The following is a 121896-nucleotide window of genomic DNA, read 5'->3' as shown; positions in this document are numbered from 1 at the left end:
CTGGGTGGAGAGTATCAATTATCCGCGGTCCGGGGCGGAACGTATGTGTTATTCCTCGGCCCGGGGCCGGGTGTGTCTGTTATTTTTTGCGGCAGTGCGGGGCGGGGTGTATCGGTTATCCAGGGCCCGGGGTAGGTTGTGTCAGTGAGCCGCGGTGCGGGGCGGGGTGTATCGGTTATCCAGGGCCCGGGGTAGGTTGTGTCAGTGAGCCGCGGTGCGGGGCGGGGTGTATCAGTTATCCAGGGTCCGGGGTAGGTTGTGTCAGTGAGCCGCGCGGCGGGGAGGTGTCGGTTCTCTTACGCTGCGGGGCGGAGTTACTTTCGGCGGGCATTTTGTTGGCGCTCTCTCCGTTTCTGTGTCTGTGGGGCTGGGTGTCGGCGGGTTTGCCGCTCCGGAATCGGTTTTCGGTGTCCACTTTTCTTCGGTAAGAACGGTGTCTAACGTGGTTGGAGAGAGAGATAATGGGACGTGGTTTATCTCGGGAGGACTCACGCAGTCCGGGGCTTGAATGTGGCCTCCTTTGAAGTGAAGCAAATTCCTCCGTTTAACACAAAAGATGATCATAAACATCTGACAAATTCAAATAAACATCAGGTTAAAATGAGGCAGAATTACATATGGGCGTGTCAAGCTGTTTATTTTGGCTTATTAATTAATTAATGATTATACAGTCATTAGCACCCTTTGCAGTGTGGAAGCAGGCCATTCGGCCCATCGAGTCCATACTAACCTCCTGAAGACCATCCCAGCCAGACCTAGCACCCCACTCACCTAATCCCTGAAACACTGCACATCCCTAGATGCTATGGGCAATTTCCCATGGCTAGCCTTCCATAAGAGTTCAGTATTGCATCAATTTTGTTCTTCAGTGTCAGTGGGCAATAACAAATTTGGATGAAGGTTTTGGGGTTTAATCACCAAAATTTTATGTGAGGGTTTTGCTTTGATATTTTGGATGGTCAAAACAATGAACTCTTCAGTAACCTGTTGACATGATTGTGGTGATTGAGTTGAGGAGTGCCAGATTGACTTCATAGAATATGAGTTCCCTAATTGAGGCTGTTAATCTGGTCCAGTTGTAGAGTTGTACAGTATGGAAGCATACCCTTTGGTTCAATTCATCTATGCTGACCAGTAGTCCCAAATAAATCCACTCCCGTTTGGCCCATATCCCTCTAAGCCCTTCCTGCCCATCCAGATGCCTTTTAAATGTTGTAATTGAACGAGTCTCCATCAGGGAGTCCTGGCTGAGGTTCTGTCCACTCAATTGGCTCTGAGGAAGCTGGTTCAGTGTCAAGGACACTTTATGTGTGATTCAGGTGTTAGTTGGTGACGGGATAATGGCCTCTCGAGTTATCTCAAGAAGCGTAGAAATAAATTGGATAGTCTGGTCCTTTTTCATTGAAAGAATATCCCTCCTCCGCTTCTGGACCAGACCCAAGAGCTACCCTGGTTTTTTTCTGACCTTTATCAGTCAAATCAACATTGCTGAATACAGGTCACTCAGTTGAAGTGCAAATTTGCATTTTTGTAGTGCCAACCATAAACACTAGAAGTCACAAAGTGCTTTCCAGCCAGTGGAGTCTGGTTGAGGCATGGACACTATTGTCCTGTGGGTTCTCCAAGCTTCTGTGGACTAGAGAGGAGGGGTATGCAAGATAAATGAACAGACTGACTGAAGCACTGCATGGCAAGCCGTTTTGGGGAATGCAGTTTTCGTCATTATTGTTCCTTATGCTGACAACCAACATAGGATTGGCATATACTGGAGCTATATATTATTGATACACAGGATCCTATTCATGGTAGACAAAATACTTGCACTCACTGCCCCTGTGTCAGCAACAAAATATTGACAGTCATTCTCTAATTCCTTTTCTAAGGGTAGTGTCTTAACCAATCAGAGTCAACCCTTCTGGCTAAAATTTAAACAAAGCTGGCACATAACTGTTGATCGTTATTAACTTATGCATTTCCCATGGCAGTGGTTCAATATATCAGTTGCTACTTGCTTAGCCATCAGCACTCCTCACGCAGTATAAATATTGTTTTGCCTTGGTTTTGGTGGTGTTAATTGTCCTGATAACAACAAAATGAAAAGCTTTGGTAAAATGTGTTTTGCTTTGAAAAAGCAGCAAGGACAAAATCTCAAACGAGAGAAAGCTAACTAAACCTCTTAAAAGCAGATTGTTAATATTTGTAGAAACTCTATTAAAAATACTTAAGTGACTGTACCTCCCTTGGAGGGCAAGACAGTGGAATTATTAATATTAAAATACCGAGCTGGTGAAAACATCAAACAGTTTATTTTGTCCGTTCTCACATTCGAAAACAAAAAAACAGCAGTTGAAAATCAAGATGTAAACACATCAGAGAAACTTAAAGCAATCACACTCACTAAGAGGTAATGGGAAACAACTAGAATTAAAGCCTGACAAGTCCATTGGACTGGATCGTATGTTCTGTGGGTTTTAAACAAAATGGCTGCAGAGATGGTAGCTGCATTGGTTATGCAATCTAAAATCCTAAATTCCTGTTCCGTCACATTGAAAGTTTGCAGATGTAACACCTCAATTCAAGAAAGGGAGAGGCCGAAAATATCAGTAAACACGCAATGCTATAAGGGGTGGAGTTCCAGGTTTTTGACTCACTCAGAGAAGTCCAGAAGATGAAATGACTTGACACACTCCATCTCAACCACCAACATTTGTACCAGGTATAATCGCAAGAGTGAAGAGTTCAACCCCTCCCCACACAGGATTCTCATTGATTCCAGTTTTGGTGGGTTCCCAGGATTCCACTCTCGAATGCCTAAGGCTCTCCTTGCCTCTGGACTTCAGGTCTTGTCCATTTTGGACAGTGGCTAGAAGAAGGCCATGAACTCAGTGGTCCTTGTGGAACCCAAACTGAGTGTCATTGAGCAGGTTATAACTAATGCTGCTTGAGGGCACTGTTGATGATAATTTTCATCAATTTAATGTTGAGGAAGAGTGGACTGATGAAGCAGTAATTGTTCAGATTGGATTTGTCCTATGTTTGTGCGTATAGGACATTCCTATCAGTTTTCTATATTATCGAGTAGCTGCCAATATTGTAACGGCATAGGAACAGCTTGCTAGGGTTGTGCTAAGTTCTGGAGCATTTGTCTTGTACTTTGGCTAAAATGTTGTCAGGGACCATAATCCTTTGCAGTCTCTAATGCCTGCAGCCATTTCTTACATATCACATGGAGAATGAATCAAATTGGCTGAAGACTGACACCTGTGATGCTGAGAACCTTCTGGATGTTGAACAACCACTCTTCACTTCTGGCTGAAGGTTGTTGCATTTGTTGCAACCTTATCTTCTGCACTGAAGTACTGGGCTCCTCTATCATTGAAAATGGGGATATTTATGAAGCCGCCTCCTCCAAGAAGTGATTTAATGTCCATCACCATTCACAACTAGTTATGGCAGGACTAACGCCCTTTGACCTGATAAGTTGATGGTGGAATTGCTTAGCTCTGTCTGTTACTTACTGCATATGTTTTTGGTACACAGGTAGTCCTGTTTTGTAGCTTCAGGTTGGCACCTGTTATGGACTAGACCAGACCCCTCAATATTTTAAGAAGGTAGCCTAGATCCTAAGATTTTCTTGTTTCAAAGGTAGATGTGAAGTGTTGTGCTCCAGATGTGCTGCAACTGGTCACACTACTTGAGGTTATACAAAATGCAATTTATTTAAGCACTATAGTTAAAATACAAACAAAATAAAGAGCAGTGTGGTGGCTCAGTGGTTAACACTGCTGCCTCACAGCGCCATGGACCTAGGTTCAATTCTGCGCTCAGGCACTTGTCTGTGTGGAGTTAGCATATTGTCCCCTTGTCTGCGTAGGTTTCCACTAGGTGTTCTGGTTTTGTCCCACAGTCCAAAGATGTGCAACGTTAGGTGGATTGGATGTGGGAAATGCAGGGTTGTAGAGACAGGATAGGGGGATTGGTCAGAGCGGGATGCTCTTTGGAGGGTTGGTTTGGACGCAAAGGGCTGAATGGCCTGTTTCCACGCTTTAGGGATTTTATTCTATTCTATGAATTTGGAATAAATTAACGATTTGAAAACTTAACCAAATAATAGATAGAGAACTCTTTACTAATTAACTGTTCCAATATAGGAACATCCCATAAACACACCCTTGGCAAAAAGGCAAATTCAGACACAGATTCTCTCTCAGTTCCCCAATCTAGGAGCCAACAAACATTGAGAAAATTCAGAGAAAGTAGCAGCTAGGAGACATTCACTGAAGTTTCCAACTCTTTCGATACCCCAAAGGCTTCTACTTAAAACTAAACCTAAAAACTGAAAAAAAAACTAGAAAGCCTGGCCTGTCAGAGCTGGTTACACCCAGGCTGCTTCCATTGTTCCAACTTTTTTTAAAACAAACACCCCAAGGCCTCAAAAATTGTTTACATTCTTAGAAACAGTTCAAAACCTCTGCTTTACAATCTCTCTTCCAAAAAAATCCCTGGACCTCTTAGAGTAACAGCTTCGTGTCAAACATCTCATTTTTAGGTGTGCCTGGTGCTGCTCCTGACACAATCTCCAGCACTCTTCATTCAACAAGGGTTTCCTGGCTTGATGTTAATGGTAGAATGGACAATGTGGCAGGCACAGACCAAATTCCAGATTGTGCTGGAATACTATTCTGTTGCTGCTGGTGGCCCATGGCATCTCATAGCTACAGTCTTGAGTTGTTAGATCTGTTAAGATACAAGCCACTTGGAAAGGTGATAGTGCCACAAAACACAATGGAATGTATCCTCTGTGTGAAGGTGGGGCGTAGCCTCCCCAGGGACTGAGATGGTCTCTCTTAACAATGCTGGCAGGGACAGAAAAATCTGCAGAAGTAGATTGGTAAGATTGTAGATTCCCTACAGTGTGGAAGCAGGCCCATCAGCCCAACATGTCCATACCAACCCTCAAAGCATCCCACCCTGACCTATCCCCCATAACCCACCTGAACCTACACACTCCAGAACACTCTGGGCGATTTAGCATAGCCATTCCACCTAGCCTGCACATCTTTGGTCTGTGGGAGAAAATTGGTGCACCCAGAGGAATCTGTCACAGACATGGGAAGAATGTGTAAACTCCACACAGACAGTCATCCAAGGTTGGAATTGAACCCGGGTTATTGATGCTGTGAGGCAGCAGCGCGAACCACTGAGCCGTCATGCTGCCCTAAAATAACGATTAGTTTGAGTATGAAATAAAGCCAAAAATTGCTAGAAAAAGTCAGTAGGTCTGGCAGCCTCTGTGGAGAGAAATCACAGTTAACATTTTGCAACCAGTGACCCTTCCGAACTGGACCTGAAATGTTAATCTAGCTTTCTGTCCACAAATGTTGCCAGATGTGCGGAGCTTTTCCAGCAACTACTGTTTTGATTTCTGATTTCCAGCATCTGCAATTCTTTGTGGCTTTATTAGGTTGAATATGATTTTTTTTCCACTTGGTTCCCTCACCTCGCAGCAGACCAGTTCTAGCAGAAACTGATCAGTAGTGATGCTGCTGACATTTGAAATCCCTACCCAAGATACATTCTGTGCTGTTGTCATCTGCAGTGTTTCTTCCAAGCGGTACTCAACTTGGAGAAGTACTGCTTGATCAATCTTAGCTCTTAAAAATAGTGGAATCAAGGGTTATGGGGATAAGGCAGGAACAGGATACTGATTGTGGATGATCAGCCATGATCATAATGAATGGTGGTGCTGGCTCGAAGGGCCGAATGGCCCCCTCCAGCACCTATTGTCTATTATCAACTGAATTGGGGGTGGGATGAAGCAGTATTCAGCAGGAGGTTTCCTTGCCCATGTTTGATCTGCTGCCATGAGACATAATGGGATCCAGAACTGATTTTGAGGGCTCCTCAGGCAAGTCCCACCTGATTGTCTGCTACCATGCCATAATCTCTGCTGGATCTGTCCCTTGGCAGGGTCTGGGACATTATCTGTAAGGTATCATACTGCAAGCATATCCATATCAGGCTGCTGCTTGACTAGTCTGAGAGATAGCTCTCCCAATTTTGACAGTATCCCCCACATGTTGGTAAGGAGGATTTTGTAAGGGCTCTATTTGCCATTACCATTTTGATGCCTTGTTCAGTGTTAGGTGGTCTCTCCAGTTTAGTGTATCTCATAGAAACCTATAAAATTCTAACTAGACTAGACGCAGTTGACATGAGAGATGTTTCTCGTGTCTGGGGAATCCAGAACTAACAGTCAGTCTAAGGATACAGGGTAGGGCAATTTGGAGGAGAAATTTCTTCACTGAGAATAGTGAACCTTTGCAATTTTCTACCACAGAAAGTACTTGAGACCAAAACATTAATGTTTTCAAGAAGCAGTTGGATATAGTTCTGAAGGCCAAGGAGATCAAAGGGTGTGGGAGAGAAAGTGGCAATGTGGCTGATTTGCCAACTCAATGCCATGATTGTATCGTACAGCAGAGCAGGCTCGAATGCCTGAACGGCCTATTCTTGCTGCTATTTTCTTTGTTCTAGTGTTTCTCTCCGAGTAGAACTTGCCTATTTACTGACCAAATGGACGCTTTATTTTTAAAAGAAAATATGTTTGTTTGTTTCCCTGCGACGTAGGACTCATCATTGCTAGACCGCAAACAATATTTTACTTCTCTTCCACCTTCATTTAAAAGAGCTAAACTGCTCACCTGATTTCTTCAAAGCCTAATTTTAACGTATCTGAGCACATTTATAAACACAGCATCACCACTCAGAAATCAAGCATGAAACTAACCTGTGCCTCCATTTAATCTATACAGTATAGAAATCCAAATTAAATGTGATGCTCTACACTTTGAAATCTAAGTTTCCAATTAATGATATCTTGTGACTTTTCGTCACTTCAGTCATACGAAGACCCATTGCAGAAATGCATGACCCTGAGTTTTTGTCACCCTTAAACAGTCAACAGCATTGACTTCAATGAGTCCATTTGCTAGCAGTCCAAGTATGTCCCAAAACACGTGCATTTTCTGTGCTGACACGTCTATGTGAAATTGCTCTCAATATGCCAGCTATAACAGCAGTGTAGGGAACAAGGCAAATCACTTTTTCCTCCATCTTAATAAGAACCTGAAAGCATTCAACGCTGTCAGCAGAACAGGATTCTTGAAGATCTTATCCAGCACAACTCTGCAGTTTCATCTCCTTCTGTGACAACATGCACGGTGCTATGTCATGAGCCTGACTGGAATATTAGTCGAGGTATAGACTTTAAGAGCGGGAGGTTATGTTGGAATTGTCTAAAAAAAGTTAATTAGGCTACAGCTAGAGTTTTGTGCGCAGTTCTGGAATCCACATTAACGTGATTGCACTGGAGGATTTGCAGAGGAGATGTACCAGGATGTTGTCTGGGCTGGAGAGTTTTAGTTATAAAAAGAGATTTGGATAAACTGGGATAACAGGGTGTAGAGCTGGATGAACACAGCAGGCCGAGCAGGAAAGCTGATGTTTCGGGCCTAAACCCTTCTTCAGAAATGGGGGAGGGGAAGGGGGTTCTGAAATAAATGGGGAGAGAGGTGGAGTGGGTAGAAGATGGATAGGGGAGAAGATAGGTGGAGAGGAGACAGACAGAGCAAGGAGGCAGGGTTGGAGCCAGTAAAGGTGAGGTGTAGTGAGGAGTAAGGTATGGGACAGGCCAAGGGGGCCTGAAACGTCAGCTTTCCTGCTCCTCTGATGCTGCTTGGCCTGCTGTGTTCATCCAGCTCTACACCTTGTTATCTCAGATTCTCCAGCATCTGCAGTTCCTACACTCTCTTGGATGGACTGGGGCTGTTTTTGTTGGTGCAGAGGAGATTGACAATGGGACCGTGATGGAGATGCATTAATACTTACAGGAGCATAGACAGGAAGAAACTTATCCCTTTGATCAATGACAAGCAGGCATCAATTTAAGGTAAGGGGCAGGAGGATTAAAGGGTTTGTGAGGGGAAAAGAAATGTCCATCCAGCAGTTGGTGAGAATCTGGAACTCGCTGCCTGTAAGGGTAGTAGAGGCAGAAATCCGCATGATATTTAAGAAGTATTTCAAGAAGCATTTGCAATTCCAAGGCCTGTAGGCTGCAGGCCGAGTGTTGGAAAATGGATTTAGATTAGGTAGGATGTTCTTTTTGAGCAACACGGACTCAGTTGGCCAAAGGGTCTTTTTCTGTGCTGTAGACCTCTGTGACTTCATGGAAGGGCGTGCTCATGATCAAGCCTCACTATTCCATGAGCTATCACAAATATATAAATAACATATTGAATCAGGCTTTAATTATGGTCATTCGGCATAGGAACAGACCCTTCAGCCCAACCAGTCGAGGTTGATCATAATCCCAAACTAGACTAGTCCCACCTGCTGGCATTTAGCCTATATCCCTCCAATCCTTTCTATTCATGTACTTTATCCAAATATCTTTTAAATGTAACTGTAGCTACATCCACCACTCCCACACAGAAATTACACTCGGTGTAAAACCAAGAAAGTTGCATCTTGTGTATTTTTTTAAAATCTTTCTCCTCGCACTTAAAAAGTATGCCACCTAGCCTGGAATTCCTCCATCCCAGGGAACAGACACCTACCATTCTCCTTATTGATGCCTCTCATTGTTTTATAAGCTTCTGTAAGGTCATCTCTCAACCTTCCATTCTCCAGTGTTCTGGTAATGCAAATTGGCTATAATGCAATTGACAAAAAGAGAAACACTATTTCTAAAATACACACCTGTGGTGGCTATAACGTAATTCCATCGAGTGGGCATCTTGCTGTCAGAAGCCCTTTGCTAATGATACTTACAGTGCACTTATGATCAGGAGCTAGCCAGAAGGAGGACACAGAAAAAGCAATGATAACGATTGAAGGGTGACACTGCCTGCAGTTTAGTGTCGTCTACCCACACTGAGGCTGACATCATGTGGTTTGCTGTGGCGCTACTGTCAGTGCTGCCTTTCACCCTTTTTGACTAGCCCTTCAAGCAAGCACATGGTCGAGACTTAACTCAATTCCATTTACCTATCTTTCAGTGCATAACCTTTCCTTGTTATCAAATCCTCTGTAGTCTTACTCATCTCAACTCCTGTAATCTCCCACAATGAGATAATTCATTCCATTAGATCTGTGTTCTTTCAGTTTCAGCCTCTTGCACAACCGATTTTCACTGTAGCATGCTTATCTTATTCACTGCTGCCCAACTCCAAAGTTTTGTAGTTACCTTTGTAACCCTCTCTGCCTTCTCAAAAACATTTCTGAAACCAACTTTGACCATCAGCTATCCTCATCTGGCTTGGTATTGATTCTTGTTTAACATTCTACAGTAACTAGTTGCTTTGTTTGAATCCCTGGTGAAGGCAATTCTGAAGGAGCAAACAGTCGGTAATGGGGAAAGCTGTATTCAATGTGCTGGCTCATTACATGTAGCGTTTTAGGGGGTGGCAGAAGTTTGAGGTCAGCCTCACCATCATTGATTTCAAACTGCTGCAAAACTGCTGTCTCAGTCAGACCAACCTGTCTGAGCAGCTGCTGACTACTACTATCCTTTGTGTTATTCTTCTTTGGTCAAGTCCTAATCCCACTTTGCCCATTGATCCAATTATTTACGTAGCGCAATTTTCTATAATGTGACGTTGTGCTGGAAAGCAACTATCGCATTATAGTAGAATCGCCTGTACCATGTTGTTATTGACCACAGAACAAGAGCTGTCAAACTGAGGATTTTCTTATCAGTTGGGTCTTTGTTTTAAAATTTCTTTCCAGAGCTTTTCCAACTTATTTTGATTGAGAGAATGAGATAGATCTGGCTTTGCTTGCAGGCTTACTGGAAGTCTTGTGTTAAACTGTCCTTCTTTAAGTCTGTGACTAAGTGTAACTTAAAATTCCATAAAGCCGTTGCTGGTTAGCTGTTCAACCCAAAGAAATCTGGTGCTAGCTTGTCTCTCAAAAGTAAAGTTATATGGTGTTACATAATCAAAATGTGAACACTCCACAGTTCTACTTTTGACCATCAAGTTGTAAAATAAAATGACTTGTATCTTCCCTGCAGCACAGCAGTGTCAAAGGATCTATCTTTTTTCATTATTATATTCCATATAAAAGTGGTCTTTACAGTTAGTACAGTTTGGCTGTAATTTTTTTCAGTTTGAGGGCAATGTCATCTTTGGCAGTAATCGCTTACTAATGAGTATGATTGTCCACGTAGGAAATTCTGTGTTACTGGTCATGGATTCTGTGTCTCCCTGCATAGCTGATAAGCCTAATTCTTGAATTGTGTCTCTGGGCGGTGGAATTATTCCTTAGCCTTGATCATTTTTTTGATACCTTTTACCATACTTCCACTTGCTGCCAGATGTCCTGAAAGAATTGTGCCCCTCCAAAGAAGACTTTCTTGGCACAAGAGTTGACATCTATAGTGCAGTTCTTGAGGAATGCCTTCAGGGTGTCTTTAAAACGCTTCCATTGTCGTCCTGTTTGTGTGCCTTCCTTGAGCTAAGCAAAGATTTGGTTTGGTAGTCAGAACTGGGTACCCTAAGCACATGTCTGGCCCCAGTGGACTTAATTTTGTACGATTGTGGCATTGATGCTAGTGCTATTAGCCTGTCCTCTCCGCTGATGTAGAAAATTCATCTCAACTGACATTGATACTTCTTGAGGTGGCATCTATGTGTAGTCCACGTTTCTGTGCCATATAGAAGAGTCAGAAGGATGGCAACGTTATATGCACAGATCTTGCTATCAGTCCGGCTGTCAGGGTTGTCAAAGACTGTTCTCTGTGGGGTTCTTGATTTCCCTCATTTTTCTTTTGCTGTTTAATGATTTCCCCTCTTTGCTTTGTGGGTAGTGTTTTTCCAGCCCTGGTGAGTTTTCTACTTCTTGTCAATAATGTTTTGGACAATGTGGTCATTTTTGTCAAACCAGCCTTGATGTTTCCTGGTCTTGTCACCCCAGCATGAGATGATGGCTTTCTTGAGCTCCTTTTCAGATTTTGTCCACGCTGTTAAAATGAACTCTTTGGAGATTTTGAACAGATTGTTGGCTGTTGTAACTGCTCAACATTGAGCTTTGTTCTGAACTGTTTCATTGCTTTGTTAGTGAGGGCATCCTTTTGGTCTCTGGATTGAATGATGATGTTGTCTGTCATGTGCCAGTCTTGTGAATGCGGATGCTTCCAAGAAGTCTTTAACTGGCCTTTTTTGCAGAAAGTGTGGTGATGATCTGCACATTTGGTGAGCAGGCAAATCCCATTTGATGTTACAATTCCTGCCGCCCTTTCTTTTCGGTCCCTTCCCAGAGGCTGGGCATCCTTTTCCACTCCTAGTGTTGAAGTCTCCAAGGATGATAATTTTGTCTTCTTTTTTTGAGATATTGTTTCATATGGTGTGCATGATGAAGTAGAAGCCTTCTTTGAATTTATCTGTTCCATCAAGGATCAGAGAATGGGCATTCACGACTGTTGCCTGCTTATTCTTGGCAAGTTGTGTACAGAAAGTCATGAATCAATTGTTGATACCAACAGGGAGCTCCGAGTTGATTGACAAATTCATTTTTAATAGCAAATCCAATTCTGTGCATTTCCCTTTCCAGAAGAGGTTTCCCTGCTTTTCAAGTCTCCCGCAGGGCAGAGATATCGATGCAGCAGGGTAATTCTTCATTCCAGATGGTCTGGTCTGTCTGTCTTTTGGAGATTGCGAGAACTGCAGATGCTGGAGTCAGAGTCAATACAGTGTGGAGCCAGAGGAATGCAGCAGGTCAGGTAGCATCACAGGAGCAGGAAAGTTGACTTGTGAAGTTTATACCGTTCATCAGGACACTTGCTGATGTTCCTCCAGCTGTATTGACTCTTTCTATCTTTGTCTTTGTCTTTCTGCCTGTCTTTGGACCCATGTACTCCAGATTCTGAGATTGAGCTTCACTTTGGCTTTCAGACTGCACGTAGTTGAGCCCACTGGATGCAGTTTTCTGGCCATGGTGGTGGAACTGACTTTTTTTAGGACACCTCTCTCCTAGCCCCTTCCCTGAGCAGAGCGGATCCTAAAGAAGACTTCCATAATGCTCTCTTTTCCAATTCCAAGAGTGAAATGACTGAGTCAAACCCCACTGCCTACATGCCAGTCTAAAGCTTAGGGACTCCCACATTTCATGATCCTGACCCTGTCTCCTCTTAACAGTTTGCTGTAGGGCTTGTGTATGTGGATGGGTTGGATTCTTCTAAGCAAATGCTTTATATGGCAGGACATCTTTAAACATGGGAATGCTGTTATGTCAGCAGATTCATTGTCTTTTATAGAAGGGAGATCCAGTTCTAGTGACAAAGAGACTTCAACCACAGTGTATATCCCAACAGCTGAAGCCTTCCCTTGCCATTTGTATGCCTGTCAAAGACCCCACCCATTTTAGTAATTTTTTTCTGTGCTGCTGACCTTGACCACCTTTGCGGGCATGGAAGAAATTGACTTGTGCATTTAACAGAAAGTTCTGGTCTAACGATTCTGTAAACAAAGTTGAAAAATTCATTTTGAGTCCACATCATGGAACTCCTCTCAGTCGATAATGCTGTGCAAGTGGAAACTCCGCTTCAGAGACTTGTGAACTGTCTCTCTCAATGCTGTAATTTGCCTAATGCCATTGGACAAGATGTTGCATCTTTGCTTAGAGCATACTAAATAACACTGTACTGGAACTGGCCAGCAATTACTGCAGTCTCAGTCTACAGGGGCAAACAATCTCTCACTTGTTGAAGAATTCTATATCTGCATTAGAGAAGCAGCTGACACCTTTTAGTCAATTCAAAAAACACACACGTGGGTTAACATCAAGCTGACTCCTGGGACCAAGCTCAGGATTTATAAGACCTGTGTTCTCAATACTACTTGGAAAGCGGTTATGCTCACTACTATACCACTAACACCTTGTGAATCGTTTCATCTATCATATCCTCTTTGGTCATTTTCTTTAAATTCTTCTGCCAGTTCCACTTTTAGCAAGCCTTGTCTCTATAGTGAAGCTAGGTTAATATTCAGCCTATCAAATTCCCGTCAATCACTGCTTTCTTACCTGCATTATTGACCAGATCCTAATCATTCTGTCAATCCCATATTCATGACTGTAAAGTTCTAGCTTGCCACTCAAGAGCTTAGCATCCTTTTCTTCACTTGGTGCAATGGATTTCATTTACTTTTGAGAAAAGGCTCTAATCTTCAAGAATCCATTAAAGGACGTGGACGATGGCAAATCAGCACCAACTTTGAGCTGCCCAACTTTTCAGATGGGTGCTGGCTGGCTGGTGGGACATGATGGACCCTGAGAGACACCCTGCAACAGCTGTTCATCATGCAAGTCGAGTTGAGCTTCTCGTTCGTAACTGCAATCTTGCTATGTTAAAAATTTATGCTGAAATTAGAATATCCTTTTTCAGGGTGTAACTGTGGTAAATTTTAAATGTTGCCTAAATGATTAAGGTCTTCCCTCGATCTGCCCATATTAGGTCAAAAGGAATGCAGCACTTAGTTGCAGAAGTTGTAGAGAAGCTTACCTATTTAGACATGTCTCTGGCTCCACTCCAGATTCTTTTGGCCGGATTTATCCCTTGGCCTTCAATGTCTCCTGAAAGCTCGAGGGGGTGAGAGGAGAAAGATTGAAAAGGGACTTGAAGGACAACCTTTTCACATAGAGGATGGTTTTTGTGTGGAATGATAAGTTAGGGGAAGTGATAAATGCCAATGCAGTTGTCATGTTTAAAAGATCTATGGATAGTTACATAAATAGGAAAGGTTTAGAGAGATATAGGCCAAACACAGGTAAGTGGGACTAGTTTAGTTTGGGAAACTTGGTCGGAATGGATGAAGTGTGCCTACGTTGTTGCCTAGAGCTGGGCATTTGGTTCATGCAGTCTGACATACTATGTCACTCATGTCTGAGGAAAACCAAATTTTAAAGTTTGCTTGAAGTTTTGACCAGGGCCACAAGGGATTTGTTTCAATTTGCCGCCAATAGAAGATACCACTGAGGATTTGCCGATGACAGAGAAAATCAGTTAACCCTCCTTTTCTTCCAACTGGCAGTGTGGACTGAAGATGAGAAGTGAGCTAGCCAAAAAAAAACAGGAATCATGCTAACTTTTCTAATGTACTGAATACATCACAACAAGCTCTGTCCTGGGGCCTCTACTGTTTGTAATTTTTATTAATGACTTGGACGAGGGAATTGAAGGATGGGTCAGCAAATTTGCAGACGACACAAAGGTCGGAGGTGTCGTTGACAGTGTAGAGGGCTGTTGTAGGCTGCAGCGGGACATTGACAGGGTGCAGAGATGGGCTGAGAGGTGGCAGATGGAGTTCAACCTGGATAAATGCGAGGTGATGCATTTTGGAAGGTCGAATTTGAAAGCTGAGCACAGGATTAAGGATAGGATTCTTGGCAGCGTGGAGGAACAGAGGGATCTTGGTGTGCAGATACATAGATCCCTTAAAATGGCCACCCAAGTGGACAGGGTTGTTAAGAAAGCATATGGTGTTTTGGCTTTCATTAACAGGGGGATTGAGTTTAAGAGTCGTGAGATCTTGTTGCAGCTCTATAAAACTTTGGTTAGACCGCACTTGGAATACTGCGTCCAGTTCTGGGCGCCCTATTATAGGAAAGATGTGGATGCTTTGGAGAGGGTTCAGAGGAGGTTTACCAGGATGCTGCCTGGACTGGAGGGCTTATCTTATGAAGAGAGGTTGACTGAGCTCGGTCTCTTTTCATTGGAGAAAAGGAGGAGGAGAGGGGACCTAATTGAGGTATACAAGATAATGAGAGGCATAGATAGAGTTGATAGCCAGAGACTATTTCCCAGGGCAGAAATGGCTAGCACGAGGGGTCACAGTTTTAAGCTGGTTGGTGGAAAGTATAGAGGGGATGTCAGAGGCAGGTTCTTTACGCAGAGAGTTGTGAGAGCATGGAATGCGTTGCCAGCAGCAGTTGTGGAAGCAAGGTCATTGGGGTCATTTAAGAGACTGCTGGACATGTATATGGTCACAGAAATTTGAGGGTGCATACATGAGGATCAATGGTCGGCACAACATTGTGGGCTGAAGGGCTTGTTCTGTGCTGTACTGTTCTATGTTCTATGTTCTAAGCTATTGAATGCATAAAAAACTTCAGAACGCTGAAAGGGCGAAGTGGAATATTGGAATTTGTTTCGTGTTATGACAGGGCCATGGGATGGGTTTGGCATTGATCTAGCATTGAAGAGGCTAATGAGTACAGCGTTCTTTAAGTGCTGTAAATCTCAATAGCTCTATAGTTAGGGTTGTGTTGGTCATGTATGTGGCATAGTGCTGTGGTTCTGGAGACAATAACCAGGATATAATGTAGAATAGAGAGCCCAGTTAATTATGAGCTTTATGCATTTGTTTGTTTATTTGGAGCAATGTGGGCTTAGATTGAAATTATTGCTTAGCCATTTTGTATGTAAATAGGGTGAGAATAGCCATATATCTTTACCTGTACTGAGGCTTGTGTCCTCACCACCCTGCCTACTTTTTTTCTTTGTAGTACTCCAGCAGTGACTTACGAATGCATCTTCCTGTATGCTGCTCAGCAATGTGCAAAATATGGTAAATTAGTCATTGGAAAGATTAACTCCTCTTTGTCTTCCTTTTCCCTTTTTGGATCTGCTGATACTTCTTTAATTGATCAAGAGTTTATCTTCTGAGATAGTGTGGCTTGAACTGAAGTTCACTGCTTCAAGAAAAAGCATAGAGGCATTCTGGTGCCCTGTGTGACTGTGTTGCCACAAGGGGTTTTATTTAGTGTGTTAGATTAAAAACATCTTTAACAAAGAGTAGATGAAGGCAAGTTTATTTTTTCTAATAACTTGTTTAAGAAGTTCTTTTTCTTTTCTTTGGCTCATGTTCAACATAGTTCCTTGCCAATCAAAATTAAGAGAGGGAATAGGAAGACACCAGTCACGAGTTGCGGTTGTACAACGCTTTTGTTTATTTTTCTTTTCCCTGATGGAAAATTTCTCATGGGTTTAGAGGTTTTGGACCTTAGCCCAAGGTATGTGAAGGAGTCTGTTACTGCCGTCCCTTTTATTTGAAGGCTGTCTGGTTGTTTAAGTCTTTTTGGTTTTTGGTTTCACAACAAATGCTATGATTAGGCCTTTGAGGATATTTCAGTCTTTGCACCAGGGGAACATGAGATGGCATACCATTTGACTGTTTATCCCTACAGAGTTGTGCAATATGCTACCCAACCCACTGTTTGGGACAATGCATAAACAATGGGCTTCAAATCGGTATGACAGGTCGGCACAACATCAAGGGCCGAAGGGCCTGTGCTGTGCTGTCATGTTCTATGTTCTAAAGCAAGACAGTATTGCAATTTAGAGATTTCATTGCTGAATCAAAGGCAGTACTAGCAAATGTCAGATAACAAGGTGTCGAGCTGGATGAACACAGCAGGCCAAGTAGCATCAGAGGAGCAGGAAAGCTGCGTTTTGGCCCTAGAATCGTCTTCAGCTTTCCTCCTCCTCTGATGCTGCTTGGACTGCAGTGTTCATCCAGCTCTAGCAAGGGTCTAGGCTGGAAATGTCAGCTTTTCTGCTCCTCTAGAACATCGAACATAACAGCACAGTACAGGCCCTTTGGCCCTCGATGTTGCGCTGACCTGTGAAACCAATCAGAAGTCCATCTAACCTACACTGTTCCATTATCATCCATATGTTTATCCAATGACCATTTAAATGCCTTTAAAGTTGACAAGTCTACTACTGTTGCAGGCAGGGCATTCAATGCCCTTACTACTCTGAGTAAAGAACCTACCTCTGACTTCTGTCCTATATCTATCACCCCTCAATTTAAAGCTATGTCCCCTCTGGCTAGCCATCACTATCCGAGGAAAAAGGCTCTCCCTGCCCACCCTATCCAATCCTCTGATTGTCTTGTATGTCTCTATTAAGTCACCTCTTATCCACCTTCTCTGTAATGAAAACAGACCCAAGTCCCTCAGCCTTTCCTCACAAGACCTTCCTCCATACCAGGCAACATCTTGGTAAATCTCCTCTGCACCTTTTCCAATGCTTCCAAACCCTTCCAGTAATGCGGCAAACAGAACTGCAAGCGCTACTCCCGAGTGCAGCCACACCAGAGTTTTGTACAGCTGCAACATGACCTCATGGCTCCGAAACTCAATCCTTCTACTAATAAAGCCTAACACACTGTACATCTTCTTAACAATCCTATCAACCTGGGTGGCAACTTTCAGGGATCTATGCACATGGACACTGAGATCTCTCTGCTCCTCCACACTACCAAGAATCTTAGCATTAGCCCAGTACTCTGTATTCCTGTTACTCCGGTTGGTGATGGGTTAGCTGATTTTTGTCATTTACATAAATTATTTGGACATGAATGTAGGAGATATGATTAATAAGTTTGCAGATGAAAGCAAAATTGGAGGTGTAGTGGACAGTGAAGAAGGTTACCTCAGAGTACAATGGGATCTTGATCAGATGGGTTGCTGGGCCGAGGAGTGACAGATGGAGTTTAATTTAGATAAATGTGAAATGCTGCACCTGAGTAAGGCAAATCAGGGCAGTACTTATACATTTAATGATAAGGCCCTGTCATGTCGAACAAAGAGGCCTTGGAGTGCAGGTTCATAACTTGTTGCGAGTGATGAATAGTTGTCGCGAGTGATGAATAAATATGTCCCTCTGAGACAGGCAAGAAGGGGTAAGATAAAGGAACCTTGGATGACGAGAGCGGTGGAGCTTCTCGTCGAAAGGAAGAAGGTAGCTTACATAAGGTGGAGGAAGCTAGGGTCAAGCTCAGCTCTAGAGGATTACAGGCAGGTGAGGAAGGAGCTCTAAAATGGTCCGAGGAGAGCCAGGAGGGGGCACGAGAAAGGCTTGGTCGAACGGATTAGAGAGAACACAAAGGCATTTTACACTTATGTGAGGAATAAGAGAATGGTTAAAGAAAGAGTAGGGCCGATCAGGGTAGCATAGGGAACTTGTGTGTGGAGTCTGAGGAGGTAGGGGAAGCCCTAAATGAGTTTTTTGCTTCTGTCTTTATGAAAGAAACGAACTTTGTAGTGAATGAAACCTTTGAAGAGCAGGTGTGCATGCTGGAATGGATAGAGATAGAGGAAGCTGATGTGCTGAAAATCTTGTCAAACATTAAGATTGACAAGTCGCCAGGCCCGGACCAGATTTGTCCTCGGCTGCTTTGGGAAACGAGAAATGCAATTGCTTTGCCACTTGCGAAGATCTTTGCATCCTCGCTCTCCACTGAAGTTGTACCTGAGGACTGGAGAGAGGCAAATGTAATTCCTCTCTTCAAGAAAAGAAATAGGGAAATCCCTGGCAATTACAGACCAGTAAGTCTCACGTCTGTCGTCTGCAAGGTGTTAGAAAGGATTTTGAGGGATAGGATTTATGACCATCTGGAAGAGCATGGCTTGGTTAAATGCAGTCAACACGGCTTTGTGAGGGGCAGGTCATGCCTCACAAACCTTATCGAGTTCTTTGAGGATGTGACTAGAAAAGTTGATGAGGGTTGAGCTGTGGATGTGGTGTATATGGACTTCAGCAAGGCATTTGATAAGGTTCACCATGGTAGGCTCATTCAGAAGGCCAAGAGGAATGGGATACAGGGGAACTTAGCTGTCTGGATACAGAATTGTCTGGCCAACAGAAGACAGCGAGTGGTAGTAGAAGGAAAATATACTGCCTGGAAGTCAGAGTGGTGAGTGGTGTTCCACAGGGCTCTGTCCTTGGGCCTCTACTGTTTGTAATTTTTATTAATGACTTGGATGAGGGGATTGAAGGATGGGTCAGCAAGTTTGCAGACGACACGAAGGTTGGAAGTGTCGTTGACAGTGTAGAGGGCAGTTGTAGGCTGCAGCGGGACATTGACAGGATGCAGAGATGGGCTGAGAGGTGGCAGATGGAGTTCAACCTGGATAAATGCGAGGTGATGCATTTTGGAATGTCGAATTTGAAAGCTGAGTACAGGATTAAGGATAGGATTCTTGGCAGCGTGGAGGAACAGAGGGATCTTGGTGTGCAGATACGTAGATCCCTTAAAATGGCCACCCAGGTGGACAGGGTTGTTAAGAAAGCATATGGTGTTTTGGCTTTCATTAGCAGGGAGATTGAGTTTAAGAGTCGTGAGATCTTGTTGCAGCTCTATAAAACTTTGGTTAGACCGCACTTGGAATACTGCGTCCAGTTCTGGTCGCCGTATTATAGGAAAGATGTGGATGCTTTGGAGAGGGTTCAGAGGAGGTTTACCAGGATGCTGCCTGGACTGGAGGGCTTATCTTATGAAGAGAGGTTGACCTAGCTCTGACTTTTTTCATTGGAGAAAAGGAGGAGGAGAGGGGTCCTAATTAAGGTATACAAGATATTGAGAGGCATAGATAGAGCTGATAGCCAGAGACTATTTCCCAGGGCAGAAATGGCTAACACGAGGGGTCATAGTTTTAAGCTGGTTGGAGGAAAGTATAGAGGGGATGTCAGAGGCGGGTTCTTTACACAGAGTTGTGAGAGCATGGAATGCGTTGCCAGTAGCAGTTGTGGAAGCAAGGTCATTGGGGACATTTAAGAGACTGCTGGACATGCATATGGTCACAGAAATTTGAGGGTGCATACATGAGGATTAATGGTCGCCACAACATTGTGGGCTGAAGGGCCTGTTCTGTGCTGTACTGTTCTATGTTCTATAACTCCTTGAAAGTGGAGTCGCAGGTAGACAGGTTAGTGAAGAAGGTGTTTAGTATGCTTGCCTTTATTAGTCAGTGCATTAAATGTAGTAATCGGGTGTCTTGTTGTAGCTCTGCAGCACATTGGTTAGGCCACTTTTGGATTTCTGTATTCAATTCTAGTCTCCCTGTTTTAGGAAAGGTGCCTTTAAACTGCAAAGTGTGCAGGAAAAAAAATTACAATGATGTTGCAGGGGTTGGAGGGTTTGACCGTTAAAGAGCGGCTGAAAAGGCTGGGGTTATTTTCCCCATACTGTTGGAGGCTGAGGATTGACCTTATAGAAGCTTGTACAATCATGAGGGGCATGATGAATAGCCAAGGTCATTTCAAAGCTACCTCCCTTTCGTTTCGTTTCTGCAGTTACGCTTCAAGGCACCTCCGACAGCCTCTTCCAAACCCATGACCTCCCCCACTAGAAGGAGAAGGGCAGCAGCTACAGGAGAGATGCCACCAGCTAAAAGTTCACCTCGAAGATACGCCCCATCCTGTCTTGGAGAAATTATTGCGGTTCTTTGTGTCCCTGGGTCAAAAATCCCAGAACTCCCTAACAGCATTGTGGATGACCTTACATCTCCAACGACCATTGCAGTTCAAGAAAGCAGCTCACTTCCACCTTCTCCAGGGCAACACATGCTGGCCTTGCTAGTTACAGCCACATCCCACAAATGGATTTTTAAAAAACTGACAATGAATAGGAATTCCCCTCCTTTCCAGTCCACATCTCTCCGCTTTTCAAAAACTAAAAACCAATATCTTCCACGAAGCTTTTGTCTCGCCTCCAAGATCCCCTTTGACACAGCATTTAATTTGGTCAGATTCGTATGTAGATGTTTCTTGGAACACTTGCCTAACTGAAGGTGTGATGTCGGTGGAAGTTCTCTTTAAATCAAATTGTGACAGACTTGGAAAGCCAGTATTAAAATAAATATACGGGTGAATGGAGTTGAGTCATAGATCAGATATGACCCTCAATAAATGATTCATTTTTCTTTTTTTTTCTTTGTCTTTTTTTTCTCATCCTCTTCTCTCTTAAAGCCTCTGAATTCCTGGCCTTCAAGCCTCAGACCTCACGACTTCTGAACTCCTGGCTTCAGAACTCTTGGCTTTGGATCTCATGGCCTCCGAGTTGCAGCCTTGGAACTCTCAGCCTCATCACAGACCTGACAAGGGTCCTCTTGGCCTGTTATATCAGTCTGCTGGCCTAGCATGGCTTTGGCATGAACTTCCATCTCCAGGTGATTCTAGAACATTCTTTTGGCCTCATGAGCCCTGAGCTGAATCCAGGTAATGTCTGAAGTCAAGACCCATTGCAGACTGGAGGCTGAGTGCCAGCTTGGACTGCGGCGGAAGACCGTTGTTCCGAACTTTTTTCTCCATTTTATAATTTGTTTCTATAATCTGCAATGATGGACTTTGCTTTTTAACCTCTGTTCTCTGATGCTGCTTGGCCTGCTGTCTTCATCCAGCTCTACACCTTGTTATCTCAGATTCTTTAACATCAGCAGTTCCCACTATCACTAGCAAATGTAACGTCTTTGTAGCTGAGTCACTGATATATTAGCGGTCATGCACGAGCCTATTTGCCAGTATTGTTAGAACAAAAGGTCTTGTCTAGATTCTTCACCTGGAGAGGTAAACATATGGCCAGTATCTTTATAGCTGTTAGGAAGAAAGCTGGACTCTATTCTCACTTGTGTAGCAATAAGCTGTCAGAATTGTTGAGGTACAAAAGGAGGTCAATCAGTCAATCAAGTGTGCGTTGGCACCCTGTGGAGCAGTTAGTCACTCCTGTTCCCCTATTCTATCCTTGTGTCTATGCAGTTAGTCCCCTCAAGCACCCGTCCATATGCTTTGAAATCATTACTCCTCTCAACTTCCACAATCCATGCAGACACTGAGTTTGAGTTTGTTGCTACTTGCAGTGTGAAAACAGCTCTTGCTTGCATTCTCCCCTTGTTTTTCTTGTCCAGACTCTTAAACCTCTGTCCCCTAGCCCACTGCCAAATTACCAAAACTATAGACAGGTGAGCCTTACATCAGTGATGGGTAAGTTTTTGAAGGGATTCTGAGGGACAGGATTTACAAGCATTTGGAAAGACATTGATTGATTAGCGATTATCAATGTGGCTTAGTTAGCAAAATTAGATCACATGGGATTCAAGCCAATTGGATACAAAATCAGCTTGAAAGTAGGAGACAGTAGGTGTTGGTTGACTGTGACCAGCAGTGTGCTGCAAGATTAGTGCTGGATCTGCTGCTTTTCATTATTTATCTAAATGACTTTGGACGTGAACGTAGGAGGCATGATTAGTAAGTTTGCAGATGAGCACCTATTTTGGTGACTAGTCGAGAGCGAAGAAGGTTATCTCAGATTACAACAGGACCTTGAACAGATGGGCCAAGGTGTGCCAGACGGTGTTTAATTTAGATAAATGTGAGGTATTGCATTTTGGTAAAGCAAACCAGGGCAGGACTTAAGCGACTGTTGATTTTTTTTTTCTCTTCACCGCTGATAATGACAGCATCCTTCTGTCCATGTAAGATGATGGACATGTGGGAAATCTTTTAGAAATTGGATATTTTCAGGTGGTGCTCTTCTACTGATAACTGAAAAAGCTGTCTTGGAGGTGGGTTCTACTGAAAAGTGCCACATATCATTGTTTTTGAAACCTTATCCACCATTAATGATGAGCTGGCTAGCACTCTAATTATCAGAAATGTCCTTGTATCCTGCATTTGAATAATTTGTCACATGTGTTTCTTTACAATTCTCTAGCACTTCCACCTTGTTTGACAGGAGGAATGGAAATAATTTTTAAAATTCAAATTGAATTGTTAATATGGATCACATTTTGCCTGGTTTTGAATACACCTTTTCCTATGTCTTATGGTCTTATGTGGATCAGATTAAAATCTTCATTTTTAATCCATTGTGTGGAGCTGAGTTCAACCCAGAAGCAAAAGCACAGAACGAAGTCCAAAATGGAGTCTATCAGAAATGGAATTGACTCAATAGACTTGGTTTTCTGAAGTTGACATTGAGAAGATTGAGGCAGCAATGAGAGATGCTCTGATTTGTGCTACATCTCCCCATTTCAGTGCTTGATACGGATACTTGATGGTAAAAGGCTGCAATTTAACTACATTATAACTTTCGCTTTAGGGCACTCCTGCTTCAATTCATCTCTGTAATGAGGGTTCGAATAAACTGACATTGAAATTCCCAGTAGTAAATGACATGCCTGGAAAGTTGTCTTTCCCAGCCAATTATTTTTCCAGTTGAATGCACTATTATTAGATCACATCAAACACTTAGATGCATTAACCTGTTGTTTTTGTGACACTTGTCGTTGTGTGCCTGCTGTGTCTTTTAAAGTACTCAGTTATTGACACATGGACTGAAGTGCAGCTATAGAATTTATTTTTTCAGCTACTCCAGTAAAAATTGTATGTAATAAAATTATAGTTCAGAAGTGTTTGCAGTGCTATGTAACATTATTACAATGGAATTTAAACTAGGTTATACCAGAGTGTTGGGAGTCTTGTGTAATGTTGGAGTCCCCACTTTGACATCAGTATCTCTGGAGAAGGAAAACAGATATGGAGGATTTGCTTTCTGACTTTGCTTTTTGCTGGAGTCAATTAAAGTCTTTGCCTTGAGATCTGTACATTGCATTGTGATCATACTAGTAAAAAGCTGTCTTTATGGGGAATTTTAAAGATTTTTTTCATTCCAAATAGCAGTAACTATAAAAATGATCATTCTGTTATACAAGATAACAAAGTGTGAAGCTGGATGAACACAGCGGGCCAAGCAGCATCTTAGGAGCACAAAAGCTGACGTTTCGGGCCTAGACCCTTCATCATAGAGGGGAATGGGGAGAGGGTTCTGAAATAAATAGGGAGAGAGGGAGAGGCGGACCGAAGATGGATAGAGGAGAGTATAGGTGGGCAGGTAGGGAGAGGATAGGTCAGTCCAGGGAGGACGGACAGGTCAAGGGGGCGGGATGAGTTTAGCAGGTAGGAAATGGAGGTGCGGCTTGAGGTGGGAGGAGGGGATAGGTGAGAGGAAGAACGGGTTAGGGAGGAGGGGATGAGCTGGGCTGGTTTTGGGATGCAGTGGGGGGAGGGGGGATTTTGAAGCTTGTGGAGTCCACATCGATACCATTGGGCTGCAGGGTTCCCAAGCGGAATATGAGTTGCTGTTCCTGCAACCTTTGGGTGGCATCATGGTGGCACTGAAGGAGGCCCAGGATGGACATGTCGTCTAAGGAATGGGAGGGGGAGTTGAAATGTTTCGCGACTGAGAGGTGCAGTTGTTTATTGCGAACCGTTGTACCTGGTGTGGCTTCCTGTACATTGGGGAAACCAAGCGGAAGCTTGGGGACCGCTTTGCAGAACACCTCTGCTCGGTTCGCAATAAACAACTGCACCTCCCAGTCGCGAACCATTTCAACTCCCCCTCCCATTCCTTAGACGACATGTCCATCCTGGGCCTCCTGCACTGCCACAATGATGCCACCCGAAGGTTGCAGGAACAGCAACTCATATTCCGCTTGGGAACCCTGCAGCCCAATGGTATCAATGTGGACTTCACAAGCTTCAAAATCTCCCCCCCACCCACTACATCCCAAAACCAGTCCCGCTCATCCCCACCTCCCTAACCTGTTCTTCCTCTCACCTATCCCCTCCTCCCATCTAAAGCTACACCTCAATTTCCTACCTACTAAACTCACCCCGCCCCCTTGACCTATCCCCTCCCTGCCTCCCCACCTGTACTCTCCTCTCCACCTATCTTCTCCTCTATCCATCTTCGGTCCGCCTCCCCATCTCTCCCTATTTATTTCAGAACCCTCTCCCCATCCCCGTCTCTGATGAAGGGTCTAGGCCTGAAACGTCAGCTTTTGTGCTCCTGAGATGCTGCTTGGCCTGCTGTGTTCATCCAGCTTCACACTTTGTTATCTTGGATTCTCCAGCATCTGCAGTTCCCATCAATTCTGTTATACAGTTTACTTTAAAGCTCCACATATGCTGAGGGAAATACGTGCAGTTTTCCTTGTGTTTATTTTTGCTGGAGACGTCTTTTGAGTTTATACTGGGGAAGATGCATTCAGGGAGTACAACAAATAAAGCTATCTGAGAATGAAAGTAGAAAATTCTGCAGGCGTATAATATTTGTCTGCATTTGAAACAAAGAAGATGGGTAGTTGTTTTGAGCCATCATAAAAGCTAAATTGTATCTGAAATGTTAACCCACTTCTGGCTGTCAGCTGTTTTCCCAGCCTTTCTCCCCATTTCCAAGTTGTCGGTCAGCATCAGGTATTTGTAGTTTCGAGTGGCAGGTAGAAAGTAAAGCATCCTCTGCTTTGCTGCAGAAGTGTGCCTTGGCTCAAATTCAGAAAAAGTGACATTTTTCATTTCCTATAACGGTCATCCTGTGGCTTCTATTGAATGAGATTGCCAAAACAGGAGTAGTTTAAGCTGTGGGTTCCCACACACTAATGAGTTGAGATTAGCCAATCTCATTTCATTTCATCAGGTGAGGTTTGGATTTGATATTTAGTTTCTTTTATAATCTGTTTTCATCAGATCATAGGGACTTCAGAGCTGTACTGTTTTCATTGCTCAGAAGTTGCAGGATTATTAGGATCATGTGTTCAATAGCCCTTTTGAATATATATTTACAACAGACAGAGCAGTGCTACACAGCTGGAATGCTTAACAGTCCTAAGGTACTGGCCAAGAATTGATTGACCATGAATGTGAATTTCAATGTTATACAAGTAATGAGCAGCCTTGGGAGTTGAAGTTGCCATGATGTGATAGAGAAGCAGATATTTCTCTGAATCTGCCTTGAGCTGCTGGTTGATTGTAGCACTAATGCCATTCACAGATGCAGAAAGTTTATACTTTTTAAAGTTTACGCCCCCATTTAAGATAAAGTAACGTTCCCTTTTGAAAGACTGGGGCTATGATTTGAATCAATATGTCTACAATGCAGTCAACACTCTTTTATTGCTACCTGTTTTCAGTTTCTCCTTTAAATATAGAAAATATTATTAATGCCATATTAATCTTCATCTGCTATTAAGACAATTTCTCTTGGACAAATTAATATAATTCTAGCTGCATTTTAAAAAGTCCACTTGTTGCAAAATAACTGATTCCAGCCAGACTCTGCTACACATTGTTCACGGTGCACCAGCTAAATAACCACATAAAATCTGAATCGTCCAGGGAAAAAGCTGGAGGGTGTTTAGGTTAGGGCACGTTGAAATGTTCTTTCCGGGACCCTAGACATTTAATTTGGGCCTAATGGCTTCTTTCTGTGCTGCAAATCTCTACTGGACTTTGAAAGAATACTTCTGCTTTCCTGTGAAAGTTATTTGGGCATTGACAACTTTTAACTATTGATGTGCTTTTTTTTAGTGAAATACCATGACAGCATCTTTGGAAAACTTGTCAAAAGATGCATTCAATCTGACTCACAATAATCAATTGAAGAATGATTCTGGTAAAGAAAATGAAGATGGTTGCAAACTTTCAAGTAAGTTCAGTGAAATTCAGATCGAATGCTGTTGTGCTCCTTCAAAGTTTTCTGGTGTTTTTACATTAAAGATAAATGTTAACATTGAGGTTGTGCAGAGCTAGTGTTAAACTGATCATTACTTTGCCTTTGGATATGCACAGCATTCATCAGCCAACAACCAGTACCACCTGATACCTGTTCATCCATGGTCAGCCACAAGCCTTGACAGTGAGGACCAAGTTGCGACAGGATCAAATGCCTCTGACTAAACAAAGGAGCCTTCATATGTTGAATTTTTTGCTGAACTAAAAAAAGGAGACGTGCTGTCAAGTTTTTTTTTGTCTTGAACTCAGTCAGTATGTATGCAAGAATGCCACATTTCAAAAGTAGCAACAGTTTATACCACACACAAAAAACATGCTGATTTGTTGACAGATTGATTCTGATTAATCAAGGTGTAGCCATGGAGATTGCATGAAGAAACTGTTGTCTTCCACTTCTATTTTGTTTGATTCAGGAAAATAATGCTGTGCCTGGGCATGTTCGTTCTTTCTGCACAGGTCCTTGTGTTTGAATATATGTAGATTTTAGCACACGCGTGTAAACAGTACCATGAGCCAAACCCATACACTTAAATTGGTTCTTGGTGTAATCCGTAGCATGTACACCAACTATTTCAGATTATCAGATGTGCCTGCGATGTGGCTCAGTTATACTGACTAGAATATAGACATGTTCCTCTGCAAGGATCTGCCTTTGAAATTTGGCATTCTTATGTTGGTCCAGTGAGTGAGTGCATGATGAATAGCAGATCTGGGCACCACAACTTAGGAAGGAAATATTGCCATGGAGGCAGTACAGTGTAATTTTACAAGAATAATACCTGGACTTCAGGGATTGAGTTATGAGGAGAGATTATAAAAAAATTTGGCCTGCTGTCTTGAGAATTTAGATGGGGTGAATTGATTGAAGATATTCAAGATATCAACAAGAAAAGTCAGAGTAGATAAAGAGAAACTCTTTCCACTGGTGATTCTAGAACCCAGGGGCATGGTCTGATAATTCAGGGCAGTCAGTTCAGGAAAGATGTTAAGAAGCACTTCTTCATGCAAAGAGTTGTAGATGTTTGTGGAACCCTCGTCCACAAGTAATAGATGCAGAATCAGGTGTTAATTTTAAATCCAAGAGGGATAAATTTTTGTTAAGCAAAGGTATGAAGTGATATCGGCCAAAGGCGAGTATATGGAGTGAGGTCATGGATCAGTCGTGATATTATTGAATGGTAGAACAGCCTCAAGGGGCTGAATGACTTAATCCTCCTATAAATCCTAAAATCATGTTTCTTCCCCCCCCCCCCCCAACTCAAGTTGTGTATCACCAAACCACTGTATATTGAATCATTCCATCAAGCAACCAGCCTGAGAAACAGTGAAAAATTTCTTGTTAATATAGTAAATGGATTATATCTCACAAAATATGACTATCTGTTTTTAACCACTGTGGTTAATGTGCAATCTACAAAAACACAGCCAACACACTATTGCATGTTTTGGATTATTAGAGCTCCATTCAGCCTGAGGTGTAAACCATGTGCTGTTTATCCCTGGTTAAAATGTATGCACTGTTTTGGACCAGAATTGAATTCTTTCATTCGTTTAGATGCTTCTGAAGTTTTTAAGCTTTAACCTTTTAACCTGCTTTGCATAGAACAACGACAGAAGAGCAGAAATGACGTTGTAACTAATAAGCACAATGCAGAATTTGTTGATCTCCCTACAGATAGCAAATATAGAGGTAAAAGCTGAGTGAAATATTTGGAAATTGTGATGGACAGGTTAAGTAAAGAAACAATTTTCAAGTGATAATGGGAACTGCAGATGCTGGAGAATCCAAGATAATAAAATGTCAGGCTGGATGAACACAGCAGGCCCAGCAGCATCTCAGGAGCACAAAAGCTGACGTTTCGGGCCTGGACCCTTCATCAGAGAGGGGGATGGGGTGAGGGTTCTGGAATAAATAGGGAGAGAGGGGGAGGCAGACCGAAGATGGAGAGAAAAGAAGATAGGTGGAGAGGAGAGGATAGGTGGGGAGGTAGGGAGGGGATAGGTCAGTCCAGGGAAGACGGAGAGGTCAAGGAGGTGGGATGAGGTTGGTAGGTAGGAGATGGAGGTGCGGCTTGGGGTGGGAGGAAGGGATGGGTGAGAGGAAGAACAGGTTGGGGAGGCAGAGACAGGTTGGACTGGTTTTGGGATGCAGTGTGTGGAGGGGACGAACTGGGCTGGTTTTGGGATGCAGTGGTGGGAGGGGAGATTCTGCTTGGGAACCCTGCAGCCCAATGGTACCAATGTGGACTTCACCAGCTTCAAAATCTCCCCTTCCCCCAACGCATCCCAAAACCAGCCCAGTTCGTCCCCTCCCCCTACTGCACCACACAACCAGCCCAGCTCTTCCCCTCCACCCACTGTATCCCAAAACCAGTCCAACCTGTCTCTGCCTCCCTAACCTGTTCTTCCTCTCACCCAACCCTTCCTCCCACCCCAAGCCGCACCTCCATCTCCTACCTACTAACTTCATCCCACCTTCTTGACCTGTCCGTCTTCCCTGGACTGACCTATCCCCTCCCTACCTCCCCACCTATACTCTCCTCTCCACCTATCTTCTTTTCTCTCCATCTTCGGTCCGCCTCCCCCTCTCTCCCTATTTATCCCAGAACCCTCACCCCATCCCCCTCTCTGCTGAAGGGTCTAGCCCCGAAACGTCAGCTTTTGTGCTCCTGAGATGCTGCTTGGCCTGCTGTGTTCATCCAGCCTCACATTTTATTATCTTAAACAATTTTCAAGTGTTCAGTCTGGACTTTGTTTATAGCATAGAATATCAGTTTATGTTTGCACAACTGCATGTTAGCAAGTCATTTATCCAGCCTATCGAGAAGGCCAAGGCCACATGATGCATAGGAAGACCACCACCTGCAAGTTCAACTCCAGTCACAGGGTCATACAGCACAGAAACAGACCCTTTGGTCAACCAGTCCATGTCAGCCATAATCCCAAACTAAACTAGTCCCACCTGCCTGCACATTTAATAAGATTTTGGCTGATCTGCTGGTGCTTTAAATTTCATAATCTCATCTACTGCTGATAACCATCAAATCCCTTGCCTGACAACAATCTATCTACCTCTACCTGAAAAATCGTCCATGAATTGAGGTGAAGAGCCTTGGAGAGGAACGTCTAGAGGTTGGAATTGGTAGAATGCATGGCCACCAAAGGTGAAGTAATTAAAATCAGAAATGCACATTTCGAAGAGAGAAAAGGGATGTAGAGCTGGAAGAAATTATAGGAATAGGAAAAAGGTGAGATCAAGAGGAAATGTGAAAATATGGACGAAAATTTTAAACCAGAAGTAAATAACTCAGCCAGCAAAGTTGATGGTGGATGGGATTCAAGGCAAGTTATGACACAGGCTGGACTTTCGTGGGCACAACATGGGAGGTGTAATGGAATTTAAAATAGATCAGGAAACTGACCATGGGGCAGTGTTATGTGAAGACATTCAGAGGGAAGGGGTTCACAGGAGCACAGTGTTAGGAGGTTCAACCAAGGCATGACCAGGAGGATAGACATGGTTCTGTGCACCCAGAGTAGTGTTGCCTGCCTGGCACCACTAATCATGGGCCTCCAGTCCAAAATATAATCTCCCACCACCACCCTCTGTCTCCTGCTATTAAAGTTAATTTTGTATTCAGTTGGCAAGCCCATCCTGAATCCCATGTGAACTAACTTTACTGATGAGTCTACCATGCAGAATCTTATCTAAAGTCTAAGTAAGCAACATCTATTCTCTGACCTCATCTACCTTCTTGGTCACATCCTCAAAAAACTCAATCAAGTTTGTGAGACACTATTTTCCTCACACAAAAACCACACTCCCTAAGCCTAATTAATCCTTGTGTCCCAAAATGCATCTAAATCTTATCTTTCAGAATTACCCCCAAGCACTGATGTTAAGACTCTCAAAACTGCAGTTTCTGGCTTCTCCTGACAGCCTTTCTTATCAATGGCACAACCTTATCCACCTGCCAGCTCTCTGGTTCTTCACCCATATCTATAGATGATACAAATATTCAGTTCGGGAGCCTGCAACTTTCTCCCTAACTTCCCACAGCATTCTGTTGCCTTGTGATCGAATGTGGCCTCGATGTGTGGGCTGTCGCTCTCCCTTCACTTCCGAAATTCAGCTCCTTTGTCCATGTTTGAACCAAGGCTGTAATGAGGACCTCATTACAGCCTTGGTCCTGGCAAAACCCAAATTGGGCTTCACTGAGCAGGGTGTTGCTGATCACTATTGATGATGCCTTCCATCACTTTACTAATAATCAAGAGAGGTTGGGGTGGTAATTGGCCAGGTTGGATTTGTCCTGCTCTTCCTATACAGGACATACCTGATCAGTTCTCCACATTGTCTGGAAGATACCAGGTAACATAAACTGGGAACAGATGCTTTCAGGGAAGAGCACCACTGAAATGTGGAGATTTTGTTTAAGGAATGCATGCTGCACGTGCTCAATATGTTTTTCCCGAGCAGGCACGGAAGTTGCAGTCAAGTGAGGGAGCCGTGGTTCTTGAGAGAGGTCGAACGACTGGTTAAAAGGAAGAAGGATGCTGATGTAAGGTTTCGGAAACAAGGAACAGAAAAGGCTCCAGAGGGATACAAGTTATCTAGGAAGAAGCTGAAGAAAGGGCTTAGGAGAGCTATAAGGGGGCATGAGAAAACCTTGGAAGATGGGTTCAAGGAAAACTCCAAGGCTTTTTAAACACACGTGAGGAATAAGAGAATGAGTAGAGAGAGGCTAGGGCCAATCAAGGATTGTAAAGGGAATTTGTGCACAGAGCTTAAAGAGATAGAGGTCCTTATTTGAATACTTTTCTTCAGTGTTCACAACTGAGGGGGACCTATTTGTAGAGGAGGACGTTGTGAAACAGGCGGGTGGGCTAGAGGAGGTTGATGTTAGTAAAGAAAGTATGCTAGGAATTCCGAGGAAATTGAAGATAGATAAGTCCCCCAGGCCTGATGGGATTTATCCAAGAATTCTATGGGAAGCGACGGGCGAGATCATAGGGCCTTTGGCAACAATCTTTTCATACTCACTGTCCACGAGTAAAGTGCCAGAAGATTGGAGAGAGGCAAACATCATTCCCTTGTTCAAAAAAACGTAACAGCGATAACCCCCGAAATTACAGGCCAATTAGTCTTACATCAGTGATGGGGAAATTATTGGAAAGGGCTCTGAGAGACCAGATTTATGATCACTTGGAAAGGCACAGTTTGATTCTTGATAGTCTGCGTGGATTTGTGAGGGATGGATCGTGCCTCACAAACCTTATTGAATTCTTTGTAGAGGTGACTGAACATATGGTTGCAAGTGGAGTAGTGTATGTGGTATGGATTTAAGTAAGGCATTTGATAAGATTCCCCATGGTAGGTTCATGCAGAAGTTAAGGAGGCATGGGATAGGGGGGAATTGGCTGACCCTTAGCAGACAAAGGGTGGTATTGGACGGAAAATATTCAACATGGTGCTCAGTTACGAGTCGCTTACCACAAGGATCTGTTCTGAGTCCTCGTCTGTTTGTGATTTTTGTAAATTATTTGGATGAAGGAGTGGAAGGGTGGATTAGCAAGTTCATAGGCGATGCGAAAGTGGGCCATGTTGTGGACAGTGCAGAGGGCAGTTCTAGGTTACAAAGGGACATTGATAGAATGCACAGCTGGGCTGAGAAGTGGCAGATGGAGTTTAACCCTGAAAAGTGTGAGGTGGTTCATTTTGGAAGGACAAACTTGAAAGCCGAATACAGGGTTAACAAAAAGATTCTTGGCAGTGTGGAGGCGCAGAGGGATCTCAGAGTTCATGTTCACAGTTCCCTGAGAGATGCCACCCTTGCTAGATAGAGTTGTTAAGAAGGCATATGGCCTGTTAGCTTTCATTAATAAAGGGATTGAGTTCAAGAGCCGTGAAGCTATGTTCCAGCTATACAAAAGCCTGGTTAGGCCACATCTGGAGTATTGTGTTACGTTCTGGTCACCTCATTACAGGAAAGATGTGGAAGCGTTAGAAAAGGTGCAGAGGAGATTTACCAGGATGTTGCCTGGAACGGAGGGAATGTTGAGAGAGCTAGGGATTTTCTCTGTAGAACAACGAAGGATGAGAGGTGACTTGATTGAGGTGTACAAAATGATCAGTGGTATAGATAGACAGCCAGAGACTCTTTCCAAGGGTGGAGGTAGCTTTTACGAGTGAAAGGAGGTAGATATCAGGGAGAAGTCAGGTAGGTTCTTTACTCGGAGAGTGGTTGGGGCATGGAATGCATTGCCAGAGAAGGTTGTGGAGTCGGCCTCATTGGGGGCATTTAAGTGGCTATTAGGCATATGGATGATAGTATAAGGAGGTTAGATATACCTTAGGTTTAGGGGAAACGTTGGGCCGAAGGGCCTGTACTGTGCAGTACTGTACTCTGTTCTGTGTTCCATGTTCTATGTTCTAGATGCCAGTGTTATAACTACTGATTTAGACTTAATGCATGTATATAGAAACAGTGGAAAGTTTTTTTTGCATGTTTACGCAGTGTCTCCATGCTCTGGCCCCATCTTGAAACACTGATTGTATTGCAAGATTTTATTACAGTATACTTCATTTTTCCCTTATTTGTCCTCTGTTGCTACTCTTGCTTGGTATCAGCCAGAGTCTCTGAAATGGGCTCTGAGGTCTTGGTTATGGGCTTCTGCCACTGACACACCTACAACCTCCACTTCTGAGCTGGTGCCATGGGCCTGAGAATATGCGGGATCCAGTTCCTCCTGTTCCTCATCCGTTGCTCTTCCAGACACTTCTCTTCCCGCCGTTCATTAGTTGTTAGTGTCTCTTGCCATCCCTTTCACTGATGCTTCTGCTCCTTCGGGAGCCCAGGCCTAGCTGCGGACCTGGAGTCTGGGCTGGGGGAGCCAGCCCAGAACCTGCCCCTTTCTTGCCAGGAGACCCTGGGCTGGGGTGGAGCCTTGACCACCTAGCTCTGGTGTTGCTACTGCTAGGGGCCTCTTTCTTCATCTTTCACTTGGCATTGGCCACTGCCTCTGTCTAGGCTTTAAAGAAGAGAAAATGATGGGGGGAGAAACAAAGAAAAAGAGCAGAAGTAAAAAGAGAAAAAGAAAGCCAATGGGCGTGGATGAGGCCAGGGCTCAACTGTGCTACTCTGCTGCCAACTTGGACAACTTTTACTGGAAGAGCTTGGCTAGGGAAATGGCAAGTCTGGAGCACAAGTCTTCAGTCCTGTTTGTGGGATGTTGTTGGGGCATATAATCTCTGCAATATTCAGTTGCCTCATTGTTTATCGCATGGAGTGAATGGAATTGGCTGAAGACCAGTATTTGTAATGCTGGGAACCACTGGAGGAGGCTGAGATAGATCATCCATTTGGCTCTTCTGGTTGAAGATTGTTTTGAATGCGTCACCCTCATAATTAACTCTGATATGTTGGATCCTTCCATCATTGAGGATGGGGATATTCGTACAGCAGCCACCTCCACTGAGTTTTAAATTATCCTCCACCATTCATGACTGGATGTGGCAGGACTGCAGAGCTTAGATTTGGTTGTTGTTTGTGGGATTACTTAGCTCCTACTATCACTTGCTACTTCTGCTGCTGAGTATGCAAGTCATCCTTTTTTTTCCTTTATCAATTCACACGATGAGGCATCACTGGCGAGGCAGCAATTATTCCCTATCCCTGTATGCCCAGATGGCAGTTCAGAGTCGACCATACTGCTGTGAGACTGGAGTCACATGTAGGCCAGACCAGGTAAGAATGGTAGTTTCCTTCCCTCAAGGACATTAGTGAACTAGGTGGATTTTTTCTCAACAAGTGGCAATGGATTCACAGTCATCATTAGGTTCTTAGTTCTAGATATTTTATTGCATTCCACCATCTGCTATAGTGGGATTTGGACCCAGTTCCCAAAACGTTATCTGGGTCTCTGGATTAACAGTCCAACAGTAATACCACTGGACCATCGCCTCCCCCATTTGGTAGCTTTACCAGGTTGGCCCCTCATTTTTTTAGGTGTGCCTGGTGCTGCTCCTGGTATGTCTGCTGTACTTTCCATTCAACCAGGGGGGTCTCCTGGTTTGACAGTAATGGTTGAGGTGGCGGATAAATCAGCTATGAGGTTGCAGGTTGTGTTGGAGTCCAATTCTGCTGTTGCCAGTATCCCACAGTGCCTAATGGGTGCTTGATATTGAGTTTCTACATCTGTTTGAACTCTGTCCCATTTATTACAGTGATATTGCCACACAGCATGATGGAGGGTTTGTCAGTTTGAAGGTGAGAATTTGTCTCCACAGTACTGTGTGTTGGTGGCTCTTAATGATATTATTGTCATGAACAGTTGCACCTGTACCCAGCAGCTTGGTAAAGATGAGGTCAGGTATGATTTTCTGTCTTGTTGGTTTCCTCACCATTTGCCGCAGACACAGTCTAGCAACTGTGTCCTTTCGGACTGAACATGCTTAAACAGTCGAGCTGTTCCTGAGCCACTCTTGGTGGACGTTGAAATCCCCCACTCAGTACATTTTGAACCTTTGCCACCCTCGGTGCTTCCTCTAAATGTTGTTCAACATGGGAGAGTACTAATTCATCATCTGAGCACAGACAGTACGTGGTAACCAGCAGTAGGTTTCCTTGCCCATTATTTAACCTAAGGCAGTTTCATTTCTTTGTTGAGTCTCCATAGCAATTGATTCAATTTTCTCACTTCATAGAGCAGTTGAGAGTCAGTTACACCACTGTGTCTCTGGAGTCATGTGGGTCAGTCTAGATGAGGATAACCAGTTTCTGTCCCTGAAGGACATTAGTGAGTCAAATGGGTTTTTCTGACCATTGACAATGATCTTTCATAGATTCTTTAATTCCAGGATTTTTAAAAATTCAAATTCCACCATCTGCCATGGTGGGATTTAAACCATTCATTTGAGTTTCTGGAGTCATCGTCTCATGATAATACCACTTGGCCATCACCTCCCTCTCTTCCTAAATTAGCTGCAATGACAGTTACTTTGAATCTGGCAAGTAGCTGTCATTTTGATTTTGCATTGTCAAGGTAAAGAATGTCAATGTTCAAAGAAATTTACTTGATCCTGCTGAGCTAATTTCTTATCAATAATGGGTTCACCATTTTTCATTGGCTGTAAGCCAGTTTAGCCTGTCATGTTATTACCTACTTTCTTGACTTGACCCAAGCATACTTTACAATAAGCCTACCAAAGATCTGAGGCAAAATTGAAGGAGACAATGGGAGGGTCTGTTGTGGAGGAGCTGAAGGGGCGCATAATTATTTATTTGTGCTGTTTCCAGAGTTCCTGTAATGCTATTTGTGCCTGTACCACAGCTGTGCATGCTTTTCTTGTCCAAAGAGCATTTCTGGGGCCTGTGTCCCTATCGCTGAAACAGGAGGCTGAAGTTCAAGTCCCACCTGTTCCAGAAGTGTGTAGTAATATCTCTGAACAGTTTGATGAGAAAAATAAGTTGTTTTTTTAGTATACTAAAACTTACAATGTTCAGCATAAGGCTCTGATTTTACTTTTGAGGAGACTTTCAGCTAATATTCAGCAGTGATGCTAACTGTATCTGATTCAAGTCGTTCTTGCAATATAGTTGAGCTGCCAAAAATTAAGATTTTTAAAAATCTCAATCCTTTGCCAACTTTTACCATTTTTGAGCATAGGAACTGATGTAAATTATTTAGTCCCTTGAACCTTTCGTATTGTTAATTCTGCAGTGCATAACTCATCCCTTGACTCCCTAGAGCCTGGGACTATTCCTTTTGCTTAATATTGGTTAACAACCTAGCCTGTTTGCTGGACTGCTAGCTGCATTACTGAGATTGTTGCATGTAGATTACTGTGGAGAATTACAGCACCTTTCATATTGACTGGGGCTACATTGATTTTTATATAATCTGCCTTGTCTTTCCAACTGAAAGTTAACACGTCCTGATCATGCAAGTCTGAAGAACCTTGGAACTTGCATTGGGAGTGGCCAAAGAGAGCAATGTTAATATTACTGGTACTATTTAATGATTGTTGGCTGAACCCTACAGTTGCTAGCCGCAATGCTGCGTGCCCTGTGGGTTCATCTATGGACCTTGGCTGAATTTTGTCAGTTTGCTGTTTGGAACATTATGCAAAGTAAATGCCCTGGTTTATTAACTGCACTGATCTTCCAGCTTGCTATATATTGTGACATTGCATGTCAAAGAGCACGATGGTGTTCAAAGACAATGCATTATGGAAAGTCTTTGAGTGGACTGCTTTTTAGTCATTTGAAAGAAAGTATCAGACTAAAATATTTAAAGCAGAAAAGGTGAAATTTATTTGTTAATTTTTTATTAATCAGGATAGTGTTTTTTATTTTATTTAATCAAAGAATACTGCACTAACAAGTTAATTGCTTTTTTATTAATAGCAGAGATTAAAATGGATATTGAAAAACTATATGAAGCAGTACCTCAGTTATCAAAGATATTTTTTATTGAGGACAAAATTGGTGAAGGTAAGTTTATACTTTAATTGCAAATACTTAGAAACAATAAGCTTCTTTTTGATTTTGATCTTTTAATATTGCTCTCTGGCATACCTCAATGAAAATACTCTTTTGTTCCTAACCAAGCCTTTTATGGGAACTGTTTCAGCAATCAGCTGTGATGTAAGTCCACATCAGGATTTTGGTTGAAGGGGTATGGGCTGATTTATTAGATTCTGGCAGACATCGAAAAACAGACCTGACATTGTATACTTCTTTAATACATCATGTCCTACTTTAGAATATATAATTTATGAGTATTTCAACGAGCAGTTTTGGCAGTGTAGCATAAGCAGAGCAAGTGCATTCATAGTGAGATTTTTTTTAAAGTCATTGATCAACATTATCTTTTTCAAACTGAAGAAGACTTAACTTTCAAATAAACTGGTGCTTTCTTCTCACCACCCTAACAATCGTTTCATTAAAACATAGTCGAGCTTCCTTTTAGTAGAAGGCTTAAGGGTGTGACTGTAAAATGTAGGAGCGAGGAAAAAGCCATTCAGCCCACATGCTTTGCAATTCAATGAGATCATGGCTAGTCCAGTATTCCCATAATCCTTGATTCCCTTAGTAAGTTTAGAAATTTGTGCATCTCAGCCTTAAATACACTTAACCCATCCTTGATAGCCTCGGCAGTAAAAAAATTCCACAAAGCAACTATTCTCCAAGAAATTATTCGTCCACATCTGTCTTAAATATGCAACCCTTTACACCTGGGATTATGCCCTGTGGATGTCCTACCTGGCAACCCATCTTGTCTGGAGAACATATCAACCTTTAGATCCATTACTTTCCTAAAACTATTACTGCATTGAAATTTATTGTTTGTTTCCTCCCTTGATTATTTAACTTTTTTTAGAATGTTATTAGTGTCTTCTAACTTGATACAAAATATTTACTCAGTTCCACATTATTATTTTCCCAGTTTTGTTCTCTGAGGGACCAATGTTCGCTTTGACCAGTTTTCTCTTTTATACATTTAAAGAAGCTCTTGCCATCTGTTTTTATATTACTTGCTGGTTTGTCCTCATACTTTATTTTCTCTTTCTTTGCTATTTTTGGTTATCTTTGGTTTTGTTTTAAAGCTTTACCAATCCACTAATCTTTGCTACATTGTATGTTTTTCTTCTTTCAATTTGATATCCTCAACTTCCTTAATTAATCATGGGTGGTTTATCCTCTTCTTGGAACATATCTTCCTCACTGGACTATATCTTTGCTATATGTCATTAAATATTTCCTTAAATATCTGCCATTGTTCCTTAAATGTGATAGCTGTTAAACTACTTTCCCAGTCTACTTCAGCCAGCTCCGCCCTCATGTCTATATAATTACCCTTATTTAAATTTAGCACAGTTGTTTCTGACCCACGTTTCTCTCACTCGTATTGAATGCTAAGTTCTACCATATTATGGTCACTGTTCCCCAGGGATCTTTTACCTTGAGAAGTTTATTAAAACTGCTTCATTACATACTGGCAGCTCCAAAATCTCTTGATCCATGGTTGAGTCCACAAGATTTGCTTGGAAATTGCCTTAAATACAGTGTATGAATTATTCTTCATGGCTACCTTTGTCAATTTGATTTTCTACATTATAGGGAGGCATTGGCCTAATAGTATTATCACTGACTATTAATCCAGAAACCCAGGTATTGTTCTGGGGAGTTGGGTTTGAATCAGTTGTAGCAGATGGTGGAATTTGAACTTCAGACAAGCCTGGAATTAAGTGTCTAATGATGACCATTAATCCACTAGTGATGACGGGAAAACCCATCTGGTTCTTTTTAGGGAAGGAAATCTGCCATTCTTACCTGGTCTGTCTTACATGTGACTCCAGACACAGCTGTACAGTTGATACTTAACTGCCCTTTGGGCAATTATGGATGGGCAATAAATGCTGCCAAGCCAGAAATGCCCTCAGTGTGAATGAATTTCAAAAAAGAACAAAAATTTGAAGTCACCCCTGATTAGTGGGCAGGAGGAGGAATGGGGGGGGTGAGAAAAGACTGGACACCTCAACATAAACACTTCACAAAAATATTAAAGACTAAAAATATTCTTTTTTTATTTGTTAATGGGATGAGGGCATCGCTAGCTAGGCAGCATTTATTATCCATCCCTAATTGGCCAGAGGGCAGTTCCGACTCAACCACATTGCTGTGGGTTTGGGGTTGCATATAGGCCAGACCAGGTAAGGATGGCGGTTTCCTTCCCTAACGGACATTAGCGAACCAGATGGGTTTTTCCTACAATCAGCAATGGATTCATGGCCATCATTAGATTCTGAGTTCCAGCTATGTTTTATTGAACTCAAATTCCACCATCTGCCGTGGTGGGATTTGAACCATCCCCGGAATGTTATCCGGGTCTCTGGATTAAAGTCCAGCAATTATACCACCAGGCCACTGTCTCCCCAGCTCTCTAATCAGCTGTTTTCTAGGCAAAACCAACCAAACACTTGAATGCTGTAATTCCATCAAGCCCAGTCTAATAATTTATTTTAAACTGGTATTGTTTACAATTTTAATGAAAGGTCATCTGAAGTGCAGAAGTATACCCCAGAATAATGCTCACCTGAATTATGACCTCACCCAAACTAATGCAAAATCCTTACTTTTTGCCTGATAAGCTTTCCTCACGAGTTTCATTCTTTATAAATATCAGCTACTTCAGAACTCTGCAGATTTTGTGCTTTCCCACTGAAATGCTGTCCACATGACTCTTGTCATCGACAGGCTCCGTGGGACCCGCAATATCACAATGATCATAGTGGTTGATAATTCTTGCTCAACCTTACCATTACAACATTTAAAAGGCATCTAGATGAGTATGTGCATAGGAATGGTTTAGAGGGATGTGGGACAAATGGGACAAGATTTATAAAGTATATCTGGTTGGCATGGACGAGTTGGACCAAAGGGTGTGTTTCTGTGCTGTATATCTCTGACTCTGGTGTTCCAAATATCTTTTTAATGTAGGCTTCATAGTAAGATATGCACGAATGCATAGTAGAAGTGACTGCTTTTATCAAAATCCATCTGCTTTTGCTGTACATATTTTTGGAAGCTGGAACACAACCAGTTAATTTGGCACCCTGCATTGTAAGCTATGCTGTTTGAAATCTATTGAGTTTTTTAATGATATGCAAAATATATCACATACTGCTTGTAGAAATCCTGTACATAATTATTTTTGTATATTATTTACATGTATCATGTTTAGGTACCCAGCCGCATATTTGCAAAAAATGGCTTCAGGATAATTTGACAAACTTGTGAATATTTCAGAAAAAGTCCAGTTTTTGCTCATTATGGTTTACTATTTCTAACCTTCCTCAGGTACATTCAGTTCTGTATATCTGGCCACTGCTCAGTTAAAGTCAGGAATGGTAGAGAAGTTTGCACTTAAACATCTAATTCCCACAAGCCATCCAGTGCGAATTGCTGCTGAACTTCAGTGTCTGACAGTTGCTGGGTCAGTATCAACACTACATTTTACTGTTGCCTCATCTCTCAGCTTTTATGCAATGTGTTGAAGCTAATGACAAAGTTTTATTTGCATGTCTGTTCTCTGAATAGCAGCCACTTAACAAGTTTCCTCTCTGCTATTTTTTTGCATCCAATTAGCAAGCATGTGCTTTTATAGGAATGTAAACAAAACAGTAAGATGAAAAAAAATGTTGGTCGTATTTTATACAAAATATTCAATATTCCTTTGCTTTGTTGAGGATATAATGAATACTTTCTGGTAATTTTGTACCTTGCTTTGTGGCTATAGAAACCCTGTTTTGACTGCAGATTTGACTAAGGTATTGTTAAAATTCCATGCATGTGGCTCTATCAGTGTGTTTGTTTGAAAGAAATGTTTGGAATGCAAAGTAATATGTTGCAATCTAACTTAAATCTACAATGAATTTGTCCTAATTTTTCAAATTTCTACAGTAAGCATATTATGTCCAAGTATATTATCAAGCTGTCTGCTATAAGTCAAACAGACCTGAATTAGAAATCTGGCTGACAAATTGTGACATTACAAATTGAGAATATACTTTTCCTTTTTTTCCTAAATTCACTCCATATCCTCTTGAAGGTGATGAATTGTGCTTGAATACAGTTTTACTAGTAGTACTTTGTTGGATGTGCTATTTTTAATTTCAAGTCCTGGATAGTATATTTTAGAAGGGAACTTGGCTGTCGAAGGCACCTCTGTTAAGCTAGTTCCTATACTTGACTAATGTCTTGTAATATCTTTTAGTAAGTTCCACTGAAAAGCAAGATCTCGTCTACACAATAACCCTTGGGACGATAGCAAAATGAATTCTACTTGTTCAGAACGTTGCAGCAGGGCTGAGTCAACAACTGAACGGCGAAGGGGTTCATTCTAATACCAACTTAGGTCTGTACTTAAGTTGTATAAAATTGGGGCGTCACAGTGGTACAGTCCTTAGCACTGCTGCCTCTCGGCACCAGGGACATGGGTTCACCTCCAGCGTTGGGTGACTGTTTGTTTATGTGGAGTTTGCATGTTCTCCCCTTGTTTGCGTGGGTTTCTGCCAGGTGCTCCCGTTTCCTCCCAAAGTCCAAAGTGCAGGTTCAGTAGATAGGCCAGGGATGTGCAGCCTAAGTGGATTATCAAATGATAAACGTGGGGTTACAGGGATGTGGAGCATGGGTCTGGGTGGGGTGCTCTTCACGGGGCTTATGTAGACATGATAGGCTGAATGGCCTCTATCTACACTGTAGGGATTCTATGATTCTGTGAAGATGTATATTTACTCAGCACTCACATGACCCCCATTTCTCTTTAAACTCAAAAATTATTCAAAGACATGCCTGTTCTTGTGACTTTGGATGTCATTAGATTTATTAGACGTCCGCTACAGTCCTCCATAATGTCATAAAATGTAGGTTGATGGCTACAGATTCCTGGCTTAAGACAGTTAATGATGTCTTCTCAATGGACAATTTAATGTAGTCCAGCCACAGAGTGATACTAGAAAGGCCTGCTGACATCGTGATGATGCATATTACAGGGTGAGAAGAGGGAGATGGAAAAGAAAAAAGTGCCAACTGGCTTTCAATCAGAATTGTCTTTTAAAGCATTATTTAAAGTCAGTCATTATACAGTAGGTCGAGGTGGGTTCTAAGTTAGCCAATGTTTTTTCATAAATTTCTGGACAATTTATGGTTTAGATTCTTTATAACAAATTTCTAGATGACCATGTGAGTATATTAATCATCAAAATAAAATAAACTGAAAACATTTACAGTCTGATGCAAGACCTGAAAACATACAGAAGGCCAATATCATCTGTGAAGAAAACAACGACATGCAAGCTCTCAAATTAGGAGCAGGAGGAGGCCACTCAGCTCCTCAAACTTGCTCTGCAATTCAATAAAATCATGGTTCTCTGATTGCTCCACATTCCTGCCTACCCCAATAAGCTCTAATGCCCTTTGTTAATAAAAGAAAAAGCTTTCCTCATACTTCTTCTTTTAAACTTTTCCCCTGTCATCTGAAACCTGTGCTTCCTTGTATTTTACATTTCCATCCTGGGAAAAAGACTTGACTGTACACCCTAAGCATTCCTGTCATAAATTATGAATTTCTATCAGGTCACACCCCAGCCTTCGATGCTTATTGATGTGGGTTCTGGGACCTGGTGATCTGCCTTTGATTGGAATTCTTTAGGTGCTAAATGAATTGGAAAAATCATCAGCAAGTGCCCAGGTTGAGTTGTGTTGAGTCAAGTCTGTTTAATAGGTGAAAAGTGCAGATCCACACTTGTTGGACAATAGGACACTGAAGGGGCAAATACAGAAGCATGTGTTTGCAAACTGCAACTACATTTAATTTACAAACATTTCTCTGCCCATTTGCCAAGCTGTCCAGATTTCAAACCCTGGTCCAAGGTGAATTGCAGCATCATCATTGGCAGTCCCTCACAAGCAAGGATGACTCTCAGGGTAAGTCTGTAGGTGGTTGTACAGACCAGTGCAACTTCCACAGGCTCTCTTGCGCTTGGGGTAGTAGGTTATCACAGGAAGGCATGGGTAGGGCATTAGTATGCCAGCGGGCTCCTTTTACTGTTTTCAGCTGGCTTCCAGTTTTTTCCCAGCGGCAAGTCTCACTGCTCGACGCCTTCCTGGATGCTCCTGCTCCGCTTTTGGATGGTCTTGGGCCAGTGATTTCTAGGTGTCTGTGGGAATGCCATACTTTACCAGGAAGGGTTTGACAGTATCGTTGAAGTGCTTCCTCTGTCCACCAGGGTCTTGCCTACTGTTTTGAAGCTGAGAGTAGACCACTTGCCTGGGGAGTCAGCCATGCAGACAACATGCCCAGCCCATCGTGGTCAGTCAAGATGGGGGCTCGGTGGTCAGTGCCTCGATGTTGGGATGTTGGCCTGGCCAAGGCTACTGGTATTGGTGAATTGCACCATTCTAACAGGTCTAACATTGATACCTTACTGTTGCAGAAGTTAGCTACAAAGCAGTTTTTTAAAAAAACAAATTCTGTCCAAAAGCTTGCCATCATTTGTGAAACTCATAGGCTGCTTTAGGAGGAGGGGAACGTCTCTTCAACATATGTCATGTAAGTATGACAATGGGCTTTACTGAATGCAACAAAAACTTGAATGATTAATGTGAGTCTGGGATGGCAAGGGGATCATTGGCATTCTCTTTTTCATGGTCATTCATCTGAGTGCAGCAACTTCACAATGTTGGTGCACATAGTGCAACCAGGATTGCAGTAGGGCAGATGATTGTGCTGCGAAAGGTACACTTCCCCTGGCATGGACCAGTCAGGGGAGGTCCCTCCAGAATAGCCTGGAGAAAGTGTGCCACGCCATCCTGGCTGTATTCTTTGCTTTGCACAATCAGAGCAGACAATGAGTTGATATGATCAATTCTGAGGAAATGGGAGAGCAGGACCAATCTTCTGTGGGAGAGGACAGAGCTCTCCCTGTGCATGCTGTAACTTAGCTTCATCAGACATTACAAGGCAGAGACGGCCTGATTTCCACCACATCCCAATAAATGGGAGCTTGCTGTAGCAGATCGTCATAAACTGTCGACCAGTTGTTACTCATGATGCTAGGATATGGGGTACATTCGAACACCCGAATAGCAATTAATCCTGACACTAGCAATTTATTGTGACTTGTATTTAGGAAAAATGTTAGATGTGTATATGTCGTCACAATTCAACGCCATTTTGATTACAGAAGTTATAAAAAGAACTAATTGAGACAGAGTTAGGACAAGGTTCATTTTCTGTTCCCTCCATGACAGTTTGGGTTTATGGAATGACTTATGGAACGCTGCTGCCAAAGCACGGATTTCAGAACTGGACCCACCACGCTGCCACTGCCAAAACTGACACCAAAGCCACTGCATTGCCACCATAGAAAGGAGGGACAGAACGGACCCACCAAATCACCAGTGCTAAAACTGCCAGCACTTCAGTTGCTACCTGAAGTCACCACACTACATTGGGAACTGAGTAACTGTGTTGTCCTAGAGAGGGTGTTTAGATGAAATATAGTTAAGGACAGGTAAATTGCCTAGCATGGTGATTACACGATGATCAGGGTGTGAGTATGGGGTCATTTCTGTGAGGGAGTGTCAGCTGTGCAGGCTGAGCAACATGGCTTTACGGTGTTGACTCATTATGTTGCTGGGGGGCAACAGCGGATTGTTGAACCTGGGTGCGAAGCAGCCTTTTAAAAATGATGCTGGCTGAAGGGACTGTGATAGTCCAATGGATATCCACTCAATGGCGAGTTGTTCTAGAACAGTCGATGCTAACTAAGTAGAAGTGGTAGATGTAGGTACGGTTACAACATTTAAAAGACGTTTGGACATGGCACATGAATAGGAAAGGCTTAGACAGTCATGGACCAAATGCAGAGAAGAGGGATCAGTTTGGGCAATCTGGTCGACATAGACAAGTTGAACTGAAGGATCCATTTCTGTGCTGTATGACTCTATGATTTCAACTGGTAGTTCATCCTACAAAGGGACCATCCTCTGTGGAAAAAGTTGCCCTCTGGGCCCTTTCTAAATCTTTCTTCTCACCTTAAAAATATCCCAGATAAGGGATAATGGGAACTGCAGATGCTGGAGATTCCAAGATAATAAAATGTGAGGCTCACACCCCGCCCCCGCCACAACCGCCCCAAGAGGATCCCCCTCGTTCTCACACACCACCCTACCAACCTCCGGATACAACGCATTATCCTCCGACACTTCCGCCATTTACAATCCGACCCCACCACCCAAGACATTTTTCCATCCCCTCCCCTGTCTGCTTTCCGGAGAGACCACTCTCTCCGTGACTCCCTTGTTCGCTCCACACTGCCCTCCAACCCCACCACACCCGGCACCTTCCCCTGCAACCGCAGGAAATGCTACACTTGTCCCCATCCCAGGCCCCAAGATGACATTCCACATCAAGCAGAGGTTCACCTGCACATCTGCCAATGTGGTATACTGCATCCACTGTACCCGGTGCGGCTTCCTCTACATTGGGGAAACCAAGCGGAGGCTTGGGGACCGCTTTGCAGAACACCTCCGCTCAGTTCGCAAAAAACAACTGCACCTCCCAGTCGCAAACCATTTCCACTCCCCCTCCCATTCTCTTGATGACATGTCCATCATGGGCCTCCTGCACTGCCACAATGATGCCACCCGAAGGTTGCAGGAACAGCAACTCATATTCCGCCTGGGAACCCTGCAGCCATATGGTATCAATGTGGACTTCACCAGTTTCAAAATCTCCCCTTCCCCTCCTGCATCCCTCAACCAGCCCAGTTCGTCCCCTCCCCCCACTGCACCACACAACCAGCCCAGCTCTTCCCCCCCACGCACTGCATCCCAAAACCAGTCCAATCTGTCTCTGCCTCCCTAACCGGTTCTTCCTCTCACCCATCCCTTCCTCCCACCCCAAGCCGCACCCCCCGCTACCTACTAACCTCATCCCACCTCCTTGACCTGTCCGTCTTCCCTGGACTGACCTATCCCCTCCCTACCTCCCCACCTACACTCTCTCCACCTATCTTCTTTACTCTCCATCTTCGGTCCGCCTCCCCCTCTCTCCCTATTTATTCCAGTTCCCTCTCCCCATCCCCCTCTCTGATGAAGGGTCTAGGCCCGAAACGTCAGCTTTTGTGCACCTGAGATGCTGCTTGGCCTGCTGTGTTCATCCAGCCTCACATTTTATTATCTTAAAAATATCCCCTCTGGTTTTGAGCTCCCCCATCCTAGGGAAAAGAGCTTTGCTGTGCACCTTATGATTTTATAAACCTCAGTAAGGTCACTCCTCAGCTTCCTACACTCCAGTGGAAAAAGGTAGCAGCCTATCCAGTCTCTCCCTCAAATTCACTTATGATTCAGACCCTCCAGTCCCGGCAACATTCTAGTAAATCTTTTCTGAGCCCCCTCCAATTTCGAGAGCTGCTCATGTGATATCCCTGCTCAAAAAGAGAGGGAGGCAAACAGTTGGTAACATTTATTCTAACATCTATTGGAAAGGTATTAGAATCAATTATTAAGCAGAATATTTGGAAAACCATCACTTAATCAAGTAGAACTAACATGACTTCATGAAAGGGAACTCATCAATTAGAGTTTTTCGAGAAGCCTTGACCAGGGTAAATAGAGTGGAATCAGTAGATTTGTTGCATTTGAACTTCCAGAAGACATTTGACAAGGTACCGCACAAAAATTTAAATCATAAGGTAAGAGCCCACAGTGATGGAGTTGGTATATTTCTGTGAACAGAGAATTGGTTCATGGGCAGGAAACAGCAGTGGGGATGTGTTCTTTTTCAGGTTGGCAACCCGTGACCAGCAGAATTCTGCAGGGATCAGTGCTGGGACTGTAACTGTTTGCAATATATGTTTATTGACTTTGAGGAGGGAAATTTAATGTACTGTAGATGAATTTGCAGATGACACAAAAATAGATGGAAAGGCAAGTTGTGAGAAGAATGCAGTTTACAGAAGTATTAATACGTTAAGTAAGCAGCAAAAAGTTGGCATGTAGAATATAATGTGGGAAAATGCGAAGTTCAATTCAGAAGGGAGAACAAAAGTATATAATATTATTTAAATAGAGAAAGCTGCAACACAAAGGGACTTGGTGGTACTTAAGCACGAAACAGCTAGCAAATAGGTACAGCAGGTAATCAGGAAGGCTGATGGAATATTGTACTTGTTCAAGGGGGTTGGGGTAAGGAAGTCTAAATGCAACTGTACAAGGTGAGACCACATCTGGAGTAGTGTGAGCAGTATTGATTCCTTTATTTAAGGAAAAATATCATTCCATCAGACAGTTCAGAGAAGGTTCACGAGGATGATCCCACGTCTGGATGGATTGTCTTGTGTGCAAAGGCTAAACAGGTTGGGAGTCTACTGACTTGAGTTTAGAAGAATGAGAGCTGATATCATTGAACCATTGAGGACTCGTAAAGGACTGGACAGGGTAAAAGCTGAGAGGATGCTTCTCCATGTGGGAGAGTATAGGACCAGAGGGCATAGTCTCAGAATAAAGGATTGCCGATTTAAGATGGAGGTGATGAAGAGGAGATAGCAGGAACTGCTGATGCTGCAGTCTGAGATAACGAGGTGTAGAGCTGGATGAATGCAGCAGACCAGGCAGCATCAGAGGAGCAAGAAGACTGATGTTTCAGGCCTGGACCCTTCTTCAGAAATGAGGGAGAAGAAGGGGACTCTGAGATAAATAGAGCGAGGGAGAGGCAATGATGGAAGGTGGATAAAGGAGCAGGTAGGTGGAGGGAACACTGACAGGTCGAGGAGTTGGAGATGGAGTCATTAATGGTGAGTGTAGGTAGGGAGTTGGGATGGGAGTTGGTCAGTTGGGAGGGAGGAGCAAGTAGGTAGGAGAAAAGACGGACAGGTCAAGCAGGCAGGGTCAGGCTGGGCTGATGTCGGGGCTGGGGACATTTTGAAGCTTATGAAGGTCATATGAGATGCTGTTACTGCAGCCTTCAGGTGGCATCATTGTGGCACTGGCGGGGGCCTAGGATGGACATGTTGTCCAAGGAGTGGGATGGGTAGTTGAAGCAATTTTCAACTGGGAAGTGCAGTTGTTTGTCACGAGGAATTTCTTCCGTGAGGGTTTTGAGTCTTTGAATCTCCTTGCCACAGAGAACTGTGGGGGCAGAGTCTTTGTGTATTTTTAAGGCTGAGGTGGATAGATTCTAGATCAGTAGAGGAATCGAGGATTATGGGGCAGAGTACAGCAAAGTGAATGTGAAGAATGTCAGATCAGCCATGATTTTATTGAATGGCAGAGCAGGCTCAAGTGCGATTTGCTGGCATCAGCCATTTTGCTGACCCCACTGTGTGTTGGCTTGTTGGTTCCAGTGGTGCTTAACCCCTATTACTGTAAGTGTCTAACAAGCCAGACTTCTTGAGCCGATTAGAGGTGAAGTTTTTCCATGTTAATATCCAAAGAGATGAATGAGTCAAGTAGCCGAAGTTTGTATTTAATAGAGCTTAGAGGAAGGAAGTCTCCCTGCCAGCCACTCCTGCAGAGGAGTGGTGGCTGCAGTGGTGAACGTTCTTGTTTTTGGCTGGCAGGATTGTGCCTGTGAGCAGGCTGCAGATTTGAGTATATATGGCATGTTAATGAGTGCGCAACAGGCTCCTGAACGTGCAGGCCTGAAAAACCAAACCACATGAAAGGTTCTGAGAATTTTTGGCAAAACATTAAATGCCAACAGAAGACTAATATCTTTTGCCTCCCAACCAAGTTCTCCCACCCACCCTTCTAAAAGCTCCAGGGTGGACATGGGAAATTCTGCCAATTACCACTTTTTCTTGACAGATGGTAGATGAGTGTCCATGCTGTTTGCTTCTGCATTGATTCTTGCTTTTTTAAGAGTTCTTTGTAACATGAACGTTTAAATCAAGCCACAACATTTTTTTTAATCAATCAGGTTTATTGTATTTAAATCAAGGTTTTATTTGTAATGCTTGGCTGGATTGTTGCATAGACAAAGAAATACCTATGAATTTTCTTTTAAAACATCTATGCAGCCTGCAGATGTTTGTCCTTTTTAGTATTTTTTTCCTCTCCCTTTTTGTTGGTCTCTTCCATGCCACCCATCACCTTCGCAGGAAAGTGTAACTCTCTACAAATCCTACAGTTGTAATAACACGTTGTGAAGCTGGATGAACACAGCAGGCCAAGCAGCATCAGAGGAGCAGGAAAGTTTCACTTGTGCTTGTGGAATATGCTACTGTGAATCACCTGCTACTTAGAGGCTCAGCAAGTTTCCCAGTGCTTAAAAAGTATCCTCAGTTGTTCATTGGTTGCGTTTTTTTATAAGGATGTACTGTGGTGTTAAAGTACTCAGTGTTGTGATATCGTGATCAAAAATGGTGGGCTTATTCATATCAAGAGTGACTCTGCTCTTAAACTAACTTAACAAAAGTGTCCTTGTGATTTGATGTTGGTGCTGCGGACCCCAGTGATATAAAAGGACACTTCCTTTTTTTTTAACCTAAATTAGTTAACTCTGCTATTAAACACTGGTTGAAATTGAAAAGCAGAAGTGATTTAAAAGACATGACCTGTCATCTTTCACTTGAACTGCCTGCCCTCAATTTAAAAACAATCTATTAGACTCTCGTGCAAACATTGCTGATTCAAGTTTACAATTAGTAATTCATTTAGACAGAACATACGGATGCTGTTGATAAGAATTTATCTTGCGTCTGGAACAAAGTTGTCATTCTTATTGAGAAACTTCGAATTGAGTTAGAACAGATGTACTGCTGAGTTTGCCTTGATGTGCTGAGGTAACTGATCTAAAAGGAAAAGGGCTGCTTTTCTATTTAGATTATGTGGCTATTTTATGCCACATTAAATACTTTTCTGTGAATATGCTATTATGACAGATCACTGTTTAATTCTTTTTATTATTTTAATAGAACAAATGGAAGTAATTACATATTGTATTCCCGCAGAAATGTTTTGCTATATTTGACATCCTTTGAACCTTAACCATAACAAACTATTTTTTAATTCTGTTGAAACTCATTTTGTAACTGGCCTGTTCGGTATTTGTGTTTTAATTGCCCATTCTCGTCTCCAAACTTGTCATCTTATCCATATCAAATTGTTTACCCCTAAATACTTTAAACTGTAAGAGAGATTTTGTGATGACTTGGCATCCTTGTTACTTCAATGAGTTGTGCTTTTATTATGAAGTATTTAACCAGTGATAGCTCGTGCCAGTTTTTTTTAGAAATGCAATATATAGATAATGCTAGTATGTTCTTGAATGTTGAAATAAACTTTCATAAAGTCAGTTAATATTACACAGCACGTACCTATTATATTATTGAGAATTATTGGTGTTTTAAAATAGAGAATTTATGGATCTTTCTTTACCCTCTTGCATTTAGAAATACCTTATTGTATATTCTCAAATTTTGACTTCTTGCTTTTGACAACCATTAGATAAATGCAATAATTAACATAAACTCAAATTATATTATGAAAAATAGACTTCCTTTTTGATCAACTTCTGTACCTGTTGTTTGCATTTATTCTAGGGGTCAAGACAATGTAATGGGAGTTAAATACTGCTTAAGGAAAGATGATCATGTAGTTATTGTCATGCCATATCTAGAACATGAGTCCTTTTTGGTAAGTTTATTTATAAACTCAATTTGCATTTGATATTACAGTGCCCAGGATTAATTAAAAATGGAAATGTTCTGGGAATGATTTTATTTTAAATGAAATGTGTTTTTTTTCAGGATCTTCTGAGTTCTATGAAGTTGGAAGATGTAAAGGAGTATATGTATAACTTACTAAAAGCCTTGAAACGCATTCACCACTTTGGCATCATTCATCGTGATATAAAGCCAAGCAACTTCCTGTACAATGGGCGCCTGAAAAAGTATGAATTTCTACCTAATGTCTATTGTGATGTAATTCAAGCATATTGTTTGGGTAAAGGAAATGCGTGTACTATTTCATGCCAGTTGTATCTGTAAGGTATTTGGCTAAAGGTGTATCTTTAAGAGGGAGAGGCAATGGCCCAGTGGTATTATCACTAGACTGTTAATCCAGAAACTCAGCTAATGTTCTGGGTTCAAATCCCACTACAGCAGATGGTGGAATGTGAATTCAGTTAAAAAATACTAGAATTAAGAATCTACTGATGACCATGAAATCATTGTTGACTGTTGGAAAAACCCATCTGGTTCACTAATGTCCATCAGGGAAGGAAATCTGCCATCTTCACCTCATCTGGCCTGCATGTCATTCCAGATCCACAACAGTGTGGTTGGTTTTCACTTGTCCTCTGAAATGGCCTAGCAAGCTGTTCAGTTGTACCAATCGCTACAAAGTCTCAAAGAATCAAAACCGTTCGGATCACCTGGCATCGATTTAGGCACCGAAAAAGACAATGGCTGAAACAACCCTGTCAACGCTGCAGTATCTTCATTACTAACATCTGGGAGCTAGTGCCAAAATTGGGAGAGCTGCCTCATAGAGTTGCCAAGCAACATCCTGACATAGCCATACTCCCGGAATCATACCTTACAGATAATGCCCCAGACACCACCATCACCAATCCCTGGATATGTCCTGTCCCACCAGTAGGACAGACCTGGCAGAGGTGATAGCAGCGGTACATAGTGAAAAAGTGGTTGCCCTGGGACCCCTCAACATTGAGTCCGGATGCTATGAAGTCTCATGGGTTCAGGTCAAATATGGACAAGGAAGCGGTCTGCTGATCACGATGTAACATTTTCCCTCAGCTGGTCAATTGCTACTTCTACAGGTTGAACAACATTTGGAGGAAGCGCTGAGGATGGCAAGGGCATAAAATGTACTCCAAGTAGGGGATTGCAACGTCCACCACCAAGACTGGCTCAGATTGAGCTGCTGAAGGGCATCCCAGACAGACCCATCCCTAAACCCTATCCCTGTAACCCTGCATTTCCCATGGCTGACCTGTATGTCCCTGAACAGTATGGATAATTTAGCATGGCTAATCCTCCTAACTTGCATCAGTCCATGACAGTATCAGTGAGAGTGACCACTGCACTGTCCTGCTGGAGAAGTCACCCTGCCATCACATTGAGAATTACCTCCGTCGTGTTGTGTGGCACTGTCACCGTGCTAAATGGGACAGACTTTGCACAGGCCTAGCAACTTCAGACTGGGCAACCATGAAGGGTTGTGGGCTAACAACAGCAACAGAATTGTACTCCAGCACAATCAGTAACCTCATGGCCTAGCATATCCCCCACTCAACCATGACATCAAGCCAGGGGATCGATCATGGTTCAATGGAAAGTGCGGGAGGATATGTCAGGAGCAGCATACCTCCAAGATGAGGTGTCAACTCGGTGAAGCCACCAAACAGGACGACTCGCATGCCAAACAGCGTAAACGTCAAGTAATAGACAGAATCGAGGCAATCCCACAACCAACGGATCAAATCTGAACTCTGCAGCCCTGCCACATGCAGTTGTGAATGGTGGTGGTCGATTACGAAATTTACTGGAGGAGGAGGCTGCATAATTACCCCCAATGATGGAAGAGCCCAGCACATCAGTGCAAAAGAAAAAGGTGAAACTTTTGCAACAATCTATGGCCAGAAGTGCAGAGTGAATGGTCCATCTCGGCCTCGTCCGATGGTCCCTGGCATTAAAGAACCCTGTCTTCAGCCAACTCGATTCACTGTCAAGAAGTGGTTGGAGACACTGGATCCTGCAAAAGGCTGAGAGTCCTGACAACATTCCAGCAATGATACTAAAGAGTTGTGCTCCATAATTTGCCATTCCTCTAGCCAACTTGATCTAGTACAGTTACCACATTGGTATCTACCGGACAATGTGGAAAATTGCCCAACTATGTCCTGTACATAAAAAGCAGGACAAATTTAACCTTGCCAGTTACAGCCCCATCAAGTCTATGTTTGATCATCAGTAAAGTGATGGAAGCTGTCATCAACGGTGCTATCAAGCAGTACCTGATCAGTGACATCCAGTTTGGGTTCCGCCAGGGCCACTGAGCTGCTGATCTCATTACAGCCTTGGTTCAAACATATGGTCTTTAAGGCCTTAAGACATAGGAGTGGAAGTAAGGCCATTTGGCCCATCAAGTCCGGTCTGCCATTTAAGTCATGGCTGATGGGCATTTCGACTCCACTTCCCTGCGCCCTCCCCGTAGCCCTTGATTCCTTCTCAGATCAAGAATTTGTCGATCTCTGCCTTGAAGGCATCCAACGTCCCGGCCTCCGCTGCACTCCGTGGCAATGAATTCCACAAGCCCACCACTCTCTGGCTGAAGAAATGTCGTTTCATTTCAGTTTTAAATTTACCCCCTCTAATTTTAAGGCTGTGCCCACGGGTCCTAGTCTCCCTGCCTAACGGAAACAACTTCCTAGCGTCCACACCTTGTAAACCATACATTATCTTGTACGTTTCCATTAGATCTCCCCTCAACCTTCTAAACTCTAATGGGTACAATCCCAGGATCCTTAGCCATTCATCATACGTTAAACCTACCATTCCAGGAATCATCCATGTGAATCTCCGCTGGACACGCTCCAGGGCTAGTATGTCCTTCCTGAGGTGTGGGGCCCAAAATTGGACACAGTATTCTAAATGGGGCCTAACTAGAGCTTTATAAAGCCTCAGAAGCACATCACTGCTTTTATATTCCAACCCTCTTGAGATAAACGACAACATTACATTCACTTTCTTAATTATGGACTCTACCTGCAAGTTAATCTTTAGAGAATACTGGACCAACGCTCCCAGATCCCTTTGTACTTCTGCTTTGCGAATTTTCTCACCATTTAGAAAGTAGTCCATGCCTGTATTCTTTTTTCCAAAGTGCAAAACTTCACATTTACTCACATTGAATTTCATCAGCCATTTCCTGGACCACTGTCCTAAACTGTCTCAATCTTTCTGCAGCCTCCCCACCTCCTCAGTACTACCTGCCTGTCCGCCTGCCCACCTATCTTTGTATCATCGGCAAACTTCGCCAGAATGCACCCAGTCCCTTCATCCAGATCATTAATATATATGGTGAACAGCTGCGGCCCCAACACTGAACCCTGCAGGACACCATTCGTCACTGGTTGCCATTCCGAGAAAGAGCCTTTTATCCCAACTCTCTGCCTTCTGTCAGACAGCCAATCCTCAATCCAAGCCACACTAGCTCACCTCGAACACCATGGGCCCTCACCTTGCTCAGCAGCCTCCAGTGAGGCACCTTATCAAAGGCCTTTTAGAAGTCTAGATAGATAACATCTACTGGGTTTCCCTGGTCTAACGTACTTGTTACCTCTTCAAAGAATTCTAACAGGCTTGTCAGGCACGACCTCCCCTTACTAAATCCATGTTGACTTGTTCTAATCTGACCCTGCACTTTCAGGAATTTAGAAATCTCATCCTTGACAATGGATTCTAGAATTTTACCAACAAACATGGGCAAAAGAGTTGAATTCCAAAGTGGGGGTGAGAGTGACAGTCCTTGACATCAAGGCCGCATTCAGCTGAGTGTGGCACCAAGGAGCCCTAGCAAAATATCAATGGATATCAGGGGGCAAACTCTCCGCTGATTGGAGTCATACCAAGATGGTTGTGATTGTTGGAGGTCAGTCATCTCAGTTCCAGGACATCTCTGCAGGAGTTCCTCACAGTAGTGTCTTGGGCCCAACCATCTCTGCACCTGTTTCATCGATGACCTTCCCTTCATCATAAGGTCCGAAATGGGGGATGTTTGCCGACGATTGCGCAATGTTCACACTATTTGTGACTCCTGCACTACTGAAGCAATTCATATTCAAATGCAACAAGATCTGGACAATATCCAGGCTTGGGCTGACAAGTGGTAAGCAACGTTTTCTCAACACAAATGTCAAGCTATGACCATCACCAGTAAGAGACAAACTAAATATTGCCCCTTGGCATTCAACAGTGTTACTTTCACTGAGCCTGCCACTATCAACATCCTGGGGGTTATCATTGACCAGAACTTAACTGGACTCACTGCATAAACACAGTGGTTACAAGAGCAGGTCAGAAGCTTGGAATACTGTGTTTCGTAACTTACCTCCTGACACCTCAAAGCCTGTCCACAATCTACAAAGCACAAGTCAGGAGTGTGATGGAATATTCCCACATGCCTGGCTGAGTGCAGCCCCAAAAACAGTCAAGCAGCTTGACCGCATCCAGGACAAAGCAGCCCGCATGATTGGCACTATAACCACAAGTATCCGCTCCCTCCCTCATAACGCTCAATAGCAGCAGTGTGTACTATGTACAAAATACACGGCAGAAATTCACCAAAGACAGCACTTTCCAAACACAAGGCCACTTCCGTTGAGAAGGACAAGGGCAGTAGATAGATGGGAACATGACCCTCCAAGCCACTCACCTTATATATATAGCCGTTCCTTCACTGCTGGGTCAAAATCCTGGAATTCCCTCCTTAATGGCATTGTGAGTCAACTTACTTAAGTGGACTGCAGAGGTTCAAGAAGGCAGCTTGTCACCATCTTCTCAAGGGTAGGTAGGGACCGGCAATAAATGCTGGCCCAGGCAGCAATGCCCACATCCCACAAATTAATAAAAAAAAGGAAAAAGTGTTGGTTTATTTTGATCCAGGAGCAATCCTGAAAAAAAATTAAGTACAATTATATCTTCCAATGTGTGGCTATCACAAATAAGTACTTTTACAAGACTAGAAATCTTTTTCATTAAATTTTTGTATACTGGTGCATGTGGTTTTATCTTAAATTAAAATATTGTTTTATTAATTGAGTTTTTGAGTTTATTACAATTTTGTTGTGGTTGCAACTTTAATGGAATAGGAAAGGAAGTCTGAAAGAGTAATTACTATAGAAAACTGCTCTGTAAATTAATTTGTAACTTGTTCAACAAACCTGATGTAACGAAAATTGGACAATATTATTGACTGTTTCCTAATGAATTCATTCTTTTCATGAATGTCTTGTTATATTACAGGTATGCACTAGTGGACTTCGGTTTAGCCCAGGGTACACCTGACACTAAAATAGAACTCCTTAAAGTTGTAAAGACCGAGGACAAACAGGGAAGCTGCTCAAAGAATAAACCGACAACCAGCACTGGAAATAAGCTTCCTGTCCCTGGAACAGCGAATAAACCTCTGGCTCAACAGGCTTCTGGCAAACAGCCTATTAAAAGGGCCTGGCCTCTTTCAAAAGCTAAACATGGAAAGGTTGTGTCTTGTCCATCTTTCACATTTATCTTAATAATATTTTGCATTAAAATTTAAAGAAAACTAACAATGCAGGCACATTCAGTTATTGTATGTAAAATGTCTTCAGTCCTTTAAAGGTTAGTGCTGGCATGCTATTTTTAACACTTCATAATCCAGCATGAGAGAGTTTTAGCAAAACTCATTCAATATAATAGTTAGGATTTATCGCAACCTGGAAGCTTATTCAACTTGCAGTAAAAACTACTTCACAGCTGCAAAATGAAAATGAATGAGGATAGCTGTTTGGAGTACCTTAGTTCTTCCACCCAGAGACATAAGATCATATTTGAATATGAGAATGAGATTGAACCATGGGGCCCTTGAGCCTGCTTCACCATTCAGTGCCATCAAAGCTGATCTTCTGTCTCAAATCTAATTACTTGCCTGCTTCTCAAATTCTTTGTTCCCAAGAGAGTATAAAATAGAGTCACTTGTTAATATAAAGCACTGAAGAGATCAGATGTCTGGTATGTATCCTGCAATTTTGGAGTCATACAGATTAGAAACAGGCCCTTTGGCCCACCATATTTTTGCCAGCTAACAAGCAACAAACTACACAAATCTCATATCAGCATTTGGTCCATCACCTACTATTCCCTGGTATTTTAAATACTCATCCAGATATTTCTTAAAAGTTGTGAGTGTACTTGGCTTCCTCAGGCGGCACGTCCCATATATCTACTCCTTATGGGGGAAAACATTTTTCGTTTGATCTCTCTCAATCACTTATTCCTCCCCTCAAACTTATGCTCTCTGGTATTAGATCCTAACTGAGTAGATCTCTCCTCATACATCAGTGCTGCCATCCAAGGAATTAATTTGGTAAGCCATCACTGCATTCTGTCTGAAGCAACAACATTCCTCCTCAGAAGAGACCAAAACTGCGCACAATATTCTGGGTGTGGCCTCACTAATGCCCTGTATAATTGCAGCAAGAATCCTTGCATCTGTACTGGAAACTTCTCAATATGAAAGCAAACCTAGAGTTTTCATTCTTCATTGCCTGCTGCACTTAGTTTCAGCAATTAGTGCACAAGGGCCTAGGTTTCAGCGAGCATTCCCCTCTCTCAATTTACAGCCATTCAGATAATAATCTGGCTTTCTACTTTTTCTACCAAAGTGGATAACCTCACATTTTATCTGCATCTGCCATGCATTTGCCCATCAACTCAGCCTGTCCAAATCACACTGTAACACCTCTGCATTCTCCTCATAGCTGACCTTTCCAGGCAGCTATGTGTCATCTGCAAATTTTGAGATGTTATGTTTACTTCTGCCATCTAAATTGTTAGCACGTATTGTGAATAGATGTTACTTAGCCGAACAAAGTGTGGTCTTGTTGAAACATAAGGTTCTGAAGTAAATTCTGAGAGAATGTTTCCTCTTGTGCAGGAATCTAGAATTTGAGGCACAGTTTGAGAACAAGAGGTTTACCATTGAATCGAATGGAATTTTTTTTTCAGTTTGCTTGCCTTTGGAATTCTCTTCCGCAGAGAGCAGTGAAGGCTGAGTTAAATTTTTGATCAATGCAGGAGTAGTTTCTGATGAAGAAAGAAGTTGCGAGTTACGGCGAAAGGCAGGACAATAGAGTTAAGGCTGTAGTCAGATCAGCTAAGATCTTATCAATTGGCACGGCAGACTGTTGCTGATAATCTCCTCCATTTGTTGTGATTTTTCGCTCTTCCACAGAGCCTTGAGCTTAATCTGTATCCATTCAGTTTATCAAAGCTTATCGTGCATACCCATTAGGATCTTGAATGCTTAGAATTCCTGAATCTTCTCTTTAGAATAAACATTTAAAGCTTCTGTAACTTTTTATTGCTTGCGTGTCTATGCAAAAAATAGTGACAGCATTCAGCTATCCTTTAAATGTTGGAAGGTATGTTTCCATTTCAGATTTTGAATTATTCTTTTCATGAAGTAATATTTCCAAACATTTTGTTCTGTGTCTATTATTTGTTCTATATTTCAGACGTACCAGCCTCAACTATGGCACAGTCTCCTTTTACTCTCTCTCGCTCTCTTGCTCTCTCACGTTGCCCTTTAGAAGCTTTGACTTTGGTTTATTGTTGTCATGTATCAACATACAGTGAAAAGTGTTGTTTTGGGTGCTTATACAGGCAGATTGAAGCACACAGTGCATCAGGCAGCAGAACAGAGGGCAGAATATCGTGCAAAAAGAGGTCAGTGTTAAATATTTAAGTCTATTCAAAAATCTGAGAATAGTGAGGAAGAAGCTGTTCTTGAATCTGTTCATGTGTGTAATCAAACATTTTGTATCTTCTGCCTGACAGAAGAGGATGGAAGAGAGCATAAGCATGCTGAGAGGGGTCTTTAATTATGTTAGTTGCTTTCCTGTGGCCGCAGAAAGTATAGATGGAGTCAATGGATGGAAAGCTATTTTACATAACTTACTGGGCTGTGTTCGTGACTCTGTAGTTTCTTGAGAAGAAGTTATCATACCACACTGTGGTACACCCATGTAGGATGCTTTTTATAGTATAGGCTGCCAGTGGTTGAGTTTGGAATATGCTGTCTATGGAGTCTTGGTGAATTGCTACAGTGTACCTTGTAGATAGTAGTAGCAGTGTGTATTGAGCATCAGTGGTGAAATGAATGAAGGTTTATGGGTGTGGTGCCATTCAAGTGGGCTGCTTTGTCCTCAGTGTCAATCTTCTTCAGTGTTGGAGCTGTGTTCATCCAGGCAAGGGAGCAATATTCCATCATATTCCTGACTTGTGCCTTGTAGATGATTGACTGGCTTTGGTGAATTAGGTGAGGCCTTGACCTGCTGTTGTAGCCACAGTACGATTATGACTAATCCAAATCAGTTTCTGGTCAATGGTAACTCCTAGGAGTTTAACAATGAGGGATTCAGTGATGGTGATGCTCCAAGGGTCAATATTTAGATTCACATTGTTAAAGATGGCCATTGCCTGACACTTGTGTGGCATGAATGTTAATTGAATAACTTGGCTGCTTCTGAACAACTCTTTGTTTGGAATCTCTGAATTGCAGCGTGGACAGAATCCTACTCATGTCCACCTGGTTTTTTCCAACAATTATCACTGCGATGGATGCAATCTTATTAGTTTGTGAGTACATTGTCTATTATTCTGTATCAGTTGCTGTCCGCTTTAAAATGCGCATAAGTATGCAACACTTAAGAAAAATGTCCCAAATTATAAAAAAAGTTATAAGAAAGGCAAAAACTAATTTCATTACATGGATGTTGTTATCCAGAAGTCAAATCTTTTAACACAATTAGTAGAAGAACCAGAGGAAGTAGAAATATTTTTAGGCAGAAAGTTGTAATAACCTGAAATGCATTTCTGAAAGAATGGTGGAAGCAACATCAATGCTGACACTGAAAAGCGGAGAATTGGTCGTAATGCTGAAAGCACATAGAAAAATAAGGAAAGACAGTGGGACTAAATGGACAGTTCTTTTCTAGAACGTGCAACTTCTTTGCAAACTTCCAGTTAATAATAGGGAGCTGGCTTAATGTAATGCACGATTTATCGTATTTTTAAACAAGGATTTTATCTTGCATTGAAATACCACCACTTCCGATAGAAGGATATGTTTTGGCTTTTGTTATTTTACATATATTGTACCATTATAAGCCATGCAAATAACTATTCATTTTTTATTATAGGGAGAGTCGTCAGTTCCACGCTCTGTATTTGGGGAAAGAAATTTGAATGTCCGTAGCACTGACGTTTTTGAAGGTACAAGCAGTAAGGTAAGAAGTTATTAACCAATTGCATGCACAGCTTGTTTTTACAATTGTACAATTTTTGGACAAACTTAAATCCAAAATCTAAATCCAATCTAAATCTATCAATTCTCATTGTAAATAAGTGATAATTTGATTGTTGTTCTCTATGCGTTTACACATGAACATCCAAAAAGACAACAAGAAGAAAGCAACTCTAAGCCTGGCCCAGACAACTGTAATACATTTAAGGTGTTGTGGCCTGGAGTTTCCTCCCAAGCCTCAAATGAGAAAATGTACCCAGATTTCACTGTTCTCTCCTCCCACTGCAATGGGACTGTCTATTCTGTCCTGTTTGGCAGTTAGACATACCACTGTTCTGCCATTCTCACATTAATCTGCACAATCAGCAGCCCTTCTCTCCAGCACTCCAACCCTCATCCTGACCATTGCGTAAATACTGCCCCCTCCACAATGTATATCAGCTCTGATGAGGAGTCATCTGGACTCAAAACATTAGCTTGCACTGTCTCCATTCTGAGGAAGGGTCACTAGACCCAAAATGTTAACTCTGATTTTTGTTCACAGTTGCTGCCAGACCTCCTGAGCTTTTCTAGCAACTTTTGTTTTTGATCTCTCTCCGTGGATGTTGCCTGACCCGTTGTGATTTCCAACGTTTTGTTTTTGTTTTCAGTATAATTTACAGCATCTGCAGTAATTTGCACCCAAATTGCACTCCCGTTTACACAAACTAATTAAAATGCAAACAGTTCTTCCACAAGCCAGATGTACTAATCCTCCTGAGTAACTCACCACCTGACTCCTCAAAGCCTGTCCACTATGTACAAGGCAAAAGGTAGGAGTGTGATGGAATGCCCCTCACTTGCCTGCTTTGTGCAGCCCCAACAACACTCAAGAAGCTTGACACCATCCAGGACAAAGCAGCCTGCTTGATTGGCCCTACATTTACAAACATTCACTCCCTTCACCACCGATGCTCATTAGCAGCCCTGTGTACTACGTACAAGATACACTGCAGAAATTCACCAAAGGTCCTCAGACAGCACCTTCCAAACTCACGACCACTTCGATTGAGAAGGACAAGGGCATCAGACACGTGGGAACACCACCACCTCCAAATTCCCCTCCAAGTCACTCACTATCCTGACTTGGAAATATATTGTTGTTCCTTCACTGTCACTGGGTCAGAATCCTGGAATTCCCTCCCTAATAGCATTGTGGATCAACCTACAACAGGAGGACTGTAGCGGTTCAAGGAAGCAGCTCACCACCACCTTCTCAAGGGCAACAAGGTACAGGCAATAAATGCTGGCCAGCCAGCAACACCCACATTTCACAAATGAATGGGGGAAAAAAAACCCATGTAATGATTCCCAAGGATTTGTTTTGTAAAATATATAATCCTAGAAGGCGATAGCTTATTGCACATTACTATCTTCAACTATTACAGTTTACTGAAATTTCAATATTGCATCTCCATAATTTGTTAACATTGATATTTTGTTTTAAAATGAACTCCTGAAGCATATTTTACTACTCTTACTAGGCAGTACTTGGAGTCAAGGATAGTTTACTTGCAATCTAGCTTCTGAGATGGCTGATAAGTCTTCACGACCTGCACATTCCTCCACATGCAGGGCATCTGGTACTTGAAGGCTAAACAGATTAGGTACTAAACAAAAGACTGAAAGAACTGTGGATGCTGGAGATCAAAAACAAAAATAGGAATTCCTGGAAAAACTTGGGTCTGGTAGCATCTGTGGAGAGAAATCAGAGTTAATGTGTCAGATCCAATGAACTTTTTCAGAACAAGGTACTCCACAGATGCTGCATTTTTCCAGTAATTTTTTTGTATTTGTGGGCCAGATTAGGCGTTTGGAGGTTCGTGCCCCCTCTCTGATACCTCAACATTGCCTTTGCAGACTCCTGGCAGATTTTCTCAGTATATTCAGTGTCTGCGTGAATACATCTCCATTTTGGTCAGTTACAAGCCAGAGACCCCATAACTTGGTAGGGATGTTTGATGTCTTCAGGGGAATTTTGAAGGCATGCCTAATTCATCCCGTCCTCAATCAGTGCCTCACTGCCAACCTCCAGCCACCAGTGCCTGGTCGATCCTAATGTCCACCATAGCAAGCATGCCTGTTAAAAGATCCTTGGTCCTTCTATCAGGAAACACGATTATAAAGACCATGATATATGTGACCTAATTGAGCATTAGTGTATAGTTTCTGCTAATTATTACACATGCACAGATTTGTCTGCCACATTCATTTAGATGTTTGTAATGTCTGCAAAAGATCAGCTTTCTCCAGGTTAGTTCTTTGTTTTACAGCCAGTGAGACCTACAAAAAATGCAGATGTTCCATCCAGAAAAATAATAGTGGCAAAACGCAAGATAACAACTAATTGTACTACAGGCAGCTTAAGCCGGAGGCATGCAATTTGTCCATCAGAACTAACTTGTGATTGCTACACAACAGATAGGATTTGCAGTGTTTGTCTCTCAAGGTAAAGAACAGTGAATAATTTAAGCAATTATTTTTAAATATAAGATTTCTAAATGCATTAATGTATTAAAGCTGAAGTGCTCACTTGCAAAATAACTTTAAAATCTAAAGTAGTTTTCTTAGGATAAAATGACATTGTAAATTGTGTGAATTATATGTTTAGAATGCATGTTTAGCAGGTAATGTTTGACAAGAACTGAAATTTCTATCTACCTCTTAAAGTATTGTAATTTCAACGCTAGTACAATAAGGCCTAATGGCAAGCTAAACTTAATTCATTATTTATCAATTTACTTTGATGAGAGCTTCTGATGCATTAAGCATACACCATTGGGAATGGTTTCCAGGCTTTATTATCTCATTATCTTTATAACTTGCAGCTCAGCATTAATTTAGTGCAGTTTTATGTTGTGTACTCAAGCCCACAATGAATTGCATAGATACTGCTATTTGTTCCTGAGGTTAACAATTCTCATACTTGTTCACAAGTACTTCCACAGCCTTAGCCCCTCTATCTTCCTGCAGACCTACAGTGCTCCAAGTCTTGCCTCCTTCATACATCAAATTTTAATTACTGCAAACTTGCTGCTTGTACCTAGGCCATGGACTCTAGAAATTCCTCCATAAACCTCTTGTTATCTTTCCCTCCCTCTTCTCTCTGCCTCTGCCTAAGCTTGTACAATTGTGCAAATTTATTCTTATTCCCTACAATGCAGATAGAGGCCATTTAGCCCATCAAGTGTGTACCAACCCCCCAAAGAGCATCCCATACCCCCACCCTATCTCTGTAACCCCACATTTTTACCATGGCAAATCCACCTAGCCTGCATATCCCTGGATACAACAGACATGGCCAGTCCACCTAATGTGCAGCTCTTTGGACTGTGGAAAGAAACTGAAGCAACCGCAAAAATTCATGCACATACCACACAGACGCCCAAGGTGGGAATCAAACCAGGTCTCTGGCACTGTCAGGCAGCAGTGCTACCTATTATGTAACCACCCCTTCTGAATGGTTCTTCCTTCTTATGGTCATGCCTCCTAACATTTGCTTTCACTCAGCAACCATTTTTGCTTGATTAAGCTTCTAGAAAGCAATTGAGCTATTTTTCTGTATTCACGGCATTCTGTAAATGTTACATTGTGTTTAAACCCAACCAGATTGATTGGGTGAAAGTCACTTGTTTATTGAATGTAAGATTCTTCCATGAAACAAGTTTTAAGATAGGTCAGCCCACAGTTTTTCAACTTAAGCTGCTACCGAAAACTGCACCCAATCAACACTGAATTACCAACATCACTCAGGCCACAGATTTGTCCAATTTGGGAATTAGATAGTGACATGAGTGGCAATTAGTAATGTTATTCTGCAGCACAGTCTACAATTATCCAGCCTTTTCCTGACTTTGTTAATGTGTTAAATCTAGCACAAAATTTTCTGACCCCTATGTATCAGCGTAGCCCACAAACCAACAATCACTGTACAATGGCTACTGACTAACATAAAGGATCCCATACCCAAAATCAGCAATACGAGGGTATTATACAAAGTACCTTGCAATGCAGCAGACTAGATTCTGTGAAGAATCATTACGTAGGCCAAACTGTAAAAAAAAATTGACTATACGGATAAATGAGCACCAATTAGCCACCAAGAGACATGGCCAATTTTCACTTGTCTCACTGTGCATGGACAACAAGGGATACAAATTGGACTGGGACAACATATCGATAAACACACAAGCCAAACAGAGACGTGCCAGGGAATTCCTGGAGGTCTTGTATTCCAACCGAAACTCCATCAACAAACACATTGAATTAGACCTTGTTTACAAACCACTGAGGAACAGAACAGGAAGTAATAGCAACCACCTCAACAAACCGAGACGTATAAACAACAAGTAGGACAGAACACTGACACTTCACTGGAGGCACACTGACAATGTTACCCAGCAGGGTGACAAAACATTTGCAACCAAACTCAGCGAGCAAGTCTACAACCTCATCCACAAACTGAGCTACAAATCTTCTCAAATTTTAAAGGTCTGGACCCCTGGATTATGAGTCCAGAAATATGCTTTATGGTCATGGGTTCAAATCCCACCCCAACAGCTGTTGAAATTTAAAATTCACTTAATAGGTCAGAACTTGAAAAGTGGCCTCTAATGGAGACCATAACAACAATCATCGATCGTGGTTAAAATTTAATTTGCAGCAATATAGTTGACTCGTAACTGTCCTCAGCAATGGCCTAGCAAGTCGCTAGGTTCATGGCCAGTTAGAAATGGGCAACAAATGCTGGCTTTGTCAGTGCCCAGATCCCGTAAAATGCATAAATAAAGTATTTCCACTCTCTAGCACTGCCTGATTCCACTCTTAGCGCAGCTCATTCAACTGCTGAAACCTTCTTTGTTAATCGTTGCCTTGATTATTCCAACACATGATATTCCCAGGATTGTCGTCTTCATTCTACGTTGAGGGTATCTAAAACTCTGCCTCTGTTCTGTTTCACACCATATCCTTCTCATTCATGTAGTTGAATATTTTTGCAGACGACTTCCACTTAAGATGTGACTGTACCAGTTTTTAAGTTACATACCCCTGCAGCAGATGAACACTTTACTTACCAAAGCTAAATAAATAAATAAAAATATTTCTATTGCCATTTCTTGGGATAGACTGACCACTAATATCCACCTCAAATCCACTGACTCTCACAGTACCTGAAGAATACACCCTCATACCCCTCTTCCTGAAAAGACACTATTCCATTCTCTTAGTTCCAATGTCTGTGTTGCATATGTTCAGATGAGGCCAACTTCAACAAGGGAGAGAGTCCACCTTCTTCCTCAACAGAAGATTCCCCAGTTCTGTTGTTGACAGGGCCTTCAATCAGGGCCGAGCCATGTCCCACACTTCTGTCCTCACCCCTTCTCTTCCCCTCCATGTCAGCGATAGGGTTCCTCTTATCCTTACCTACCATCCCACCAGCATCCATATCCACAAGATCATCAAACTCCTTTTCACCACCTCCAGCAAGATGCCACCACAGACACATAGTCCTCTCCCTTCCATTGCCTGCCTTCCGCAGGGACCATTCCTTTCGGGATACCCTGGTCCACACTTCCTTCACCCCCAACAGCCCTAAAGCACCTTTCCCTGTAACCATCAAGGTGTAACACCTGCCCCTTTACCTCCTCACTCCCCAGAATCCAAGGGCCTAAACATACCTTACAGGTGAGGCAGCACTTCGCCTGCACTTCCCAGAATCTCGTCTACTCCATTTGCTGCTCACAACGTGGTCTCCTCTACGTTGGGAAAATGAAGCGTAGACATCTACGTTCTGCTTGCAAAAAAGACCCTGAACTACCTGTTGCCTGCCACTTTAACACGCCAACATATATGTCACTGGCTTGCTGCAGTGTTCTAGGAAAGCTCAACGCAAACTAGAAGAACAACGCCTCATTTTCCACTTGGGGACCCTGCAGCACTTCAGATTTTGTATCAAGTTCAATAATTTTAGGGCCTAAACTCTCCCAAGCCCCAGCCCCTCAGCAGGCCTTATTACCACACAGCCTGCCATTACACACACACCCTTGTTGTTAGTCATTAATAGTGCCCATTAACAGCTAATCACCCTCCCAGTCTGATCGTTATCCACTCCTTTGTCTGTCCAACTGTCTTTCTCTCTCTTTGGGCTCTAACCTATCGTTTACTCCCTATCCCACCCACCTCCCTATTTTCTGCATATAAACTGACATTTTCCCAGCCACCATCAGTTCTGAGGAAGGGTCACTGGACCCGAAACGTTAACTCTGTTTTTACCTTCACAGATGCTGCCAGATCTGCTGGGTTTTCCAGCAACTTTGTTTTTGTACTTACTGAAAGCTGTCTGAAATTCAAAATCAAATTCCAAATGTTTCATTAAATTGTAGCAGCTCAGTAATCTAAATGGAGATGCGATGTAAGAAAATTGATCATTTCTTTTAAAACTTCAGAGGCAAAAAACAGCCCTCTTAAGACAGGTGCTTACATTATCAAAGTAAAGAACTTTATTCTAAGATCTAACTACTTTTCCTGATGTGAAGTTTTACTTCCCACACTAACTGGCTCTGTGATACTCACAAAGAAAACAACATAACTTGTGCCTATCCATATTATGGGATGAAGGTCAGTGATCTTAATGCTCACCTCATATTCATTAAAGCCCCAATGAATAAGTATTTCCTGCACTGTAATCTCTTATTTTCAAAGTTTTGTAATCGGTTTGTAATAGTTTACTTGTGCCAACTAGGGAAGTGTTTAGAAATTATTCTTACATGAGCAGTAGTGTGGCAGTGTCCACCTTAAATTGTTTAATTCCTTGGATTTTGTATGCTTTTGACTGTACCAAGTCCAAAAGTGAAAGGAAAATTCTCTTTGTATAACTTGTCTGCATTATGTCATTACTGGGAATGTATAGCGTGGACAAACAGCTATTCAGTTTATACTCTGAAAGATCTTGAGTGAAGCAGCATTTAGAGACCTTATTTGTGTTGCTGTACCTCCAGCAAATAGGGCAGTCTGACTAAAGTAGTACAAGGGAAAGAAACTGAAATTTAAATGACAGTCTCAGATATGGTTGTAAAACACCTGATTTGAAAAACGTGTTCAGTAGAAATGATTGGAAATATCTCGTTTGTTTCGTTTGTGGTTGCTTTCGTGTAATAAGATTACTTTTTTATCATTAGACGCCAACAAGTTGCCCCAAGAGCAGGTACTCCAGGATTCAGAGCACCAGAAGTCTTAATGAAATGCCCACATCAGACTTCAGGTACTGAAGGGTTAAATATTTGTTGTTTGCTTGTGCAGTGTTCCAAGTATTACCTATTTGAAATGAACTTTTCTAGTAAAGCTTCCTTTACTTAAAAATAACATCTACATCTTGAAGAAATAGTTACTTGTGAGCAGGCCATAGAGCAACAGTAGAGACCCAGTGTACACAATCCATCTGACTTGAACAGACCAATTTAGATGATTTACTGGAAGTCGTAACTTTGACCAGGTGTTGAGCTAAACCAGAGTCAGCATCTTGATGAAATTGGATGTAATTGCAGGTACTCAGATTCTCAACATAACTAGCTCAGAAATATTCCTAGAGTTTCCTGAAATCTGACACGTGCATTTTCTGGATGAGAAAGTCTGATCTTTAATATGTACAAACATAATTTAGCCTAATTTCCGCAACACATCCCTCACGCCCCCCTTCTCACAATAATAACCAACACAGAGTCCCCCTCATCCTCACGTACACTCCACCAACCTCCGGATCCCATGCATCATCCTGCGACACTTCTGCCGTCTCCAATCTGACCCCACTACTAAAGACATTTTTCCCTCCCCACCCTTATCTGCTTTCCAGAGGGACCATTCTCTCCGTGACTCCCTTGTCTGCTCCACGCTCCCCACCAGCCCCACCTCCCCCGGCACTTTTCCCTGCAACTGCAGGATGTGCTACACCTGCCTCCACACCTCTCCTGTCACCCCCATCCCAGGCCCTGAGAAGACCTTCCACATCAAACCGATGTTGACCCGATATCTGCTAATGTGGTATATTGCATCCGCTGTTCCCGTTGTGGCCTCCTCTACATCAGGGAAACTAAATGGAAGCTTGAGGGCCATTTGTTTTGGAGCACCTACACTCGGTTCGCACCAAACAACTACACCTCCCAGTCGCAAACCATTTCAACTCCCCCTTTCACTCCTTGGACAACATGTCCATCCTGGACGTCCTGCAGTGCCGCAACGATGTCATCCAAAAGTTGCAGGAACAGCATCTCATATTTCGCTTTGATACCATTGCACTGCAGGGTTCCCATGTGGACTTCACAAGCTTCAAAATCCCCCCCCTCCCCCGACAGCATCCCAAAACCAGCCCAGCTCATACCCGCCTCCCTAACCACTCCTCCTACCTATCCACTTCTCCCACCTCAAGCCCCACCCCTATCTCCTGCCTACGAGCCTCATCCCCACCGCCTTGACCTGCCCATCCTCCCTGGACTGACCTATCCCTTCCCTAACTCCCCACCTACACTCACCTTTACTGGCTCCAACCCTGCCTCCTTGACCTGTCTGTCTCCTCTTTTCCTGTCCTCTCCTTTATCCACCTTCTATCCACCTCCCTGTTTCTCCCTATTTATTTCAGAATCCCCTTTCCCTCCCCCATTTCTGAAGAAAAGACTAGACCTAAAACGTCAGCCTTCCTGCTCCTCTGATGCAGTTTGGCCTGTTGTGTTCATCCAGCTCTTAGCCTAATTTAGTTTATAATTGGTATTAAACTGAAATCTATGGATTAAATTCTGTCGTTGCCCACCTTAAATAGGATTGTTACAATGAAAGCAGATTCATTAAGTGTCTCAGATCCTCGGTTGGAAACAGATATGAATAGCCATTTTAGTACAATTTACAATAGAATGCTGATGTTGAGTTTGAGGGGTGGGGCAGAGGAAGGAAAGAGGTGCTTGGTGGTTGCTTTGCCTGAACAAAGCGGTCGATTGAGTAGGATTGATCAGTATTTCTAGTCTTTACAGTAAAAGGAAGATCTTTAGTTTGCACTTTGGCCTCTCATCTTTTGTTTCTCTTTTTCTTAAAATAGCTTGTTCGGCAAGCTCTGGCATTGTACTGGTGTACAATGAATGGTAAAGAGCAGGGATACTAGAGTGTATAAAGTAAAGTTACCATAGCCTTACCAGCAGTTAAGGCTGCTCTCTCATTAGAGAGAGAGAGAGAGAGACGTAACTGGTGGAGGCTTAACTTGAGGGTCACCACACCTCAGGCAGTGGAGGGTTGAAAGCAGAAATCTTTCATGGTAACGTCAACCAGTGTGGGAGTAGAACCTATGCTATTGGCATCATCCTGCATCAACTAAATGTCCAGCCAACTGAGTAATAACACCCCCATTAGAGTGTATTTTCAAATTAAATGTGATAGAGATGGCAGGTCAAATGACATTGCTGCTGTCTATGGGAGCTTCTGGACACCAATGTGATTCAGAGTGAACACCTCTGTAACTTGCTTTTAGCTCCAGCAAACTCAGATCCAAGTTGAGAAGCAGGACTGCAGGCTGCAGATGATGAACCTCATGAGGTAGGGTAAAGTTACCTGGACACTTGGCAACAGATAATTGAGATTTTGAAACCAAGACTGGAGCGTGATGGTAGGTGTGGAGACCCAAGGGCTAACTTTTAAAGAGCCTCGAACCCTGGAGGTTTTTGCAGGTTGTGTGAACAAGAGGAGGTCTGACTGCACTGTGGTACATGGTGCTGTGGGAAGGCAGTAGTGGTCGGGGACAGGTTATTTAGCCAAATGAATATTATTCTGTGCTGCCGTGAGCATGTGCCCAGAAAACTTTTTTTGCCTGACGGTTCTGGGATTAGAGACAGCTCTCCCCTCCTTGGTTTGGGAGGGGAGAGATCCAGTTGCTGTTCATGTTGGTTTCAACGTCATTGATAGAACTACCAGGGAGGATCTGTTCAAAGATTTTGAATAACTAGGAATTAAATTAGAAAGCAGAAACTCAATGGTAATAGTCTTCGGATTATTACCTGAGCTATGGGCAAAACTGGCAGAACGTAGATAAAATTGAGGAGTTAAATGCGTGGCTGGAAGTTTGGTGTTAGAAGAATGGGTTTCAATTCTTAGGGCACAGGCACCTGTACTGGTAGAGAAGGGTGCTTTCTGCTGAGGTGAGATAAAAAAAACAGACTGCAGATGCTGGAATCCAAGGTAGACAGACAGGATACTGGCAGAACATAGCAAGTCAGGCAGCACGTGGAGGAAAAGAGAACTTAATGTTTCGGATATTACCCATCTTCAGGACTGGATATGTGGGTAGGCGGAGCTGTAGATAAAAGGTGGGGGGGTGCGGTTGGAAGCGAAATGGTGGTGTTAGGTGGAAACTGGTGGTAAGTATGACCTAGTTTGTGAATGGGTGGGGGGAATCTGGTTGGTGACTGGTTGGGAGGGTCAGAAGGTGAAATGGAAGGGAGGAGTTGGGCCTCGCAAGGGAGCCGGGGGATGGGTCGCAAGATTATTTGAAATTGGAGAATTCAGTGTTGAATCCTGTGGGCTGTAGGGTGCGCAGGCAGAGATAAGGTGTTGTTCTTCAAATTTGAGGTACAAATTGCTGCAACACTGGAGGAGGCTGAGGACGACCATGTCAGAGGCGGATGGGAAGTTGAAGTAGGTGGTGAATGGGAGGTTAGGCTAGCCTTTATGGGCCAGGCAGAGATGCTTGGTGAAATAGTCACCCAGTCTACATTTGGTCTCACCGATCTAGAGAAGACCACATCAGGAGCACTGGATGCAATAGACTAGGTTGGAGGAGATGCGGGTGAAGTCTCCTGTGGAAAGACTGTTTAAGACTGTGGATGGAGGTGAGAGGGGTAGTGTGTGGGCAGATTGTGCATCTTGTACGGCTACAGGGGATGGTACCAGGCAGGTTGGCGGGGAGTGTAGTGCGAGCTAAGGTGTGGCGAAGGGAATGGTCCTCGTGGATGGCAGAGGGAGTTTGGGAGTGAACGATGTTCCGAGTGGTAGGGTCTAATTTGTCATTGGCAGAAGTGCTAAAGATGATATGTTGGATGTGGAGGTTGGTGAAGTGGAAAGGTGAGGACAAGGGTGACCCTATTTTTATTATGTTTGGAGGAGGTGGTGGTGGTTAAGAGCTGTGGAGTGAGGAATGGAGGAGGCACGGTGGAGCGCTGTCTGGATGATGGGGTGGTGTGTGTTTGGGGTGTGTGAAGAGCACTGTTTAAAAAGGGCAGCCATCCGGGATATTTGGGAGTGAAATGCCTCCTCATCAACAAATGTGATAGAGACCGGGCAATTGGATAAACAGGATGGAGTTTTTGCAAGTAGCTATGGGAGTCTGTGGTTTATAATAAATATCGGTCTGTAAACTATCACCAGCAATGGAAACGGAAATGGAGAGGTCAAGAAAGTGGTGGGGAGGTGTCTGAGATGAACCAAGTGAATTTGAGGGTAGGGTGGAAGCTGTGAGCAAAATCGGTGAACTGTTCCCATTCAGCCTGGGTGCAGGATGTAGTACCTATGTAACTGTGAAAGAGTTGGGGAACGGTGCCAATGTAAATACTGAGGAGAGAATTTTTGACAAACAGGCATGTGTAGCTGGGTCCCATGTGAGTGCCATCAGTAACACCCTGGATTTAGAGAAAGAGGAAGAATTAAAGGAAAAGTATTTGAGTGTGAGGACTAGTTCAGTGAGATGGAGGACGGTATTGGTAGGGGGGAGGGGTGGGGTCACTGGACTAGTCTGTTGGGAAGGAAAAAGCTGAGGGCCTGTAGGCTATCCTCATTGGGTATGGACTTATATAGGGGTTGTATGTCCATAATAAAGATGAAACTCTGGAGACCCGTGAACTGAAAGTTTCCAGAGAGGTGGAGGGCATGATTTGTATCCTGGTTTTAGGCGGGAAGTGCCTGGACCAAGAGGGAGAGAATGGAACCAAGGTAGAAAAAGATGAGTTTGGTGGGGCAGAACCATGCAGAAACGATGTGTTGGCTGGGATAGTTGGGCTTGTGGATCTTGGGGGGGCTGGTAAAACCAGGTGGTGTAGGGCTGAGGGATTATGAGGCTGGAGGCGGTGGGGGGGAGTCACCAGAAACAATGAAGTGGTGGACAGTGTGGGAGACAGTGGCTTGATGGTCCGAGGTGGGATGTGGTATCGGAGAATTGGCATTCGGCATCTGCAAGATAAAGCTCTGTCCTCCAGACTACTACCACCCTTTCTTTGTCAGCGGGTTTGATAATGAAACAGGGATTGGTGTGGACTGTTGCACTTTCAGAGGGGGAGATGTTGGAGTGGATGAGGGGGTAGAGAAATTGAGGCAGTCAATGCTAACAGCTAATGTGACAATGAAGAGGCCCGGGTCGGGTAAGAGGCTAGCAGGGGGCCTCCAAGAGGAGGAGGAAGGTTGGAAGCGGGAGAAGTGGTCCCCAGACCGTGGTTGGAAATCTTTATTAAGAAGGCATGGAGAGTGAGATGGCGGAAGAAGAGTCCCACATCATGCTGGGTACGGAACTCATTTAAGTGCAGGCAGAGGGGCATTATCATGAGCCCTTTACTGGGAACAGACCATTTGGCCTCAGAGTTCAAAGTTGGAGGGTGGATGGTGAATATGCAACAAGGTTCAGGGTTGGAGTTTTCAGATATGTTGAGGAGGCTGAAGGACGGGAGGGGTGAAAGGCGATAGCATATGTTGGATGAGGGTTTGATGTCGCAAGGTTCGGGGTGGGATTTCGTTTGTACCTTGCTGGGGTGTCTAGGCACATTGAATTAATTGCTCTGTTGAGAAGGCTTTGAACTACTTGAAGTGGGAAAAGCTTCTGCAGAGGCAATATTGTGCTCTTATCGAGCAAAAGGATATGGCAGCACCTGCAGGGCAGTTATTGAGGTAATAATACCCAGAGTTGGGAAAGGATAGACAGAGTACACAAGCATTTTAATATAAACAGTAAATTGGGTTAAAGGGGTCGAAAAGCGAAAAGGCAAAATTAATGGTGTTTTTTAAATGCACTGACTATTGGAATAAAACAGCTTGTACTAAATTGTTTAATAGGTATGAATACAGCCATTATGGAGACATGTTTATCTCGAGGTTAAAGCTAGGAACTAAATATGTAGGGGTGTGAGACTTTTGAAAGGACAGACAAAAAGGAAAAGGCAGTGTGTTAGCTTTGTTAGTAAGGGATGGACTAAGTACATAAGCAAGAAATGATCTTGAATTGGAAAATGTGCAATGCATGCAGTTGGAGTAAGAAATAAACAAAAATGAAGAGACTGGGAGTATTCTGTTCGGGGGCCTATAGTAGCTATACTGTAGGACAGGATAAGTCAGCTGATAAGACATGAAAAAGGCAGTATTTTGATATGGATGACTTTAAACTTCATGTAGACTGGGAAAATCAAATTGGTAAAGATAACCATGAGGATAAATTTCGTGGGGTGTATTTGGGGTTACTTCCAAGCACAGTGCGTGTGGCTGCAATCAGGGATCAGGCTCTTCTGGATCTGCTAATGTCTATTAATAAATCATTAGAGTAAAACATCCCTGGGAAAACAATGACTATATAATATAGTAGAACTTGATATTTGGTTTGAGAGTGAGAAACTAGGGTCAGAAACAACTGTGCTAAACTTAGCCAAGGGTAATTAGAAAGGAATAAAGATCCATTTGGCCAAAGTGGACTGAGAAAGCAGCAAACATGATTGAGGAACTGCAACAGATGTTTAAGAAAATAGTTTATGGCTCACAACAAAATACTTACAGTGAGGAAGAAGGATTGTAGAAGGGAATGAAATAACCATGGTTTACCAAAGAAGTTAAGATTAGCATCAAATTCAATGAATGAAAATGTGAAAAAGTTAGTGCTAAACCAGAGACTTGGGCAAGTTTTAAAAGCTAATGCAAGATGATTAAGAACAGAGAAAATAACTTTGAGAGTAAACTAGCAAGTAGTATGGATAAATGGACAATAAAAACTTGTTTAAATATGTAAAAAGGCAAGAGAGAGGCAAAAGTGACCAGGTGCCCCTTAGAGAATAAGGCTGGGACATGAATAACATACAGCCAAGAAAAAGCAGAGCAGTTGAATTATTCAGTTTTTGTGGTAGAGCACAGTAATAGTACACCACAACTAAATCAGGAGAGGACATAATCTCAGTAATGAGTTGCATATTAAGATAGAGATAAGGAGAAATTTCCTTTTGAGGGTAGTGAACCTGTGGAGTTCTTTATCATAGAGGCTCATTTAAAAATCATTAAGATTATTCAACACTGAAATAGGCAGAGTTTTAATAAAGAATCAAAGATTTATGGGGAAGGGGCTGGAATGTGCAGTTGAAGATTGTCAAATTATATGTACTGTGAAGAGGTTCAAAGTGACTTCAAAAAAATTTGGATACTTAATAGCCAAAAAACATTGCATCTTTAATACGCTGGGGGAAGATGAGCTTTTCCCCTATGATGGTATACAGAGCATTTCTTAAATGGTAAGAAATTGGAAAGTATAGGTGTATAACGAGACCTGGAATTCTTTGCCAACAGGTCACCTGAAGTCTAATATACAGGTGCAGCAAAAATATTAGGAAGACTAATAATATGTTAGTCCTTACTCAGAAGAGGATTTGAGTATACCATAACAAAATCTTGCTTTAGTTGTATCAAACTTGGGTTGACCCCCATGTGGAATCGTGTGTGCAGTTTTAGTCCCTTTACCTTAGAAGGATATTATTGCTATAACGCGAGCTTGCCAGAATCGTCCCTGGGATGCCAGGACTGTCCAATGAAAAGAGATCGGGGAAACTGGGCTTGTAGTCTCTGGAGCTTTGAAGACTGAGAAGTGATCTCATTGAAACCTACAAAATACTTAGAGAAGCTCAGGATAGGTGTAAGTAAGATGTTTCCCTCAGTTGGGGAGTCCAAAATCAGGGAACACAATTTCAAGATAGGAATGAAGTCACTTAGGTTTGAGATGAAGAAAAATTTATTTTACTCAGCATTGTGAACCTTTGGAATTCTCTACCATAAAAGACTGCAGAAGCTTAGTAACTGACTGTGTTTAACAAAGGGATCAACAGCTTGGTAAATACTACAGATGTAAAAGAATAGGGGAATTGTGCGAAAAAGCGATTTAAAATAGATAACAATCAGTGTTCTTTAGAATGACAGATCAAGTTCAGCAGTCTGAATTGCCTGCTTGTGCCCCCTTTTGTTTATTCCTGTGTTCTCTCTGCTGACCCCACAAAAACTTCTGTCTCACTTTATAGTCATTGATTTGTAGGGAAGCCTGTAACCTGATCTTAAAAGTGGCACCCTTGTGTTCTTCATGGTAATAATAAGTAGTTAGCCTGGAATCCAGGTAGAAGTGCTGATTCACTATCAGTTTAAAAGTAAATAGTTTATAGTACTAATGCTTATAGATTTTATTTTCAAATATATTGGAACAGGGTTATGCTGCACCTCCTGAAGCAAGTGAGAATTGAATATGGACCTTTTGGCTCAGAGGCAGGGACACTACTACTGTGCCATAAGAGCCCTCACTGTTTATAACCTGATACTATCAATACTTTTCTGGGACTTCAGGAGGTTCAGAGGCTACCCTCTGTGAACTTGTCAATGCTGTTTTCGTCTCCAACTGTTTATTCCTCACACTCACCCTAGTAACAAAACATGGGCCTCACTTTGATCTTTAACTGCTTCAGGCCTTGTCAGTGGGTGTAGCATACACAAAAAACCCCATCATTTCACCCTAAATTCAATAAAACAATTGTGATAACCTTTTTTTTGTAATATATTTTAATAGAGTGAAAACCATTTTAAACAAAATACAATGATCCTAAGTTTTATAGACCGTTTTAAATTAATTGATGAAATGCATGTTGGCCAGATCAGATGCACACCAATAATATGCTAAACAGGAAATATCACACCTGGGATGTGCACAAATCAAATTGTGCGCACACATCTGTACACACTTGTTTTTTGAAATGGCCACAAATTGTTAGTGCTTGATATTCATGATATTTTTCAAATTTAGCAAAGTAGGCTAATGTGTCAAACTGGGAATGTTTAAAATTTAGCTCCACATACAGATGGGATTAATTATTTTGAGTCTTGAAATCTATTTCCTGTTTTCAGCTAATAACGTCTGTTTACTTTTCTGTTCTGTACTTTTTTTTAAAAGGAGACAGTTGCTGTCTGTCTGTGCTAAATTAAAACCAACTCTTGAGTTACTGATGATAAGTCATGTTTTCTCCTGGCCATGTTATATTACTGTTGTATTTTAGTTTCCAGCTTTCTTTCTGCAATAGTGTTTTTATTGGTGAATAGAAATTTTTACAAATGTAAACAATTGCAACAAGCAAAGTTTAGATTAATTCAGCTTCACATATACATGCTATCGCTTCAAAACTATGAGATGAGTGTGTTCGCTTGATCTTTGGACAGAAAATGAGAAACACATTTAAGATTCAATCAGTGTTTCTAATGTGGGAAATGGAGTCTGTTAAATATAATGTATGTGTTCATGCTCATTATATTCAAAAAATTTTTTTATTCATTTGTGGGATGTGGGCGTCACTGCTTACCCAGCATTTCTTGCCCATCCCTAGTTGCCCTTGAGAAGGTGGCGGTGAGCTGCCTTTTTGAACCACTGCAGTCTATATTATGGTCATAGAAATGTAAAATTCAACCACAAGTTATTGACCTTCAGAAAAGTTTCAACAAATAGTGAATTCTTCCATATAATTTGTTACAACACCTTTTAACAGATATGATGTCTATGTTTGGATACAAATGACAAGTAAAATGCTTTTATTCTTGGCTTTTGTGAAAAACCCCAAAATGTGCTTTGCTTTGCAGCTATCGACATGTGGTCTGCAGGCGTCGTCTTTCTCTCCTTGCTGAGTGCCCGATACCCATTTTTCAAAGCTAGTGATGATTTGACTGCTTTGGCACAGATCATGGCTATCCGTGGATCGAAGGAAACCATTCAGGCTGCTAAATCATTTGGTATGGAACATGTCCCTTTAAAAGTTAATAGGAAAAGATCTGTCTTGTCTGTTTCCAATAATGTTTCAAGATTATTAAGACTTTTTTTTAAATGCCCAATTCATGAGAATGTTTGTTTTGCTTTGATTTAGATATTGTTGTCATGTGAGCTCAAGTATAGGAATACAGTGAAAAGTGTACAGAAGTGCCAGGATAATGGCAACATCTTGGTTACACACTTAAGTACAAAGCTGGAATAAAAACAGCAACAGACATAATGGAGACAAAGCCAAAACAAATGAAAAACGTCCAGATATTAAATCTTGTTTGAGTCTTATCTGCATGCAAACCCCCAGGCCAAGCCACAGCCTGGAGCCTTGGGAGGACCTGAGTGTTTGCTGCCATTGACGCTACCACCTCCAGCCTCCTTGTCACAGACCATGTTCAAGTATATTTGAACATGGCGCAGATTTTGGTTTTAAATCTTTGAATATCTTCCAGTATATATGCACCAATTATTTTCTGCATGTTACTTAAATTGGAACAGTGTAAAAATTCTCCATAGCGATACATTTAATGTTTTCAATAGGAGTTGTACACAAATTTTGCCATTCAGAATTCTGATTTCAAGTTGTGTGCATTATTTGACAGGTGGAATTGTATGACTGGCCAATATAAGATGAAAGCTGGAAGCATTTTGCTGAACCAAGTTGTTTACTAGGAGTAGTATCTTGAATAACCTGTAATAATTTAATTTGTAGTACATAAATTGATATCAGTCCTGAAAAATATCTTTATATCAGACAGTAATCCTGTAGGCTAATTATTGGGAACTCTCCACCATTTAATTGGATTGTTAAGTAAAGAGAAAACTGTTAAAAACAGACTAAACATGTAATTGGAATGACAAGAGTTGAAGTACCTAACCACTGATTAATTCTCCCCGTTATAAAGTATCAGAGAGAAGGGGTAAGAAATACTTTTTTTAACATGATAAAAGTAAAAACTCAAGATACATGGATTAGAAACAGAAACCAAAGCATTTGGAATTTTTAAAAAAATGAAACCATAATGGGGTAAGATAAAGAATGGAAACTAACATGTTAATATTAAATATCAAGGCACCCAATGATTCAGTAATAAGTAGATGCCCTGTGTAGTCTAATATTAAATCAGGCATGAGGAAGAAAAGAGCAAAAAAAAGTTGATGTTGTGAGATGAATTAAAAAGTACAAGAGGAAGTTTGTGTGGAATATAAATGCAGGCCAAATGACATGTTTCTCTACTACAAATTCTCTTTATATTGTGGTGATGGGGAGGCGATGGCCATAGTGGTATTATCGCTGGACCATTGATCCAGAGACCCAGATAATGTTCTGCGGGCCTGGGTTCGAATCCTGCCATGGCAGATGGTGGAATTTGAATTGAATTTTTAAAAAACGGTCTGGAATTAAAAATCTAATGATGACCGTGAATCAGTTGATTGACAGAAAAACCCATCTGATTCACAAATGCCCTTTAGTGAAGGAAACTGCCATGTTTACCTGATCTGGTCTACATGTAATTCCAGACCCACAGCAATGTGGTTGACTTTTAACTGCCCTGTAGGCAATTAGGGATGGGCAATAAATGCTGCCTAGCTAGTGATGTTCTCCACCTGTAATAAATGAATTTTTTTTAAAATCCCAAAATGCTGAGTTAACTAAGTTCAGCCAGGCTGAGTTTGAGCATATTAAAATCAACTGTCATGAACTCAAATAAGAAATCTAGTGAGGTTTACATGGCTGATGGTTGTTACCTTGTGGAAGTGGAGAAAATTCATAATCAACCAGGCCTTGATGCCTCAGCAATCAATTCGGGCCATTGTTTCTAAATTTAAGTACAAGAAATAGACTCTTGGTTGTTTTTAAAATGATGCCGGTGCTTAAGAAAATCTACCTCTACATGAGTCATCATTTTCAAGAATGATTGATTGTAAAGAACTATATGGAAGGATTATAGAATTAATATTTTGCCAACAAAAGTTAGGAATACAGTTGCTCAGCAGGTTGAAACTTCACACATCTGACATGCACCTGTAGGGAGGAGTTCCAGCTTTTTCTTTGGGAACAAGTTAATTAGAGGAATGCACTTCTCTGAACCACAAAGGAGTCACTTGGCATTGGCCACACACTCTGTATCTACCACAGCTCAATGCAAAGCAACCAAAAGGAATGATTTGAAGAGCAATAAAAATAACCTGCAAAATAAAGCTAGTTATTTCATTGAGAGAGAAATGATCGTTGGCAATTTTTTTTTGGAAAGAAGAATCATTGGAGTCACATTGATCAGTGGTACAAAAACCGCAATTAGGTTTCTCAAACCATTTTCACAGCTCTGAAAGGCTGAAGAATTTTCTAAGCATACTAGACTGGAAAGTTTGACTACAAGATGCTCTGCATCACAGCATTTAATATTATAAAACTGATCAGACATATTTCTGATGTAGCCAAAAATCATCATAGTTGAACATGCGGGGGGTAGTTGTGTGAGACAGCACATAAATTGGCTGGAAAACTCAAAAACATGTTGTGCTTTAAGTGCTTTTTTTCCCTTGAGTTCATTCAAAGGAAATGTTGGTATGTGCCTTTTTTATATTTTTAAGAACTTTCACTAATGACGATATGTGTTCCATGTTTGAATCACTTGAAACTGTCATTCACAAGTTAATGCTGGTTCATTTTGTGCAATATACTAAATGCACTTTTAATTTTGTAAGCTTATCTACAAAACTGTTCGATGCAGCTTAGCTGTGATTTTACTAGCAAGGCTCATTTCGGTTTTGTTACAGACAGACATGTCTTGTTTATTTAAAAAGTTCCAAGGAGTGATTGGTCTTTGAGTTAGTATGCTCCCCTTTCAAATCCATACCAAGGAACTTTTCATTGCCAAATGTGATCGTCCTGTCTGTAATGACTTTTGCCCAGCTTGACGTAGTTCCTGGTGGGTGCATTAGCATGTTTTGTTAATTATACAATTGTAAGCCATTGCCAGTACACACAGCACAGTGCCCACGGGCTGTTTTGGTGCCAGATTCCTCATTTGAAAGGACGTTCAGATAATGCAGTGCAGTTTCAAATGGATGAAATATTGCAGCAGAATAGAATTGTAAAACAAAGGGGTTATTTTAAGTTTATGTTAAAAAGATTTACCAAGACAATACCAAAACTAAATGTTTATTTAACATTAAAATCAGAACAGGTTGGGCCCTCCGATCTCAGAAAACTATTACCTGATGATAAGCCTTTAAAATGACAAAATAATGTAATCAAATCTGTAAAATTTGGAAAGCTCAAAAACTAGAAGAGTCAAATATAAGTTGTTCAGTAATGAATTCTGTAAAAAAATCCAGGAGAATGCTTTTCCTTTGAGAGGCTGGAATGTGGAGCCTTCTATTTTTTGTAGAATTGAGACAAACAACATGGATGCATTTCAGAGATAGATAAATTACCACAAAAGAAAGGAAGAAAAGTAAAAAATGTTCTGATAGAACTAAATAGAATTTGAGGAGGTATAAGTGGAAGATACACTAGCATGTATCAACTGGGTTGATTGATTAGTTTGAGTTAGAAAGTTTCTGTTTTTAAAAAACTTCTTTAAAAACCCTCTCCATATTTCAGGAATTTTATGCTCTCCCAGAGAAATGGGAAAGTTTTGAGAAAGAGGGGTGAGATCCTGAAAGTAGATTTTAGGGAATTAGTAAGGTAAAGAAAAAGAAAATCTCATGAGTCACAATCTCAGCAATAAATCCTGTGCCATGTACTTGTGAGCATAGGCATAGGAGATATGATTGATGGACCATGCAGCTGGAGAACTGTGGGAGGGAGACCATCAGCATTATGTCTGGATCTAGTGATGATGTTGTATTAAATATAAGGATGGGATGTTCTCTGATCAAAATGTGATGTCTCTTTGGAGCTAAGAAACAGCAACAAATAGTAAACATTGGTTATTGTTGTTTATAGGGCACCAAACAGTAGCAATAATGGAGAGCAAGCAGAGACATTGTGTGGAAAAATTAAGGGAACTGAAAATTTGTAACTCCCTTGGATCTGATATTCTTCTTGTCAAAATGTTGAAAATGATAGTGGACACCTTAATGGTCATCCTCCAAAATTGTTTAAATTATGGAATGGTTCTTGCAGATTAGAAACTAGCAAATGTCACTGCACCATTTAAGAAGGGAATGAGAGACAAAATTGGGAGCTTGCACATCAGTTGACCTTGCATCAATAGTAGGGAAAAAGCTAAAATCCAAGAAGGATGTAAGGTATGGACATTTGGATAGTAAAATTTTTGGTCATAGCATGGATTTGAAAATGGTACATGAACAATCCTGTTGGGAGATTTTTTGAGGATGTTGAGAATTGAGAAAATCAGCAGAGGCAGGATGCTTGGAGTATCAAGGGCTTTTGGTAAAGTCACTCTTGACAGGTGGTCAGCAAAATTACATCACATGGTAATGTATTGGCATGTATTAAAGATTGGTTATCAGGCTGCAAACAGGATCAGAACAAAAGGGTCATGCTCTCATTGGCATGCTGTCACTAGTGGGATGTTCAAAGGCCCCAGCTGTTCACAATAGATAACCGCTTGAAAGTGGGGAATCAAATGTAATGTTTACAGGTTTGCAGATAGCGCCAAGCTAGATGGGAATGTGTGTTGTGAGGAAAATGCATAACAGCTTCCAGAGGATTTGAAAAGACTTGGTGATTGAACGTGATTATAGTGGATGGAATATCATGTGGAAAAATGAGAGGTTGTCTATTTTGATAGGAAGAACAGGTATGCACAGTGTTTCTTAAGTGGTAAGAGGTTAGAAAAATATAGGTTTACAATGGGATCTAGGCATCCTTGTTAATAAGCCACTTAGGGCTAACATGCAAGTAAAACAAGCAGCAATTAGGAAGACTAATGATATAATTCACCCTTTGGGAAAGAGGATTTGTGTATAGTAGTAATGAAGTCTTGCTTTAATTTTGTAGAACCTTAGTTAGAATGCAACTGGGGTAATGCCTGGAGTTTTAGTCCCCTACCTTAGAAAGGATATTATTGCTATTGAGGGAACGCCACAGAAGTTCACCTAACTTCTTTCTGACATGACAAGACTGTCCTCTAAAGAGTGATTAGGAAAACTGAACCTGTGTTAACTACAAAAGAAAGTGAGCTAATTAACATTTGCATGATACTTAAAGGGATAGATGAGGAAGGTACAGATATTTCCCTGGTTGTAGAGTCTCAAGCGTGGATTCATTTTCAGAATAAAGGGAAGGGCCTCTCTAGGACTGAGATGCGGAGAAATCTTTTAAACCCAGAGCTGTGAACTTTTGGAATTCTCTACACCAGAGGGCTGTGGAAGCTCAATCATTGAGCATGTTTAAAGTACAGATTGACCGCTTTCTAAATACAAATGTTGCAAAGAGGTGTGGGGATATTGGTGTGAATGGCATTGAAGTGATAAATTGCCTCAATCACACTGAATAATAACAGGCTCACTGGGCTAAATGACTTACTCCTATGTTTACCTTGCCATTGACTGGCCTATACCAGAAGTGCTGTATGTCACTGAAATGGATACTATTTGAATACGTAGCAATATTAGCATACAATGGAAAGGTATATTCTGAGTAGCAGGGCAGGAGAGAATAAAACTACCGTGGAACAACTAGCATTCAAATGAGACTGATAATGTAGAGATACTAACTGGAATAGCTTAATTGATTTTCTGGGAAGTGCTGTTAACCACAAAAATGTCAGAACTAAGTTCTTGACACTAAAAACTCTGCTGCTCCCAAGTTAGTCGTATTTGGGTGCAGAAAATGTCTCATCATCAAGGTACAATTGTCAGACTGCATCCATGTCTCTTCACAGATTTGGAGCTCACTTAGTGAGAGCTTGGAGCAGCATGATGGGTCAGTGGTTAGTGCTGCTGCTGAATGGTGCCAGAAACCCAGGTTCAATTCCACCCGTGAGTGACTGTGTGAGGTGCATGTTCTCCCCGTGTCAGTATGGGTTTCCATCGGGTACCCTGGTTCCCTCCCACAATCCAAAGATGTGCAGGTTAAGTGGATGGGCAATGCTAAATTGCCCGAACTGTCCTGGGACATGGTGGTTGGGTGGGATACCATCAGAGGGTTAGTGTGGGCTTGATGGGCTGAATGGTGTGCTTCCACACTGTAGGGATTTTATTATTTTGATTCTAAGCTTAGGCTCAAGAATTATATGCTTGGACTGAAGAATGCTACAGGAGTTGAATGTGGAACCATGTTGTAAAAGTATGTACATAGATCAGAACTGCGGTCTACTTTGTTATTGGTTCGAAATTTGAATCATTTGTGGCCTGAATAGAACCTGAAAAACTGATTTCCTAAAAACAGAAACAGAAAATAGGAGCAGGAGTAGGCTATTCAGGCCTTCAAGTCTGCTTAGCCATTTAGTACAATCATGGCTGATGATCCAACTCCAGAAATGGCTTTCACCCAATACTAGAATACACCTCCTCCCTCCCACCCACCGTCCTGCAAAAATTCCATCCCCTATTCCCAGTGCCTCCGCCGCATCTGCTGCCAGGATGAGGCATTACACTCCCGCACATCCCAGATGTCCGCGTTCTTCAAGGACCGCAACTTCCCCCCACAGTGGTCAAGAACGCCCTTGACCGCGTCTCCCGCATTTCCTGCAACACATCCCTCACACCCTGCCCCCGCCACAACCACCCCAAGAGGATCCCCCTCGTTCTCACATACCACCCCACCAACCTCCGGATACAACGCATCATCCTCCGACACTTCCGCCATCTACAATCCGACCCCACCACCCAAGCCATTTTTCCATCCCCACCCTTGTCTGCTTTCCGGAGAGACCACTCTCTCAGTGACTCCCTTGTCCGCTCCACACTCCCCTCCAACCCAACCACACCCAGCACCCTCCCCTGCAACTGCAGGAAGTGCTACACTTGCCCCCACACCACCTCCCTCACCCCCATCCCAGGCCCCAAGATGATTTACCATATTAAGCAGATGTTCACCATATCTGCCAATGTGGTATACTGTATCCATTGTACCCGGTGTGGCATCCTCTACGTTGGGGAAACCAAGCGAAGGCTTGGGGACCGCTTTGCAGAACACTTCAGCTCGGTTCGCAATAAACAACTGCAACTCCCAGTCGCGAACCATTTTAACTCCCCCTTCCATCCCTCAGACGACATGTCCATCATGGGCCTCCTGCAGTGCCACAATGATGCCACCCGAAGGTTGCAGGAACAGCAACTCATATTCCGCTTGGGAACCCTGCAGCCCAATGGTATCAATCTGGATTTCACAAGCTTCAAAATCTCCCCTTGCCCCACTGCATCACAAAACCAGCCCAGTTCGTCCCCTCCCCCGACTACACCACACGACCAGCCCAGCTCTTCCCCTCCCCCCACTGCATCCCTAAACCAGCCCAGCCTGTCTCCGTTTCCCTAACCTGTTCTTCCTCTCACCCATCCCTTTCTCCCACCTCAAGCTGCACCTCCATTTCCTACCTACTAACCTCATCCCACCTCCTTGACCTGTCCATCTTCCCTGGGCTGACCTATCCCCTCCCTACCTCCTCACCTATACTCTCCTCTCCACCTATCTTCTTTTCTCTCCATCTTCGGTCCGCCTCCCTCTCTCTCCCTATTTATTCCAGAACCCTCTCCCCATCCCCCTCTCTTATGAAGGGTCTAGGCCCGAAACGTCAGCTTTTGTGCTCCTGAGATGCTGCTTGGCCTGCTGTGTTCCTCTAGCTCCACACTTTGTTACCTTCACCCAATATTCTTTTGATTGCTTTTGTGTTAGAAAATGTATTTGACTCCTCCTTGAAACCATTCACTGTTTTGGCCTTGGCTGATCTGTTGCAGAGAATTCCTCAGGCTCTGGGTAGAGAAATTTCTCCTCCTCTTAATCCTAATGGCCTACCCCATATCCTTAGACTGTGACCCCTGGTTCTGGGCTCCCTGGTCATGGCGATCTCCTTCTCATGTTTACCCTATCTAGTCCCATTAGAATTTTATGGGCTTAAACTCCAGTGAATACAATCCTAAGCAATCTTCGTGTGCTAACCCAGGAATCAGTCTGGTAAAGTTTCATTGCCAGAACATCATTCCTAGTGTAAAGAGACAAAAAACTGAACATAATGCTCTAGGTATGGTCTTACCAAGGCCCTGTACAGTTGCAACAAGACATACCTGCTCCTGTACTGGTAACCTCCTACTATAAGGTCAACGTAGCATTTGCTTTCTTTTTGCCGGTTGCACTTGTATGCTTTCTTTCAGGACTGCTGTATAACGACACCAGGTCTTGTTGCACCTCCCTCTTTCCTAATTGATTGCCATTCAGATAACTGCTGATTGTAAAGGACTGGCATCTTTTTTCCTTCACATACTTATTAAAGCTTTTCCAATCTGTTTGTTCCCTGCAAACGTCTATCTTTCCTCTCTCCATCAATCCCTTTGTCCTCATTTGCTGGTATCTAAACTGCTTCCCAATCCTTCAACCTGCTTTTTTGGCCAATTTATTTGTCCTTTTCTTGAATCTGATGATATCCCTAATTTCCCTCGTTAGTCATTGTTGGGCCACTTGCCGATTTTTGAGCCGGCCTGGAATGAACAGTTGTTGTAGTTCCTCTATGCACTGTTTAAGTGTCTGTCATTGCCTGTCCACAGTCATTCCTTCAAGTAACTTTCCCTTGCGCCTCATACCATTATAGTTTCCTTTTATTTAAATTTAGGATCCACAGCCTCAGAATCAACTACATCAATGTCCACCGTAATGAATTCAATCTCCTCCCCCCACCAGGGATCTTGCACAACTCAATTTGCCAATTATTCCTTTCTGATTGCACAATAACCAGTCCAATTTGGTGTGTTTCCTAGTTAGTTCGTCAATGTTTTGATCCGGAAAGCCACACTTGAGGAATTCCTGCTCTGTTAATCTTATTGATTTGCCCAATCTATTTACAGATTGAATTGGTCCATAATCACAACTGTACCTTTTATTGTTTGTGTGCCAAATGTCTTGCCCAATGTTACCATCACAGATGTTAAACAGAGCCTCTTTTTGTTTTTGCTAATGCAAAAGTAGAAATGTGACTGATCCGTGAACAGGCATGCTTACTTGTAGCAAAAACCAAGTTGCTGGAAAATCCAGCAGGTCTGGCAACATCTGTGAAAGAAAAAAACAGTTAACGTTTCGGGTCCGGTGACCCTTCCTCAGATCAGTGTTCTGAGGAAGGGTCACCGGACCCAAACTGTTAACCCTGTTTTTCCCTTCAGGTGATACCAGACATGCTGAGCTTTTCCAGCAACTTGGTTTTTGTTCCTGATTTATCATATCTGCAGTTCTTTTGGTTTTTATGCTTACTTGTACGTCTGAAATTGTTGGGTTGCTTCTGAAAATTGATTCCAGCAGATGGTACTACTGAACAAACCTGGCCCCTGTATGAAACCTGCCTTGATTGGTACAACTGCAATGCAAGAATGCCTATGGTCAACTCCCTTGGGAATTAGGACACTTCGCATGTGACAGTCCTCTGCCCAATTCTACTTATTCTGTTGATACCTTCCCTTCCCTCCCAAAAAAAAGTGAATCGCTAAAGGAAAATCCACTGTCCCGTGTGAAGTGTAAAATTGGCAATCCTAACAATCATGGGCACTTAACTTTGTCTTGAAATGAACGGCATATTAGGAAAATGAAACATGAGTGCATTGTGATCCTCTCGATTTATTGATATGTATATGCTCAAAAGTAGTTTGGAGTTTGCGATGGCCAACAGAGGTATTGTTGAAAAACGATGGGTGTGATATTGGGTGGTGATATGGTACAAGGGGTCACCACCTCCTTTGCTAATTAAGTTGATAGAGACAACAGCCTAAATTTTGCAATATGTTAAGTGTATTCCCCTAGATCAGCCTGCCATAGATTGGTAATAGTAATCTGTATATGGGTGGTTGAACATTTTACAGAGTTGAAGACCAGATCAGGATGGGAATTAATATATCTAGCACTACCAACGCACGGCTTAAAGCACTCTGTACTTTTTATTGTGGATTTTTATTAAATGCCACAAAATCTGTTGCTTTTTATACTTTCATTGTGTACAAAGTATGCTGCTGTATGTCAAAGATTTAACTCCCTTCAAATTTTTTTTTAGGTAAAGCTGTTTCATGTAGCAAGGAATGTCCAAAATTGGATTTGAAGACTTTGTGTGGAAGACTGCGAGGAACAGATTGTTCAAGTAAAAGAATATCAAACCAAAAAATTGAGCCAAAGGAGGGATTACGTATTGCTGGCAATGTGCCAGGTCCAACTGGAAAGGATGATTCAAAGACTGATTCCTTGATATATAAAGAAGAGTTTCACAGCCAACCAACAACAGTCAAACAGGATTTTCAGGGGGACTCTGATTTCAAAAGCACAGCTAGATCATCAGATACAAAGAGCTGGAATAGAGTTCCAGACCTAGCATATGACCTTCTAGACAAGCTTTTAGATTTGAATCCAGCAACTAGGATAACAGCAGAAAAGGCTTTGAAGCACCCGTTCTTTGAAAACATGTAACTCATTTAGATATTATATGATGTATGTTGCATGTGTGGAATGAGCACAGAATTACATGATTCAGTACTGGCAGGTGCTTATTTTAAGCAGATTTTGTTGACTTTAGTTCTGAATTTTATACCGATTGAGTTAAACCTCCACTTTCAATTCAGCCATGGAATTTTATTAACCTTCATGTTCCTGACCGCCACCATTCCCTTGCCCTCTTTCTCTAATCCATTGCTCTCTTTTGAGAGCTTAAATGCAAAGCTGTCTTTTAAACAAACATATGCATCTGATGATTTTAAAAATCATTGTATTTTTCTTCCTAACACTTCTATGGCATACAACAATGCACACAGAGACAAAACATGTAGGAGATCTGCTCATCTCAGACCATATTCCTGAAGAATCCACCGCCTGGATTGACTGATATTCAGATTCGTGGCGCAGCTGTGGTTGAAGCTAACGTAAGACCATGTGAAATTCATCTCACCAATGTGAATGTCAATGTGAACACTTTTTGAAAACAGCTGGAGGAACTACACCGCTTTGGAATTTGCATACTTTCGATAATACTGCCTGGTGCTATTTGCATTTTTTCACATTTAAACATTTTGCTTTAAATTTATGCCCTAAATTTAATTCAAACGACTGTCTTTAAACAAAATGATGTGGCCATCTTGCCTACCTCAAAAGCCATGATATTAAACACATTCCTAGTCACATCACTTATTAGTTACAATAGCATTTATTAACAGCAAGAGTTATTTGACAGCTTTTGCGAACAGAAGAAAACAAAATTGAAATAAATATTTATTTCTGATCTGTTGGCATTCATCTTTATCTCTGAATTTTGTGGCATCCTGAAAATGTTTATGCAGTTACCTTGTGCTTGTTTAGTTTTGGTTTTTTTTATAAAGTTAGAATTTTTCTTTGCAGTGTTGATTAAACCCAACTGCCAAACTGTTTTTATAATTTTTTTTCAGACATCTGGCAAAACATTAAAATACTTCAAAATGTTTCTTGCTTTTAATTCTTTATTGCATATGTTTTCAAAACATGCTGTACATGCCATTTCTGGCACCATTTTGATTATTCAGCTGTGCACAAAAGTGAATCAGAAAAGTAACTGTCACTTCTGCCAACTACTTTTTTTAATTACAAAAAACAATTCCATAACTTGAACTTCAAAGCGAGATGTATACCAAAGAACTCTTAAATTGAGAGACAATGTTTAAAGTTGGTTGTCTCTTGTTTTAGTAACTACAGGCAGTCCCCACTTAATGAACATCTGACATATGAACACTTAACTACAAATGAGATCCCACATTTAATATTAATTTTAAAGATCTGACAACTGTTTGTTTGTACTAGTGAACAGCTATTTTATCATGTATTTTGTTCTGACTTGTGTACAAGTTGACTTACGCGTATACTCGAGATTGGAACCTATTTGTAACCTGTAGATTTGCCCTTGTTTTAAATTTATGCCCAGTCCTAGTTTTTGATTTGTAATTTGTAAATGACTGACTAGCCCAAGCTTTATTGAATCCCTCTCCCTTCACTCTAATGTTGTTGAAAGTGCTTTCATACATCCTTGTGCTTCTTAATAAGTCACTTTTCCTAAGCCACTTGTTCTTTCCTCCATCACAAACTGCCTTCAGCTCCAAAGTGAAGTTTTCTGTCATCTTTCCACATTTTCCAATTAAAGTCCCCTTTCATCCCCTTTTCCTGCTCAGTAAAGTACCTGCATTGCTCCGTCTGCTTTGGCAGATATGTGGAGACGCAAGAAATTTCGCATTTAATAGACAAATAGCAATGAACGATGAGCACGACCGGCTGCATCAGTCTCGTGCTTGTTAGTGCCTGAGCATTGTATGGGAACTGTGTTTAATGCTGATAATACTTGTCATTCGTTCTAGTTAAAGCCTCAAACCCATGTAGTCCCAGTGTTGTGGTTCAGTTATCCATCTCGTCAATTTTGGCGTTGGGAAATTGAATAAAAGCCTTGCATTTGTCAACAGTAGGTTATTGCGTTTTAATGTTGGAAATTGGAGTATCAAGAGATCAAAATTAAACACAAAGAGGAAATTGATGTTAGGTTGATGGTATTGTGCTGAACTAATAATTTTATAATAGCACTTTAAACTGCTTGGAGTCTAACAAATCTCCCACACAATTTGGCAGCTAGAATTTAAAATTGTTCTTTGTTGCATTTTCTGAAATACTCTGTTGTCGATTTAAGGCCCATAAGATTTTTTCAATTCACGGCAGTGTAAAAGTAACTTCTGGAAAACATTACAACCTAATGCGTGGTGTTGCATTTATTAAAACTAGACTGTTAACATGTTGACCTTTCAGGAAAGCAAATTCACAATGTTACTGCTTTTTTAGAGTTGGTCATTAGTTAGCATTTCTTTGTGAATATGTTTTACTCTTAAACTTTCATAGGCAACAGGTGCAGTAAAAGTGCATCCATTAGATTTGCTTCATAAATTTTGGCAGAGCAGAGTTGACTTGCATCTACCCAGAAATTTGCAAGAGAATTTGTTTTCTGAGAAAATCAGTGCCATCTCTGGTTTTAATTTTTTCCACCTATGTGTTAATGCAAGAACCGGCTTTACTCCCAGGATTTGTCATGAAAGTCAACTGGTCACTTTTTGTGGTTATTTAGCAATGAAATGAAAGCCAAATGGAATCAGAATATCAATAGAAAACTGCATTGAGAAACATGCTGCTAAGAGATGATACAGATTTTATTTTCTTTTATTCATTAATTGATTGAGCATGTCACTGGCTAGGCAGCATTTATTGTCCATCCCTGTCCAGTGGGCAGTTCAGAGTCAACCACATTGCTGTGGATCTAGAGTCTCACGTAGGCCAGAACAGGTAATGGTGGCAGTTTCCTTCCCTCAAGGGAATTAGTGAAGCAAATGGGTTTTTCCGCTAGCAATCAACAATGGGTTTATGGTGAACATTAGATTCTTAATTCCAGGTATTTTTACTGAATTCAAATTCACTATCTGCCATGGCAGGATTCGAACCAGGTCGCCAGAATGTTATCTGGGTCTCTGGACTAACAGTCCAGTGATAATACTACTGGGCCATTGCCTCCCCTAAGATTTTGCTTTGTTATCCTATTCCCTGAACAATTAATGTTGCAAGAGCATATTCTAAATTTCATCGCCTGTTATTTTTCGGAGTACCAAGGGTCCAATGGATGTATCAGATATAGTGTTGATGTAAACAAATTATAAATAATTTTGACAACAAAATGTGAGGCTGGATGAACACAGCAGGCCAAGCAGCATCTCAGGAGCACAAAAGCTGATGTTTCGGGCCTAGACCCTTCATCAGAGAGGGGGATGGGGTGAGGGTTCTGGAATAAATAGGGAGAGAGGGGGAGGTGGACCGAAGATGGAGAGAAAAGAAGATAGGTGTGGAGGTAGGGAGGGGATAGGTCAGTCCAGGGAAGATGGACAGGTCAAGGAGGTGGGATGAGGTTAGTAGGTAGATGGGGGTGCGGCTTGGGGTGGGAGGAAGGGATGGGTGAGAGGAAGAACAGGTTAGGGAGGCAGAGACAGGTTGGACTGGTTTTGGGATGCAGTGGGTCGAGGGGAAGAGCTGGGCTGGTTGTGTGGTGCAGTGGGGGGAGGGGACAAACTGGGCTGGTTTAGGGATGCAGTAGGGGAAGGGGAGATTTTGAAACTGGTGAAGTCCATATTGATACCATTAGGCTGCAGGGTTCCCAGGCGGAATATGAGTTGCTGTTCCTGCAACCTTCGGGTGGTATCATTGTGGCACTGCAGGAAGCCCATGATGGACATGTCATCTAAAGAATGGGAGGGGGAGTGGAAATGGTTTGCGACTGGGAGGTGCAGTAGTTTGTTGCGAACTGAGCGGAGGTGTTCTGCAAAGTGGTCTCCAAGCCTCCGCTTGGTTTCCCCAATGTAGAGGAAGCCACACTGGGTACAGTGGATGCAGTATACCACGTTGGCAGATGTGCAGGTGAACATCTGCTTAATGTGGAATGTCATCTTGGGGCCTGGGATGGGGGTGAGGGTGGAGGTGTGGGGGCAAGTGTAGCACTTCCTGCGGTTGCAGGGGAAGGTGCCGGGTGTGGTGGGGTTGGAGGGCAGTGTGGAGCGAACAAGGGAGTCACGGAGAGAGTGGTCTCTCCGGAAAGCAGACGGGTGGGGATGGAAAAATGTCTTGGGTGGTGGGGTCGGATTGTAGATGGCGGAAGTGTCGGAGGATGATGCGTTGTATCCGGAGGTTGGTGGGGTGGTGTGTGAGAACGAGGGGGATCCTCTTTGGGCGGTTGTATCGGGGGCGGGGTGTGAGGAACATGTTGCGGGAAATACGGGAGACGCGGTCGAGGGCGTTCTCGATCACTGTGGGGGGAAAGTTGCAGTCCTGGAAGAACTTGGACATCTGGGATGTGCGGGAATGGAATGTCTTATCGTGGGAGCAGATGCGGCGGAGGTGGAGGAATTGGGAATAGGGGATGGAATTTTTGCAGGAGGGTAGGTGGGAGGAGGTGTACTCTAGGTAGCTGTGGGAGTCGGTGGGCTTGAAATGGACATCAGTTACAAGCTGGTTGCCTGAGATGGAGACTGAGAGGTCCAGGAAGGTCTTGGATTCTCCAGCATCTGCAGTTCCCATTATCTCTATAAATAATTTTGAGGTATTTGGAGCATAATAATAGTTGGGATATTTACAAAAAGAAAGTAAGAATTATTGATAGGCTATTAGTAAAATTACGATCTAATTGAAATTCCAGTGAACTTCAAGTTCTGTTCAAAGACTGGCTATATAGGGATGCAAGGATTAATATTGGAATTAAGTCAAAGTCTGATAAAACAAAAAAATTGGCCTGAATAAATTTATTAGTCATACAGAAAGTAAGTAGAGCCATGCACAATATTATTTCCAAATGCAAAATGAAAAGGAAAAGTAATTATTTACTTTTACTAGCAAGTATAAATAAATGAAAAATTGATATTGGATGAGACCTCTCCAAGCAATACATCCTTGTGAGAAACAAAATTTTCTATTTACTGAAGAGGGGTTACTGGATCTGAAACATTAATTCTTGTTTTTTTGTCCACTGATACTGACAGACCTGCTGAGTTTTTCCAGCAATTTCTGTTTTTGTTCCTGTTGCTTTATGTTCTTCACATAAATAGCAGCTACATAAAATTGGTGTTAATCATGCTAAATATTTTTGAGTGCTTTGTATTTTCAGACCACTAGAAAAGAAAGATGATGGCCAAAAGAATTTTGAAATGGATTCTTTGAGCCATCTCATCAATGCTGTTATCCATGATGGTTTTTATTTGAAAGTGTTTTTACTGATTATTCACTAGTAGTTTTCATAACTGCTGTGTTTTTATTGACATGTTCTTCACTTGTGTAGTCAAGATATTGAGTCAATCAGATGCTCATGGTGCATAATTAAGTCTGACACTAAGCATCACAGATGTATTTTAAGTGCAAGATATTTTATGTATTAGCAATTATTTCATGACATCCCCACTGTCAATAGGTCTTAAGGTACGCTTTTTTAAAATTGTTGTATTAATGTCAAATCCAATCTTACATCATAGTTACTAGAGTTTCAAAGGTTTAATTTTGGCCGTTTCCCTCTGAGTGAATAGCACTGGTGATTGCTGTCACCTCCAAAACGTGTACCCATCTTTGAATTTGAATCCCTTTGTTCTTGCTCTTGTCACTATCAAAATGGCTCTTAATGAAATCGCAAATTCCATCGTGTTTTGCTGCGAGGATGTAGACTAATCCTCCTTGTCCATTTGGCTGGAAAGATGCGAGAGGGAGGGCTTTAGATTCCTGGGGCACTCCGATTGTATCTGGAGAAGACAACACTTGTCTTCTGGGCAGGTTGTGCGTGAACAAAGCTGGGACTGAAATCCTTGTGGGTGTTCTTGCCAGTGCTGCTAGGAGGGATTTAATTTGACACAATTGTGGGAATCAAGAAAGAATATTTTGGGAGTACCAGGGTGCACAGGGTAGATAGCATTAATGTAGAGAATAGAAAGTCAATAGATGCAATGAGTAGGGGAGGAAGTAATGAGGTTTAAATCAGGGTTATTGTGCATTTCTGTGAATGCCACTCATTTAATAAATAAGAAGGGATTGCCATGAGAAAATATATTGGGATGGTAACAAGTGACCTGGCTCAAGGAAGGGCAATTAAATATACCTTGGTGTAAAGTTTTTAGAAAAGATCAGGAGAAAGGAGAGGTGGAGTTATTGACTTGAGAGCGTTGCAGTGCTGGGGACAAAGGATGTTCCAGAAATTTCACAAATGGAATCGATTTGGGTATAGCTAAGGACAAAAAATGGTGCAATTACATTACTCAGTGTCATCTATTGTGGGAAGGTAGCAGAGGAGCAAATCTGCAGGAAAATTAGTGACTTCAATCTTATAAAGTAGTTACAATGAGATACTTCTCAAATGTTGACTGGAGTAGTGATAGTGTAAGGAGCGGAGCAAATATCTAGCATACCTAGATATTAGTCAAAGTTTCTATCACTATGAATCCAATCCAACAAGAAAAGATCCACTGCTACACATGGTTCTTAGAAATTAAGTGAGTAAGTAAATCGAATATCAGTGAAGTAACGTTTAGGAGATGTTGACCATTGTATCATAAGATTTTGAATGATGATGAAAAGAACAGTAGGCAATCTGATGTAAGAATGATTAAGTGAGGGAGAATGACTTCACTGGGGCAAGAATGGAGTTGGGTTACAGTCTAAACTGAAGGTTTTTGGGGAAAAAAAACAGCTGTACCTTTAAAAGGAGGTGATTTGTTTACAGTCAATATATATTGCCTCAAAAGAGAAAACGAGTAAATAAATCCAGAATTTCATGTGGGGGTAAAAATGGAAATTAAAATGAAGTAAAGACCCCTATAACTAATGGCCATAGTTTAAAAATAAAGGGTCACCTGTTTGGAATGACAGAAAAAGAAATTCTGAGAGTTGAGAGTCTTTGGACTTCTATCCCTCAAAAGTGGATGCAGATTCTTTGAATATTTTTTAAGGCAACTGCAGTTAATCTATCATCCCCAAAAGCCTATCGGGGATTTGCAGGAATGTAGAGTTGAGGATAAGACCAGATTAACCATGATCTTGTTTGAATGGTAGAGCAGATTTGAAGGACCAAGTGGCCTGCACACACATGCTTGTGAGAGGTGTCGGGTCAAAAATATAATTGGCAGCACAGATTTAAAATGATTTGCAAATGTGACATGGGAGAACATTTTCACACAAGTCGTTTGCTTGTGGAATGCACTGCCTAGAAGGATGCTGAAGGCAGGGTCAATTCAAGCATTTGAAGGCGTTAGAAGATTATTTGAATAGAAATAATGTGCTAGGGTATTGGGAGAGGCAGGAGATTGTCAATATCGTAAGCTTTTTGGAGAGCCAACGTAGACACAACAGACTGAATTGTATCCTCCTGTGCTGTGCCATGCTGTTGCTGAGCTGGCTGAAAACAAATTAGAATAGTCAAACAAAGATTAGTGAGAGTTTCAAGTGAAGCAAGAAAAGAGTCACAGACTTGGGCAAAGGCAGGTAAGTTTTTTGATCATCTGTTATTGCTGTTTGTGATGTGGTGTCAAGTCTAACTTCAAAGCTTTTTCAGCCTTAAGACATTTTATGATAAAAGCTTTGCATAGAGGCAACAAGTTGTTATTTCTGTTTTTGTTGTTTCGTTCAGTTAAAATGTCCTACCTTTTCAATTGTAAAATATGTGGTTGAGGTTGACTGAGCTGATGAGCGCTTTTACTTAGCAGCAGTGATACGAAAATTACAAGGGTTGACAGCAAGGTGTTCAGTGAGCACCTAAAAAGTATAAACATTTTCTAGCATCGGTAGCAATGACCAGAAGAGCTGGGAGAAGAACTGGAATCCTGATATCCAAATTGTCAGAATAGGGGCAGTCTTGGAATTTGCTGAGATTAATTGTGGAGCTCTGGATTGAGGAGATGCACATATTCAATAGGGCTAGGTTAATACTGAGAGGGATGTGTTGAGTGTTTGGAAAAACTGGGGGCTGGCATTGTATTCTTGGACTCTGGAAAAAGGGTCCAGTAGCAATCAAGAACAGGACAGGAAAAATCCTGGGGGCAATGGCAATAGGGTCTCCTGCTCTGCAAGCACTGGAAAAGAGGCTTTGTAAAGGTACTTAATAGCTTAGAATGAGCCGCAACCATGGCAAACTGTCTGGAAAGCATCATATCACGTGTGGAAATATGGGCTAGCAGGAGCTGAGGTTCAGGGGTTTGGAGGACAGAAGTTGAGATCCAAGGCAAGTGAGAAAATCTTCTTCCTACTGATTCCAAAGTATAGAGAAAATAAACAAATAGAGAATTAAAGAAGATACTCAAGGATTGCCTTCTTCCAGTAACAAGCTTACAAATTTCATAAATGCAATATGAATACTTATAGATTTAACATTCCATCCAATTGCGCATCATTCTCAATGAACTCTGATGGCAACTGCCTCTGTTCAATGTGGAGTTATTCAATAGAATCTCATTAGACCTCGGAACAATGGTATATAGCTACTCGTCAGCTGCCGGCGATTGTGATTCTGAAAACCCAACTTATCATGCTGCCCTGGGAAAAGGAGAGAAATGCATTCTAAGACTGGCACCTGGTCCCTTCCAGCTTTATCGAGTGAGGAAGGTGGGTTAGAAATTCTCAACTGGAGGCACCAGTTTTAATAAAAACTAAAGACCATTCCGTGCTTAGCGATAACATTGGTTTTGATAACATCCCTGTGCATATTTTAGTCCTGCCGTGTTAGTCAGTGCTTTTGGACAGTCGCAAGACAGAGAGGTCACTAAATTAACTGTACCTTTGGCAACTGGATATTTGACCTACTGTCAGAAGGGAGTTAAAACCATCACCAGTACAAATGGATGATGCACATCCCCACACCATGCCGACCTTTAGCAGCACAGTCCAGCACAAACTACAGGGGGGGAAAAATGATCTCAATGTATGTGGGACAGCTGACTGTCAAGGCAAATAAAGTATAATAGCCTTAGCATGGAGTTAGAGAAACATCAGGAGACACGAGGCCCCTTGCAATAGGACAGACTCCAACTCATCCTAAGCTCACAAAACCAGACTAACTTTAGGGACACCTGTCAGGAAACAGCCATACTGTATGGCAATGGAATTTCTACAGCTGTAAACTGTTTTGGTAATTGTAATATCCCAGTCTCCCTGAGTAAGGATAATCCTCTCCCCTGATGTTTACAACTGTATCTCTATGTATGAAGTCCACAATATATAATAATCAATACGGTATTTCTTTTTATAAAAAAAAGGGAGACAGTAAATAGCTTGTAAAATAATACTTTAGTGTAATTCCATAATTTTTTGCTTGTATGTATATTTAAAGAGTAAACAGAGGGAATTACATCATTAGAAAGAAAAATTTTGTTTATGTAATACATTTTCCAACGAACAGTGCTTTATAGTCAATGAAATACTTTTGTAGCATAGGAAATTAAGTACTAGATAAAGTTTTTGAATATATATGTTTCACAATTTATGCAGCAAAGAATGACTCCAGAATGCTTTGTGGCAAGATAGCAAGCTTCCATATGATGGATAAACAAAACAAATTTATTCCCAATTCCTCCGCCTCCGCCGCATCTGCTCCCAGGATGAGGCATTCCGCTCCCGCACGTCCCAGATGTCCAAGTTCTTCAAGGACTGCAACTTTCCCCTCGCGGTGGTCGAGAACGCCCTTGACCGCGTCTCCCGCATTTCCCACAACACATCCCTCACACCCCGCCCCCACCACAACAGCCCAAAGAGGATCTCCCTCGTTCTCACACATCACCCCACCAACGTCAGGATACAACGCATCATCCTCCGACACTTCCGCCATCTCCAATCCGACCCCACCACCCAAGACATTTTTCCACCCCCACCCTTGTCTGCTTTCCGGAGAGACCACTCTCTCCATGACTCCCTTGTTCGCTCCACACTGCCCTCCAACCCCACCACACCCGGCACCTTTCACTGCAACCGCAGGAAGTGCTACACTTGCCCCCACACCTCCTCCCTCACCCCCATCCCAGGCCCCAAGATGACTTTCCATATTAAGCAGAGGTTCACCTGCACATCTGCCAATGTGGTAAACTGCATCCACTGTACCCGGTGTGGCTTCCTCTACTTTGGGGAAACCAAGCGAAGGCTTGGGACCGCTTTGCAGAACACCTCCGCTCGGCTCGCAGTAAACAACTGCACCTCCCAGTCATGAACCATTTTAACTCCCCTCCCATTCCTGAGACGACATGTCCATCATGGGCCTTCTGCAGTGCCACAATGATGCCACCCGAAGGTTGCAGGTACAGCAACTCATATTCCGCTTGGGAACCCTGTAGCCCAATGGTATCAATGTGGACTTCACCAGCTTCAAAATCTCCCCTTCGCCCACCGCATCCCACAACCAGCCCAGCTCATCCTCTCCCCCCATGGCATCCCAAAACCAGCCCAGCCTGTCTCTGCCTCCCTAACCTGTTCTTCCTCTCACCCATCCCTTCCTCCCACCTCAAGCCGCACCTCCATTTCCTACCTACGAACCTCATCCCGCCTCCTTGACCTGTCCATCTTCCCTGGGCTGACCTATCCCCTCCCTACCTCCTCACCTATACTCTCCTCTCCACCTATCTTCTTTCCTCTCCATTTTCGGTCTGCCTCCCCCTCTCTCCCTATTTATTGCAGAACCCTCTCCCCATCCCCCTCTCTGATGAAGGGTCTGGGCCCGAAACGTCAGCTTTTGTACTCCTGAGATGCTGCTTGGCCTGCTGTGTTCATCCAGCTCCACACTTTGTTATCTTGGATTCTCCAGCATCTGCTGTTCCCATTATCTTTGATACAAATTTATAACAGTCATTGGTTTTCATGGGATTAACTTTAGCACTGAGTTGCAGATGTATCCTCCACAATGGCTGCATACAGCTAATGTGCAAGGAATGTAATCACATATATTGTCGACCAAAATGTCTCAAACTGCCAAAGGAAATACAATCATGCATACAAAATCTATGTTGCAGAATCTCTTGACTATCATCTCAGCTCCTAAAGGCAGTCCATTTGTCCCACAGTGACTGGCTGCGCAGTCATTGCAGGTGACCTAAAGACCAAAACGAGTCCCTCCCAAAAGCCGAGTGAATTTAAAAGTGTTCTATTTCAGAGCACAGATACCACTCTTAGGAATCATTGAAACATAGCAGGAATAGTATAGCTGGGCCACAACACAAATCAGCCTTCACCAGACATTTAGTAGAAATTTATTTCAAGAATTCAAAGAATATCTCTCCTGCACAAGAAAATGATGGGTTCTGGCAGCCGTCAAACTTCAAGGATCTGGTGCTTGAATCTAGGTCTGTGTGTCCTTCCAAACAGATCTTCATCAAGCTACTGCCTGAATTCTTTTTTTCGAATGTACTGCATTTTGTTTTTTGAACAGTACATTTTGTGCTGAACTGAGGTGATATGGCAAGTTGTTTTGAAGTAATAGAATATCTAACAGGAAAGCAGATGGATTAAGGCAATCACATATTTCTAATATCACTTGACTATGCTCATGCGAATTTATGATTTTAACAACTTTGGTTCTAACTTGTGCAGAAATTATTGCGCTTATATTGTATTGGGACAAAAGTAACATTGATAGAGTAGTTTTCTGGTATCTTGAAATGTACATATCCTTCTTTAGAAACCCTGTTTAAACTGGTATCCTTTAAAACTTGTTTTAACAATACACGTCGCATCTTATCCAGCACCAAACTAACTGAAACAAAAACAAATTGCTGGCTGAACTCTGCAAGTCTGGCAGCATCTGTAGGAGAGAAAATCAAGTTAACGTTTTGGCTCCACTGACCCTTCTTCAGACCTTTGCATCCTGAAGCGTTAACATTAACTGCTTTCTCACCACAAATGTTGCCAGGCTTGCTGAGTTTCTCCAACAATTTCTGTTTGTCTTTCTTATTTCATCCACAGTTCTTCATTTTACCAAGTTAATTGAATTTGTTGTGGGAAATAATTCGAAGTTGGGGTGCGGGGGGGATGTCAGCTAAGGCAAGAGACTGTAACAGGGCCAGAGCTCCATTGCACAAATGATGTGGAGGTGCCGGTGTTGGACTGGGGTGAACAAGGTCAAAAATCTCACAACACCAGGTTTATAGTCCAACAGGTTTATTTGGAAAAGCAAGCTTTTGGAGCCTGAGGAAGAGGTTCAGTTCCGAAAGCTTGCATTTCCAAATAAACCTGTTTGGACTATAACCTGGTGCTGTGTAACTTTTGACCATTGATCAAAGGTAGCTCCTCTTTAACTGCACTTTATGGAGGCCAACTAAGTGTTACATGAGGCTATTTAAAAAGGAGCTAGTCTCACAGCGCCAACATATTTAAGTTTTTATTTTTCTGGTGTGTTGCTCAAATGTTCTAAGAACACCGACAGTTTGTATTGCATGGGGTGCTGGGGCTTCAGAAGTTGCAATCTTGGCCACAGATTGTCAGGTGTTGGAGGTCATGTGGTGAAATCTCCTGGAATATATATCAGGCAGAGCGGTCCAACCTACTGCTGATACTCGAGTTACTGGCCAAATTCAGCATTTTGGTTAACAAAGTGTGGAGCTGGATGAACACAGCAGGCCAAGCAGCATCACTCTCTCTCAGCACTTTGGTTATCATGTATGCCTCTTGGTATCAAGTCCAGAAACATTTAATTAACTATCCCTTCAGCATAGGGGATTGAGGTATTTATATATTAAAAGTGTTTAATAAGCTAGATACTGAGAAACAGATTCCTCTTTTTTTGAATTGAGAATGTGGAGATGTTTTAAAAAATAATTAAGCTGAGTAACATCATGGTGTAGTTTTCACACAAACTGAACTCTTTTCTCTCGGAGACAGTAAGGGCTGCAGATGCTGGAAGCTAGAGTCTATAAGTGTGGAGCTGGAAAAACACAGCTGGTCAGGCAACATCCGAGGAGCAGGGAAGTCAACATTTCGGGCCGAAAGCTTCAAAACCTTTCAAGGAGTCGACTTCCCTGCTCCTCAGATGCTGCCTGACCTGCTGTGCTTTTCCAGCTCCGCATTTATTGACTCGCTTCTCTCTCTTACCCCTCTGCCCCTCCATCCCTCCAAAAAAAGTCTACAGAGTTAATTGTAGCTTTTGAGGTTGAGACCGAAAGGTGGTGTTGAGAGATGCAGAGCAATTGTGAGGGATTTGAGTTGTATTGGAGGTCATCCAAGATCTTAATGAATGATAGAGAGGGTCTAAGGGGCTGAATGGACTACAAATGTTCATATTATTAAGCTCTCATTGAATTAATGAATGAACAAAACATGCACAAAAGATGAATATTTTATAAATAGTGTGTCCCCTGAAATGTTGGAATGTAATAGGTTACAGTTTACTCTTCTGAAATAATAAATTGAAATTTTCCACTGTTTTTAGCAGGTCATGAATTTCTAGTAAAAAGGCTGGAGCTCTAAGAAAGAGACCTTTTGATTAGCTGTACTGTTTTCCTTGTACCTTTAGTATGATTTGGGCTCGGAGCTAAGGATTGTTGGCACTTTTAATTGGATGAAGTACATTTACAAATGTGGAACCGTGGGCTAGCCATCTCTTATTTTAAAGCTGTTTTAGACCGTTTTTACAAGAATGATACCACTTGGTACCATTAATTGATGCCAGCATTTTGCTTCAGGAGTAGAACTCCTATACTCAATTATGTTTCTAGCATCTGGCAGTTTTGTACTTTATCCAGTAACTCTGGGGGGGGTTACCATTTGACATTCTCTCTCCTGCAGAATTGTTCTTCGTGTTTAGTACACTGTTCCAGTTCTGTGCTCTGCACTGTTGTTTTTAATTACTTACAAATGCTACGTTGGCCATACTTTTGTTAACTGAGCCAATTTGGATTGCTGTCATTTTGAATTTGTACCTTTTCTCCTTGCGTCTGGTTATCAGAATATTCAATTTTAATAAATTGCGCATTTGAGTTTTTATTTGTTACTGTTGGTTAACATGTCATGATGGTTTTAAACACATTTATATGATCTAGTTATGTTCTAGATCCAATAACATCTAAATCTATATTCAAAAATCTGTGAATTCTTTTGGACTTGTCAATTCTCTGTAAAGTCAAGAATTATATAATGTTATGTTAAAGGAAGTACTGTCCACATGCATGCTGTAATTGCATGTAAATCTATTAAAACCTTAAGTTTGCCAAGTACTGTAACTGTTGACTGGCATTTATGTGCTGCTGTAAGCAATTCCAGCCTGATTTCTGATTATCAGCAAGTGATTTAATCACGTTGTACTAAATTCCAAAGAAATTGGGGAAAATGATAATTAGACATCTTGGGAATTGTAATTGTTTATGTGGATTGAAATTCATACAATTGTTATAGGAGTGAAAAACTTAAACGCCCACAGTTCTTAATTGAATACCAACATTAATTAATAGAGCTGAGTATGTTGCACTCTTTCGGGATTTGCATGAAGAAAGTTGCAGGGTCAAATTTTGTCTTTCTTATCTCCCAGGTGAGACAACAATTGTATCCGCGAATGCATATGAAGGAATGGAAAAGATTTCCATTCCAATCACTTTCAATGAATTCTGATAAGCTGTAGTGCAGAGGTATGCAAACAAGGGAAGGCCATTTTCAAGTAAATATATTTGCCTCTGATGACTTGATTCACCTAGGATGCCAAACATGCTTGTATCTTCCAAAATCAACTGAAAATGCTGGCAATGCTCAGCAAGACAGGCAGCTTCAGTGACAAAACAATGTTACCATTTCAGGTCATTTGGCCTTTCATCAGAACTGGAAAATATTATGTATACGTTTTAAGCAAAAACAGAGGAGGGTGGGAGAAGGTTGGTGCAACAAGAAAGAACTCCTTTAATATACAAGGTGTGGAGCTGGATGAACACAGCAGGCCAAGCAGCATCTCAGGAGCAGGAAAGCTGACGTTTCGGGCCTAGACCCTTCAGAAAATGAAGAAGGGTCTAGGCCCAAAACGTCAGCCTTCCTGCTCCTCTGATGCTGCTTGGCCTGCTGCGATCATCCAACTCTGCAAATTGTTGTCTCAGATTCTCCAACACCTGCAGCTCTTACTATCTCCTTTAATATACAGTAGGTATTGGTCCTGAAGCTGTTGTTCACTTAATCTCTCCTGCATTGTATCCAAGACCTTCCCTTTATGTCATCTCACTACTCACCCTCTCTCCCTTTCTCTTAAATTCATTCATAGGATGTTGGTGTTACTGGCTGGACCAGCATTTATTGCCTGACCCTAGCTGCCCTTGACAAGGTTGGTGAGCAGTTGCCTCCCTGAACCACATCAATTCATGTGCTGCACGTAGACCTACAATGGGAGGGGATTCCAGGATTTTGATCCAGCGACAGTGAAGAAATGGAGATGCATTTCCAAGTCAGGGTGGTGAGTGACTCGGAGGTGCAGGATTTGAACACTGGTCTCCAGAATGTTGTCTGGGTTTCTGGGTTAATAGTCCGGCGACAATACCACTAGGCCATTGTCTCCCAATGGAGATATATTTCCAAGTCAGGGTGGTAAGTGACTTGGAGAGGAATATGCAGGTTGTGGTGTCCATGTAACTGCTGACCTTGTTCTTTTGGATGATTGTGGTTTAGAAGGTGCTGCTTAAGGAGACTTAATGAATTTCTGCAGTGGTCCTTGTAGATGGGACACAATGCTGCTACTTGTTTCAACCGATTATTTTCAGTTCTGCTGAAAAGTCGTCAATCTGAAATGTCAACTGTATTTCTCCTCTCATCAATGTTATGGAGTATTTTATAGCATTTTCTGTTTATTACATAGAACATAGAACATTACAGCACAGTACAGGCCCTTCGGCCCTTGATGTTGTGCCGACCTGTCATACCGATCTCAAGCCCATCTAACCTACACTATTCCATGTACGTCCATATGCTTATCCAATGACGCCTTAAATGTACCTAAAGTTGGCGAATCTACTACCGTTGCAGGCAAAGCATTCCATTCCCTTACTACTCTCTGAGTGAAGAAACTACCTCTGACATCTGTCCTATATCTTTCACCCCTCAACTTAAAGCTATGCCCCTTCGTGCTCACCATCACCATCCTAGGAAAAAGGCTCTCCCTATCCACCCTATCTAACCCTCTGATTATTTCATATGTTTCAATTGAGTCACCTCTCAACCTTCTTCTCTCTAACGAAAACAGCCTCAAGTCCCTCAGCCTTTCCTCGTAAGACCTTCCCTCCATACCAGGCAACATCCTAGTAAATGTCCTCTGCACCCTTTCCAAAGCTTCCACATCCTTCTTATAATGCGGTGACCAGAACTGTACGCAAAACTCCAAGTGCGGGCGCACCAGAGTTTTGTACAGCTGCAGCATAACCTCTTGGTTCCAGAACTCGATCCGTCTATTAATAAAAGCTAAAACACTGTATGCCTTCTTAACAACCCTGTCAACCTGGGTGGCAACTTTCAAGGATCTGTGTACATGGTCACCGAGATCTCTCTGCTCATCTACACTACTAAGAATCTTACCATTAGCCCAGTATTGATCAGATTTATACCATTTTGCATTTGCATCTTGCGGTATCAACCATGAAATCCTGAAAGTGCATCAGTGACGTGCTAAGTTTTCCCTCCTTGACCTGTCTGCAAACTTTGACATGGTCAATTATATATCCTCTTGCAACTCAGGGCTAAACATGCAATCATATGCAATGGCTTTTCTTCCTCGTTTTGCAGCATTACGTCAGCTCACCCTGGTCATCTATTTTTGTCCCCCACCTCCTCAACTATTTCTCAACTACAAGCTGTCCTTTGGCATTATCATCCAGAAACACAGCTTTGGTTGTACACTGACAACACCCAGCTTTACCTCTCTCGACTCTTCCGCTGTTGCTAAATTACCAAACTGCTTATCCAACATTTGCAGATATTTGTTCCAACTTAATATCGGGAAGATGGAAGCCATTGTTTTTGGTTCTCACTCTGGGCTCTGTTTCTAATCAGTGAGCTCCATGAGAGATTTGCTCCACTCTGACTCTGCCATGCAAACACTCCATATCAAAGAATATCTTCAGCAGCCAATCGAAAGACTCTCTCATACCTGTAAAGAGTTTGGTGTGATTATTAGCATTAAAAATCCTGTCCCAGGATGTTGCCATCTATTAGCATTGGCAATGATGATGCTGGGTGTTGTTAGCTTTATATTTCTGGGCTCCACAAACACCAGCAATCTGCCCCTTGATAATTAAATCAACACATGTCACAAAAGCTGTAGCTGTTATGCCCAAACTGAGTTAGTGTGTGGAATAACAGAGAACACCAAACTGAGAGTCTACAAAGCTTGTATTCTTAGTAAAGTCTTATAGTGGTGAGATCTTTGAGAGCATATTAGGCAAAAGTAAAGGCTGAAAATTTTCCATCTTTGCTGCCTTAGTTGCGTCCTCAGCATCTCTTGGCATTATAAGATCACAAAGCCAGAGACCCAGAGTGCGCTAATTCCATCAGCACACACTTCATTGCTAAACCAGCAGTGTCTACACTGGTTTAAGCAATCCAACTGACACACGTTTTCAAAGTAAATTCAAGAGGTCTGGAAGTTGCTACCCTGACCGTATATACAGATGGGCCAATGGGCCGAGGAGTAGCAGATGAAGTTTAATTTAGATAAATGTGAGGTGTTGCATTTTGGTAAGGCAAATCAGGGAAGTGCTTATACATTTAATGGGAGGGCCTTGGGGAGTGTTGCTGAACAAAGATACCCAGGGGTGCAAGTGCACAGTTCCTTGAAAGTGGAGTCACAGGTAGACAGCTTGGTGTAGAAGGTATTCGGTATGCTTGCCTTCATTGGTCAGACTATTAAGTATACGGGTTGGGACATCATTAGCGGCTGTACAGGACATTCATGAGGTGTCTTTGAGAATACTGTATTCAATTCTGATTGCCCTTCTACAGGAAGTGTGTTGTTAAATTTGAGCGGGTGCAGAAAAGTTTTACAAGGATGTTGCTGGGCCTGGAGGGTTTGAGTTATAGGGAGAAGCTAAATAGGCTGGGGCATGTTTTTCCCTGGAGCATCAGAAGCTGAAGAGTGATCATATAGAGGCTTATAAAATCATGAGGGTGAATTGCCAAAGTCTGTCTTTTTCCTTGGGTGGGGGAGTCCAAAACTAGAGGACATAGATTTAAGGTGAGAGAGGAAAAATTTAAAAGGTTCCAAGGGGTAACTTTTTCACACAAAGGCTGGTGTGTGTATGGAACAAATTGCTTGAGGGAGTGATGGAGGCTAATACAACAACAACATTTAAAAGGCATCTGGATGAGTATATGATTAGGAAGGGTTTAGAGGAATATGGGCCAAATGCTGGCAAATGGAACTAGGTCAGATTAGAATATCTGATCAGCACAAGCAGTTGGACCAAGAGCCTGTTTCTGTGCTGTATGTCTCTATCACTCTAGGACCTAAAGACTCTCTGTAGCTGAACTGGTCACTGGGTCACAGCATCCTTGCATCCATACCTCTCCTATGAGAACCGCTGCATGCAAGATGGGAAAGGGGGCAGACATTGGCTCTGACCACTGTGAGGCTGCAACGAACATGCTGTGACCCCTGAAGGTTAACTGTTTGGAAGGGGCCAGAGGGAGTGACTAGCTCGTTGGCTAAGAATGGGGCCCAGAGGAAACAGAGCAGCATGTGCTGCTGCAAATTGGATGTGACGCACTGGACACACAATTGACCAATTCAGCGAAATCGTTGCTCTATGAGGCAGAAGGCTGTCACTTCTAACCCTAACCATCTTCCTGGTAATAGTCTGAGATTAAGCCAAGTCGCCCATTTGATGTGGAGATTAATTAGCGACATATTTTGTTTCAGTACCAAGACACTTTATTTCTACCCCAGCAGCTTTGCCTGACTTCTTCACTCCTGTCTCAGTTTATCTGCTGCTGAAACCCTTCAATTTACTTCCAGCCTCGACGATTCAACATGCACCCTTGCTGCTTTCCCATATTGTACTGTCCCAGCCCTCAGCTGGTGAGTTTGCAATTCAGAGAAAGAGCCTTCCATTAATTAAGGGATATGAGGTTGGGCAGTACAGTGGGTTTGTATTTGAAAATTCACCATGATTATTTGGGAGAAGTGGAGCTGGCTTGAGGTACTATATGATCTACTCCTGCTCCCATTTCTTGTTTCTTGTTACTAATAATCATCAATGAGAAGTCTTTCCTTCTTCCTTGGCTCTTTCAGTGAGAACTCTGTCTCCAACTACTTTGAAATGTTTATAAGCTGCAAGTGGTGAAGCGTTGATAAAAGGAAAATTATGGATATGTCTGTAACTCATGACTGCATTGACCTACATTGACATTAAAATTACTCTTCTGTTTGAGCTGTATTGAAATTATGTAAACACTCGGTCAAGGAAATGCAGCATTAATTAAGTTTTACTGAAATATTTAACTTACTAGCTTGAAGGTTGAGTTAGTTATTTAGTTTGACATTATTAAGAGGATAGCTTTGCATAATCACTATTTCAAGGTCACCTACTATACTTTGCTTTTGTAGTGTGGGGAGAAAGATTTCTTTTACTTTAAATATTAACATCTAAATGATAATGAAGAGAAAAAAATCACTGCTCCAGACTGGTTTCCATTTGTAACTTTTATCTTCTGGGAAATAAAAGATGAAATTTTGCAATGTGCCAGTGCAGTTTACATTTTGATGCAGCAACATTAACATGACATTTTAGGTCCATTTCTCTCTCCACAGAAGTTCCCAGATTCTGCTGAGCGTTTTCTGTTTCTAATTGCAATTTGGCAGAGTCCAGAAAAGATTTCAACTGAAATACTTGGAAGAACTTTTGAATACTAGGCATATTTTCTCCATTGTTTCCATTCCATTGTTCAGCAACATTGGGTTTGACAAATTGGCCATTCGTATTCTCCTACCATTGACAATCCTCCGGCCAAAGGTGAAGAGATAGAACATAGAACATAGAAAAGTACAGGACAGTACAGACCCTTTGGCCCACGATGTTGAGCCGTGGAATAATCCAAATCCAAAGATAAAATAACCTAACCTACATTTCCCTCAATTCACTGCTGTCCATGTGCATGTCCAGCAGTCGCTTAAATGTCACTAATGATTTCGCTTCCACGACTACCACTGGTAAACTATTCCATGCGCTCACAACTCTCTGGGTGAAGAACCTCCCTCTGACATCTCCTCTATAACTTCCTCCCAACACCTTAAAACTATGACCCCTCGTGGCAGTCAATCCTGCCCTGGGGAAAAGTCTTTGGCTATCGACTCTATCCATGCCTCTCATTACCTTGTACACCTCGATCAGGTCACCACTCTTCCCCCTTCTCTCCAGAAAGAAAAGTCCGAGCTCAGTCAACCTCTCCTCATAAGACAAGCCCTCCAGTCCAGGCAGCATCCTGGTAAACCTCCTTTGCATCCTTTCCAAAGCCTCCACATCTTTCCTATAATCGGACGACCAGAACTGGACACAGTATTCCAAGTGTGGTCTCACCAGGGTTTTGTAGAGCTGCAGCATAACCTCGCAGCTCTTAAACTCGATCCCCCTGTTAATGAAAGCCAAAACACCATATGCTTTCTTAACAACCTTATCCACATGGGTGGCAACTTTGAGGGAGCTATGCACTTGAACACCAAGATCCTGCAGTTCCTCCACACTGCTGAGAATCTTGCCTTTAATCCGATATTCAGCATTTAAGTTCGACCTTCCAAAATGCATCACTTCGCATTTATCCAGGTTGAACTCCATCTGCCATTTCTCAGCCCAGCTCTGCATTCTGTGTTGGGCATTGTCTCTGTATTGCTGCAGTCATAACACAGCAAGGCTGAGGTCAATACAATCCTTACTGTCCCACTGACTGAGATCACTTGATGCCCTTGAGAAGGTGGTATTGAGCTATCTTCTTGAATCACTGCAGCCCATTTGCTGTGATAGACCACAAAGTTGTGGACAGTTCTGAAGAAATCTTATTGAAGTTGAACCTCTGACTGTTGTTCCTCACTCTGCAGGTGCTGGTGAACCTGCTGAATTTCTCCAGCACTTTTTATTTTATTTCAGAAAGCAATGCTGTGCTAGATGAACTTCCTCAAGTAGGTGGCAGATGCTGTGGGGTAAGGAAGGTAGAGAGTGATGTCCGTGGGCTTTCAGAATATCTTTGACAGAGGGGACTATTAAAGAAAATTAAAATAGTGAAATTGGCAGTTGTAATTTAAAACAATGATGCTGGAAGCCCTAACGATGCTGAAAGATGCAAACAGGCAACCTCCCGTTGTTGACGGATCCAGAAAAAGGGAACATGGAGATTTATAATAGAAAGCACAAGGAATTATTCTCACAGGGAATGACTTCCAGGTTAATGATAGAAGCAGAAGCTGTTGTCGGCATTTGAGACTAGACCAGGCAGAAGGTTGAAGGACAGAAACATTAAGCAAAAACGAGAGCCAAAAGATTGCCAGCTGGAAGACTGAACAGAATGGGCCTAATGACCGATTTTGTTTGTTGTGGCTTTTAGTTAAATAGATCTGAGTGCATCTTCCATCATGTCACTGTGCTGAAGTGCCGAGTGAGGTCCAGACCAGTGTGAGGTGCCATAATGTACTTAATGAAGATACAGCAGTTGCAGTATATATCACACAAATAGCTGAGCAGGGAAAGTCCAGATGTGAGATGTCAACCTTTAGCATGATTAAAAATAACTATAACAGATGTATGTTGAGACCAATTCTTTTTGGAATGATTTGTAAAATGAGTATTCCTCCCATCAGACTTCCGTCCCTCTTTAAATAATTAAGCTTCATTCATATCAATTATTAGACATTACCCATCTGCTCCATCGTATTCACTGTTAAATATGACAATAAAAGATCATCTTTAAAATATATTGGGCATTTATGCATAATCCTGTGAGATTTGTTTCTAATGCATCACATTTGAAAGGTCAGATCTTAATCATGGTAAAGTTATTATTTTTTCAAACATTAAATTTCATTCTTGTTGATTTTTCTCTCTGTCAATTAATTACAACTGCCTCATGCCAGGAAACTGGAGTAATCAATGCTGATTTCTCTATATTTTGTCTATTGCCTCGTCCTGATTCCAATAAACACTTTTGATAATTGTTCCCCTTAATGCACAGCCCCCGCTGTGCAAGTGATAAAAGCTTAGCTTTGGAGATTTCTACCCTAATGAAGTTCCCTCTTTTACCACCCTACTACAAATTATCAAATTTAATATTTAATTTTTTTTATAGACAGCATTGGTTTTTAGAAATAAGACGCATCTCATTTCAGGTACTCTGTACTCCATACTCCCAGTTCAGGTCTGGACTGACACAAACTCAACAAGGTTAATGTTTCAGCTGAAGCCCCCAGTCTCCCCACTTTTACATCCAAATATTATGGCATCTCTGAGTGAAATCTCCAGTTAATATCCAATTGCCTCAGTCCCACAGCAGGAGGGCTGAATCTGCTGAACTTGCTTTTGGAGGTGGCGTGGGGGAAGAGAGAGAGAGAGACAGAGAGAGAGATGTGCTAACATGTTACCATGCTTAAAAGTCACGCCACTTTACTGCTTGAGCAGGCCACTTCAAACAAGTTGATTTGTTCACTGATAACCTTAGCCGATTAATTCCACAACAACCATGCAGACAGCCAGAAATACAAAAGAACAAAACAAGAGATTTTGGTGATACATATATTTACATGCAAAATTTTTCAATTTGTATTAATAGTTTTGTGCAGATTTATGCTGAGATGTAATTTGACCTTAGTTGGGGGTCGATCTGGGCCAGGGAAGCAATTTGGGGACCAATCTGTTTGCGTTTTGTTCCTACATTTTGCTGAATTAATGGATTCTGTTCGAACAGGGAGTAGGCATTTCCTCTGCATGCCCTCCAGTGTGATGACATCGTGGCTGGACTCCCACCCAGCCTCATCGCCCCAGCTCCTGAGAAATCTGGCCTATTTTTCTCAGCAGCTGCTGACAAGCAGACTCCCTTACTTCCATGAAAAACTGAGTATTTAGTGACAGGGACCACAAGATCACCCCTCCAGCCCTCCCAGTGCAATGACACATTTAAAGATCAATTGGATCTGAGGGAGATATTGGGAAATGTGCTTTGATGTCCCTCTGACCTATTATTAGTGCAAAGGTGAACTGCTCTTATTATTAAAAAGACATTGCCCCTTCTGCATGGGATAGGACGGAAGTGAAAACCAAAGTCCTTACCCTACTGTGGCTGACAGAATGTGGGGCTTCCAGAACTAGAGAGTCCTCATGTTAAGAACCAAGCAGAATGCAATTTTCCCACAGTTATTATCAATTTGAGAAAGCACTTTCCTATGATGAAAACAAAATAGATATTTTGTTGACTATATAAACTAAACAGAGTGGATCTGTGGCTGGAGATATGGATGTGATGTTCCTGTGTGTAAGTTCAGGAACTGATAGTTGTTAGATGTGGATTCTCTGCTGAGCTGCCAATCATCTTTCTAACATCAAGTTAGGTTGATAAATTACTCTTGCTTACACCTCAGCACACAGTCTTCATTACTAAACAGATGTGCAGATAATTGAATTCTCATTAATGCTCCCAGTTATCTTGTACTTGAACCAAAGTTTGTCCTCTCACGCACCTTGAAATGAAGCCAATATGTATCAATTTCAAGTACAACACAGCACCTTTCATATTAGCTCCTGCCCTTGGCTTTTGATTCAGGCCCAAACCACATGGATGACGAGTTGTGCCAAACATTTTCTTGGAAGAAAAGGATTATCCAATCTCAAGCGAAATTATTCAGTGATAACTGCTCCTTCTAACATCTTAATAATAGTGTAGAAATATTAAAGCAGAACGCTGCCCTAAAAGCTAAAGAAACTTGACTAATCAGAGTCAATGTTGGAACTAATGGAGTAGCAGGGAGAACCACACCTTGGAATTGACCTACAGAACTGCCGATGCTGGAGTCAGAGATAACACAGTGTGGAGCTGGGTGAACACAGCAGGCCTGGCAGCATCCAAGAAGCAGGAAAGTTGACGTTTTGGGTCAGGACCCTTCTTCAGAAATGGTGTAAGGGAAGGGAGCTGGGAATTAAAGACAGAGGAGGGTTGGAGAAGGTAGGTGGGATGGTGATAGGTGAATGCAGGTAGGGAGTGGTGGGGATTGGCCAGGGAGATGGGAAGGGCAGATAGGTGGGAGAGAAAATGGACAGGTTGTGTCGGGGTAAGGAGGCAGGATGGGTGTGGCTGGGAAAGGGAGGTGGGATGGTGATAGATTGGATGCACGGAAGGGGTTAATGAGGAAAAAGTTGCATCTCTTGCATTTCCTGCACTTCCGCCCTCACACTCCCTCCACCCAACAAAATTAAAGACAGAATCCTCCTTGTCCTCACGTACCACCCCATCAAACTTCTCATCCAGCAGGTCATTCTCTGCCATTTCCGCCACCAACCATCCAACCCCATGACCAAAGAGTTATTTTGCGCTCTACACCTATCTGCCTTTTGTGGGGACCGCTCACTCTGTGACTCCCTTATCTTCTCTACAGTCCCTACGAACCTCACCACACCCGACAACTTTCCCTGCAATCGCAGGAAGTGTTACACCGTCCCCTACACCTTCCCCACTCCCCCACTCCCACCTCTATCCAAGGCCCAAAACAAACCTTTCATATCCAACTGCAGTTCTCCTGTACATCCTCCAACTTGTTGATCTGTTGCTCCCGATGTGGCCTCCTCTACATCAATGAGACCAAGTACAGACTTGGGGACTGTTTCATGGAGCATCTGTGCTCTGTTCATGATAAAAGACAACACCTTCCGGTCACCAACCATTTCAACTCCCCCTCCCACTCTCTGGGTGACATGTCCATCCTGGGTCTCCTCCAGTATCACAATGACATCACCCACAAACTGGAGGAGCAACACCTCATATTCTGCCTCGGGAGCCTACAGCCTAATGGTCTTTGCATAAAATTTACCAGTTTCAAAATCTCCGCACTTTCGCCCTCATCCCACACACAAACAATTCTCTCGTCCCCGCCTCCCTAACCTGTTCTTCGTCTCACCTATCCGTTCCTCCCACCTCAAGCCGCACCTCCATTTTCTACCTACTAACCTCATCCCGCCCCCTTGACATGTCCGTCCTCCACAGATTGACCTATCCCCTCCCTACCTCCCCACCTATACTCTCCTCTCCACCTATCTTCTCCCTCTATCCATCTTCGGTCTGCCTCCCCCTCTCTCCCTATTTATTTCAGAATCCTCTCCCCATCCCTTTTTTCTGATGAAGGGCCTAGGCCCGAAACATCAGCTTTTGTGCTCCTAAGATGCTGCTTGGCCTGCTGTGTTCATCCAGCTCCACACTTTGTTATCTCTCTCACCCCTGCCTGCTTAACCTGACACAACCTGTCCATCTTCTTCCCCATTTATCTGCCCTACCTTTCCTGCCAACCAATCCCCACCACCCCTTACCTGCATCCAACCTATCACCACTCCCACCTACCTTTCTCTAGTCCCACCCATCCTCCCTCCTGCCTCCTTGACCTGACACAACTTGTCCATCTTATGTTCCACCTGTCTGCCCCACCCACCCCACTTATCAATCCCCAGCACCCCCTATCTGCACTCACTTATCACCATCCCACCTATCTTCCCCAGCCCCATCCCTCCTCTCTATTTATTTCTGAGCTTTCTTCCCCCTCCCCTATTTCTGATGAAGGGTGCCGACACAAGAAATCAACTTTCCTGCTCCTCTGCTATGTTCCTCCAGTTCCACCCTGCCTTGTCTTAGAATTAACCCATGCTGTCTTTCATCATTATCTTATGCATCACTTCCCACTGTGTCTTTTCTTTCTTTAAAAAGCTTTGTGTAGCTAAACTTAATGTTTTCACTGCACATCCTACTAGTAATAATATTGATGGATCAGGACTCCACTGAACTTATTCTGGCAGAAGGAAGCAATATATTTGTTCTGCTTGATTTGTCTCTTGTTTGGTTGGTCCTCCACATACTCTTCAAATCTGGTAGCACTTCACAGAAAGAATGCACCCATTCCAATATTCTGTCTCTTTAGTGCTCTAAAGCAATCACACAAAAATATGACCCAATTCATCACCATTTAGAGATTGAAATTGACATGTTAGCCACAACAATGATAATTGGTACAAGATAAAAGGGAATTTCTGGCTGGACCCCTGGCATGTAGCTGTTGTAGGAGCTATTGGCAGCCATTGAATCAAGCTCCCCATAGAAGGCTGGCAAAAAAATCTAATCTCACCTTTCTGCAATCTTTCAAAATACCAACTTTCTAAGATAGTATCGAAACATTATAGGCATGCATGTTTTCAAACAAACCTCAACTGTCAAATGCACATTAAACATGCAGAAATGCAGATGTTCAACGATTTTATATGCTAGTTAATATTAGGTTAAAAAAATTTACCTTTTCGACTAGTTTCAATGATGGCAGAAATTGTAACAAATAGGGAGATTTTCTGATAAAGAAGTAAGTTGGATCATAAAAGCCGAGCCAGTTATGCTCTTCCATTTTAATTTCTAACTCTCATCCCTGATCCAATTCAGAGCATTATTCCAGTGAGCTGATAACTGTTACATTCTCTGTGAATGGGGAGTGATTTAGTATCTTGCTGAATAGCCTTTCACACTTTCCACAGTTATTGACCAATTGTGTCAGTTTAGAAGAAGAGAATTCGATGTTGCTTATTTGGCCTCTGTCCAATATTATAAAACTACATGGACCACGTCAAATCATGTTACTTCACAATAAATTTTACAACAGCATCTTCACACATTGAAATGATTTTAAAGTCTGAACAGTATATGTCTCCAACCAGCAAATGTAGTAGCTATAACAGTCCACACTTGAAAGGCAATATTTGGGACATGTTTAACAAGAATATCAGAATCAGTTTTAGGAGTAGTAAACTTTACACCAGTTCAGTTTTTAGGCATGGCATGACAATTCCTTTATGCTGTGAAGGTGACAGATAGTAATATTGAGGAATGGCTTGTGAATAGAAGATCAGAGGAATCTAATTGGTACTCAACAATATTATTCACTGCTCTTACACTTAGCAAGTTATATTGGTGCTACCACATGCAATATTTTCCAGCTGAGGTATCAGCAATATGTTCAGGTCAGTTAGAGCTCAACTAGGTACAGCATAAAGGTCCTCTCATTCTACCTCAACCAGGCACTTGTATTGCACCTTTTCCCAGTTCCCAAAATCAGCCTGTCACAAGGATATTTACTGTAGAAAAGGAGACTAGCCTGTCGGAATTCCCAAGGAAGTTAATGGTGGATCAGGAAATAGGGACTAAATGAATTAACGTAAGTAGAGCACCGGTAATGAGGAATTATTGGTATTAAAGAGTGACAAATTCCCTGGACTTGCTAATTTCCATCTGAGGGTTTTAAAGGACTTAAGGGAGCACACTGAATTTTTTTGAAGAGGTAACAAAGGTAGTGGACAGGGGATTGTATTGGATGTTGCCTACATGGACTTCCAGAAGGCAACAGAGTTCCACAAAAGAGACTGTTACCTAAGGTAGAAGCCAATGGAACTGAGGGCAAGTTGATTGAGTAGCAAGTGACAGAAAGTAGAGATAATGTGTAGGTACTCAAATTTGCAGGATGTGGACTGTGGTGTCCTACAGAATCTGTTTGGATCTCAATTGTTCACGTTACTTATTAATAACATGGATAATATCATATCTAAAGTCCTGTGTCAGCTTCTAAAAGCTAAAAATCAGCTGTACAGAGAAAAAGAAACAAATAAAGCAAAATTGAGCAGACCTCCCATCTCAGAGGAGTAACTTCATTTGACCAGATCTCTCACTTGCTGATGATACAAAGTTAACTGGCGTTGTAGACAGTGTGGATGATTGTGTAAAATTACAAAGGGATTTTAATAGACTAAACGAATAGGAAACACTATGGCAAATGGAGTTCAATGGAAGCAAATGTGAGGCTAACCATTTTGGACCATAAGCGGATGGATCAGGGTACTTAGTCGATGTCCAAAGCAACCAGGGAGTTCAGTTGCAAAGATTTTTAAAATGTCTCATATGGGTGAAGAAAATAATCAAGAAAGCTGATGGATAGCTGGTTGTTAAATCTAAAGGATTGCAGTACAAGTGCACAGAGGTTATGCTGCAGGTGTACAAAATATTGGTTAGATCACACTTGGAATACTTTCACAAGATTCGGGCACCACACCTTAGGAAGAATTATATTGGCATGGGAGGAAATACGTCGTTGGTTTACAAGCATGATACCTGGACTTCAGGGGTTTTGAGGAGAAATTATACAATTAAGATAACAAAGTGTGAAGCTGGATGAACACAGCAGGCCAAGCAGCATCAGAGGAGCACAAAAGCTGACGTTTCAGGCCTAGACCCTTCATCAGAACAGATGAAGCGTCCAGGCCTGAAACGTCAGCTTTTATGCTCCTGAGATGCTGCTTGGCCTGCTGTGTTCATCCAGCTTCACACTTTGTTATCTCAGATTCTCCAGCATCTGCAGTTCCCATTATCTCGAATACAATTATACAATTAAGGCCTGGTTTCTCTAGAATTTACAAAGTTAAACATTGGTTTAATTGAAGTCTTCAAGATATTAACAGGAAAAGACAGGGTAGGTAAAGATAAAAGACAGTAGGAACTGGGAAGCACTTCTACGTACAAAGGGTGGTAGATGTTTGGAATTCTCTTCCACTAACAGAGTGGCTGCTAGATCAGTTGTTAAATCTGAGAGAGATAAATTTTTGTTAAACAAAGGTATTAAGGGATTTGGACCAATGGCAGGTATATGGAGTTAGGCTGCAGACCAGCCATGATTTCATTGAATGATGGACCAGGCTCGGGAAAACTGAATGTCCTACATCTAAGATCTGACATTGCTGATTAACAGAAGTTTTAAGCTGTAGACCTATGATGAAATTCATGGGATTAATCCAGGCTCTACCAACTGGCAGTGGTGATCTTCCAATCAAATTGAATTTGCTGTCAGCTGTTAAATAGGGATGAAAGATCAGTGCCTAAGCCATTATGTTCTACTGGATTCCTGACAATTCCCAACTATGTAAATGACAAAGATGATGCTATGTAAGGATAGACAAGGTGAGTGTCAGCCAGCTCAAGGAACATCATTTGTTATTGATGTCACCCACGAATGTGCCACCAGGCCCCATCAAATACTGCTTCTAAAAGCTACAAATCAGCTGTAAAGGGAAAAAGAAACAAAGAAAGCAAAATTGAGCAGTCCTCCAATCTCGGAGGAGTAATTTCATTTGACCAAAGTAGTTTGGGGCAAGGAAGTTGTATCTCTTATGTTGTTCTAGGTCCCTTCACTGCACTTCGTAAAGGGTCTCTGGACTTAGCCAATGTGCAGCAAAATGGCTGTGAGATGTCAGCCTCCTTAAGTCCCAGACACACAACAGGAATGTGGAGCTGTTATAGTCAAATGTGATTCTCTGATCATTATTTCATAAATAAGTTATTGCTACCGAGCTCAGAGACAGATGACATTTAAAATGCAAAAAGAGTTAGCACTGCTGCCTCACAGTGCAAGGGACCCAGGTTCCATTTCTCCCTCGGGTGAACATCTATCTGTAGTTTGCACACTCTCTCTGTGTCTGAATAGGTTTCCTCTGGGTTTCTCCCACAGCCCAAAGTTGTGCTTAAGTGGGCTGGCCATGCAAAATGGGCTGTAGTGCCCAGGGATGTGTAGGTTAGTAGGATTAGCCGTGGCAAATGCAGAGTTAGAGGGATAGGAGATCAGAAGTAATGGGAACTGCAGATGCTGGAGAATCCGAGATAACAAAGTGTGGGGCTTGATGAACACAGCAGGCCAAGCAGCATCTTAGGAGCACAAAAGCTGATGTTTCAGGCCTAGACCCTTCATCAGAAAAGGGGAATGGGGAGAGGATTCTGAAATAAATAGGGAGACAGGGGGAGGCGGACCGAAGGTGGATAGAGGAGAAGATAGGTGGGGAGGGGATAGGTCAGTCCAGGGAGGATGGGCAGGTCAAGGGGGCGGGATGAGGTTAGTCGGTAGGAAATGGAGGTGCAGCTTGAGGCAGGAGGATGAGATTGATGAGAGGAAGACCAGGTTAGGCAGGCGGGGACGTGCTGGGCTGGTATTTTTCCAGCCCCACTCTTGCCTGCCTTCTGGAGAGACCACTCTCTCCGCGACTCCCTTGTCCGCTCCACACTCCCCTCCAACCCCACCACACCTGGCACTTTCTCCTGCAACTGCAGGAGGTGCTACACTTGCCCCCACACCTCCTCCCTCACCCCCCATCCCAGGCCCCAAGATGACTTTCCACATCAAGCAGACGTTCACCTGCACATCTGCCAAAGTGGTATACTGCGTCCGCTGTACCCGGTGTGGCTTCCTCTACTTTGGGGAAACCAAGTGGAGGCTTGGGGACTGCTTTGCAGAACACCTCCGCTCGGTTCGCAATAAACAACTGCACCTCCCAGTCGCGAACCATTTCCACTCCCCCTCCCATTCCTTAGACAACATGTCCATCTTGAGCCTTCTGCAGTGCCACAATGATGCCACCCGAAGGTTGCAGGAACAGCAACTCATATTCCGCTTGGGAACCCTGCAGCCCAATGTCATCAATGTGGATTTCACCAGCTTCAAAATCTCCCCTTCCCCCACTGCATCCCAAAACCAGCCCAGCTTGTCCCCGCCTCCCTAACCTGTTCTTCCTCTCACCTATCCCCTCCTCCCACCTCAAGCCGCACCTCCATTTCCTACCTACTAACCTCATCCCGCCCCCTTGACCTGTCGATCCGCCCTGCAGTGACCTATCCCCTCCCACCTCCCCACCTATACTCTCCTCTATCCATCTTCAGTCTGACTCCCCCCCCCCCCCCCCCCCCCCCCCCCGTCTCCCTATTTGTTTCAGAATCCTCTCCCCATCCCCCTTTTCTAATGAAGGGTCTAGGCCCAAAACGTCAGCTTTTGTGCTCCTAAGATGCTGCTTGGCCTGCTGTGTTCATCCAGCTCCACACTTTGTTAACTTAGAGGGGTAGGACTGGATTTGGGTGCAATGCTCTTCAGAGGATCAAAGCAGAATTGATTGACCAAATGATCTCTTTCCACACTGTAGGGATTCTATGATTATGAAAAAATACGTATATGAAATTAAATGCAAAATTGCAATATTTGTCCAAAAAAAAGGAGCTGGTTCAGTTCTTGATTATTTCCAGCATAGCCCTGCCCACTCTTGGAAAGATGATTTTTTTTACTTATTCGCAGCATGTGACTGTTGTCAGCTAGGCCAGCATTTATTAGCCATCTTTGATTGCCCATAGGGCAGTTAAGAGCCAATAACATTTCTGTTGATCTGGAGTCATGTGTAAGCCAGGTAGGTTCCTTCCCCAAAGGGCATTAGTGAACCAAATGGACTTTTCCAACAGAGATAGTGGGAACTGCAGATGCTGCAGAATCCGAGATAACAAAGTGTGAATGTAGGGTCTAGGCCCAAAACGTCAGCTTTTGTGCTCCTAAGATGCTGCTCGGTCTTTTCCAACAATTGACAATGGATTCATGGTTATCATTAGACCCTTAATTCCAGATTTTTATTGAATTCAAATCCAGCATTTGCCATGGTAGGATTCAAACTCAGATCCCCAGAACATTAACTGGGTCACTGGATTAACAGCCCAGTGGATAATACCACTAGGCCAATGCCTCCCTCGTTGGGCCTTACTGGTCTTGCTGATGCTGATGTTCACTTTCAAATTTTAAACTGTGTTCAGCTGCACAAGTGCTAAAGATATCACCATTCAACTTTCAGGTGAGATCCTCTTGATTTTTTTAATTTGCTGTTGTAGGCACTGGAAATCTTGAATATTGTATTGTTGAAGGATGAAACAGTCAGGAGGATGGGAGTAAGGACCTTTGTAAGGAATGAGGTGGATTTGCAGGGTCACAAAACCCTTGTTCCAGTCATGGGGGCTACAGTTACAGTTCCTATTCATGCTCCAGCACCACAGGGGATCAGTTACCTCAGTTAGCTGGGTGCCTGGTTTGTGATGCTAACAGCATGGGTTCAATTTGAGGTCAGTGGCTCAATGGTTAACACTGCTGCCTCAGAGCACCAGGGACCCTAGTTCAATCCCACTTTCCAGCAACTCTCTGTGTGTCTGTGTGAGTTTCCTCTGGGTGCAGGTTAGGTGGATTGGCCATGAAAAATGTGGTGTTATAAGGAAATGATAGGGGTGTGAATGTCGGTGGGATGTTCTTTGGAAGGTTGATGTGGGCTGAATGGCCTGCTTCCACACTGTGGGGATTCCATGATTCCTGCATCAGCTGAGGTTACCATTAAGGAATATTCTTCTTAAACTCTGCCCTTGCCTGAGTCATGTTGAGCCATCAGCTTAAACCATCATCAGTTATCTCTCTCTCTCTCTCTCTTTCTCTCTCTCTAAAATGAGAGAACAACCTTACAGTCTGGTAGGACAATGGGGACTTTACAGTACCACAGTGGGATGGGGCAGAGGCAGCAGAAAGGCTGTTGTCAAAGGAAAGAGATGAAGGTCGTTCAGCAGAGGGCCTTACTCATTTTGGGAATTCTTCCCCAGCCAGGAAGATTCTGAGGAGTTTACAATTCACTGAGCAGGTTCTCACTGATCTGTCCCACCATCACCCACTCAATTTTATTGCCCAAAGATTCTTTCAGACAGGCACTGGTGACAATTCATTGCAGCACGTAAAAAGGGCTGTAGCAGCTCACTTAGTCTGACTTGCCCTGTTTCTTTGCTCATATCAGATAATGGCCTGATTCCCAGTTGTATGCCATGAATCTGCCTCTACCACTCCCTCCTGGGCACATTCTTGACCCTCGCTCCTCGCTATAGAAAATACTTTCTTGTCATGTCGCCGTTGCTTCTTTTGCCCATCAGCCTGAATTGATTTTAAACCGATTTGAACTCATTGATAAACCTCAGATCCCTACTCAGCAAGGTCACAGAGATACTGTACGGGTCATCATCTCTTCTCCAAACAGAGCAATGGAAGAGTTGCTGAGTAGGGTCATTCCCAAAGGTGCAACAAGCCATCTGCTGCGCACAAGTGACACTGCGGTTGTTACATCTTAGTAGGGAGATAAAATGCAACATCAAAGGTTTCTAGGGCTTTAACATACATTAAGTGTGTGATCATGTTGGCGAAGGTCCGTTGACCTCGTATCAGACACAATGCTTCCATTATGTGCATTCAGCATTTTCCCTTCATTTACAGCTATCACAACTAACCAGACAGTGGCTCCTTTGCTTTACCTGTGACTGGTGACTTCTCTCAGAAGCCTGACCACATATCTTCTGTCATGCCAACACATTTGCAACATTTTCCCCAACCCCTTAGCATCATAGAGTCAGAGAACCACACAGCACAGAATAGGCCCTTCACCCATTGGCCAGTCGAGTCAGTGCCCTCCTGAAGCAATGATTCTGTTGTCTGAAATGCTTGTGGGATGGGATGTCCCCTCTAGTACTTGCAGAAGTTGTCTCCCCATTTGCAGTGGTCTGCTGAATCCTCACAGCCTGGCCATTCTAAAGAACAAGCCCTTGATGGCCATTTCAGGAGAATGAGGAAGATAGGAAGGAAAACAAAAGGGAAGAGGAGAGACAGAGAAAGATTAAGGGGTACCAGCTTAATTGAATTTTTTGAGGACGTAACAAGGAGAATCAATGAAGGACGTTTGTCTCAATGGACTTTATTAAAGTATTGGTCAAGGTCCCACAAGGCAGACTGGTCAGAAAAATTAAAGCCCTTGGGAACTCAGGGAATGTGGTGAGTCGGTCCAAATTTGGTTCAGTGACAAGAAAGAAAGCATAATGGTTGACAGATTTTTTTTGTGAATTGCGAGTGGTTTCCAGGGTGTGCCACAGGACACTGTGTTGTAAATCTCTTGTTTGTGGTATATATCAATGGCTTAAGTGTGAGATGCATGATTGGAGAATTTGCAGATGATACAAAAATTGCCAGGTATTTGATAATGAAGAGGATGACTGGCGACAGCAGGAAGACATCGATAGTTTGGTTGAGTGAACAGAAAAGTAGCAAAAG

At 42.4% G+C, this 121896-nt stretch overlaps 1 protein-coding gene across 4 annotated transcripts; it reads left to right on the top strand.

The window, feature by feature from the left end:
• The first annotated feature begins 290 nt into the window (after positions 1–290).
• Positions 291–88673, top strand: cdc7 (cell division cycle 7 homolog (S. cerevisiae)). Of its 4 annotated transcripts, XM_059648086.1 has the most exons (13): positions 291–424; positions 20816–21015; positions 26210–26327; positions 36823–36909; positions 40279–40414; positions 50529–50622; positions 50736–50878; positions 55977–56211; positions 59912–59998; positions 62328–62503; positions 67233–67315; positions 76927–77076; positions 87271–88673. In XM_059648086.1, the coding sequence occupies exons 3-13, from the start codon at positions 26219–26221 to the stop codon at positions 87675–87677; spliced, it is 1707 nt and encodes a 568-aa protein (XP_059504069.1). In that variant the 5' UTR covers positions 291–424; positions 20816–21015; positions 26210–26218; the 3' UTR covers positions 87678–88673. The 4 variants fall into 4 exon arrangements, with proteins under 4 accessions (XP_059504069.1, XP_059504070.1, XP_059504068.1 ...); XM_059648087.1 differs by lacking the exon at positions 20816–21015 and having other exon boundaries at positions 36826–36909; XM_059648085.1 differs by lacking the exon at positions 20816–21015.
• The last annotated feature ends 33223 nt before the right edge of the window (positions 88674–121896 follow it).

This window comes from Stegostoma tigrinum, chromosome 8, assembly GCF_030684315.1.
Source record: "Stegostoma tigrinum isolate sSteTig4 chromosome 8, sSteTig4.hap1, whole genome shotgun sequence".
Classification (NCBI taxonomy): Eukaryota; Metazoa; Chordata; class Chondrichthyes; order Orectolobiformes; family Stegostomatidae; genus Stegostoma; species Stegostoma tigrinum.
The sequence above is the reverse complement of the archived record's forward strand: the minus strand, read 5'-3'. Positions and strand labels throughout refer to the sequence as shown.

Coding starts and splice junctions, on each gene's coding strand:
- cdc7 (XM_059648085.1), top strand. CDS start 26,219: ATGACAGCATCTTTGGAAAACTTGTCAAAAGATGCATTCAATCTGACT. Junction 36,910..40,278: donor TGAGGACAAAATTGGTGAAG/GTAAGTTTATAC, acceptor AACCTTCCTCAG/GTACATTCAGTTCTGTATAT. Junction 67,316..76,926: donor ATGCCCACATCAGACTTCAG/GTACTGAAGGGT, acceptor TTTGCTTTGCAG/CTATCGACATGTGGTCTGCA.